The sequence below is a fragment of the Heloderma suspectum genome, chromosome 4 (genome assembly GCF_057233095.1).
Source record: "Heloderma suspectum isolate Gila_16-S chromosome 4, 16-S_ref, whole genome shotgun sequence".
Lineage (NCBI taxonomy): Eukaryota > Metazoa > Chordata > Lepidosauria > Squamata > Helodermatidae > Heloderma > Heloderma suspectum.
In genome coordinates this window covers 5821359-5943254 of record NC_139461.1, presented here as the reverse complement: position 1 = coordinate 5943254, position 121896 = coordinate 5821359, and the positions used below count along the sequence as shown (strand labels likewise).

Here is a 121896-nt window from a genome sequence, read left to right as displayed (position 1 = left end):
ATAGGGCTTTATAGGTCATAACTAGTACTTTAGTTGGGCCAGGAGGCAGACCGGAAGCCAGTGAAGCTATTGTAACAAGGGAGTCATGTGCTCCCTGTAACCAGCCCAGGTCAACAGTCTGGCCACAGCATTCTGGGTCAGCTGAAGCTTCCGAATAGTATTCAAAGGGCAATGGCCATGCTGGCTGGGGATGGTGGGAGTTATAGTCCACACATCTGGAGGGCACCATGTTGGGGAAAGCTGCTTTGGAGTGTTCCCTGAGCTATCGATTTCTGTGTGCTTGGATGGCACAGCTTCCAGGCCTTAATGCAACCTCTGGGTGGGGCCTGCTCCCTGACGTGGCTCCTGTGCACCTATGGACTTTCAAAAGGACACAAATCACTCCAGTGGGTTCTGGCACAATTGCACTCGCCCCCGGCAAATTTCTGCCCGCTCCCCACAAAGCCAAGGGGCATTCTACCTCAGCTCCTGTGCATGCCACCGGCCCCTGCCCTGGCCCTGCTGCAGGGCTCACCAGAGCAGGGGTCCTTGTAGGGGACAACAGCAGGGTCCCAAACATCCCATCTTATCCCAGGCCCCATAAACCCTCTGAGTAGCCTTGCAGATATGCTAAGGAGAGCTTGGTTAATGGGGAATTCCTGGCACTGCAAGGTGCAGACAACCTTTCTCCTTGCTGGATGTGAGTGAGTCCCAGGGGTGCAAGGAGCACCGTTGTAGGGGCTGTACCATGGGAGATGTCCCTGGGGCCTCGCCCGCAGCTCTGCAGACACTCAGCTCCCCAATCTCCCTGGTCTGAGCTGGCCTTATGAAGGCAGGACATTCCAAGAACTTCTTTTCCTGAGAAGGACTCATATCAAGGATGGACCCAGCAGGGACAGGCCATAGTGTCAGAAAAACTAGAGACCTCAAAAGGGACAGAGCCCTCCACAAAAGCATTGTGGTGACACTTCCAGCCCCCCAAAGTAGAGACATCCAAAGGAGAAAGTGTAGGCTAGCTGGATACTATGTTTGGGTGTTATTTTACTCTGCGCTTTGTTTATCTCTGGTTTGGGCAAATATGGAACTGGATGTGGACCAGCTCACTCTTCCTTGCAGCAGCAACTGGACAGTCTGCTGACACTTTCCCCATGCCCAAAGGAAGAGCCTGGGGGCTGTGGGTGTTCCTGCAGTTCACTAGCGAGGAGGACTGTACAGAGGGTGGTGGCAGAACCACCCAAGGCTGGAGCTGGGTGTGGTGCTTCCCTTCTTGGGACTGATGCCCGCGGAGGCCTCTGTGATGCCAGGGTCCTCCCGTGAAGCTAAATGGTGGGAGATTCAGGATGGAGACAAGGAAATGCTTCTTCATGCAGTGCATAGTGTAAGTGTGGAATCCAATAACACAAGATGTAGTGATGGCCACCAACCCGGATGGCTTTAAAATGAGATTAATCAGTGCATGGAGGAGGAGGCTACCAATGGCTACTAGTCCTGATGGCGATATGCTACCTCCAGTATCAGAGGAATTTTGCCTATATATACCAGTTGCTGGGGCACATGGGCAGGAGGGTGCTATTGTGGCTTCCCATGGGGAAATCAAGTTGGCCGCTGTGCAAAAAAGAATGCTGGAGTAGATGCGTCATTGGTCTGATCCAGCTTCTGGTCTGATCCAGCTTCTGTTTTTCTGATGCACAATGTCCTCTAGTGACAGAAAGTTTGTTGAACTGCTGGGATCAGCGTGCAGGTATGTAAGCAGAAGAAAGGGAGTTCTCATGCCAGCTTTGCCTTCCAGCCTTGGCTGATTTATTTTGAGGTGGGTTCCTAATTATATACAGAGTTTCACTGTTTCTTTCTCACCTGATGATTCACCTCTGAAGAACTGGCAGGCTGCCACAAGCTGTTCATGGGTGTGGTGAGGCTCAGGAGCCTGTACTCTCTCCTTCGGAGCTCCTTGTGCTGCCCTTCTCCCTCCCTCCTCCAATTTTTTTGCAGGACCAGAGGCGGGAAATGGTGCCCTACTTTCCCACATTCAACCAGAGAGATGAGGGGAAACGGATGACTCAAATGCGGGGGGGGGGGGTTGATGCCCACTGACTCACAGGACTTCCTGAACATCAAAGATCCACGTACCTTCCTGCCATAACCCCCAAAGCCACCGCCCTTTGTTATAAGTGGTTTTGCTCATAACGTTAGCCTTCCCTAAGCTGGGCTCCTAGTCCAACACATCTGAAAGCAACGTTAGCATAAGAATACTATAAAATATGGCTTCTATGTGATCAAAACACATAAAGCAGATCAGACTTCCCCAACTTCGTGCACTCCAGATTTTTTTGAATGCAACTCCAAACATTGCTGGCCATTGGCCATGTTGATTGGGGCTGATAGGAATTGAAGTCCAAAACATCTGGAGGGCACCAGCTAAGGAAGGGTGACAGAGATGACTTCAGTACACTGGTATTATCTCTGTCTTATGGTTGGGAGAGGTGCTAGGCTGAGAGAAATTTTTATGCCTTAGCCCTGCAGTAAGATGACCTGAGACTTTGAACCAGGAACATTTATTTCTTAGCTCACAGACTGTAGCCAAATCCCTGTTTTGAATGACGTCATCCTTTGGCAAAGTTCTGAATTGAGTGTTTGTCTCTCTACAAATGTTCACTGGATTGAACATAAGCCCCAGAAAGGCTGTTTGGGTCTGAATTTCTCCTTATCCTGCTTTGTAGTACGTACATAAAAGTATACCTAAACACACAACCCTGGCGGGACTTGATCCCACAACCACCAGCTTCAGAGACAGATGCCTTACCCGCTACACTACTTGCCATCTGCTGGTTTGATTCCAAATATCAGAGTCCATCCTTTTCCCCAATTCCTCCCAAACTGGAGGAATTATAAGTCCCTGAGAGGCTTCTTGTATGTCAAAGAGATAATTCTCAGCATCCTTATCAGACTTCCCCTCCAACATTCCTCATGAAAAGCTGAGAGACACACACACACACACACACAGACAGAGAGAGAGAGAGAGAGCGCAGATTAAGTGTGATTTTAGATGTAGTCTTAAGGAATATTCTCCTTGGTGATGAATTTATAAGTTTGCTTGCGTGCTTGAACTCAGGTTCTTAGTTTCATCTCCCACCCATTGCTTGGGCATCTTGTCACCTCACTCAGTTGTCTCTTGCTTGGGTCAGGGTGAGCTGTGCACATACATCATTGCTTGGATAGACACTGCACACACTTGGGACCACTAGGACTAGGCAGAATCTAATTTTCCTCTTTGGGCTCAAGGTCTCCGAACGCCATACTGAACGTAGAGAAATGGCGCCTACTGCGTTGAGACGTGTCCGTGGGCCTCTTGTCCCACTCTCTGGGGTTCCAGTGCCGGTCCATCTAGATGCCTTTTCTTTAATTGCAGGAGGGACGATGGTGGCTCCTCCTCTTTCTCCCAAGAGGCTGTTGTCCTCACGTCCTCCCTGCATTTAATTGCTTTCTTTTCCCTAAGTGGGAGCCCTTTGCCCGCTGCCCCCTGCGTTATCAGCACTTGACGCCAGACCTCTGCAAGAAATGCTGATAACATGCCTCATAAAATGATGCTGGGGCCTGATTCTGGCTCAGAATCTAGGAGCTTGGTGGGTTCAGCTGGCAGTCATCAGAGTGCACTCAGGCCCAGAAAAGATACCAAGAGCACAGAATCAAAGCTTTGCACAGGGCTAGAACATGACAATGGTGAAATTCAGCCTAGCCGAGGAGATGGTCTCTGGATGTACATAATTTATTTTTAAATCTTTTAAATCATTTTTAAAATCATGTATGAATTGAAATAATTTTGGGCACAATCCTATGCATGTATAGATAGAAAAAGGCCCTACAGCTCCAAGCATTCCCCAACTAGCATGGCTGATGGGGAATTGTAGGACTTTTTTTCTGTCTAAGCATGCATAAGATTGTATCCTTATATGCTGCTTTTTCTGTGCCCAAACTGACTCATGTAAAATCCTAATAAAGCACAACTACATAGGAAGCTTAGGTGCTTCCCGATGAGGCTTTTATTGTGCAATTGCTCTACTTCATTCACAGAATATTACAGGGAGTCCGATGATGTTGTCTTCCATTTGTAACCCTCCTGGGTTTTCGCATTGCTTCTGCCATCCTTTTTCTTACTACACAAAATGTGTTAAGGAGGAAAGGACAGAAAAGCTGCACTGTGTCTTTCCATCGGTAGTGCGAGGAGCCCTATCTCTGGAAGCATCCTGTAGAGGAAACTCTCCGGAAGAGCCATTGCCCATCAAGGAGTTAGGCGACAAGTTACAATTACTCCTTCATGTCTGAATCTCCTTAAGAACTGGGTCCCTTGAAGGCTCCTCAAGCTTCTTGCCTTAATCCTTTGTTTTTCAAAGAATTAGTCATTTACTTGTGATGGTACAACCTTGGGAGTTGGGAGGATCTCTTAACTATCTATGTTGGGCACCTGCCCCCTGCTAGGGCTTGTCTTTGGGTGATAGAGGAATTCATAAACACAGATAAGACCTGAGAACATGACCATCACCCTACAGGTGTAATTAACAACACTCGTACTGAAAACTGCACGTAGCACCAGGAGCTCTCAGGTCTAAAAGTCCCTAAGATTTGAACCAAGCTGACCTTTGACACAGACCTGGACTGCGAAGGTGCTGTGTGTCAGCCATTGGCTGGGGTCTCTCTGTTGTCATTTCGCTTGGAAGTCCAGGCAACTCAAGGGAAAGTAAGCAAGATGTCTTGCTTAGCAGATTTTCATGTCTCTGTATCACCTTTTGCCTGCTATTTAACAAAATCCTTAGCTTCTACCCCTTTGAGTGTTCATTGCTTCCAAATCCTCCTAAGAACCTTTGCCTCTTGGCAAGACACCCCCCAAGTCAGATTCTTTGCCAACAGGATGTGTCCCTCTGGTGTCCCCTCCTCCATTTAGCCCAGGATGGCCTACTCCAACACGTAGCAGCTCTCTGGCAGAAGCCTTGGACACCGTCTGCTACCTGGGCCTCTTTCTTACCCGGAGATGCAGAGACTGAACCTGGGGCCTTCCGCATTCAAAGCAGGGGCTCTACCACTGAGCTACCACCTACAGTGGGGCTTTTGTAAGTATGACTGAGTTCAAAACAAGCAAACAATGTATATGAAGTACTCCGAAGTCTACTAAGCATCCACCTGGGAGTAAGCTCCACTGAACTCCATGGGACTTCCTTCTAAATAAACAGGCATGGGATTGTGTGGTAATGCATCACAGCAGGGGCAGGGTGGGGGGAACCATTTGGAGTCATGGCAGGAGTTGGCCTCCTTTGATCTTGTGTGGTCTACATCTGTCTGTCTGTCTGTCTATCTAATCTCCCCCTGGTGGTCCCGCAACAAGTTTTAAGTTTCCAAAGCAAGAGTGCCTACTCACAATCTCTTAATAAAAGGCACAACTAATCTGTGTTAAGTAATCCTGAACATTCACTCTTCTTTAAGAACCTTAAGTGGGAGTTTCCTGGAGGAGACTAAAATCCGCTTAGTCCAATGTTCTTTGGAAACTCTCTGGCAACCAGCAGATCCTGAGAGGTCTACCACCCAACTTCTGCCCACCTCTCAGAAAAAAGAGCTACACCAGAAGGGCAACCTCAAAGCGGGGAAGGTAGCCACCCTTCTTGATGACTGAACTTAGCCCCTTTGGACGGCAAGGCTGCAAGCCAAGCCAAGCATCTTCATTTATTCCTGATGATGTCCGTAGGCAGTGGCCAAGTGCCCCTCTAGCCATGAACGCAAAGGAGAACCCACAGAAAGAGTTTTACTACCACACACTATCAAAGAGACAGTCCTGTGGTGGTGATGTGGTGTGTCGCAGTGCCCCGTGCAAATACCCAGATGTATTCCCTCACATGCATAGGAGCTTCCATGCACACCCCACATCACCCAACCCCATTGTTGAAAAGTAGATTGTAAATTCTTTGGGGCAGGAACCTATCTTTTGTTTATGTTACTTGGGAAAACGTTAAGAAAATGACATCACAATAAATACAGACAACAAAGAGTCTTGTGGCACTTTAAAGTATAACACACTTAGATGCCACAAGACTGTTTTGCTGCAACAGACTAACACAGCAACCCTCTCTAGAAATCATCCCCATCATCAAACCAATAATAGCAGACTCCAGTCTCTCTGAAATTTGCCACAGCCCATAGGCCAACTGTGATAAAACAGGCACTGCTCGTTCTGTTCCTGTTATCCTTTTCATTGGGAATCTACTGTGCGTGAGGAGGGTGAACTATCATTCACGCACATTCACACGGCAATTTGTGTGCTGAAGTTGGTATCTCTCCTGATCATTGTTTAAGGAGAGCATCACAAAAGAGCTACAACAGAGGCCCAGTGGCCTAATGGATAAGGCATCAGCCTCCGGAGCTGGGGATTGTGGGTTCAAGTCCCACCTGGGTCGTTAGTGACATTTTTTATTTGTGCACCAGGGAGAGTGTGCGTGCCAAAAGAAGTCAGATTGCTGCCAACACAAGGTCAGCCGAGAGGGACAATTACCTGGCAAAACAAGCGTTCTCCATTCAGCACCTAATCAGAGGAAACATTCCACCTGCAAATTCCCTCCCCTCTGCATTATTGCAAGCAATAACAATCCAACCATTTGCACAAAAGTGGCAAAAACTAACCTGCAGGGCTACTATTAGGATCATCCATATTAGGGTACTAAGTTTATTAGGCCAACTCAAAAGTCACAAAACACATGCAAGCTTTTGAGATCTCCAGATCTCTTTATTGGGCAAGATGTCACAAAAAGCAGGTGGCAGGGGTGGGGGTGGAGAGGGGGGAGAAATAGAAAGGGAAGAAAGGTTTACTTAATGCTAAGTCATGAGGTTTGCATAGTTAGAATCTAAAGATGAAATGGGGAAGTGGGGGCAGGTTGGAGACATTCGAATTAGGCTATTAGAACCCAGTGATGTGATGGTTTCAGGTTGCTCTTGGGACTTCCCCTAGGACTTCTGGGAACAAGAAACAAACAAACAATGGTTGATTCTCCATTTGTTAAAATATAAAATCTAGCTGTTACTGTTAAGACTCTGACCATACAGACTTCCATGACTTCAGCATCAGGGCAACCTTTTATTTTCTCCTCCCTGCCTCTTGTGTTTTTATGATCAACACAGCTACCATTGTTTATTCAGATCATTTGCAGTCTTCAGATCTTCCCAGCTTCTCTTCCTCTGTTTGATTTGCACCTTGGTCTTGGGAATGTCAAACTCCTTCCTTTACTAATCAACAATACTCAGCATTTATATAGCACATTAGAAGTTCACAGCACTGGGGCCTGCCTGGCCCCACACACACTTCGCCATCCCTTAAAAGAAGAGCACCTGGTGTTCCGTTTGCTTCTGGGCACAATTTAAAGTGCTGTTTTGACATGTATGCCCTAAGCAGCTTGAGACCAGGGAGTCTGAAGGATCATCTTCTTTCGCATGAACCTGCTTGTCCCCGAAGACCATCAGCTGACACCCTGCTTGGCGTGTCTCCACCATCAAACGCTGAGGGAGTGGCAACTAGGGTGAATGATCCCGTGGCTTAAAGGATATCAACCTCCAGAATGGTGGATTGCGAGTTCAAGTTCCACCTGGGTTGCTGACTGCATGTAAAGGGAGTGGCTGCGGCTCAGCAGTAGCGCACCTGGTTCAATTCCCAGCTTCAGTCTCTGGCATCACCAGTTAAAAGGATCAGCCAGCAAGTGCAAGTTGTCCAGGGTTTCAAGCAGAGGAGAGATCTTTCTCTGCTTGAAACTCTGGACAACTCCTTCCAGGGCTAATGGACAAATAATCTGACCTGGTATAAGACAGCTTCTTAGGATAGGGCCTTCTCTGGGGTGGCACCTCTTACTACCCGTTAGGCACTAGGTGTACACCATTTTGTTTGGCCAAGTTTAGAACTGTTTGTTATATGACACATGGCTTTCTATGCAGATGCTGTTCTGTTGCTGTTTTTAATCCATTGTCAATTGTTTTGCATTGTATTTGTTTGCTGTTTTTAATTCATACTAAATTGCCTTGGAGACACCTTGACTGAAAGTGTGTATTTAACATTTTGGTTAAATAATGACCTCACTCATCCTTAATCTAGTCACTGCTTCCTGCTCTTCCGTCCCCTCTGAATGCCCACTTCTTTGGCACAGCAGCTTTTCCTGGCCTTACTTGCTCCTCCACTAGGGATGTGGCAAAAAGGGATTCCAAGTGGGATTTGGCACTTGCCGGATGGCCAAAGGAGACTTTCCTTTAAGGCCATGATCCCCTCCTCAGCCCAGCTGCCACAAAGTAAACAGGATCCTGCTTAACCCTCTTAAGTAGGCACAGTGGCATCAGGAGGGCTGGACAAAACAACCCTGTTAAAACAAGCCCGGTTCTCGAATGGAGGGATCTGAGCTTAGTGGTAGAGCACATGCACGCAGACTGTGCAGACGGTCCCAGGTTCAACCTCCAGTTTGGGGAAAGGATCAGTTAGGCAATGTGAAGGACGCAAGAGTCTAGAGAGCTGCTACCGGTTGGGACAGGCCAGCCTCCCCCAATCAGAATGCCCTCCAGATGTGTTCCCTGCCTGGCTGGGAATGATGGGAGTTGCAGTCCCACACCTGGTGGGCAGCAGGTTGGGGGAGGCTGGAGGAGACAATACTGGCTTGGAAAACAAAGAGTCTATCTGATCTAGTCTAAGGCTGTTAAGAGAGGCTTAGTCCTTTCCTTTCTCCCCACCAGAGTTGGTGGGTCAGAACAGCATGGTAGGAGACAGTTCCTTACTGGCCCTGTGCCTAATACAAGCATTAGGGTCATGCTTGCCTGGGCATGGTGATAAAGTGGTGGAAAAGCTTCCCTTGCTTAAGGCACAATCCTATGCATGTTTAGACAGAAAAAAGTTCTACAACTCCCAGATAGGATTGTAGCCTTGATGTCTTTGCATCAGGCCACAGTTAAAAGCACAGGACCATAAAAGTTTATCCCATCATAGGTGTTTGACTTTAAGGTGCCACAAGCCTCTTGCTCATTTTCACCGTCTCCAGGTGAGCACCTGAGTTCAACAGCCCCGGCACAAGACTGGCTTCTACATTCTACCTTGGGAGGGGGGATCCATTCCATGTGAACTTGTCTGAACATGTCCCATGCACTCGTGCGTGTTCCCGAGGACTGTGGGGCACTTGGCTCTAGGCCTGGGCAGCCAGTTGCTCCGGAGCAGTGCCCAAACCTCTTAGGGTGTTTTGTACACATCGCTTTTGCTTCAGCTGGGTTTGCAAGGCCAGTGCAAACCGAAGATTGGCCAGAATTCTCTTTCGCGTTGCAAATGCCTTCCCTCACAGTAGTTTGGTGGCATGAGAAGCCTGCTGAAGCTTCTATGCCAGGAGAATATCCCATGGCCAGAAAGCAGAAATCCCCCAAGAGGAGCTTTTCCTGGCTAGGGAGCTGCAGAACTCCAAAAGCATCAGCTACTGGAGCCGGACCTACGTAGGAGCAACATCACCATCTTATGGTCACCATCAGATGTTACAGATCTCAGGAATAGGCAAAACCGACAAAACCAATTTTTTAAAGCCTTCCCTTTAACTCCCTGTTTTTATTGTGCGATGTTTCTTAGGATTTCCACATACAGCTTTGGGTCTTACCGGAAGAGCCTGTTTAGGGGCTGCAGGCCCAGCAGTAGGCCTAAGCTATATGAAACCAGGTGAAACCCCAACCACTGATGCCGAAGAAGCTGAGGTTGATCGGTTCTATGAAGACCTACAACACCTTCTAGAACTAACACCAAAAAAAGATGTCCTCTTCATAGGGGATTGGAATGCTAAAGTAGGAAGTCAAGAAATCACTGGGATAACAGGCAGGCATGGCCTTGGTGCACAAAATGAAGCAGGACAAAAGCTAATAGAGTTTTGCCAGGAGAACACGCTGATCATAGCAAACACTCTTTTCCAACAGCACAAGAGGCGACTCTACACATGGACATCACCAGATGGTCAATATCGAAATCAGATTGATTATGTCCTTTGCAGCCAAAGATGGAGAAGCTCTATACAGTCAGTCAAAACAAGAACTGGAGCTGACTGTGGCTCAGATCATGAGCTTCTTGTTGCAAAATTTCGGCTTAAATTGAAGAATGTAGGGAAAACCACTTGCCCAGGACCTAATATGAGATGCTGTGGACATCATATATCTTGACTTCAGCAAAGCTTTTGACAAAGTTATATCCATTATATCCTGATTAGCAAACTAGGTAAAAGTGGCTAGATGACTTCAAAAGAGACTTATGGATCAGTAACTGGTTCAAAGAACAGAAAGCAGTAGGAATAAATAGTAAATTCTCCCAATGGAGGGAAGTAACTAGTGGGGTCCCACAGGGATCGGAATTAGGACCAATGCTTTTCAACCTGTTCAAAAACAAGCTGGAATTAGGAGTGAGCAGTGAAGAGCAATACAACAATGGAACCAATTACCTAGGGAGGTGGTGGGCTCTCCCACACTTGGAGGCGTTCAAGAGGATGCTGGACAGCCACCTGTCAGGGATACTTTGACTTGGAGTCCTGCACTGAGCAGGGGTTTGGACTTGATGGTCTTATAGGCCCCTTCCAGCCCTACTATTCTGTGATTCTGTGATTCTAAGTAGCCAAGTTTGCGGATGACACCAAATTATTTGGGGTGGTTAAAACAAAAAGGGATTGTGAAGCGCTCCAGAAAGATCTCTCCAAATTGGGAGAATGGGCATCTAAATGGCAAATGAAGTTCAGTGTAAGCAAGTGTAACATGATGCATGTTGGGGCAAAAAATCCCAACTTCAAGTATAGCCTGATGGGATCTGAGCTAGTGGTGACCGACCAGGAAAGAGATCCTGGGGTTGTGGTGGACAGCTCGATGAAGATGTCAACCCAGTGTGCAGCCGCTGTAGAAAAAGGCAAACTCCATTTAAGGCATAATTAGAAAAGGAATTGAGAATAAAACTGCCAACATCATAGTGCCCCTATACAAATCTATGGTGCAGCCACACTTGGAATGCTGTGTCCAGTTCTGGTCACCACACCTAAAAAAAGATATTGTAGAGCTGGAAAATATGCAGAAAAGGGCGACTAAGGGCACAATCCTATGGCCGCTAGCCAGCAGCCAGACGGCCACCGGATAGGTCGGTTCCCGGGAGGCGCCCTCAAAGCCCGCGCTCTGAGGTCGGTTCCTGGAGGACCGATACCCACCCGCCGTCGTGCTGCCTTTTAGGCAGCGCGGATTGGCCCCGCACTCCATGCTCGTAAGAGCAGCGACAATGGGGCGTTCTCAGGGGCGGGGAAGTTTGAAATCCGGTGGGACACATCCGTTGTCCGGCCGCCGCTTCCCATGCCCCGAGGTCTCGCGGCTAGACAGTCGAAATAAGCTGTCTAGCTGCGAAAGCAGGGCTGCGGCAGCGAGGAGGAGGTGTGCAAAATTATTCATGGTGTGGAGAATGTGGAGAGGGATTCTTTTTTCTTCCTCCCACATCATACTGGAACCCAAAGAGGTCCGCCCCTGAAGCTGATTGCTGGGAGATTCAGGACAGATAAAAGGACACACTTCTTCCCAGAGCGCTTAAATGATGGACTTCGCTACCACAGGATGTAGTGATGGCCACCACTTTGGGTGGCTTTAGAAGGGGGGTGGACAAATTCCTGGAGAAGGCTGTCGATGGCTACTAGTCCTGGTGGCTATGCGCCACCTCCAGTGCCAGAGGCAGTGAGCCTATGTGCACCCGCTGCTGGGGAACATGGGCGGGAGGGTGCTGTTGCGCTCAGGCCCTGCTTGTGGGCTTCCGTGGGCGGCTGGTTGGCCACCGTGTGAGCAGAATGCTGGGCTAGGTGGCCCCTTGGTCTGAGCCACCCTCAGGGCTCTCCTGATGTTCCCGTGTTCGTATGTATCGCTCAGGACTCTTAAACCGTGTCGTCCCGCCCGGCTTTTTCGTATTTTGAACGTCTCCGCTCCGGCGCTGTTTTCTTACGATTCTCTCGCGCTGGCGATGCTGCTGTGGGCGAGGTTCCAGCATGTGCGGATTGTTCGTAAAAGTTCCACCGGCGTTTACGCTGTTTGGAGTCTTCGCTGCTGCCTCGGGCCGAAAGGCGACTCGTGAATCTAGCGAGACAGAACGTGCCGGGGGGGGGGGGTGTCCTGACCGCCCGCCAAGGAGTCGCTGGAGGCTCCGCTGGGGCGGGGCGGGAGGACTACAACGCCCACAATGCGCCGCGCCGCCAGCCGAGCGTTCATGAGCCTGCGGGAAAAGGCGGGGCAAGATGGCGGCGGCTCTGAGGTGGCGAGGTGAGCCGGGGGCTGCTCGCGCCTCCGCGGTGCGGCTGTGGGGCGCGGCGCCAGCTGAGCATTGGGGGTGGGGGCGCGCGAAAGGAGAACACAAGTCCGCCCCCCGCCGCCGAAGGAGCCCCGCCCCGCCCCCACCGCCTGAGCGCCTCTGGGGTGGAGCCCGTGGGGGGCGCGCCCCGGGCGCCTCGGAGCGGCCCGAGCCCGGGGCCCGTCCTCGCCCGTCGGGCCGCGCGCGCGCGGGGACCGCTGTGGGGCGGGGCAGACTCGGCCCGGCTGCGGGGCCCCGCGGCCCACCCGAGCCCCTCCGTGCGGCGTCCCCGGCCAGCGGGCCGGGCGCCCCGGCTGCCGCGGCTGCCGCGGCTGCCGGAGGAGGCCGCTGGATGTGGGTTTTGCGGGTGTCGCGCACGCGGCTGCTCTGGAGCGAAAGCGGCTCCCCCCCGACCCGGACTGCAGCTCCCATCTCCCCTGGCCATTGGCCCGGAGGATCTGGAGGGGCCCGGGGGGAACACGCTCCCGGGCGGGTCGCCGGGGCGCACCCGGAGCCTCCGGCCCCCAGCTCTTCTTCAGGCGAGGCCGCCCGGGGAGGGGCCACCCAGCCCTCAGCCCCTTCCCTTCCCTTCCTCCTCCTGCCCCGAAGCAGCACCTGAGCCTGGGAGCGCTGCCCTGCCCTGCCCTGCCCTGCCCTGCCCTGCCCAGCCGCCTTTCCCCTTCCCTTCCCTTCCCTTCCCCTCCCCGCAGCCAGCAGCAGCAACCCCGGGTTCCTCTGCGTACCTCCGGCCTACTCTAAAGGGGCGTCCCGGTGAGGGGATGTTAACGGAGCTATCTTTGCATGGCAAACCATCCCTGGTTGGGGCAGCAGCAGCGGCAGGAAGGCAGCCAGCTCTCTTTCTTGCCCTCCAGCACGTGCTCCCGCTCGCTCGCACGCTTGCTGAGGCGTGCCAGCCTCACGAGGAGCTGCTCTGAGCTGTACGATAACTTGCCGTGTGTCCTCTGTGTTAGTTAGCGTGGTGAGACTACTGCTCCCTGGTTCCAGACTCAGCATGGATTAAGATTCCCCTCTCACCAATAAGCATGCATTGAATGGGTGCATAAAACCCATCCTTTGTCACTCTTTTTTAGCAACCATGAGTGGTAATTGCACACCTTTATACAGCCTTGCGGAACAGCCTCCAGTTCTTGCTGCTCTGCAGAACATTTCTCATCCCCAGACAGTTCCTTTTAAGCCCCAAGGTACAGATGTTTGTCACCTATACTTCATGATGGCATTTCCCTTCAAAAATGTTGGGAACTCAGTTACTCCCCCCTCCTCCACTTTACACTTCACAGTAGCAGCGTATTCTGGTGCAGTTTAACGAAGCATTGTCTGGGTTTTGCTCAGTGCTATAATGAGCCACCACCAAGGGATAGTTCTCCTCTGGAGGATTGGTGCATCTCCGAGCAAGTGCTGTTGCTGATTGTATAAATAAATGAGAAATGGATGTATTGCATGGAAGCCTACACCAGCATTTTCCTTCATAAAATAATCCATGAAATAATGCTTTTGCTCTAAAATATTTGAGGTTGGTACTTCAGTCCTAGCTGGCCACATGGGCATTTGCTACAATTCAAGGCTGGAAAAGTCTCTGGTGTCTAGAAATTTGATGCCTAGGCATTTGAAATATTTAGCCCTAAATAAATACTACTTTTTGGAACTGAAAATCGTTTTCAGTCATTATTTTTTTCTCCCTCTAACTAAAGTGGAAAGTGCTGTTGGGCTTGCAGCAGCATAATCACAGCAAAGGCAAATAACAGTTTTGCAGCATTCGGAGTTTGTCATGATGCTGTCTCTAGGGCTTGTGTCCTTGACTGTGTAATTCTGTGTCTTCCCACTTCACTGAGGAATGGCGCACTATGAGACTGTGTCCTGTCAAGGTGGATCTGTCTTTCTGTAGCAGCAACACCGCATTGAGGGACAGAGACTGCTTGCCAGAATCTGCAACTTCCCCACAGGGTACCTACAGGGTACCTGCTCTACTATGGTAGAGCTTTGGGAGACAGTGCAGATCCTGCTGTCCTTGTATGGCATTTTGGGTGAATTCTAGGGTTGTGTGAGATATGACCTTATAGCGTGACAGCATTTCCGATGGCAAAGCAGGAAGCTCATAGTGGAATGTGGGTTTTATTCATGGAAAAAGTGTGTGCAGGACAGGAAGGATTTCTGAATCTGCCTTTAAACTGTTTTGGAAAGCAGTCATTGTAAATTGCTAATTAGGCCCTTCAGAACTTGTTCCACCAAGAAAAGAACTTGTTTGCATTGAATAGAGAATAAATAGAGATCTTCTGGGAAATATTGAAACCTCTGCTTTCAAAATACTGAAAGGGCACCCTGATCCAAAATCAACTTTGGTGCCTTCTCTTTCCTTGTGATGAAGCAACATTAAAATTGGATATTTTTCAAGGCTTTTTTTTGCAAACCATCATTAATTTGTTATTTTAACAGCTGCAGTTATGCATATTTTAAAGAGTCTTGTTCTTTTTCTCTGTCCACATAAAGTTTGGCAAATAACATGTACTTTGGGTTATACTTGTAATTTGTGGGCACAGTTTTGAATGCACTTTGGGAATAGTTGTTTCAGGGCATCGGTTTGCCACACCCCATCCAAGAGGTGGGAAATGTAAGCTGGGTTTCCATGAAGCACTTCATTGGCTTTGATTAGGTTTCAGAACATCTCCACTTAGAAACAGTTGCTTAAAATGTACTTAGGGTGCCATCCTATGTATGTTTAGACAGAAAAATGTTCTACAACACCCTGTAAGCTCCAGCCAGGGATGCTGGCTGGGGCATGCTGGGGGTTGTAGGACTTTTTTCTGTGTAAACTTGCATAGGATTGTGCCCTTAGTGCATTATGGCTTAGATGCGCATGTGCCACACATTACCTAACCTACCTATCTACCTCATTCCATCTAAGTATTGCTTCTAAGAGTCTCAAGCAGAGGCACCCAGACATTAATAGCTCAAATGATTATCCATGCTGTTGCATGAATATTTACGTCTTCTGCCTCCGAGCCACATGGCTGTGTGCCTTTCTCACTTCTTTTCTTATTTTGCCTGCAAAGTAAGTTTTTGCAGTCTCATAGCTAGATGGACCACCATTCTAGATCCGTCCTCCCTTTGCCTGTTCCTTCATATCTCAGTCTAACCTACTTCTCAAGAGTTTTTGTGGGGATAAAATGGTGTAACCCATAACTCCCAGTGTAACCCTGAACTCCTGATAAAAATTTGTTATTAGTAACAGAACTTTTGTAGGATAGGTTTTGTTTCTTAGGTGTGTTCGCTGCCATTTAGATCTGCTTCATTATCACAATGCACCATTTCGTTTATCTGTGTGCTAAGCAAGATGTGGCCTACAAGATACCAATTTCTATTTTCCATATGGAATGGTATCCAGAGCATGTATTTATTGGACCTTTAGATGGCACAATAGGAGGCATAGGCAAATACCTATGTTTTTAACCTCCATCAGAGGAGCAATATTTTTAAAAGCTGTTCTGACTCTGCCTTTAAGTTTTGGGCAATCAGCAGTAGCATATTAAGCTAATGTGTTTCCTTTCATGTAGGTACAACATTAATCTTTTTAGCCCTTTTGGGGCATGACAGTTGTTAAGACTTATTTTGAATTTGGTATGCTCAATCATGGAAACCCAGTCCATTAATTAAAGTCATGTTTAAAAGCTGTTCAGGCACAGACAACAAAAATGTACCCACAAAAGCCTAGAAACCCAGGGAAGTTATTATATAACCCTCATCTCCACCCACACATAATTTCACTACCTCCACGTTCCTTCACCTCCATGCACCTGTCCTCTTTCTGCAATCATGCAAAGAGCACTCTCTCCTTTTGGTACTTCAGTGTGTGTGTATGTTTTCATTCCTGAGCTCTGTACAGTAAAAAAAGAACACTGAAGGGAATGATAGTTGATTGTGAGAGATGCAGGAAATATATTTCCTGGTCCTCTTTATCAAACCAAGGGCACAACCCACCTAGACATTCTGCGCAGACTTCACAGAAATATTTCAGAGCTGCAGAAGAGCCACGGTAGTAATCTTGAGTAGCTCCTGTTTATTTCATTGGGGCTTTCTCAGGAAAACCTCCAGTTGGGTTGTGCCCTCTGGTTGAAAGCTGGCTCAAGGAAACATTTGGGAGGGGTTGCATAAGTGAATTCCTGTATAAAATTGCTTTGGACAACATATTAAGTTATAAATACCTGAATTTAATATTGACAAGTTTCATATTACTCATTTTTTAAATTAATAACATTAAAAAAAATCAGATTTCTAATATTTGGACAATGATACCCTAAACAATTGAAAAACCCTAAATTGAAAAACCCTAAATTGAAGAACGTCGGGAAAACCACTAAACCGTTCAGGTATGACCTCAGTCATATCCCTTCTGAATATACAGTGGAGGTGAGGAATAGATTTCAGGGATTAGACCTGATAGACAGAGTGCCTGAGGAACTATGGACGGAGGTCCGTAACATTGTTCAGGAGGCAGCAACAAAATCCGTCCCAAAGAAAAAGAAATGCAAGAAAGCCAAGTGGCTGTCTGATGAGGCTTTACAAGTAGCTCACGAAAGAAGGGAAGCGAAAAGCAAGGGAGAAAGGGGAAGATATACTCAACTGAATGCAGAGTTCCAGAGAATAGCAAGGAGAGACAAGAAGGCCTTCTTAAATGAACAATGCAAAGAAATCGAGGAAAACAACAGAATGGGAAAGACTAGAGATCTCTTCAAGAAAATTGGAGATCTCAAGGGAACGTTTTGTGCAAAGACGGGCATGATAAAGGACAAAGAAGGCAGGGACCTAACAGAAGCAGATGAGATTAAGAAGAGGTGGCAAGAATACACAGAAGAACTATACAGGAAAGATCTGAATGTCCCTGATAGCCATGATAGTGCGGTCACTGAACTTGAGCCGGACATCCTCGAGAGTGAAGTCAAGTGGGCCTTAGGAAGCATTAGTAACAACAAAGCTAGCGGAGATGACAGTATTCCAGCCGAGCTATTTAAAATCCTAAAAGATGATGCTGTTAAAGTGCTGCATTCAATATGCCAACAAATCTGGAACACTCAACAGTGGCCACAAGACTGGAAAAGGTCAGTTTACATTCCAATTCCAAAGAAGGGCAACGCCAAAGAGTGTTCAAACTACCGCACAATTGTGCTCATTTCACATGCCAGCAAGGTGATGCTCAAAATCCTACAAGCTAGGCTTCAGCAGTATGCGAACCGAGAACTACCGGAAGTACAAGCTGGGTTTCGAAGAGGCAGAGGAACTAGAGATCAAATCGCCAACATTCGCTGCATCATGGAGAAAGCAAGAGAATTCCAGAAAAACGTCTATTTCTGCTTCATTGACTACGCTAAAGCCTTTGATTGTGTGGATCACAACAAACTGTGGCAAATTCTGAAAGTGATGGGAGTACCAGACCACCTTACCCGTCTCCTGAGAAACCTGTATGAGGGTCAAGAAGCAACAGTAAGAACCAGACATGGAACAACCGATTGGTTCAAAATTGGGAAAGGAGTACGACAAGGCTGCATATTGTCACCCTGCTTATTTAACTTATATGCAGAGTACATCATGAGAAATGCCGGGTTGGATGAATCAGAGGTCGGAATTAAGATTGCCGGGAGAACTATCAACAACCTCCGATATGCAGACGATACCACCCTAATGGCAGAAAGCGAAGAGGATCTGAAGAGCCTCTTGTTGAGGGTGAAAGAGGAGAGTGCAAAAGCTGGTTTGAAACTCAACATTAAAAAAACGAAGATCATGGCATCTGGCCCTATCACTTCCTGGCATACAGAAGGGGAAGAAATGGAAGCAGTGACAGATTTTACTTTCTTGGGCTCCAAGATCACCGCAGACGGTGACTGTAGCCATGAAATTAAAAGACGCTTGCTCCTTGGGAGGAAAGCTATGGCCAACCTAGACAGCAGAGTAAGAAGCAGAGACATCACCTTGCCGACAAAGGTCCATCTAATCAAAGCTATGGTTTTCCCAGTAGTAATGTATGGCTGTGAGAGCTGGACTATAAGGAAGGCTGAGCGCCGAAGAATTGATGCTTTCGAACTGTGGTGCTGGAGAAGACTCTTACGAGTCCCCTGGACTGCAAGGAGGTCAAATCAGTCCATCCTAAAGGAAATCAACCCTGAGTGCTCATTGGAAGGACAGATACTGAAGCTGAAGCTCCAATATTTTGGCCACCTAATGCGAAGAGAAAACTCCCTGGAAAAGACCCTGATGCTGGGAAAGACTGAAGGCAAAAGGAGAAGGGGACGGCAGAGGATGAGATGGCTAGATAGCATCACGGATGCAATGAATATGAACTTGAGCACGCTCCGGGAGAGAGCGCAGGACAGGAAGGCCTGGCGTGCTATGGTCCATGGGGTCACGAAGAGTCGGACACGACTGAACGACTGAACAACAACAACCCTAAACAAACACAGTTTCTCTGTTCTAACAGAATGAAGCCTGGTTCAGATGTATGTAGCCTATTCCATGCATGTTTACTTGGACATAAGTCCTATTAAAACCATTGGGACTTTCTGTCGTGTGTGTGTGTGTATAGGATTGCCAGCTGAAGGCACAAAGAAGCAAAGCCTGTTTGCCCTGTAAACTGCCAGAAAGGGAAGGCTACCTGGCCACTTGATATAAACTGCTCTGAGCACCTCCAAGGAAGAGTGGAGTGTCAGTGTAATGGGTAAATATAAACGTGTTGGATGAACTGCCTGTCTTCCCATGTGCTATCAGAAACTCCTCAAGATTCCCCTATTTTCCAAGGGCCTTTTCTGTAGTGATGCGCTGACTTTGGAGCGCTCTCCCCAAAGAAACTTGCCTGTACCCACTCTGGTATCGTTTTGGTGCAGTGTTTAATTTGTTTTATTATGTTTTGAATCATTTTTACTGTAAGTCATCCTGCTAATTCTGACTGAAGGCAGGATACACTTTTTTCATTGAAAGTCCCCATTGGGTCTTAATCACCAGTAAATGTGCCCCGTTCTGCAACCTTGTTCGTCTCCTACTAGCAATGGGAGAGAGTTATGCAGATCACCGATGTCCGTCCTGTGTAGCCCCCTCCTGGCTATTGAGATTTTGTCAGGACCTGCCATTACTTTTGCAGACTTATCTCTTTTTTAAAAAATAGTTTTTATTGATTTTTTTAACAAATAAAATATCAATAAACAATAAAACAATGTGGGAATACATTGAATACATTCCATCATCAGTAGCCTTTACTACATTACAGAGATTGCATCACCTATAATATATTCATTTATCCTACATAGCCTGTTATCCTAACAAATCTTTCCATAAGTGACTGTGAGTCTGGTGGTTTTACTGTTTCCTTATTCCTAGTCATATAAGTTATAAATTGCTGCCAAGTTGCATTGAAATCTTCCTTGTAGTTAACATTCCTGGTTGCCTTTTTGACTTGGATGCAGACTTATCTCTGTAGTCATAAGAGGAAAAAATTGGGATTGAGAAGATGCAAGTTCAAGTTCCACTGTGGAACTATTGTGCAGCCTTGATCACGGTTGCTCTCAGCCTCAATTTCTGAATAAAATGGCTATATAATTAATAGTAATGTCAAGCACTGAAGGTTGGCAAGAAGAAAACCACCTCAAAAAGCTAGCATTCCATGCGGGATGGAGGGATGCAGGACAGCAGATCAAAGTGCTGTGTAAATTGCTCACTTCAGGCTCCCCTGCTGTTCTCTTTCCAGATTTAAAAACAAGGTTGTTTCATCAGTTAAATCCTGGACCTTTGGCATCAAGTAAGGTGCACCTTAAAGGTCCTAGTCTAGCCAGTGTGGCTGCATTAGTGAGCAGTGGGCAAGCAGTGAAGCCAGTAATCTATCGTGATGGTGTGAAAAAGTGCCATGCCAGACCTGTGAACAAGAACAGGGGCTATTTGGGGGCTGACTGGCTAGCTGTACAGTGCCAACTTCAGTGGAGTCTTACTTTTCCTCGATTGAGCAGGAGTTCATTGTAAGGCCCTTGAAAACAGTCATCTGACCAATTACATAGCTTTGACATGGCATGTTTCTTTTTTTCTTGTAGTTTATCACATGGTGGAAAGTAGAAGCCAAGCTGCACATTAACGATGCCTGCCAGTAAGTATGGCAACCTGTTAATAAGCTGTGGTAGGAAATGTAAGATCTTGAATTTAAGATGCAATCCTTGGGAATAAAACTCCTTTGGAGTTGTGGCAAGTGCAGTGCATCTTTGAAATTGGAGTCCTCCACATTGTGACAGTCATACTAACTGTTTATTCAGAAATGTGTAAGCAGTTGGTTCTTGATATTAACTGCTATTCCAAACACTTCCGACAGTTATAAAATTATTAGTAGGAGTGGGGTTGAGTCTTTAGCTGCTTCGTAACTATGTTGGAGGGGGTTGCTGCAGCTCCAGTGCAAGCTTAAAATGTGAATGTTTTAAAATGTAATAATATTTAGTAGAAAATAAAATTAATATTTATAAAGCATTGCTAATTCTTTTTTTTAATCAAAGGCATACATAATAGTGAGAGAGGTCATTAAATAAATATCTTCATCATTTAAACCAAAGCATGATGAAGGATATGAACTGCTACACAATTAGCGCAGTCATTCAAAATCATACACAGTCTTGATATGTGACCTTTATAATTAAACTTGCACAGAAATTGGAAATCCATTGCGATCATTACTGGTCAAGATCATGTTTTCCTATGTTTCTTACAAGCTGAATATGTGATCTCATGGGTTGTTTTTCCTGAATCAGTACTTTCCTTGTTTAAAAACATCATTGAATTTCTGAGTTATTCAGAAACTCTGTCCTACAAAAAAGAAAGAAAAGATTGCCTGTCTTTTAAAATAGAGACCATTGTTTAAAATGGGCGGCACCCTTTTTCTAATGCTTTCTCTAAGCAGACAGATTAACTTATAAACATAAATGCTTCTCTATTCAGATATTTCTGAGCTGCTTTGTATGTGTGAAGCCTTGATCCCACCTGAAGCATCACAGACACAGTGCAAGTGTGGGAGTCCCATAGCCTTCACTTCTGTAGCAGCATGATGTCTTGCGTGTCCTTGCCTATCTCTTTTTATAAGTATGCTTTTCAAGTGTGAACAATGCATTCCTTTTATTGAGCACAGAAGTTAATCAGCGTCACTCCTGCTTGGGAGTGAATGAGTTCTTTCAGCGAAACAAATAACAATGTGAAATTGAACGCATAGCAAATACAACATATACAAGCTTTCCCCAATCTGGTGCCCTCCAGATGTGTTGCATGACAGCTCCCATGCTAGCTGGGGTATTCTGGGAGTTGGAGTCCAACACATTTGGAGGATGCCATGTTGGGGAAGGCTGACATATACAGAAGTGTGGAAAGCTGGAGTGTTGCTAACGTGAATGTTAAACTAGAGTTGAATGATAGTTGGAGGTTGCTTGCATGGATGTATCTAAAGGAATGTCGCCTCCTGCATCCTCCTCCCTTAGGTCATCTTTGCAGACCCTCCTCCAGGTGCTCCCGCTGAAGAAGCTAGGTGGGTGGCTATAAGAGAGAGGGTTTTCTCAGTTGTGGCACCCTGCTTATGGAATGCCCTCCCGAAAGAGGTTTGCCTGGTGCCTATGTTGTTACCTTTCTGGAGCCAGGCAAAAACCTTTCTTTTCCCCTAGGCATTTTAGAGACCTTGTTCTAGATTTTTATGGCTGTATTATCTATTCCTGTGCTGTTTGTTTTGTATTGTATTTTATTCTTTTAAATATTTGTATTGTATTTTATACATTTTAACTGTTTGTATGACATGTTAGCCTTTTAGTGCCATTTGTAATCCGCCCAGAGGATATTAATCATTGGACAGATTAAAAATACAATAAATAAATGAAATGAAATGCTGTGAGCTCTTTTGCTTTATTGAAAATTGTATCCAAAATATCCATCAAATAGACTTTAAAAAACGCATGTAATATAAGCATATTCTATCCATGTCTCTCATTTGAGGAGTAGTGGTAATCCCCGAAAGCCTGCTTAAATGCATTCTTGTGCATTACTGATCTTGATGTGCTTTTTCTTGTGCCTTTCCTGTTCTTCGCTTCTGTGTGGAAGATGTCCTCTACAGATTATAGTAATCCTGATGGACCCTGGGAGGAGAAAAGTTCATGGGGCCGACTCATGATCTTTGCAGAGCCTCTGAGGCCCTGCTGGGTAAAATATTTCAGTTTTTCAAAATGCCAGGGTTCCCATCCCCAACCTGGTGCCCTCCAAATGTGTTGGACTGCAACTCCCATCATGCCCCAGGCTGAGCCAGGTTGGCACCAGGAGGGGAAAGCTGTGGCAGAGTATTTTAGTCTTAGCCTATGCATAAGAACATAAGAGCCATGCTGGATCAGACTAAGGGTCCATCTAGTCCAGCATTCTGATTACACAGTGGCCAACCAGGAACCCACAAGCAGGACATGAGCGCAACAGCACCCTCCCACCCATGTTCCCCAGCAACTGGTATACAAAGGCTCACTGCCTCTGGTCCTGGTGGCAGCACATAGCCATCAAGACTAGTAGCCATTGATAGCCTTTTCCTCCAAGAATTTGTCTAACCCCGTTTTAAAGCCATCCAAATTGGGGGCTATCACTACATCCTGTGGTAGTGAATTCCATAGTTTAACTCTGCGCTGTGTGAAGAAGTCCTTCCTTCTGTCTGTCCTGAATTTCCCACCAATCAGCTTCATAGGATGATCCCGGGTTCTTGTACTTTGAGAGAGGGAGAAGAATGTCTCCCTCTCCACATTCTCCACACCATGCATAATTTTGTAGACCTCTATCATATCTCCCCCTACCCTCCTTTTTTCCAAGCTAAACAATCCCAGCTGTTGTAACCTTCCCTCATAGGGGAGTTATGCCAGCCCCTTGATAATTTTTGTTCCCCTTTTCTGACTTTTTCCAGCTCTACAATATCTGTTCTTTAGGTGTGGTGACCAAAACTGTACACAATATTCCAAGTGTGGCTGCACCATATATTTAAATAAGGGCAGTCTGAGGGGAGTATGCTTCCTTCACCACTGCATAATCGCAGCCCACCCAAGCATTTGCCATTGTTGGGGGTGTGGGGAGAGGCCTTTAAATCAAGTGGTGTCGAGACTGTGTGGTCACACCATAGGCTTGTATAAAGGCAGTATGATACTGGCAGTACGATACTGGCAGTTTTATTCTCAATTCCTTTTCTAATTATGCCTAACAATGAATTTACCTTTTTTAAAGCAGCTTTATGCACTGGGCCGACATTTTCATTGAACTGTCTGCCCAAACCCCAAGATCCGTTTCTTGGTTTGTTACTGCTAGCTCAGATCCCATCAGTTATACTTGAAGATGGGATTTTTTTGCCCCAACGTGCATCACTTTACACTTGCTTATGCTGAACTGCATTTGCCATTTAGATGCCCATTCTCCCAGTTTGGAGAGATCCTTTTGGAGCTCTTCACAATCCCTTTTTGTTTTAACCACCCTAAATAATCTGTTGTCATCGGCAAACTCTGCCACTTTACTGCTCACTCCTAATTCCACATCATTTATGAACAGGTTGAGAAGCAGTGGTCCTAATACAGATCTCTGTGACACCCCACTATTCCCTCACTGGGAAAATTTACTGTTTATTCCTTCATACCAGAAAAAGTTTCTCACAGCGCATTCAGGGCCAGTCCAAGATACTTTGGTGTCAGAATGCAAAAACCAGATGGCATCTCACTCCTCGCTAGGAGATGGCACAATGCCCTGGGAAGTTCTCCTGCCCAAACCTCATTGAAGACAAGGGAAGCTGTGGAAGAATGTGGCAGTGCTCCCATTCATTTCAATGGGGCTTGTGCCAGGAGAGCTTCCTGCTGGACTGTGACCCATGGATCAGCTTAGTCCATCTCCCAGTCTCCTGCCCTTAATGGTAAGAAGAGCCATGCTGGATCAGACCAAGGGTCCATCTAGCCCAGCATTCTGTTCACACAGTGGCCAACCAGCCGAAAACCAGGAACCCACAAGCAGGACATGAGCACAACAACACCCTCCCACCCATGTTCCCCAGCAACTGGTGCACATAGGCTCACTGCCTCTGGTACTGGAGGTAGCACACAGCCATCAAGACTAGTGGCCATTGATAGCCTTCTCCAGGAATTTGTCTAACCCCCTTTTAAAGCCATCCACATTGGGGGTTATCACTACATCCTGTGGTAGTGAATTCCATAGTTTAACTATGCACTGTGTTCCATTCTCCCAGTTTGGAGAGATCATTTTGAAGCTCTTCACAATCCCTTTTTGTTTTAACCACCCTAATTTGGTGTCATCGGCAAACGTGGCCACTTCACTGCTCAGAGGTGGCTGCCTCAGTTTACTTCATGGAGGGGGCCACCTCTGGGTGTATGGTACATTTTTTGTGTTCCCAGTTCTACTTTAATATGAAGGGAGACATTTTATCCACAAACTAACAAAGAGTCTTGCGGCAACTTAAAGACTAACAAATGTATTAGGACAGAAACTTTCATGGACTATAGTCTACTACATCAGGTGCACACTGCCCTGTGAGTTGATCACGAAGGGTGGTATGTAATAATAATTTCCTGAGGGCTAACCCTCTAGGGCTGTAACTCAGTGCTGGAGCACGTGTGTCGCATGCAGAAGATCCCAGGTTCAGTCTCTGGCTTCTCCAGGTAGCACTGAAAAGAAGCCTGCCTGAAACCTGGAGAGCCGCTGCTGCTAGTCAGTGCTGACAGTACTGGGCTAAATGGACCAGTGCTCTGACTCAGTAATAAGGCAAATCCCTACTCCCTGTGGACCCCCGCCGCAAGATGATCTGAAGTAATGAGCATATAAAGCGGAAAACTATGGTTACTGGCGGATGGCGCCGCTCTCTGCACTGCCCTCTGTGTAAGTAAGAAAAGCTGAGCTCCAGCCAAGTAAGAAAAGCTGAGCTCCAGAGATGGAAACGTCATACTGGTTCAGTTCACACTCACCCTAAGCCACCCTGGAAAATAAGCTACGGTGGGTTTGTCGTTTGCTTGCCGATCCATGTTACTCCCAACAGATGATCAGGCGAGCGGCGGTTCAGCGTGGCTTTTTCCCCACTCAGTCCCCCTTAGTCCTCCAGCTCACTGCCTGCACATATCCCAGTGTCCTTTGCTGGACAGCCTGTCTTGTCTCCTCGTCCTAGCCTCCTCCTCACTTGGATCACTACCCCTTTTTGGAGCATTTCAGTGCTTTTGTCGAGGCAAGACTGCACAAATCGGACGGCCAAATCTGTGCTCTTCCACATTTGTAAAAGATGGGTGGTGGGGGAACGAACCCATTTGCATAATCCCAAAGCACCAGGAAAAGCATAGGATGCTATGAGAGCCAGTGTAGTGTAGTGGTGAGAGTGACGGACTGGGAGCCAGGAGATCCGGGTTCTAGTCCCCACTTGGCCATGGAAGCTCACTGGGTGACTTTGGGCCAGTCACAGACTCTCAGCCCAACCCACCTCACAGGGTTGTCATTGTGAGGATACAATGGTGAGGAGGAGGATAATGTAAGCCGCCTTGAGTTCCTTGCGAGAGGGAGAAAGGCGGGGTATAAATGCAATAAATAAATAAATAAAATAAATAAATAAAAAGTGGTGAATGAGTGACGGTCCTAACAAAGTGCCATTTGAGCATTGGTGGATGGGCAGTTGCTGGCAAGGGAGGCTGGAAGTGGCACTGGCAAGATCAAGAAGAGCAGTGCTGGCTTTTTTGCCACCCCTGCCAAGTGGTTCTGTAGCTGTTTGGGACAAGCTATGGTGCCGGGTTTGGAAATCATGACAAGCCACCCTGAGAACAAGTTATTCTCTACATCCCTACTACAGGTCATAGGTTCTCAGGGTGGCTTGTTGGTGAAAAACAACCCACATTGAATAGCCCGTGCCAGAATCGGACATCACGATAAGCCACGCTGACACTAACATGGCCCACAACCCACCATGACTTATCATGACATGCAAACCCAGTCACTAGGATTAGAGGTCAGGAAGAACTTTGACATTTTCTTTTAAGCAATTTGGGGGACATCTTCCACCTCATTTGAGAGGGTTTTTCATAACCTATTCTTATTTGGCTGTAAAGAATAAACCAAGCATCTATACACGTTTTTACTTAGAACAATATTGTTTCTCCAATTGTAAATCTCATTACAAAATGAATAGACTACAATGACCCAAGCCATGTGGGGGCCACACGACCTCTTTTCTTTCCAGGACTTGGCATTGTTAATGGAACTGGATATGTGGTGTTCTCATGTGTTGGGTACCTTGGCATTGATGTCACGTGCAGGGCTCGTTAGATAAGGGTTTGTTGCCTGTTGCTTGAATTAAACATTGCTTACCTTGGGCTGGAAAAAGGCAGGAAATTGGCCAGGGATAGCTAAAGAATCGCAGAAGCTGGGAAGGAACAGCATGAAGACATATGTGGCAGTTCCAGTAGCGGAGCAAGAAAAATCCTATGACTATAATCCTTCATGGGAGCCTGGCCCCTGTGTGTGTTTTGGTAGGTGAATTCTTCAGCACTTTCCTTCCTTTTCCTTTTGTTCCATTATTTTGATGAGATAGAGTCTGACTTTCTCCAGATAGTCTGGAAAATAACTGTGTACAAACTCTTCCCTTCTTAATAACTTCAGCTCATACCGTTCAGTATTATTTTTTAAAAATCCTGTTGGATTATTTCTTATTTGAAAGAGTCAATTAGAAGAAAATCATAGGCATTCTAAAAAAGTGTTCATGTGAATCTTCTGTTCAAAACTTTCACATGGAGTAAATTGTGTTGTTAATTTTACTGCAGATATAATTTCAAACATATTCTTGCTTGTTTCCTTTTCCCCAGACATGTACTCTCCAGGTATATTTATGTCCTTACTGTGTGGACTAATTGCTGGCATGTTACTATATATATATATATATATATATATATATATATATACATATACATACATATACTATAATATACTATTATAATATATAATATTAATATAATATTAATATACTATATTATAGTATATATATATATATATATAATATATATATATATTATATATATATATATACTATAATATAGTATATTAATATTATATTAATATTATATATTATAATAGTATATTATAGTATATATTATATATTATAATAGTATATTATAGTATATTATATAGTATATATAATATAGTATATAATATATATATATATATTATATATATATATATACTATATATATATATATATAATATATATATATAATATATATATATATATATATATATATATATATATATATATATTAGCAGAGTGATTAGACACTCTATAACATCAAGAAAACATCTACGCTACCAACCAAATAGGCACTAAGGCTAAATATATATATATATATATATATATATTTAGCCTTAGTGCCTATTTGGTTGGTAGCGTAGATGTTTTCTTGATGTTATAGAGTGTCTAATCACTCTGCTAATGTATTTTATGTTGAAAACTTGAAAATTTGATGCTTTGGAAGTTAGTTTGCTTAACCTAGAGACTAAAGGTAGAAATATGCAGAGAGAGAAGGAGAAAGATTGCCTACCTGGAAGCACAGAGGTACAGTTAAAGGTTAACATTTCCAGAAGCCTTTAGTGGGATGTTCTAGACCTCCTTCCAAATATTGTGGATTCCATGGAAAAACCCCTTTAGTGAGGTGATGCCACAGTTTTCTGCTGGTGAATAAGAGACACATTGAAGTTCTACCCCATGTTTCCCAGGTCTCTCATTGTGAATATTTTGTTTATTCTTTTGTTACTACATTTCTATACCAAAAGTATAGAAGTTCTGTAGTTCTGTACCAAATAGCTGAAGCGCTCTGGTGGTTCACAATAGTTTAAACCATAAAATACAGCAATGTGATAAAACATAGTTTAATACTTTTAAAAGTTTAAAACTACAATATAAAACCAGAGTAAAAGCCAGCAGCAGTGTAAAGATCTAAAATACAATAATAGATTTAAAGCAATAAAAATGCCTAGGAGAATATAAAGGTCTTCACCTGGTGCCCAAAAGACCATAACATAGGTCCCAGGTGAACCTCTCTGGGATATGGTGCTTAGGTATGTGCAGAACTGCTCCCTTGATTTCCAAGGATATTTCCAACTTCCTACATGCTGATCTCGCATACCTGCAGATCTCCCTGCAGTGACTGGATTTACTGTGCAGTTCAAATAACGTGTGCGGGTGCGTGAAATATTTTTATAAGCAGCAACTACATACTCTGTACATGTGTTTAGGTATCTATAAGAGTAAAGCTGCATCATGTTCTACATTAGGAAGCGTGTTCCTAACCATGATAAGGGATGTTCCTCAGCATGATAAGCTATCCCTTATGATCTGAAACAGGTTTAAAGCTGCATGTTTTTTCCATGGTGTTATGATCTGAAATCTAGAATCAGGAGGACCTGGGAGGAGATCAGGTCTTCACAATCACTTACTATTGTACCTAACCTTTTGCATCTAGTTGCTGCATTGTTTTCCACCATTAAAATGATGGTTAATATCTTGAACCTACCACATATAAGAGACATTTTCTCATGAAAGTGTGTATACATCAGAAGCTGCACATCATCTGCTTGGTGGTATTCCAAATGGAGATTCCTTTTTGAAATAAAGCCTCCATTTCATAAGAGCTTGATTCTCACAGCAATTGTTTTTGCAGGAGTCTGCTGCTGCTGTGCTGCCTTGCGTCCTCGTTACAAGCGCCTGGTGGATAACATATTCCCCGAAGACCCCAAAGTAAGTGAGGACCTGCAGCATTTTAGTTGTTGTTGTTGTTGTTGTTGTTCAGTTGTTCAGTCGTGTCCGACTCTTCGTGACCCCATGGACCATAGCACGCCAGGCCTTCCTGTCCTGCGCTCTCTCCCGGAGCGTGCTCAAGTTCATATTCATTGCATCCGTGATGCTATCTAGCCATCTCATCCTCTGCCGTCCCCTTCTCCTTTTGCCTTCAGTCTTTCCCAGCATCAGGGTCTTTTCCAGAGAGTTTTCTCTTCGCATTAGGTGGCCAAAATATTTCAGCTTCAGCTTCAGTATCTGTCCTTCCAATGAGCACTCAGGGTTGATTTCCTTTAGGATGGACTGATTTGACCTCCTCGCAGTCCAGGGGACTCGTAAGAGTCTTCTCCAGCACCACAGTTCGAAAGCATCAATTCTTCGGCGCTCAGCCTTCCTTATAGTCCAGCTCTCACAGCCATACATTACTACTGGGAAAACCATAGCTTTGATTATGTGGACCTTTGTCGGCAAGGTGATGTCTCTGCTTCTTACTCTGCTGTCTAGGTTTGCCATAGCTTTCCTCCCAAGGAGCAAGCGTCTTTTAATTTCATGGCTACAGTCACCGTCTGCGGTGATCTTGGAGCCCAAGAAAATAAAATCTGTCACTGCTTCCATTTCTTCCCCTTCCATATGCCAGGAAGTGATGGAGCCAGATGCCATGATCTTCGTTTTGTTAATGTGGAATTTCAAACCATCTTTTGCACTCTCCTCTTTCACCCTCAACAAGAGGCTCTTTAGATCCTCTTCGCTTTCTGCCATTAAGGTGGTATCATCTGCGTATCTGAGGTTGTTGATAATTCTCCCAGCAATCTTCATTCTGAGCTGTGAGTCATCCAACCTGGCGTTTCTCACGATGTACTCTGCATATAAGTTAAATAAGCAGGGCGACAGTATGCAGCCTTGTCGTACTCCGTTCTCAATTTTGAACCAATCGGTTGTTCCATATTCGGTTCTTACTGTTGCTTCTTGATCCTCGTACAGGTTTCTCAGGAGACAGGTACAGTGGTCTGGTACTCCCATCTCTTTCAGAATTTGCCACAGTTTGTTGTGATCCACACAATGAAAGGCTTTAGTGTAGTCAATGAAGCAGAAATAGACGTTTTTCTGGAATTCTCTTGCTTTCTCCATGATCCAGCGAAAGTTGGTGATTTGATCTCTAGTTCCTCTGCCTCTTCGGAATCCAGCTTGTACTTCCGGTAGTTCTCGGTTCACATGCTGCTGAAGCCTAGCTTGTCGGATTTTGAGCATCACCTTGCTGGCATGTGAAATGAGCACAATTGTGCGGTAGTTTGAACACTCTTTGGCGTTGCCCTTCTTTGGAATTGGAATGTAAACTGACCTTTTCTAGTGTTGTGGCCGCTGTTGAGTGTTCCAAATGTGTTGGCATATTGAGTGCAGCACTTTAACAGCATCATCTTTTAGGATTTTAAATAGCTCAGCTGGAATACTGTCATCTCTGCTAGCTTTGTTGTTAGTAATGCTTCCTAAGGCCCACTTGACTTCACTCTCGAGGATGTCCGGCTCACGTTCAGTGACGGCACTCTCATGGCTATCAGGGACATTCAGATCTTTCCGGTATAGTTCTTCTGTGTATTCTTTCCACCTCTTCTTAATCTCATCTGCTTCTGTTAGGTCCCTGCCTCCTTTGTCCTTTATCATGCCCGTCTTTGCACAAAACGTTCCCTTGAGATCTCCGATTTTCTTGAAGAGATCTCTAGTCTTTCCCATTCTGTTGTTTTCCTCGATTTCTTTGCATTGTTCATTTAAGAAGGCCTTCTTGTCTCTCCTTGCTATTCTCTGGAACTCTGCATTCAGTTGGATATATCTTCCCCTTTCTCCCTTGCTTTTCGCTTCCCTTTCCTCAGCTACTTGTAAAGCCTCATCAGACAGCCACTTGGCTTTCTTGCATTTCTTTTTCTTTGGGATGGATTGAATTGCTGCCTCCTGATCAGTGTTACGGACCTCCGTCCATAGTTCCTCAGGCACTCTGTCTATCAGGTCTAATCCCTTAAATCTATTCCTCACCTCCACTGTATATTCATAAGGGATATGATTTAGGTCCTACCTGAATGGTTTAGTAGTTTCCCCTACGTTCTTCAATTTAAGCCAGATTTTTGCAACAAGAAGCTCATGATCTGAGCCACAGTCAGCTCCAGGTCTTGTTTTTACTGACTGTATAGAGCTTCTCCATCTTTGGCTGCAAAGGACATAATCAATCTGATTTCGATATTGACCATCCGGTGATGTCCATGTGTAGAGTCGCCTCTTGTGCTGTTGGAAAAGAGTGTTTGCTATGATCAGCGTATTCTCTTGGCAAAACTCTATTAGCCTTTGTCCTGCTTCATTTTGTACACCAAGGCCATGCTTGCCTGTTATCCCGGTGATTTCTTGACTTCACACTTTAGCATTCCAATCCCCTATGATGAAGAGGACATCTTTTTTGGGTGTTAGTTCTAGAAGGTGTTGTAGGTCTTCATAGAACCGATCAGCCTCAGCTTCTTCGGCCTCTGTGGTTGGGGCATAGACTTGAATTACTGTGATGTTGAATGGTTTGCCTTGGATTCGTACTGAGATCATTCTATCATTTTTAAGATTGTACCCCAGTACTGCTTTTCCTACCCTTTTGTTGACTATGAGTGCTACTCCATTTCTTCTAAGGGATTCTTGCCCACAGTAGTAGATATGATGGTCACCTGAATTAAGTTCACCCATGCTTGTCCATTTCAGTTCGCTGATTCCCAAGATGTCGATGTTCAGTCTCGCCATCTCATGTTTGACCACCTCCAGCTTACCTTGATTCATTGATCTTACATTCCAGGTTCCTAAACAATATTGTTCTTTACAGCATCGGACTTTCTTTTCACCACCAGACACATCCACAAAGCCTTTTGGCTTTGGCCCAGCCGCTTCACTCTTTCTGGCACTACTTGAAAATACCCTCTGCTCTTCCCCAGTAGTATATTGGACACCTTCCGACCTGAGGGGCTCATCTTCCGGCGTCATATCTTTTCGCCTTGTGATACGTTCCATGGGGTTTTCTTGGCAAGAATACTGGAGTGGGTTGCCATTTCCTTCTCCGGTGGACCACATTTTGTCAGAACTCTCTGCCATGACCTGTCCGTCTTGGGTGGCCCTGCACGGCATAGAATCATAGAATCATAGAATCATAGAATAGTAGGGTTGGAAGGGGCCTACAAGGCCATCGAGTCCAACCCCCTGCTCAATGCAGGAATCCAAGTCAGAGCATCCCTGACAAATGGCTGTCCAGCCTCGTCTTAAAGGCCTCCAGTGTGGGAGAGCCCACCACCTCCCCAGGTAATTGGTTCCATTGCCGTATTGCTCTGACACTCAGGAAGTTTTTCCTGATGTTCAACCGGAATCTGGCTTCCTGTAACTTGAGCCCATTATTCCGTGTCCTGCACTCTGGGATGATCAAGAAGAGATCCTGGCCTTCTTCTCTGTGACAACCTTTCAAGTACTTGAAGAGTGCTATCATATCTCCCCTCAGTCTTCTCTTCTCAAGGCTAAACATGCCCAGTTCTTTCAGTCTCTCTTCATAGGGCTTTGTTTCCAGTCCCCTGATCATCTTTGTTGCCCTCCTTTGAACCCTCTCCAGCTTGTCTGCATCCTTCTTAAAGTGTGGTGCCCAGAACTGGACACAGTACTCCAGATGAGGCCTAACCAGTGCTGAGTAGAGGGGAACTAGTACTTCCCGGGATTTGGAAGCGATGCTTCTATGAATGCAGCCCAAAATAGCATTTGCCTTTTTTGCAGCCACATCACATTGTTGGCTCATATTCAGCTTGTGATCGACGACAATTCCAAGATCCTTCTCGCTCGTAGTGTGGTTGAGCCACGTATCCCCCATCTTGTAACTGTGCATTTGGTTTCTTTTTCCTAGGTGCAGAACTTGGCATTTGTCCCTATTAAATGCCATTCTGTTGTTTTCTGCCCAGCACTCCAGTCTATCCAGATCACTTTGAATTTTGTTTCTGTCTTCCAAAGTATTAGCTATCCCTCCCAATTTTGTGTCATCTGCAAATTTGATCAGCATTCCCTGCACCTCCTCCTCCAAGTCATTCATAAAAATGTTGAAGAGCACTGGGCCCAGGACTGAGCCCTGCGGTACCCCACTCGTTACCTCTCCCCAGCTTGAGAAGGTCCCATTGATAAGCACTCTTTGAGTCCGATCCTGTAGCCAACTGTGGATCCACATGATCGTTGTTTCATCTAGCCCACTTCGAGCAAGTTTGCTCATCAGGATATCATGGGGCACTTTGTCGAAAGCTTTGCTGAAGTCGAGGTATATGATGTCTACAGCATTCCCACGGTCTACAAGGGAGGTGACTTGATCAAAAAATGAGATCAGATTTGTCTGGAAGGACTTGTTTTTGACAAATCCATGTTGGCTTCGAGTAATCACGGCATTGTTGTCAAGGTGCTTCCAGATGGATTGCTTTATGATCTGCTCCAGAATTTTCCCAGGGATTGATGTCAGACTGACTGGTCTGTAGTTCCCAGGTTCCTCCTTTTTACCCTTTTTGAAGATAGGGACAACGTTAGCCCTCCTCCAGTCATCTGGCACTTCCCCGGTCCTCCATGATTTCTCAAAGAGAATAGACAGCGGTTCTGAGAGTTCTTCTGCCAGTTCCTTTATTACTCTAGGATGCAGTTCATCTGGCCCTGGAGATTTGAACTCATTCAAAGTAATGAGGTGTTCCTTGACCATATGCCTGTCGATCTCAAGCTGCAATCCTGCCCCTTCAGCCTGTACTTCGCCTTTGCCAGGGGGGTCATAGACCCTCTTTTGGGAGAAGACTGAGCCAAAGTAGGAATTGAGCACCTCTGCCTTTTCTTTGTCATCTGTTATCATTTTGCCATCCTTATTTAATAGCTGAACAACCATTTCTTTCCTCTGCCTTTTACTATGCACGTAGCTGAAGAAAGCCTTTTTGTTGTTTTTAGCATCCCTCGCTAACCTCACCTCGTTCTCCGCTTTAGCCTTCCTGACGCCATCCCTGCAATTCTGTGCTACCTGCCTGTACTCTTCCTTTGTTACTTGGCCTTCTTTCCACTTCCTATATGTGTCCTTTTTTGTTTTCAGGTCATCCCTAAGCTTTTTGTGAAGCCACATTGGCTTCTTCTGTTGTCTTCCACCTTTTCTTCTTGTTGGAATTGTTTGTGATTGTGCCTTGAGAATTTCCTTTTTTAAAAGTTCCCACCCATCTTGGACTCCTTTTCTCGCTAGCATTGTTTGCCATGGGACCTTACTGATCATTGTTCTGAGTTTATTAAAATCAGCTTTCCTAAAATCCAGGGTACGCGTTTGAGTACACTCGGCTTTTGCTTCCCTTAGAACCAAGAACTCAAGTACAACATGGTCGCTTTCCCCCAGAGTTCCTGTAACAGCTACTTTATCCACTAAGTCATCTCTGTTGGTTAGGATCAAGTCAAGGATAGCCGATCCTCTAGTTCCTTCCTCTACTTTCTGTAGGAGGAAGTTATCCGCCACACAAGTCAGGAATTTCCTGGAGGGGCCATGTTTTGCAGAATTTGTCTCCCAACAAATATCGGGGAAATTGAAGTCCCCCATTACTACTACATCATGCTTCCTTAAAACATTGGCTATTTGCTTTTCAAAAGTTTCATCCTTGGCTTCTCCTTGATTGGGTGGCCGGTAGTAGACTCCGACCACCAGGTTCCTTTTATTCTTTGCTCCATTTATTTCAACCCAGATGCTCTCGATGGGGCTACCAAGCTCCTCCTCCTGTATTTCTGTGCAGAGATATGTATTTTTCACATACAGTGCAACCCCGCCTCCCTTTCTGTTCCTCCTGTTCTTTTTGAACAAGTTATATCCTTCAACTGCTGTATTCCAGTCATGAGAGTCATCCCACCAAGTCTCAGTTATACCTATCAAGTCATAATTTCCCTCCTGTATTAAGAGTTCAAGTTCGTTCTGTTTGTTTCCCATACTCTGGGCATTAGTATATAGACATCGAAGACCATGTGCTTCATAGTCTGGCTTTCTTCCTACATGTGTCTGAAGACTATTATTGGGCGCTATCAGCGCTGTTCTCTCCATTGCAGTGCATGCGCCTACGTCCATTGTTACCCCCAACATTACATCTCCCTTCCCCGTAGGATTCAGTTTAAAGCCCTCCTGATGAAGTTCTTCATGCTGTGGCCAAACACATTTTTCCCAGCCTTTGTGAGGTGCAACCCATCCCTAGCCAACAGTCCATCTTCCAGGAAGTATAGCCCGTGGTCCCAGAATCCAAATCTCTCTCGTCGGCACCACCTTCGTAGCCAGTCATTCACCCGGAGTATTTTTCGTTCCCTTTCTATCCCTCTTCTAACTACTGGAAGGATGGATGAGAAAACTATCTGGGCCCCAAAGTTCTTGAGTTTCCTTCCCAAAGCTTCAAAGTCTGACGTGATCTCTTCGTAGCTCCGCTTGGCGGTATCATTTGTTCCCACATGGATGAGAAGAAAGGGATACCTGTCAGTGGGCTTTATGAGTGCAGGCAACCTTTCAGTCACGTCTCTAATCTGTCCTCCCGGGAGACAACATACCTGGCGAGTCCACGGGTCTTCGCGACATACTTGGGTCTCGATCCCACGCAGCAAGGAGTCTCCCACTACTACCACTCTTCTCTTCTTCTTCTTGTAGGCCTGGGTTTCATCGCCTCTGTTTGACTGACCTTTAGCCTCTTGCTCACTCTCATGCAGGTTCCCCTGTGATTCTTCCTCTGCAGGCTGTCCTCCAGTCTCATCTGCAAGTACCTGGAATCGGTTCCACAGCTCCACCGCTTCCACTGGTGCAGAGTGGCGTCTAGTTTTTCTTCTCCTAACTGTCACCGTTTTCCAAGGAGTATCCTCTACTCCATTTTTCTTCTCCTCAGCATTTCCCACTTCTGCCTCATCTTGCTGTTGCTCTTCAAGCTTCTGGTCTGCCCTTTGCTGCTGTAGTTCCCCCATTCTGTCCAAGAACTCTTCGTGTTCTCTTATTCCCCGGAGGGTTGACAGTCGCCGCTCCAGTCCACTTACTTTTTCCTCCAGCAGCGTGATCAACTTGCACTTGTTGCAGGTGTAGGCCATGTTGTTCTCAGGCAAGAAAACAAACATGGCACACACCTTGCAGGTCACCACCACTGGAGAGTCTTGTCCTTCCATAGCCCCGTTTCCCTTTTTGTGTCTAGCTTTGTGATTGTTCTAGACTAGCCTGTGCCTGCTCCTCTACTCAGTAGAGGTTAAAAGCAGAGTCCCACTGGTGTGGAAGTGTGTGTTACAAGACAAATAAATGGGAAAAAGTTAGTTAAAAAAAAAAAATGTTAGGGGCCTCCCCCTTGACCTCCCCTGCCGAACTCCCCTGGCCAACTCCTGTTTGCTCCCCCTTTCCTCTCACTCTGGTCACTCACTCTCTGGGAGCTTGCCTGCTTCTGTAGTCCCTGGACCAGCTGGAGCAGCTTGCTCTGCTCTGCTCTGCTCAGCTGGGAGGCGGGAAACAGACTGAAGCTTCCCGCCCACTCAGCTGCTGGGAGTACTCAGGCCACACCCCTCCAATTCAGTTGGAGCTCTCAGAAGCTCCTGGTGAGCTCACAGCCAGTCAGAAGGATAAAGGGCAGCGCCCTGGGCTTCCTGCAACCCACTTACCTCTTAGCCTCTGTCTCCTTTGTCTCCTTTGTCTCTTCAACCACTGCAACTCCCCTGGCCAACTCCTGTTTGCTCCCCCTGTTCGCTCGCTCTGTTCGCTCGCTCTCTGGGAGCTTGTCTGCTTCTGTAGTCCCTGGACCAGCTGGAGCAGCTTGCTCTGCTCTGCTCTGCTCAGCTGGGAGCGGGAAACAGACTGAAGCTTCCCGCCCAGTCAGCTGCTGGGAGTACTCAGGCCACACCCCTCCAATTCAGTTGGAGCTCTCAGAAGCTCCTGGTGAGCTCACAGCCAGTCAGAAGGATAAAGGGCAGCGCCCTGGGCTTCCTGCTTATGGCTTCACTGAGTTACTCAAGTCCCTTCGCCACAACAAGGCAGTGATCCATGAAGGGGGCAGCATTTTAGATATGTCTTCATAAGGGTGGCCAGCTGGCGACTTTGTCATTCCAAAATTCTGGCTTCACATCCCCCAGTTGGGAATGTCACTCTTAGCAAGCATCCACACATATCACCGGACTTTGTGATGTGTGTTTCATTTGTGTTCATTTGTTTAATTTTATTTAAATCTTACTTTAAAATGTGTACTCTGCTTAAGCTAGCCTTATTGGGCTCTGGTATTTAAATACAACTTGGAAGCCGCACCCCAAGCCCTAAAATCAACAGCCCGAGCAGCAGTCAGTGAAGACCAGCTTGAGCCAACCTTCCGGAATTTCAAAAGCTTTTCTATGCATAAAGAAAGGAGTCAACCAGGGGAATCTCCTTTGAGAGGGAATTGCAGAGATGGGAGCCACCATAGAGAAGGCCTTTGATCTTACTGCCTCTGTCCATGCCTCCAGCAGTGGAGGCACACAGAGTAGGGCCGCTTGTTGCAGGGAATTCAGTGAGCTTGTGTATTCCATTTTTCCAGCATCCAATCAGCTGTGTTTTTTCACTGGGAAAATGCAATTTCCCCCCTCCTGCTAGTGCTTCAATTGCAGTTGTTAATGGTGTATGGACTATAGCTGCACACGTGTCATAGAATCATAGAATAGTAGGGTTGGAAGGGACCTATAAGACCATTGGACCATGGACACCTACTGGATAGCGCCTGTGACATCACTCAAGATGAATGACACAAGTCTTCCACCCTCATCCCCAGCCAGGCCAGTGAAATTTTGTTAACTTTTTTTTTTGCATTTTGCATTTTAATATTTTTTATTATTCAGAAATAGAGGACCACTCCAGCTGTACTGCTTAAGTGTAGGAGCCCTCAGGTAGCCATTTAAAAATATGTGGCAAACTTGAGCAAGGTTTCCCCATTCCCATGCAGCAAGGACTTGCTTTAAAAAAAAACTTTTTCAAAAAGTGGGGCTCAGATTTATTTTATTTATTTAAAACATTTATATTATTATTATTATTATTATATTTATTTATATCCCGCCTTTTTCCCAATACTGGGACTCAAGGCGGCCTTACAACGTTAAAACTGCTACAATTAAAACCTATAAATAGAAATATAAAATACAATAGAAATATAAATATTCCAGTAGTTCTAGGCAGCTTACAACAAATTTGTTATTTTTGCTCTCATTGTATGTTCCTGTTTCTGCATTCTATGCCTCAGATGGCAAAGGACCATGTTTAGTCAGGGTACTGAAATAAAAGGCACAGCTGAGTTGTGTGCAGTTCTTTACCACCTGCCAGCCATCTTTAGTTGAAGCAGTCCCGGATGTCACTGAAAAGCAGAGGAAGGAGGAACTGAGGGACAGAAGCTTTACAAACCCTAATTGCTGCAATTGCATTTACATTTCTGGGACTCTCATCTGCTTAGGATGGTCTTGTCAAAGCCGATATGGAGAAACTGACCTTCTATGCTGTATCTGCCCCAGAGAAGCTTGATCGAATTGGTGCCTATTTAGCAGAGAGGCTCAGCAGGGATGTTGTCAGACACCGCTATGGGTAAGACTCAAATAATTCCCTTACTTCTAATTGTGTTACTTATTTTTACCCTGGCAATGTTTGTGGTTTCAGTACTCACCTGTCATGGAAAGCCATTTCTGTTCCCTTCAGCAAATAACAATCTCCCCCAACAAGCATGCGGGGCAACATTTGTAAATGGGAAGCTGGTGGGTTCTTATTTCTCTTTGGCTGTCTGTGCGCCACAGATTATTCACATGGGTATGTGTGTACAGGCCAACTAGAAGGAATGTTTTGGGGCTGACGCATAAGGCTGTTTTCCTAAGAGGCCTGCACTTATCTCTCTCTGTTTTCAATTGCCTCTCAGGTATGTCTTCATTGCCATGGAAGCCCTGGACCAGCTCCTCATGGCTTGCCATTCCCAAAGCATCAAGCCGTTTGTGGAGAGCTTCCTCCACATGGTGGCCAAGCTGCTGGAGTCTGGAGAGCCCAGGCTGCAAGTCCTGGGGACCAACTCAGTGAGTGAACTTGCCTTAGTCGCCATAGTCTGACACCTGTTTTGTTCCCTGGCAAGGGCTTTGGAGGAACTGTGTAAAGCATGTGGATTGTGAGAGGCAGGTGGCAGCACGGTTACCCACAGACCTCTGTGTGTGGAAGCATCCTGGCGGTGTGATCCAGCCACTAGGCTGCCTGGTTTCCTGAGTCATCGTCCTGTGTGTATGATAGGATTGTGCCTGGGATGTTCAGGAATTAAAAGTGAGGATACCAGCATCTCAGGAGATGGCAGTCAGGTTCCACTTGCCTGACAGTGCAGTCCAACCATCAACCTTGAGCTGAGAGGCAGCAGTGAATCCACGCTTAATCCACTTACATCCTTCAACTTGTTTAATCTTTTTAACCTGTCAGAACCCTTGCAGGATCTGTTGATAAATAACAGAAAAAAGCACAGGTGACTTAGAGAGCAATCCTCTGGTCCTAGGAGAGCACCCTAGGGAACAAAAGATTCTTCAGAGTCCCCGTTCCAAGGCCGTAGGTACTGCTACAACCTCAGAAGGGGGACTCCTGTATCTGATCCCCCCCCCCACCCAGTAGCAGCTGTGCAAAGAACTGCGACGGCTGCTTATGAGGTTGCAAAAGTGGCCTCAGAGAGGTCAGAAAGGGGACGTGCTGGTGGGCAAGGAGGGGAGAGGTCAAGATACGAGGCGTCCTTTGGCTTCTCCAGCCCCAGTCCTGCCATTGCCAGTGCCCCCCCTCTAGATGGGCTCAGAGGCCCATCTAGGGAAAAACGGGAAGCACAGAAAACAGAGAGGTGAAAATCACCTCCGTCGGTCCTACCCTGCTGGCAGCAGCTCAGCAGGGCATTGGATATGTGAAAGCCTCCAAGTTCCGAGGCTTCCATCTCATGAGGGAGCTGCCCATGGGGCTGCGCCCTTAGTTTCCAAAAACAAGCAAAGTGCTGTCCTAATTCCGATTCAAGCAAGCCAATTGTTGCCCATGAGCATGTCCTCCATTACTGACTGGTGGGCCCTGCAAAACTGATTCTGCCCCTCTTAGAAAAGAGGCTACTGGTGGGCAAACCAGCTTTTAAGCATAGAGAGGGGAGGAAGAAAGCGCCAGCTCCTTCCAAAGAACAGAACTGTAGCTGGATTAAGGAAGGCCCTGCTCAGGACTTCTCCAGGGCAACAGGTTAGGAAGGATGGAGCTGCCTTCCCCCACAGCCATGGTTCTGATGGAGTTGGCTGCTAACAAAGTGTGTATAAAACCCTTTCAGGAGACTTACTTTCTGTTTGACCAACCTACCCCTAGAATTTATTTATATATTGCATTTCTATACTGACCAATAGCTGAAGCACGTCGAGCGTATCCTCGGTCATGGGTGAAACTCTGGAGACCTTAAGATCCTGCTTCTGCTCACTGGGTGTTCCATTCAAATGTGCTGCTTGCCTGTATTTCAGGTTTCTGTGTCACCACAAGGGCTAGAAATTTGTTTTTTCTATTTTTTCAGAAGATCTGTGCAGGCCTTTAAATGGAAGTTCAGCTTGTCCTTATTTGCTGAATGAAATATATTGTGTTACTTCATCATCACTGCTGTATTAGTGATGAGCTTTGAGAGTGCCTTGTGCTTCTGCAGTCTGGCTGTCATGCTACCACTGGCGATACAGTTTCACAGTAACATAATCCCAATCACTTTGTTTCTAAAGGTCAGCAGCATATTACAGCAAGGCGACACGCAGCTAAAATGTAGATGGCAGCTGGAGAGTCAGACTTGGTATGAGGATAGATGCTCCCTGGGACCAAATGGATGGGGCTGGTCTGAGAGGACAGCCCACGGAGCCTGGGCTGGTTCAGCTCCAGTGCTGACTCTGGATCTCCCTTGGGCTACATATTTTGAATATGTTTAAAATATTTATATCTTGCCTTTTAATTTCGAAGTGATTTACAAGGCAGCTTCCAAAAATATAATATTAAAAAACCCAATAAAACCAAAATACAAAATCAATCTAACAGCAGAACACAGTATAAACAATTCAACAGTACAAACAACATAGTGGTAATGTTTCAAGTCAACACCAAAAATCAGTGCCACTGCTTCTTAAAAGCCCAGGCACATAAAAATGATTTGATTTAGCTTCTAAAACTTAATAGGATAGGTGCCTGGTGTACGTATCTGGAGTGGGTGTTCCACAGTGGGGGTGCAAACACAGAAAAGGCCCTGCTTCTGGTCACCACTTGCCCAGAGATAGAAACACCAGGTCTGACCACATGGAGGCACAGTCAGAAGAAAAGTTTGCTACAGGAAAAAGGTGTGGCGATCTTTAAAGAAAAAGATCAGGATTCAGGAAATCAAGAGAAAGTTGACCTTGTGGGAAACCTTATGTTTGAACTCTTCCACCCCAAAGAGAGGGGTTGACAATGTAGGGATAACCAGTCGTAAACTATTAGACAAGTGAGCAAGAACAACGAAAGGAATCTTCCTGTGTTCCCTCCCACTTATACTTGTTGTTGTTCAGTTGTTAAGTCATGTTCATGCTATAAAAAATAGACAGCAGTAATTTTAACCATAATTGGAAAGCGTGGCATTTTGGGGCTGGGGGATGCTAAGCACCAGATTGTTAATTTGTTTGGAAGCTATACCTAACCCTGCTGCTTCCTCCCTCCTCTCGTGCAGTTTGTCAAATTTGCAAACATTGAGGAAGATACGCCTTCCTATCATCGCCGGTACGACTTCTTTGTGTCCCGCTTCAGTGCCATGTGTCATTCCTGCCATAATGACCCGGAAATCCGGAATGAGTAAGTAGCAGTGTGTGAAGTAGGGAGGTGGGAGCGCTTTCTGGGAGCTGCTCCCTAAATTAGCTGGCTGTTGGGGGCGCTCTCTGGGGCCGAGAGTCTCACTCTGCCGATGTTCTTGACAAGCACACGCAGTAGAGTTTCATTCATGTGCCTTTTCATAGGGCGTCAGGTCTTCTGCTGAGGCTTGTGATTAGCCACTGCCAAGCTAGTGTGTTCTTGTACCTTAAACCAGACTTCTGAGAGTCCACAAAACTCACTCGCTTGCCTGCAGATCACCTATGATAGTCTTTTGAAGCATGGGTAGCCTGAAGGAAAAGAGGGGAATTTTCTTTCTTCTGGCTTGTAAAAGTTTCTCTGCCTAGTCAACCAGAGGTTATTCCTACTTGCCAGAGCCTACCAGGAGAGAAGCTGTTTATGAGCTTGACTTAAACTCTCCTTTAAATGCTCATTTCTCCTGCTACACTGCATTTGCAAGGTGCTTAATAAAAGCAACCTATGTAACAGGGTTATCAGAATATCAGGCATTATTATAATCTTTTGGGGTCTTCACTAATTGTAGTGCCTGTTTGATGTTTGGACATCTGGGTGTGTGTGTGTCAGAGAGAGGGGGGGGGTGTATAATTTTGCTTTCTTTTAAAGCTGCAACTCTAGATCATCTCAGCAGCAAGGGATTGCAAAATCATTTTGTGAGTAGTGAGGGATGGGGAGTTAGAGCTTGGGGACTCTCTCACTAGTTTTTGCAGGCGTGTGTGTGTGTGTGTGTGTGTAAGAACTTGCCAATTGTTGGTAGTTGGTAGGGGTGGGAAACAGAATTGCTTGTCATTATTTGTCTAAGGCATTTTCAGGGTCACTTTTCATGGAGTGGGCTATGTCTGTGTATTTGTGTGAACTTGTTTATTTGTGAGAGCATTATGAGAGGCGGGTCACTCCTTTTCTTCCTATAGTCCCTCTGGCCATCATAGAGTGTACAGCTAATTATGATGGTGGTGATTTTTGTATGTTGTTCCCTCCCCCCCCACCAAAAAAAAAATTGTGCCCAAAGCAGCTCATGATGCTCAGACAATAGAACATCAAACTCAACATCAGCATTTCAATAAACATTTCAGTAAGCATACACCATTTCAGTAAACAACAAACTCCCAAGCAGACTTAAGGAGAATGGTGGAGATACAAATAGTCATGCATAACAACAGGAGCTGCTCCGTTCTGGGAAGTGAACTCACCATGCTTTTGTCACAGGTACAGTCTTCCCTTGTGGATCATTGTGGATCACTGAAACACCAGCATTGTTTCAGCTTAAAAACACAACTGGGTTTTAAGAAAAGATTATGTGCTATATGACTGTTTAAACGTGTGATCATAAATTGGAACTCTAAACAAGCAAAAAGGGTGGATGGCCCGCTAGAAACATGGCAGGAAGGGCCAAACTGGCAAGGAAATCCGCATTCATTGTCAAAAGTAGGACCCTGCGTCATTTTATGAGTGGAGTCAGAGGGCAGCTTGAAACAAAGCAATGCTGGCTCCTGTTCGCATGTAAGTCTGCACGCACTCTGGGTCATCTCCATGTGACTTCAACATGATCCCATGTACGCCTGCATAGAAACATTAGCTCCTGACCCTCAGCAATTGGATTTGCTAGCACTGCTGCCTGTTGGCAAAGTAAACCTCCAGGCCTTATGTTCACGTGCTTCTTCCTTGTATGAAAATGTCATTGCTTTTCCTACCAGGATTCGTATTGCTGGAATCAGAGGCATCCAAGGGGTAGTTCGCAAAACTGTGAACGATGAGCTCCAGGCTACCATCTGGGAGCCTCAGCATATGGACAAGATTGTTCCTTCATTGCTTTTTAATATGCAGAAGCTAGAAGATGTTGACAGGTATGTCTGTCTCTCAGATGGCCGGGTCTTTTTCCACCTCTGACCACTGCCTTCTGCCCTGGAAGCAAAATGGCAGCAACTATGAACATGGGTGGCTGAGAGGAGTGTGATTCAGTATGAGCATGAGCTGCAGTGGCTGCCTCCTCTTTCACAGCCTCAGAGCATTAGAAGCCACTGGCTTATGATATCCAGGTGAAAACGTGGGAACCCTATCACAATGTGTGTTTTGTTCCAGTCGAATTGGCCCGCCCTCCTCTCCAACAGGAGGCGATAAAGAGGAGAACCCGGCTGCGCTGGCTGAGAACTGCTTCCGAGAACTGCTGGGCCGTGCTACCTATGGAAACATGAACAATGCAGTCAGACCAGTCTTTGCGTAAGTAGGAAACAACCAAAATCTTCCGGATTTTGCCAGGAGCAGGAAACAAATGTCAGATCGTTAGCAAAACTCCCCTAGGGCCGATTTTGCTACGGCTGCTGAAATACTGTGTTTCTCTAAGCTGTTGATTTTCCTGTGCAAACAGCCATGTGTGAGCTAGAAGCTAATTCATCTGTAAGGTCGACCACCTGCTTACTTGATCCTTGCCCATCTTGGCTCATTATGGGCTGCAGAGAGAGACTGGGTGAGGGGATCAGGGCGGTGGTGAACGCCTCCCTTGAGCAGGGAGTGATGCCATCAGCCCTCAAGGAGGCAGTGATAAGACCACTCTTAAAGAAGCCCTCCTTGGATCCCCAAGTTCTGAACAACTTTCGCCCAGTCTCGAATCTGCCATTTTTGGGCAAGGTGGGTGGGTGGTGGCGATGCAGTTGAAGGCACACTTGGAAGAATGTGATTATCTAGATCCATTTCAGTCGGGCTTCAGGCCTGGGCATGGGACAGAAACGGCCTTGGTCACCTTGGTGGATGATATGAGGAGGGCTCTGGATAGGGGCGAATGCTCCTTCCTTGTTCTCCTCGACCTCTCAGCGGCTTTTGATACCATTGACCAAGGTATCCTCCTGGACTGCCTGGAGGGGTTGGGCATTGGAGGCACTGTATTACAGTGGTTCTGGTCCTTCCTCTCCGGCAGGTACCAGAGGGTAGCACTGGGAGAGGAGGTTTCGGACCCATGTCCGCTCACTTGTGGGGTGCTACAGGGTTCCATCCTCTCCCTGATGCTATTTAACATCTATGTGAAGCCGCTGGGGCTATCATCAGGAGGTTTGGGGTGCAGTGTCATCAATATGCAGATGACACACAGCTCTACCTCTTGTTCAAATCTTCACCAAGGTTGGCTGTAGAATCCCTGCCCAAATGTCTGGAGACGGTGAGTGGCTGGATGGGGAGGAACAAGCTGAAGCTGAACCATGACAAGACCGAGGTACTTTTGGTGGGAGACAAGAGGAGGTTGGGGGATGTTGACCTGATGTTGAATGGGGTACAGCTACCCTTGAAAGACCAGGTCCGCAGCCTGGGGGTCATTTTAGACTCCCAGCTGTTCATGGAGGCTCAGGTGTCAGCTGTGAGCCGGACAGTGCTGTACCAACTCCATCTGATATGGCATCTGCGCCCCTACCTTCCCGACCATCTGCTCCCATCAGTAGTACATGCCCTGGTCTCCTCTCGTCTAGACTACTGTAATGCGCTCTATGTGGGGTTACCCTTGAAGAGGGTTCGGAAGCTGCAGCTGATGCAGAATGCGGCAGCTCGCCTGATTAAAGGCGTGATCACATCACTCTGGTGCTGAAGGAGTTGCACTGGTTACTGGTTGTTTTCCGGGCCAAATTCAAGGTATTGGTTTTGACCTTTAAAACTCTATATGGTTCCGGCCCAGCCTATCTTAAGGAGCGCCTCCAGCAACACCAGACAGGCCGCTTAACAAGATCAGCCTTGGATGGCCTTCTCTCTGTCCCATCAGCCAGGACAGCTAGACTGGTGAGAACAAGGGAGAGGGCCTTCTCTGTGGTGGCCCCACTCTGTGGAACTCCCTCCCTAGGGAACTCCGCCATGCCCCCTCTTTAATGAGCTTCCGCCACACATTAAAAACGTGGTTGTTCAGGCAGGCATTTGGGGTGGGATAGGCCTTTTTAGAAATATGATTTTTTTAATGTAGAATTTTATTGTTTTAAACTGTTTCTATTATTGTACATCACCCAGAGTGGCTGGGTGACCAGCCAGATGGGCGAGTAATAAATTTAATAAACAAACAAACAAAGATCTGTTTATCCAGAAGAATCAAGGCAGTGTGGTGTGGTGGACGGAGTGTTCACTTGGACTTCAGAGATCTGCAGCCAGTTGTGACTCAGATATGAGTCTGATGTGGTGGCCTTGAACAAGTTGCGTAACTCACCTTATGGGGTATTAATATCAGGAGAAAGTGGAATAACTGTTTGCTGCCTTGAGTTCCCCAGGGGAAAAGTGCAGATGTAATAACTTTCCACATACAAATATAATGAATTTCCACATACAATACTCCCCTAGTTTCCCATAGTTATCTGTGGAGAGGGAAATGGTCTTCCATGCTGGCACCATCCTTAGGATTATGGGCTGATTTCTACCACTCACCAGTATTTTAAAAAAAAGACATTGCCCATTAGCTTCCCTTGTTTTGTCTTTATAAAATGCTGGGATTGTTGTAGGTGCTTAATAAATAATAAAAATAATTGCTTATTTTAACAGACATTTAGGCCATCACAGGCTGTGGGACCCCAATGAATTTGCTGTCCATTGCTTTAAAATCATTATGTACTCGATACAGGTAAGTATACCTTGTTTCTTTTTCATAATTAGACAAAAAGGTTTTAGCCCATGAAGACTAAGGAGGAAGTAAAGCTGGAATCAACACATGCCACCTTAGGTTTGTTACGCTGGATTTGTAACATTGGAGGCAAAGAAAGAATCCATTGTTATAATTTTTGGACTTTGTTGAGGATTATCACTCTAAGGTTTTAGTATTTAGAAGCCTTTAAATACCAGTTAACTATCTATAGCTGATTAATACTTTTCAAACTAAGGCCTGGTTTGCACATCACAACCATTCAAGGTTTTTTAAAAAAAAACAACTGGTTTGTTGTGAACATGGCAACGAATTCGTGCAAGCTGACTGATTGTGTGTCATAATGTGCAAAGCAGGCACTTTGGCTTGTCTCTCCTTTGATGAGCCAGAGAATTAACCCACAGTTTGTTTGTTGGGTTATTTCTCTAGTTTATCAGGGGAGAGACAAGCCAGAGTTCCTGAAACAACACAGGGATGGAGCATCTCTAAGTGGTTTAGCCTCTCCTGCTTGTAGTGGGAGCAATCGTGCAGCCTGCAGTAGAACGCTCACTTGTTCACAAAAAGCATTTAAAAAACTAACCAACCTGGGTTTGTATGTGAACTGTGCCAAAGGGTACCCCTCAAGACTGTTTTTAGATGTTCCATTTTGGATTTGTACTAACAAGATTTAATTTTTGGATTAATAATTAGATTAATTTTTATTATATAATATAAACTCCCAGTAAAAGATAACATAAAAATACAGCATATATAGGCTAAATAATAGTTCCTTAGCAATAAGAAATGTTTTAAGATTGCAAAATCTTAGCAGTTTAACAGGAGACAGTATTTTCTAAACATTTCTTGTTATCAAAGATTTCAAGTCTTAATAATCAGGGAGAACTTTCACCTAATCACCAAATTTCTTACCTAACTCTGAATAGGCTGTTCAGCTGAGGGGTACACAGGCTCGGTGAAATTCTAGATGCACCAGCATCAGAGCATATTTACACCCTTTTTCGGCATAGGGATGACCTCATATTGTACTTGTCTCCTGTGTAACTTAGCTGTCTAATCAGTTAGACTCTCATTGTTACTAAACAGTTCTAAGAGATTAGACATAAGCAAGGAGATGTACATATATTTCATTTAGAGAATGAGTTCTAAATTAATGTATGTTTGAGAAATCCTAATTAAAATTTTACTGTTTTCTAACTGTAACATGAATATACTTCTTAATATAATTTATTACTGACCATTAACTGGTATGCAGAACTTTAAGTACACTTTTGACCTTGAATGGTGATTGACCATCTACATTTTTTTCTTATGAACCCGAGACAGCCTTCTCTGGTTTCTCGCTGTATCTAACCCCCCACACACACACACACATATTTCGATTATTCAGTGATAAGAGGGCCTGTGGCTTATCATACAGTGCCTTAATATAATTTCTTCTCTTCATTTAAATTGCTCCTCTAACCCCACAGTGCCTGTTCTGAACCACCAAGGAATCGTCTGTGTCCTCTGTATTCCTGTCTTCCTTTCATAGAATCATAGAATAGTAGGGTTGGAAGGGGCCTACAAGGCCATCGAGTCCAACCCCCTGCTCAATGCAGGAATCCAAGTCAGCGCATCCCTGACAGATGGCTGTCCAGCCTCGTCTTGAATGCCTCCAGTGTGGGAGAGCCCACCACCTCCCTAGGTAATTGGTTCCATTGTTGTATTGCTCTAACAGTCAGGAAGTTTTTCCTGATGTTCAGCCGGAATCTGGCTTCCTGTCACTTGAGCCCATTCTTCTGTGTCCTGCACTCTGGGATGATGGAGAAGAGATCCTGGCCTTCTTCTCTATGACAACCTTTCAAGTACTTGAAGAGTGCTATCCTATCTTCCCTCAGTCTTCTCTTCTCAAGGCTAAACATGCCCAGTTCTTTCAGTCTCTCTTCATAGGGCTTTGTTTCCAGTCCCCTGATCATCTTTGTTGCCCTGCTCTGAACCCTCTCCGGTTTGTCTGCATCCTTCTTAAAGTGTGGTGCCCAGAACTGGACACAGTACTCCAGATGAGGCCTAACCAGTGCTGAGTAGAGGGGAACTAGTACTTCCCGGGATTTGGAAGCTATGCTTCTATTAATGCAGCCCAAAAGAGCATTTGCCTTTTTTGCAGCCACATCCCATGGTTGGCTCATATTCAGCTTGTGATCGACAACAATTCCAAGATCCTTCTCGCTTGTAGTGTGGTTGAGCCACGTATCCCCCATCTTGTAACTGTGCATTTGGTTTCTTTTTCCTAGGTGCAGAACTTGGCATTTATCCCTATTACATGTCATTCTGTTGTTTTCTGCCCAGCGCTCCAGTCTATCCAGATCACTTTGAATTTTGTTTCTGTCTTCCAAAGTATTAGCTATCCCGCCCAATTTTGTGTCATCTGCAAATTTGATCAGCATTCCCTGCACCTCCTACTCCAAGTCATTAATAAAAATGTTGAAGAGTACTGGGCCCAGGACTGAGTCCTGCGGTACCCCACTTGTTACCTCTCCCCAGTTGGAGAAGGTCCCATTGATAAGCACTCTTTGAGTCCGATTCTGTAGCCAACTGTGGATCTACCGGATCGTTGTTTCACCTAGCCTACTTTGAGCTAGTTTGCTCATCAGGATATCATGGGGCACTTTGTCGAAAGCTTTGCTGAAGTCGAGGTATATGATGTCTACAGCATTCCCACGGTCTACAAGGGAGGTTACTTGTATCAAAAAATGAGATCAGATTTGTCTGGAAGGACTTGTTTTTGACAAATCCATGTTGGCTTCGAGTAATCACGGCATTGTTTTCAAGGGGCTTCCAGATGGATTGCTTTATCATCTGCTCCAGAATTAAATTCATGTTATTTCTTCTGCAAAATCTATCTTCTCCCTCACTTTCATCATGTTTCACTTGTAAAACCACTGAGCAGGACAGAGACTCACTTGCTGTGTTCTGTGCAGCACCTAATCGGGTGCTCTATGAATGTGTCTTGAGTTTGTAATTGACATTATCAGCCTTAGATAGGCGTGGTCAACTGTGGAGTTGTAGCTTTAATTCTGAAGAGAGATAATAAAGTTTCGTCATTTCCTTCTACTTCACAGGCACAGTATTCTCATCATGTAATACAGGAAATCCTGGGGCACCTTGATAGCTGCAAGCGAGACTCTCCCCGAGTTCGAGCAGGTATCATCCAGGTACTTTTGGAGGCGGTGGCCATTGCTGCAAAAGGATCCATTGGTAAGTTTGGTTAAATTAGTATGACTTTAAATTTGAGAGTTTGGGGCAAGGTTATGGAAATGTGGAGTAGTAATGACATTTTTAATTGTGTCTTATTTACTGTTCCTCCAAATGTAAAAATCTACTAAATCATATGTTCAAGGTTCCCTTTGACAGATTTTGGATTTGTATGCTAAAATTAATTTATTCTTGTTGGTGAGTTGTGACAGGAAGTAGTTCTAGTAAACAGAGGTGTAACCCAGTAGGGGATTAGAGGTCATCAGTCCTCTTAGGCCAGGAATCCTTGAGGAAATAATCATAGCATGGAAGGTCTAATTACTGATAATTGAGCCAGAGATAAAATACAGCATCTGTAAATTCAGGCCTCAAGAGGAGGCTGTGTAGACCTGGTAGGAAGCTGGGTTCTCAGAGCAATTATGGGATTACAGTCAGGGAGCTGGTTGGATCCTGAAGCAAGGACATACAGTGAAGCAAGGACATACAGTGCCTAGAAAAGAGGAAGGGTACCCAAGGAAAGCCTGGGTAAATGTTTGTGCAATCAATGGATTCTCAGGAAGGGCTTCTTTGTGATGGTGCGTTGTGTCAGTCTGTTAAGAGGGAAGACCTAGGCACTGGACACCCGGATGGTGAGAACGCCCATGTTCCTCAGTGCAAAAATTGCAGGTTGATGAACTGTGCTAACTGCAATGCAGAAGATATATGCTGTTGATAGTTATGGTTGTCTTCTACTTTTATGGGTTTTTAAAAACTAAAGTGCAAATTCTTGCTAGCCTTCCTACTCATATAACTGGTGTGATAGATTTGCTGGCCTGTTGGCATGCTGTTGTCCTGGTTTTGACTTGGTTGTTATCTTATAACAAATGGCTTTCTTGCTCCAGAGTCTGAGTTCTGCATCCAGAGGGAGAGAAATTCCCTCGGTGAGCTGGCAGTGAATTGGGGGGAAGGCTCTTAGGCCACCCCAGCTGCATCCTTTTCTTATCTTTTTAAAAGGCTTGAGCCATTGTTGCATATGAATTCATTTTTTATTTCTATTAGTTTATACTTTTTAACCTCTTTGCAGTTATGCATTATTAATATTAAATTAATAATTGAACTATTAATATTAAAAGAGAAGCTGCTACTGACAGTCAGATTTTGTGTATCTGCCCTTCTCCTGTCCCTCATGTTTAAATGAAGACTAAGGCTCAATTCAGATATCACGCCAAATCATTATCAATGAAACTATGGCTTAGGCAGATGTTTGAATTGGCAAACTATGGTTTGCTATTGGCTGACAGTCCAGAATTAGAAACTTTGTTTTGATGCTACCTATAGTTTGATATGATGACAGATGACAGTGATGATCCTGGCTCTGCCTCCAGTGCCTTCTCTGTTGTGGCACCCTGACTGTGGAATCCCCTCCCCTTGGAGGCCTGATTGGTGCAGATGTTGGTTTCATTTTGGCACCAAATTAAAACATGGCTTTTCACCAAAGCCTTTGAGGGTTAATTGAATTCCCTAAAGCTGCACACTGTTTAAACTGTTCTAGTGTTTTAGATTTTCTAATTGGTAGTAGCTTGTTTAATTGTTTAATATGCTTTTAGCTGTTTAAATTATTTGTTTTATACTGTTTAAACTGATTTTATCTTTACACTGCCCTGAGATCTTAATGATATAGGCTGGGATACAAATGTTTTAGATAGATAGATAGATAGATAGATAGATAGATAGATAGATAGATATTCCTGGCAGTTGGGCTTGTCTCCCCATCCATAACCCAGTCCATAACTCCATCACAGCTGGGTGGCTGAATACATGCTTTGCATGCAGGAGGTCCCAGGTTCAATTCCTGGCATTTCCAGTTAAAAAAGAATCAAGTACCTTATGATGGGAAAGTACTTTTTCTGCCCAAGACCCTGGAGAGCCACTGCATCTCAGAATAGACAGTACTAGGTTGGATAGAAAAGTAGTCTGATGCTGTAAGGCAGCATCCTATAATTCACAATATGATGATTGGAGAACCAAGTATTGAGTTCTTAACATGTATGCTCGCTCAGCAGACATTCAGCCTGAACATATGTAGGGGATCTTTTAACTTTGGGTCAACAGGCACTACTGAAAATAGTCACCTTAATATTAGAGGAATTAAGAAGCTGGAGACAAGAATTTGGAACAAAGAATATGAAATGCATATTAAAACATAGAACGTTAACATATTTATTTAAGGTGTTCAAATGAGCACGGAAGGTATTGCAGATGTGACACAGCTAATTTACGGCTTCTGAACCTTTGTAATAGGAACGTCTCAGCTTTTTGACACTGGAAATTGAGCCTGCGCATCCATTCCACTAGTTCGGAAACAAATTGGGGTTTGGTGCATTTGGGGAAAGAGCCCTATGCAGTGAGGGGGATCAAGATCATACACCTCCTCTCTGCCCACCCAGCCAATGCTTCTGTTCTGCCCCTGGGCCCACCTGACAGGCTCACTCTGCCACGCCTGAGTCAGAGGCATGTTCCATTTCCCCATCCCCCAGCTTAGTCTTGTCCCTGAAAGAGATTTGAGAAGTCACTTTCCCTGTGGATTTACCAGCGAATGAAGAGGCAGCAAGATGTGGTGCATTTTACTTTCAGTAACCTGTGGCTAAAATGTTGGGAGTTCATTTGAAGCAGGAAGCAATGATTTACAGATACAGTTTGTTCCTTTTCTACATGTGCCATTGAGGTCTCTAAAATCACCAGGCCCTTTCACACCTTATGGTTTAGTGAGTCTGTGGCTATGTGCTATATGTACTCACAGAGTTCCCTTAAAATATGAGGGCCCACATTTTGTGTGTTTGCACCTCAGGAGCCCTGTGCTGATGGCAGAGGTCTGGCCCAAGGCAGCTTGCCACGTTGCCCAAGAATGTTCACCCCAGTATCCCCTGTGATGTGCCAAGGGATCTCAGAGTGCATGTCTTGGGAAATGCTGCATGCTGTGTGTGCTCACTTGTGCTCCTCCCTCAAGTATTATTGACCCAAGCAAGAGTTTGGGTTGATTGTGTAGTTGGTCTGGCTCTAGTCGCAACTCTTTGCAGTGTGAACGTGTGGTGCAATTAAGAAGAGCATGGGGCTCTCATGCTATGGGAAATGCTATGGCTATATAGACTTGTGCCTGCTATTTCTGTAAGGTGCAAAGTGGCTCACAAATGCCTTCTGTTAGAGCCTAGTGAAAGGCTTTTAATAGTGTTGTAGGCAGAGTTTTAGGCTCCAGTTGTTCTTGCTTCTGATTTTGCAGTATAAGGTTTTAGAGAAATTAGATTCTGTCTGTCTGAAATATGTGTTATCTGCTCTGCAGGCCCAACTGTCCTGGAGGTGTTCAACACTCTGCTGAAGCACCTGAGTCTGAGTGTGGATTTTGAGCTGGGCAGCAGGCGTGGCTCTGCCAGCAGCACAGGCCTCAGCATCCGCTCAAAGGAGACTGATGAAAAGATTGTCCAGAATGCCATCATTCAGACGATTGGTGAGTCCATGAGTGCACTTTTGCTTAAAAATGGAATTCCCACTTTGATTGCATTTATGAATTGTTGGTTTATTACATTTTCATTCTGTTGTTACAAAGAGCTCAGGATGCCACACATGCTCCTCCACCCTATTTTGTCCTCAAAACAACCCTGTGAGGAGGGTTAGGCTGAGAGATCGTAATTGGCTTAAGGTGACCCAGTGAGCTTCATGGCTGAGAAGACCTTTGATGCCAGGCCTGCCAGGCCTCCCCAGTCTAAGTCCTGACCACAAGGACTCTAGTCACTGCACCACCATATTGAGCACTATAATGCCAGGAAGAAGCATCAGGGCCCAGATTCCTCAGATTTGTTGGCACAAAGCAGCCAGTCTTTCAGAAGATGTAGGAGGGAGACAAGCTCAATGTGATGGGCTCAGGTCCATTCTTGGATTCCCAGACCTTTTTTGTATGATGAACAGATGGATCAATGTTGGTTCTTCCTTCCCTCTGTTCCTTTCTGTTCTGTAGGTTTCTTTGGAAGCAACCTTCCAGATTATCAGCGGTCTGAGATTATGATGTTTGTTATGGGGAAAGTCCCTGTGTTTGGGACATCGACTCAGACCTTGGACACCAGCCAGCTTGGGTTTGTACCTTTCCCTCTGCCCCCTTTTTTCTTTTTCAAACACTGCTTGCAGAGCTGCTGCCCTAGAGGTGTTGTTGATATTAATTATTAGTAGCATTGTTAGTAGTGTTGTGATTATTTCTATGGTATTTTACAGAGTTACATAAGCAAAAAAAGGAAGGTTTCTGCCCTGAGGAGCTCACAATGTACATTTTTGACAGTAGGGAGACGGGGGGGGGGGGGGGCAAGGATATGCACTAATGCTGTTGTGCTGCATGCATAGGCTTCAGTTCAATTCAGTTCAGGAAGGGGCCTATGGGGTTAGGCCAAAGGGTTCACAGAAGCGGTGGGTTTTTCAGATGGTTCTAAAGAGACAAGACTCGTGGTCTTGGGGTGAGGGCTCCAGGCATAGGAGGCAGCAAGGCAGAGAATAGACAGAATTGTTTAAGGGAGCAGAAGACTTTCAGATGTCTGAAGGTGGTCAAGTTAGAGGTGCAGAGGTCATGGGCGAGGATGTAATGAGAAACAAGGGCTGAAAGAAGGGCAGGGCAAGGCCAGGCCAGGCCAGGCCACGGAGAGCTTTGAAGGTAAGAACAAGAAGCTTGGGCTGGGTATGGGAAGGGAGGGGGAGCCAGTGATGGGATCTGAGTAGGAATATCAAATGGTTTGAATTACAGGAGAGAGGAATAGTTTGGGCATCTGAGTTCTGGATAGAGCTGAGAGGACTGTTCAGTGAAGGCCAGAGAAAAAGAGGCTGCCATAGTCACAACATGAGATGACCAGAGCGTGTGCCCTTTAGCTGAGGGGCTTGAGAGGAAGGGCTGGATTTTATGCAAGCGCTGTTTAGGGCAAAGCAACATTATGGGGCAACTGAGGGAACATGGGGAGTAAAGGAGCTGGTAGAATCCAAGATATAGCTAAGCCTTCTGGTACAGTTAGCTGGACGACAGCCTTGCAAATAAATCTCTAAATGGAGCTGGCCCGCCCCATGTCTCTTTGACAACCTGCCCATATATTTATTTCTTTAAAATAGACTTTCTGCATTCTCTAGCATCACAGCAGTGATTAAAGCACCCAAAGGCCTTTTGAAAAAGTCACATTTTAACACCTTGCCCAAAAGCTAGCAATCAGGTTGCCAAACATGCCTCTGTGGGTTCCACAGAATGACCCTCAGAGTAGAGAAGTCGCATCACTGAGCCCATATTGCTTCTCCATTAACAATGAGGCTTGAAGCAGCCTCGGTCGATCTGAGGGAGCAGTGGAGGAGGTGAGACATGCATATATGGGAGAAGGAGCTCTCCAAAGTATGCGGGCCCCGGGCTGTAATTCACAGCCACCTGTGCTTCTGTCCTTGTGCCCCCCCCCCCCGGGCATGGGCCCCAGATCTTTTTGAGCTGTACCCTGGATCTTTTGAGCTGTCCTAATTGCCATTTTTTACATTTTCCCATTGACTTGCATTGGAAAACAGAAACGGCCATACCTTTTTTAGTTTGTATGATAAATACTTGTAATTTGGAGACCTGGTAGCCCCAATGGAGCAGATTGAACCTGCCAAATTTCAGGCAGTTACGTCCAGTGGCTTTTGTGCTAGTCACAGGTAAAATTTGCTTTTTTCAAGAACATCTGTCAAAGTACAGAGGTATAATATTTTGTGCTTCCGCATAAATTCATGGAATTTGGGGACCTGGCAGCCCCTATGGAGCTGACTGAACCTGCCAAATTTCAGACAGTGGCTTTTGTGCTAACCATGCATAAAGATTCCTTTTCTCAAAGACTAAAACGAAAAGTAAAAACTGTCAAGCCACACAGGGGATTAGAGATCCTAATCAGAAGGTGTTTAAGGTGACCATTAGGAGGTCACTATCCCTAATTTCTGGTGTAGGTATTTTTTGTGGTGCAAAAAACCTCTCTCCCCCTACTTTTCTGCTCTTACATGCCCACTGTTGGGAGCTTGCTTGCAATGAAATTTTGAAGACAGAGAAGGAAGGGAAGAAAGCTCCATGTGGAATACTGGTATTTCACACAGCACCTGATTTTACTGCCCCAAACTGGAACCTTTGGCTTCTGCAGAGGTTTAGTAGCTTCAGTACAGCGAATTATCCAATTAGCCTCCACAAACGTCTTTCTCCCTCTCCACTTTAATTTTTCCTAAATAGCTGTAGGACTCAAATAATTCCAAAGGGGGGGTTAGGACTATGTGGCGTCATGATTGAGGAACTGCTGAGGCTTTTAAATAGGTTCTACAGTTTTAAAAAAGCTAGAAAAAACCCTCAGCCACCTCACCTCATAAAGTTAATTTAAGTATGTGCAATCCTTATAAACCTTCCACAGCCTCTGAAATGCCTCTGAAGTACTACCTCGCTGAAAGGAGCCACTTGGCTTAGGGAATTCTCTTTAAACACCCCCCCCCACACACACACACATTTCCAATCACCATTCTTCTTTTCTTCTTCCCTCCCCTGTCCTATTCTTTCTTTCTCTTCTTTATTCCACCTAGGGAATAAAGGTGGAATAAAGGTCCACAAGGAAAATAGAGAGATAAGTATGCCATCTTTGAGAGACCTCAAAATGTCAAGGCCACCGTTGCACAAAAACGCTTGTGGCTATCATTCTGAAATTTGGCAGACGTGATCTCCTCTGATGGGGCAATGAATTCTGAAATTTTGATTCAGTTCTTCCAAGCAATAAAAATGTTATTGGCAGTTCCCTTTAAAAGAAAATCAAAATATAAACCCTGCACTTATTTTTCTGACATTGGGCAGGTGTAATCCCCTTCCTGGGGGCTACTATGCCTGAAATTATCATCCAGTTCTGACCAAGAGAAAAATGTTACAGGTTTTTTTCTAATTTCCCAAAGTAGTCAACAGGAAGCATAAAGACTCGTTTTTCCAAACCTTGACTCAGGTTTGGTACTGACCTGAAGTGGTCCAACTACAAATTGGCCCGAGCAGAAGCGGGATGTTTTCCAAAATGCTGAATCAGGGTCTGAGTTGAAGTGGGGTGGGGGGTCAGTGCACACTTCTTATGTATGTATGTATGTAATCTATACACACATGCAAGCACACCACATGTACACACACATACGCCACACACACACACACACATATACAAAGTGGCCCAAAAGTAGGTATACAGTTGTTTAGAATGTTGATGGGAGGGGAAGCGAATGTGTGAGTAGAAGATGTGTGGGTGAACTCAGAATGACAGTTGGGAAGAGTGAGTGACAGGGAGTGACAGTTAAATCAGTTAAGTGTAGAGAGTGAGGGGAGTGAGGCCCTTAAGTAGTTATACAGTTGTTTAGTTTTTTAGTTATTTTTTTTTTTACTGATATTGTGAATGATGGCCGCAAACTTGAGTAAAGAACAAAGAAAGTGGATTCTAAAACAGTACTGGAAGACTGAAAATTCTCTCTCCCTCCCATCAGCATTCTAAACAACTGTATACCTACTTTTGGGCCACTCTGTATTAGAGGTGTGCTTAGACTCGGATATATATAATATATATATATATACACACACACACACACACATGTGTGTGTGTGTGTATATATATGCAAATTTGTATTATGGGTCTATGCCCCGGATCTTTTAAGAACCTAGGAATGCCCCTGCCCCCCCCCCCCATCCACTGGACATGACTGAGGTGTGTTGCTGCTGCTGCATTCATGCAGTACCACAATTTGCATTGTCCGTGTCCCCTGCCTTTGGGATTTGGCACCTCACCCTCCTCTGTCACAGAGCTGAGAGCAAACCCAAAGCAGGCACCAGCAGCCACAGTGGCTGCCTGGCCTTGGTAACACCAGGAGGCCTGCTACTCAGCTGAGGCCTCAGCAGGAGTCACAGCCTCAGCTGGAAGGAGTGAGAGGGTGGAGCAGCTTGTTAGACCCCAGGGTCATCCTATGAAGCTGATTTGTGGGAGATTCAGGACAGATAAAATGAAGTACTTCTCACAGCGCATAGTTAACTATGGAATTCACTTCCACAAGATGTAGCAATGGCCACCAATTTGGATGGCTTTAAAAGGGAGTTAGACAAATTCCTGGAGAAAAGGCTATAAACGGCTTCTACTCCTGATGGCCATGTGCTATCTCCAGTACCAGAGGCAGTGCGCCTATGTACACCAGTTGCTGGGGAACATGGGTGGGAGGGTGCAGTTGCGCTCATGCACTGCTTGTGGGTTCCTGGTCGAGAGCTGGTTGGCCACTGCGTGAACAGAATGCTGGACTCTAGATGGACCCTTGGTCTGATCCAGCATGGCTGTTCTTATGTTCTCATGTTCTTATGTTAGCTGTGAAGCTCAGAAGTGTCAGCTCATAGCTGCTGTGAGGAAGTTGGGTGGAGGAGGAGACTGGACCAGAGAAGGAGAAAGAAACAGCAAACAGGCATGATGGAGAAGCTTGGAGAAGCCAACTCAAGGGCAAAGGGAGTTGGAACAAACCAGGCAGAGGAAAATGGATCTGAGGAGGTGCAGAAAAATTGGTTGGCTGGGAGAATAAGCCTGGGGATGAGAAATTGAAGGCAAGTGCATGAGCCAAAAGGAAGAGAGGGTGGATCCATGGAGGATAAAGCTACCCATAGCTACTAGTCCTGATGGATATATATTACCTCCACATTCAGATGCAGTAGACCTCTGTATGCCCGTTGCTGGGGAACATGAGCGGGATGGTGCTGTTGTGTTCAAGTCCGCCGAGGGGGTTTCCCACAGTTATGGACATAGATGACTTTGAGATACCCTAACCAGCAGAGAGTGTCACTGCTGGGCTGTCACAGCAGGCCTTGCCCCAGATTACTGCAGATCTTCTTGCCATCACAGCAGCTCTTAGGTTCATTCTGTTGGTGTTTATTGTCCTTCGCAGTCCTTGCTGGCTTCCCAGTGGCTCTAAAGGAGGAGGATGCCTTCCTTAAGCCTTTGGGAAAGGATTGTCTGTAATTAAATTTTTAAAAAGTTTAATCTGTAACGGATCATTTATTTTCACCCTCTCTTGTCGGTGGCCGCTTCACATACTTTGTCTTCCTTTCAGTTGGGGTCTGGGGAAGGACTAAGTGGGTTAAGCCAAAGGCTTTCCGGAAGAGGAAGGTCTTGAAAGCATTGAGAGAGAGAGAGAGAGACAGAGAGGGCACCATTTTCTGGGCAGGAGTTCCAGGTCTAGGGGGGCAGCAAGGGGAATAGGTGGAACTGTTTAGGGCCAGGCCAGGTAGACTAGGCTAGTGACATCTGCTCTGAATGAGGTCCACCAGCTAGAGCTAGGTGCAAAATAAAAATAGAGGCTCAGGGAGGCAGACATAGAATGTAGCCCATTCATTTGTTTTCAGTAGCAGAACTGGAGCTCACACACAAATGTTTTCATGCCCCATTTGCTGTTTTCCTCCATGTTCTCTTGATTCCAGTAACCTAATTGTAGAAAGAAAGAATGTTGTGGTTGTGATTGTTAAACCATTGGGAGCCGGGAACCCTTGTTGCTGTAGTGCAAATCACCTGGAGAACTACCAGTAGATCCCCATCCACCTCCTGCTCCCCCCCCCCCCCAGTTTAGCAGAGGAAGAGACCTGGGGGTGGTAGAGCTGGAGGAGTGGGAGTCACGAACTGTCCCATGTCCTTGCACAACCTGGATGCCTGTGAGGGCCATTTCCAGTCATGCCTTTCCTGCTCATGTCTTGAAAACCTGTCAAGGGAACCAGAACATTTATGTAGAAATGGCAAAGAAGAACTCAGGAGGTTTGCAAGGTGCATGCCTGTCACTCAGGCTTCTCCTGATGTGTTGCCTTAGGCCACTTTCTGACTCCTTCCCTATGCAAGAATGGAAATGTGATGTTAGAAGCAGCCCTGAATTGGACGTGCAGCATAATGAGGCTTCGCATCAGCTGGCTCTGTCTGCCCCAGTGCCAGTATGGCAGGGATGACTCTTCAGGGCTTTCTGCCATTCCAAGGGACTGACCTTAGCAGGAAATAGGGGCCAAGAATGAATCACAGCAAAGGATTAGGGACAGGATGATACATCTCTCAGAATTATCTTAACCTGAAACGTAAACAGACGGCCTCTAGAGCATTCCCCTCTTCCGCTGTATGTTGCTTCCTCAGTGCCGTCTGGCTGGCCTGCGCTGTGTGTGTCTGTGTGTTGGGAGGTGGCTTGCGAGATGGGGTGGGTGGGCTGCTTGCCTGGAAGGGATTGCGACTCGCTCAGGGCGAGTGGCTAGCCGTGGCGCTGCTGTACTTCCCGGGTGGAAGTGCTGCTTGCCCCCAAAACATGCAGGCCGTTAGTTAGTGAGCTTGAACCATTTTCTCTGGTTCTGTTCCAAATTATAATTTGTTCCTATTTTCCTAGGGATTTGGGAACTAGGAGGATCCAGATCATGTTGCTGCGGTCTTTGCTTATGGTAAGCCTGAGCTTGGTTCCCCAGATGGGTTTAGCTGTTTTGCAGGGTGGGGTGATGTGTCAGTTTTCAGTGGTGCACAGCCCAGGCCAGAACCGTGCTGGCTGGGGATAATGGGAGTTGTATTCCAACACATCTGGAAGGCCCTGGTTGGGGAAGGTTGGCCTAGGCTATCTCTGAATAGGATAGAGGGTTCATTCTTAGGTTTAAGTACTTGCATTTTATTTCAGCTGGGAGTGATAACTCTAAAGGGATGGACCCATGTGGTTTGCACAGTTCCCCCCCTTCCTCTGCTTGTGGGGCATTTCAGGCCCACAGCCCACTCCATGGCTAAACGTTGCCTGTGAGGAGGGCTGCACATATATGGTCCATCCACCACAAAAATGGATGGACGGATGGACGGATCACACAGGGCACACTTCCAGGTCACACTTGACATTGTACAGGTGGTGAGGAGGCTCATGCAATTCCAAGCTGTGCTTCCATACCTTGTTGTGTGCAGAGCCCATGCGGTGAGTGGTCCAGCCCTCAAATTCCTAGGTGTCAGGATGTGCTGTGCAAACTCAGTCTGTGCTAAGTAGCACTTTCCTTTGTTCAAACTGCTGACATTCTGGATCCTGTGGGTGATGTTTGCATCACTACCTCTTGCACCACTTGGCAGGTCACCTCAGGGTACAATGCCCAAAGCATCGTGACTGTCCTCTCAGCCCCATTCCTTGATCCTCTGCTGTCATCTTCGCTCATGGAAGACTACGAGCTCCGGCAGCTGGTCCTGGAGATTCTACACAATCTTATTGATCGGCATGACAACAGAGCAAAACTTAGAGGAATAAGGTAGGACCCCATTGGGATGTAATCAGTTGTAAACAATGCTTTGCACTAGACAGCCTCAGCCAATATTAAACTGAAACAGAAAAATTTGGAAAAGATTAATCAAAATCTATGAATAGCTTCCATCCTCATTACAGCACACTGTGATTATAAATGAGGTTTGTTGTTGTTCAGTCGTTCAGTCGTGTCCAACTCTTCGTGACCCCATAGACCATAGCACGCCAGGCCTTCCTGTCCTGCGCTCTCTCCCGGAGTGTGCTCAAGTTCATATTCATTGCATCGGTGATGCTATCTAGCCATCTCATCCTCTGCCGTCCCCTTCTCCTTTTGCCTTCAGTCTTTCCCAGCATCAGGGTCTTTTCTTGATTAATAAATGAGTTCCTCTTCCATTTCTAGAATAATTCCTGATGTCTCTGATCTGAAGATAAAGCGAGACAAAATTTCACGTCAGGATGTGAGCTTCATGAAGAAGGTAATCACCAGAACAGGGTAATTGTCACTGAAAAGCACTCCCAGTAGCCTTTCCTTTGTTGGGTTGCTTCTGCATTCTTGCCCCAAATTACACGGTAGTTCTCCATTGATTTACGCATGAACAGCCTCCTCCTCCTCCTCTCAAGCCCAGTATTGTTGCCTTGGACTGGCAGTGGCTCTGCAGGGCTTCAGTCAGAGGGCAGGCCTGCTAACTGAGATCCTTTTAACTGGAAATGCCAGGAAATGCATTTCCAGTTAAAATCCTTGTAACTAGAAATGCAAAATCTAGCCATTTTTTAAAGAAAGGGGGTCGTTCATGTCCTTAATGAGGCAATGTGATGCAATGAGACAAAATGAAGAAATAAATGATGCTGCTAGCGAGACATGGGGGAAAGAGCAGATGGTCTTTTCAGGGAGAGTGAGACCTTGCAGGAACACATGAAGCTGCCTTACATTGACTCAGGCCATTGGTCCATCTAGGCCAGTATTGTTGACACTGATTGGCCGCTGTTCTCTGACGCAGAGATCTGCCCTGCTACTTGAGACCTTGTTTAACTGGAGATACTGGGGATTGAACCTGGGGCTCTATACCTCCACGTGTAACAGATGCTCTACTGGTGATCAGAGTGCTGTGAGAGAGGCTTCCTAAATTGACTGGAGATGGGGGAAATGCCTTGGGCTTGGGACATGAAGGGCTACAGCCCCGAGAGAGAGAGAGAGAGAGAGAGAGAGAGAGTTAATAGCAGTTGGTGACCAGAGCATGAATGAGGGTTGAGCAAGAAGGTACGAAGAGGCGAGGGGAAGGTATCATTAAGCATCTGCTCTTAGCTTTGTCAAAAGCATCTCTAGCCACTGCATTGCATAATCTTTTCCTGACCTTTGCAGCATGGCCAGCAGTTGTATAGGCATGTTTACTTGGGCTGCAAAGAAGATGACAATGTACACAAGAATTTTGAGCTGCTCTATACATCTCTCGCTCTGATAACAATTGAACTAGCAAATGAAGAGGTGGTCACTGACCTCATCCGCCTGGCCATTGCCTTGCAGGTATGTAGTGGGGACAAAAGGAGAGAGAATTTCCTTAAGCTAGTTATTTTTTGCTGGAAATGTGTGGTACTCAATGCATTTTTATTGAGATAAAAATGTCCAAGGAAGTGTGTTTGTGCCATTTCAATAATTTTTATCCTTTGCCTGCTTGGTGTTTCCCTCTTCCCTCCTCCTAAAGGATATTGCCATTCTTAATGAGGACAACTTGCCAATGTTTAACCGCTGCAGCATCATGGCGCTGGTCGCTGCATACCTCAACTTCCTAAGTCAGATGATTGCTGTGCCTGCCTTCTGCCAGCACATCAGCAAGGTGTGTAGTTGGGTCTTCCATCTTCCTGCTCAGGGATGGCCAACTTTATATTCTTGGCAGGGGGCACTCTCTTCCTGGGGGTGGAACATGTGGTTTTATTGTTCTTTCATATTTTAATTCTGTAAACTGTCCTGGAGCTAATCTGGTGAAGGATGGAATATAAATATTTTAAATAATTTTTTTCTGCACAACACAACCTCTTCACAGGTAGTCAAGCTCTGTACTGGAGCTGACACCATGAAGGGATGAGAATTTCCTAAGTAGGGAACACACATAACAGTCATGGGAGGCCCGGGTATTGCATATATAGCCCAAAGAGAACTGTATTGTTCAAATGGAAAGTTCTCTCTCTCTCTCTCTCTCTCTCTCTCTCTCTCTCCCTCTCTCTCTCTCACACACACACACACACACACACACACACTGAAAAAACTGTTCATTTCTGTACAACTGACACTGTCAACAACAATAATAATAATTTAATAATAATAATAAAAACAAACATTTTAGTACATCATGATTAACACTTCTGAGAGCTAGATAAATTTATTTTGTGGGGTAGACCCAGCATTTGGGCTAACAGTGGCCATACCTGTTCTAATCTATTACGCTAGGAAAGGTTAGTAACTTTTTTCTGGAATGTTCCTTTTGGCACTTCCATTGTTAGTAACATGGTGATGCTACGTTACATCTTGGATCTCATCTGAGGATTGATGCCCTTTTTAGTCTTCTCAATTCAGGAACTTGCTGTTCTGCCTTGTCCTCACTAAACTTAAAAAAATCTGAGTCTTAGTTGTGTGCAAGTAGCAATTTTAAATTTTCATGTTAAATATATTAATGAGCATTCTTCTCTAAGAGGGATGACCACTGCAATTGTGGCTGTACCATAACCGTAAAGTCTACTAAGGCATTCTATTTATGGTTAGAAAGATCTTTTTGTGAGCTGTTAGTGATCTCCATGCAAACAGAAATGAATCTAACTCTCCAAGTCAGATTTCATTCTGTTCAGTTAACCTTTCCATTTTTCTGTTCTTCAGGTCATTGAAACTAGAACTGTGGAAGCTCCATACTTTTTGCCAGAAACCATATTCCGAGACAAGTGCAGGTAAATGTTGTATGTTTGGGTGATAAATGGAAGTTAAACATTGAAGCCAGCTGTTGACTCTTGCATAGGGGTGGGGAGAATTTAATATGCAAAGCTAATATGGAGTCTCCATGTTATTTTGGGGTTTCAGGTGCCTGGATTATTGTAAAAATAGGTCTTCTCTTTCGCTATGTTCAAATGAATCCTTTCTCAAAGGGCCAAACTACCCCTAAATCACAAGGGCTGTTCCTCTCCCCCCGCCCCCCAACTATGAAAGATAGCCTGAAAAACAAACTTTGGCAGTGCGAATGATAGAATGATTCTATCTGTTTGGCAGAATAGAGCATCTTTTAAGTGTGCCTTTCAGCAGGTGGGTGCATTTGCACAAGGCCACAAATATCAGATCGGTGAATCCCATGCTGAGAATGGGTGAGGAGAGGGAGCAGGTGGCGGCAAAGACAGACCAGATTCTAGAATTTCCCAGGAATCATTTCAGCAGTAAACCTTTCACAGTGGCATCCTGTGGAAAGCATGTATGTGTCATTGTTGCTTCCTCATATATAATTATCTCTTTTTATTTTGAGAAGTTCAATACTCACAATTTTTGAGGGATTTAAAATAGGACGTTGCTGCTTTTTTAGGAAAGCTTCATTTTTATAGTTACATGTTAAGGATGAAACTGGGGTGTTTTACTGAATGTTGCATTTTGAAACAGAGGAAGCATTGGTAAGATTTTCTGTGCTATATTTGGAGAAAGATAAGTGGCCCTTGAAGAAGGAAATTTCTTTCTGAAAAGCGTTGGGCCTAATCAAAAGTTTTTCCTGGCACCTGAGAATATCTTCTCTCTTTTTTTTGTGACACATTAATCACAAAATGTGCCCCATTGCTGTTTGCTAGTTATTGATAGCCAGATTTGTTGGATGGGGTTTTATGGATTCCAAAAATGCAGCCAAAGTTTCACTAGAATCATCCAAATACGAGGAGGGAAGTAGCTGGTAGCTCATTGAAGAATGAAACCCCAGGATTGGCTGCAGGAGGAATCCAAAAAATTCAGGGGAAACCATGAAGGCCTTTCTCAACAGTTAACTGTAGGAAAGCTGAAGAAAGTAGAATTATGCATCCTATATACCTGGGGCATTGAACCTCTTTCAGCCTGAGGGCCGAATTCAATTTCGGAGACGCTCTCGGGGGCTGCATCCCAATGGTGGGCAGGGCTGAGGGCAGAAGGGTTGGGGCCAAAACACCAGCGTTCTTTAGCATAAGGCTCTTTCTGCCAGTCACTCAGCCTCAGGAGAGGCATTTCAAGTTTTACCGGGGGCGGGGTGGGGTGGAGAAATCTGCACAAAAGCCAGGATTGATGGCTGGGGGGAAAGGGGTGAGGCCAGGGGAAGGGGGCCATTTGTGAAATGCCAAAGAGCCACATTGCGATCTCAGGAGGGCCATGTTTGGCTTCCAAGCCTGAGGTTCTGCATCCCTAGTAGGTACTAATATGCTAATAGTGAACTCCTTCTCTAAGTGTCGATTCTTATGTGGCCAAGGTGGTACCATCCATGCACAAGAGTGAGGTATCAACATACTCAGGGGAACCCCAAGATTTGCAGAAGTTAAAAAAAAAACTTTCAGGGGAAAAAATTAAGGACCCCCACCCCCACCCCGCCCCGCAGCCCAATGAAGACTGACATGCCCAGTAGCCAAGGATGCTGACTGTTGGGGAAGAGCGTTGGATTGGAGTATCCTGGAGGAGGGCATGGCTGGCTGGAACCCTGAATGGAAACAGTCCCCACTGCAGTGTTTTGTTGCAGGTCCCACTTGCAATTTCTTACTTTATTTCTACATGTGTGCTTTTGACAGTCTTCCGAAAACCTTAGACAAGGATGACAAGAACTTGTTTTTCCTGACCCACAAGATTGCTGAATCCTTGGGTGGCAGCGGATATAGCGTGGAGAGGCTGTCTATACCTTACGTGCCCCAGGTGACAGGTGAGTGTTTGCGTAATTGTCATGACAGCACCTGCAGATTGATTGCTGTGTCTTGTGTCTGGCCACTCATCCTCCCCTGAGCATCACAGAGGGTTGGCAGCCGAATTCCATTATCTAGAGGAGTAAACAGTTTCGTTCCTGGACAATTCTTGTTTGAACCTCACCCCCACCTCCTGGTGTGCTTGTCTTTGTTTTCAACCTCATTGTTAATTCATCTGATTAATTACTGCAAGGTTCCAATAGGAGGTACCAGCAACTACAAAAGAACCCCTCCCTCCCTCCCTCCCTCCCTCCAGCAGCTTCTCCTTTCCTCTGCTCAACACATGTTTTCCCTCCAGACTTTGTTTTCTCATATTACACACTCATTGAGCTCACCTGCTTGAGGATGGAAGAGAAGATCTGCCTTCTATGTAGGTGGCATTTACTTTCCAAACCACCTCTTCAGGCAGCAGTGGGGAGAAGCAGGAGAGAGTTCTACACAGCCACGCTGCAGTGGAATGCCATGTAAGCAGAAGTAATGCCATGACCACCCTTCCTGTTCCAGCACCCTGACTTGCTCATCCATCACATCCATAGTTGTCCCTCACATTCCAAATTCTTGGAAAACCTGAGCCCTGGATGTAGGATTATAACTGCAAAACAGTGGATAGTTGTGAAAGTAATATAAACATATACATACATGTTTAATTTAGTCAGAATGTAGAATGTGGTTTCCTTATCGAGGGTGCTGATAACCCAGTGTATCAGAAAGGGGGCTTTCCTCCCCACTCCTCCTCAAAATAAGGAAAATGCTGATTTTTTATTGTGTCTGTATGCAGATGAAGACAGGTTGTCACGGAGGAAGAGTATTGTGGATACTGTATCTATTCAGGTGGATATCCTTCCTGGCAATGGCACAGAAGACAAGGTAGGTGTGTTCTGTTGGGTCATGTGATGGATCTTAGGAGAAGCTTCTCCCTTGCCTCTCTCGTTGTGGAGAGCTGGCGTCATAGGTTTGTGCTGTGTGGGATTTAGAGCGATTCTGCAGTGACGATGTAACTGTTCTGTGATGGGTATCATTCATAAAATTAATGTCTTTGAACTCCCAACTGTTCGGGCAACACTGCATTTCATAACTTTAAACCCCTCAGATGTAAAGACCTTATTCTGATGTGTATCATGCATTTGCTAATGTTCAGTTTTTGTGATCATTGGTTCTTCTACCCAGGGCTCTCTTTAATCTAAACAGCTCAACTTCCTCTTTCATGTCACCCCCCTCTAATATATCCTGTATTGCCACCAAATAATAGCCTCCTCTAAACAAGATGATCTCTTTAAAATTTTGCTCATAATATTAATTCTGTGATCATTTCACAGCAGCTTCAATTACTACCTGGATACACCTTCATAAAGTACTATCAAAGTTGCTTCCAAATGGGGCTTTTATTGTGCAGTTGCCCTGCCTCCTTAACAGAATTTTACAGGGGGTCCAGATGCTGTTGTCTTCAATTGGTAACCTCTCCTGTGTTCTGGGAGAGATGTAGCATAGTGGTAGAGCAGATGCCTGCATACAGCAGGTCCCAAGTTCAATCCCTGTTATCTCCAGGTAGGGCTAGGAAGGAATCCTGCCTGAAACCGTGGAGGGTGTTGACAATACTGGAATAGATGGACCAAGATTTAGATAGACTCAGTACAAGGCCGCTTCCTATGTTCCTATTTCTTCTATCTTTTTTCTTACCAGAAAAGAAATATGTTAAAGAGTAAAAGAGCAAATCAGTGCACAATGTCTTTTGATTGGAGCCCTCCGTCTGGAAATGCCCCAACTTGTACTCCCTGTTCTGGCACACTGTCCAGTACTCACCACTGGGAATTCTATTAAGCCTCTGCAATCCTCCTCCTCAAAGCTCCTGATTTCAACAGACATTGCCCACAGACAGTTTCAAACCCATATTTGCAGCCCTAGGGACTAGAAACTTGCTTTTAAGAAATGAAAGCAGAGATTCTTGGTGCTGAATTTGGAAGCCACCATGAAATTCCTGGATGGAATTTGAATACACTGAGAGGTTTAGGTTTCCCTTAATAAGATGCATACCTCCACAGTTCCCTTTCACCATAGGCTTGTTCAGTGCCTTTATTTAGAAGACATTGCTTTTGGCTGGAGTTCAGGTAGCAAACTAAGACCCTGTTGTGTTGTTGTAGAGTGCATTGATAGCTGGTGTACCAGCTGCCGCTCTCCTGTACAGAGATAGCCTGGCCATAGTAATTGTACTCTGGAAACCTCTAGGTTAGGGCTACTGCAGTGCATTTTATTCAGGTCTGCCTTTGAAGATTGCCTAGAAATGACAGTGGATGCTGGGAACATACTATTTATTTATTAAAAGAATGTTTAAATTGCCCATCTTCCTGCGGGTACCAGGATACTTTACAATTAATATGATTACAAATAGTCATATAAATACGAGTATTATATTGTGGCTGCTCCTATTTGATTATTTGTTTCTTTTTTATTTCTGTAATTACAAAATGCCTTGCTCTTTCTCTTTATACTCTGTGTAAGATTGAATTCCGTCTGACTTCTAAGGCTCCTACATTCCTAACATGTTCTGTGTTGAAGGATTCCTCAGTAATCAGCTCCTGTTAGCAATCCTTACAAGCTCTCTGGTTTCCTAATATCCTGTGTAGAACTGTTACTCATCCCATTAGGTCTGGAACCTTTACCTACAAGCTGTTTTCATTTTGCTTAGTATACAGAGTGCTGCTGATAGGCCAGGCACGAGGAAATTCCAGTTGTCTTCATTCACTTCTGCAGCTTCCTCAGTCCATCCTACCTGGGTGTTAACCCTTTCTCCCAAATGAAAATCCCCCCGCCCGGCCCGGCTGATAATACAGCGCCAGGAGGAAAGCCTCCATTGGCACCAAAAGAGATTTCTTTCCCAGTGCTAGTAGTGGGGGGATGGGTGTGTGTGGATTTTCATTGGGATCCTGCTCACATTCAGATTGGCTCTCAGTCATGCAGCTTCTTCCTACCTGGAGATGTCAAGGATTTAATCTGATGGGAGTTTCTGTATGCAAAGCTTCCCCTACTGGGCTATGACCCTTCCTCTCATGCATCTAACTACATTTACTTGGCAACCTTATTATCTCCTCTTTCCAAATCCCTCTTTGCAAAACACAACGCACAGCCCAGTGATGGTGCTGAATAAATAAATAGCAATAACTAATTTATAACTCAACAGCTTGTGTGATTTAAACAAATTAAATACCTGGTGTTTTTTTCCAGGTCAACAACATGGAGGAAATTACCTTTGAAGCACTGAAGAAGGCTATAGGTAAGATTCACCATAGTTCGTTGTGAAGTTAGTTTTTCCTCCATGTTCCATTCCAACAGGCACTGGCTCTTACCAGATGACTTAATCATAAATCATCTAAGCAAAGATCTTAATCCAGCATTTTTAAAGAAAGATTTCAAAACTACAAGAGCCACCTGCCATAATTACTTGAACATGTTCAGTGTTGTCGCAGATCCCTGCCTCTTACAATGTCAGATAATCTGGAGGTGAGAAAATATTATCTCACATTTGATACCATGTTCAGGAGGGTGTGAATTCCCCGTTGAAAGGCCAATTATTTTAGACTCCAGCTTGGACCACTTTCATCCATTAAAAGGCATTTGGAAAGAAAACTATTATAACAAATATCAGTTCTTCTACCAAAGCAAAGTTTTCTTGTTAAGTACTTGTGTGGAATTGGCTTAGAAGTGCATAGTTTATTCAAATAACATTATGTATGTAGGATGGAATTCTAAATGTCCCGTAAACTTGCGAGAAGAATCTCATCTCAGAACTGAATAGGTGTGACACAAACACTTTTGGTGGCTGCTGATAATTTTGCTCTAAAGGAGGCCTGCACAATTTGTAACCCACAAACCAAATGCCGCCCCCAACCAGCCATGGACTGTGGCCTACCAGGTGCTTGACTGCGGCCCTCCTTTGTTTTGGAGGCTGTTGTGGGCTGCCTTCCACTTGGTTGGTCTCATGCTGTGCAGGGCACAGTCTCCGACAGATGCTTTAGTTCCCTCTCCTTCCTCTTCTGCCCCCTCCCTCGTTTTTAATTTGCCAAAGATAACACTGGTCTTGAAGAGCAGGAGAAGGAGAAGAGGCGCCTTGTGATTGAAAAGTTTCAGAAAGCTCCCTTTGAAGAGATCGCTGCCCAGTGTGAAACTAAGGTAAGCCCAGGGAGCTCTGAGTGCACTTCAGCTCAGTGAACAATGGGTGGTGGGTGTGTGGGAGAGGTCTGTGCAAAAGGGACAGAGCAATGGTCTCGGAGCACCGCACACTTTTAGGGAGAGAGGGGTTTAGAGCTCTTGGTTGGGACTCCAGGGCCTTCCCATTTCGAACCTCCTGGATGACCATTTGCTTCTGCCATCTCTCTCCCCCATCGTCTCCATTGCAACACCTTTTTCTGCAGTGTTGTGAGCCCAGGAGGAGGAGGGCTGTGAGAGGGGGCCACTCTGCACCATCTCACCTGCCATTTTAATAGAGCATGTGGTCAAGGCAGGCAAGTTTCTGTGCCCCACAGTACATGAGGGCGTGGTGTGGCAAGAACCATGGCTGTTCACGAGCGCCTGCCCCCTCTCCAGCCCAGTAAGACAGGCCTCCTTTACGGATGCGTGTATTGGAAGCACAATCCAGAGTGAGACTGTCAGAGTTAAACCTACCACCACCAGCAGTAAGAGAGGGCAGGACATGGACTCCCCAATGAATACGCAGTGCTTAGCGAGCACATTGTGAGACAGAATTGTCCCTGTTGAGTGCAAAAGGCACCTGCTTGTATGTTTGTCTGAGTTGCTCTTTTCTGGGTTAAGGAGGCTAGAATGACACCAAGCTTTGTTTTCTCCTTTGAAAATGTCTGGGACAAGCCTTCTGCGGCCGCAGCTGTTAGCTTCTTGAACTGCCTACTGTGCGGGAGCCTATGGGGCTTTCTGCCCTCATGAAAGGGAAGGAGATGGAGCACCCCTCGATGGCACCACCCCTTGAGTAGTTTCAGGGTCTCAGTAAATATGTGTTTCTCCCTGCAGGCAAACCTTCTTCACGACCGGCTTACTCAGATCTTGGAGCTCACCATTCGGTAAGGAGAAACACCCAAAGGCAAGCGGTGGGAGGGGATCTTACTGGGGAGTCACTCTGTGCTGTCATTCTTAGCAGCAGCAGTTCTCACTACTCTGGGGTCTGGGGATTGTGTTTCTATGTCACCTCTGTCACCGATTGGTGAGGAAATAGCACCATTGGCACACGTCTCCTTATCAGGGGTGTTAAATCCCCTCTAGTATCAGCTCCAGCAAAGAAGCATCTCTTACTGGTGCCTCTGATTGTCATTGGTGGGCACACAGCCAGCTATATTCCTGTAACTGTGGATGGATCCTTATACTTTGGCGGCATGCTTGCTGCGGCAACACTGCTCCTTCCTACACTGCCACAGCAATGTGGGAAGCCCGGGACTACGCTCCCCGCCCCCCCCCCCGCACCATCCACCCTCCAGGAGCTGCACTAACACTGGTGTGTGGAGGATGTGCGGCATGGGCTCCACTGGTATGAGGTGTGGCTTCTCGTTACCAGGCAGCCTGGGAACGTGTGCTCTGCAGTAGCTCCACACCTCCAAGGTACCTTGAAAACTGGGCCTGGAGCCATCTCTCTCAGCGCACTCCTCTGGCAGCAGAATTGTGACCAGCAAAGGAGGGGGAGAAAAGGCCTCTGGTGCTCTTTCCTCTACCAGTGGCACTTGGCCCTGGCTGGCTTTCTTGCTCAGTGGTAGAGCAACTGTCTTGCATGCAGAAAGTCCCAGGTTCAAACCCCAGTATCTCCAAGTAGGCCTGGAATAATCTCTGCCGGAAACCCTGGAGAGCCACTGCTGCCAGTGAGTGTTGGCGATACTGGGCTAAATGGACCCATGGTCTGACTCGGTATAAGGCAGTGTCCTATGTTTCTGTTGACTTTAGGAAGCAGTCCAGAACATTTGTGTTTCACCAAGCTTTTAAATAACGTCTTGGATTAACTGTAGGTGTCATCTATGTTAATCTTGCTTGGCTCAAATTGCCATTCAGTCATGTTATGTAATTTTAGTGTTGAATTGTTTTATGGATTGCTAGCTGCCTAGCGCATCAACCTGCCAGGAACAAGCAGTTTAGGAATAAATATGAATTGAGGAGAAATTCTCAAGCTTTTTGATCTCGCTTGATTAACAATGCAGGTCCAGGGTTTGGCTGGGATGTCACAGAAAGGCCGTGTTCCTCCCTAAACCAATTCTGATAACAGTGACTAGGAGAAAAATGTTCTGTAAAATCTTAACCTCCTTTAATGTCTCTTTTGCAGCCCCCCTCCCAGCCCCTCTGGGACGTTGACTATCACTGCTGGACACCCCCACTACCAATCCGTTCCAGTCTATGAGATGAAGTTTCCAGATCTTTGTGTGTATTAAGAGTCTTCTAGCCTCAGTTGGGCGTTGTTTAGCATTAAAGCACATTGTGTCAAGCCCAAGATGAGATTTTAGCTCAGCCTCCACTCTTTCCTTTGTCACAGTTTAATAGAACTTTCAGAAATAGCCCTGCACAATGTGCAGCTGGCTGGGATTGTGCCTGAATTGCAGATTTCTTACTCTGTTCGTTCTGCAAGTGTAATTCTGTCTCTTTTGCCACACTGTTTTATGTTTCAGTGAATAGAGAATTTTTAGACAAGATGCCGCCACAGCCTTTGTGGTTTCAGTCCATCTAGATGTTGTAGGACTAACTGGCAAACTCTTTGCTGCCTTGTTTACTCTCTCTCTTTTTGCAGCACAAGAGCCTGAGCGCCTTAAGCAATGCAAGGTAGACACTTCACTGCTGTTGATTCCATGGTACTAAACCACACACAAGAGGCGACATTTTGCCTCTGTTTCAGTCACAGTAGTAATCTTGAATGTAACGTGCTACCTAGAAATTCCGTACACATGCAGTTTCCCACATCGTATGTTCTGCTCCAGCAAAGAAATGGGTATTTTTGAGCAGGAAAACCTGCAATATTTTTGATGTCTTCAAATGTCTACTTTATGTCCCAGGCTTTGGGGGAAAAAATGTATTTTTGCTGTGCTGCTTTTAGGATACCGACATTATATCTATATATATTTAGTATAGCACAAGAGATTAAGGGCATTTTAAAATGGTACATTGTTTTTTTTTTACTAATTATCTGTGAAATTGTAAAAAAAGAAGCTAGTTATTCTACAAAATATTTCTTTCTGTAGTATAGCGGTGTATGTTTTTAGTGATCTTTTGTCAACTGAAGGGAAAAAAACTGTGGAGCTCCCTGGAGAGGCAAGAATTTTTATTGTGTGTGCTTCCTCTCCCACCTCAAGTGGTTGCATTTTAGAAATGTGTCCACTTGTAGCTGCTTTAACTTCACTGCCAAGTTTTCCTCCAAGAATGAAATATGGGCTTGCTCAGCTCCATAAGAATATGTATCCCAGTCAAGATGTTACAGTAGTAGCCTTCTGGTTGGTCTGCACTTAATACTCATCACACGGGAAGCAAAGCAAGTTTTTGTGTTCAACCCATAATTGCAGCTTCAGTGGTAAAAATGGAAAAGCTTCTGTAACAGCCAGGTAATAGTTGGCAAGCTTTGGTAATTCAGGGTCAATGGTATCTTTATGTTGTGCTATGAAAAATCAACTTGCTTTCTTGATGCTTACATTTCAGAAAACATATTTTCATCACTTGTCTAGGTTAGAGCTTATTTGTAAAATAGTTGGGGGTGGAAGAACAGGTTGACTTGACAGCGTACAAAATGCTAAGATTCTTAGTTTCTTTAAACAGACAAATGAAGTGGGAGAGGTTAGTCTTTTCCCCAAGATCTTTTAGTTTTGTCAATCTATGAAGCAAGGCACTGACGTGCTCCTGAAGTGCTTACGGTAACCAAGCCCTTCTTTTCAGTTTGACAGCGCAATCACAGCTCTTAGTGGATGACGAAACAGCCTCTTTCGTACAGCATTCCCCTGTGATTGCCGCTGCTCCACACTTCCACCCTGCTCAGACCAGAGGCAGCACCCCTCATAGAACGCAGTGCCATTTTCTTGGCACCCTTAGCTTCCACATTTTGGTTTTGGAAGGTAAGATGTCTTGGCGTCTGATGTCATCCAAGTGGTGTTTTATTTAAAGATGCAAGTTGATCTGAGGTTGACACACACGTAAAGGAGGTTATGCTGCTGTCTTTTTAAAAGTATGACTACTTTGGTACAATATAAAAATGAAAGAATGCTGTTTAATTTGCACTCGTGCGGTCTGTGGACATTGCTGCTGTACAACTCAGCTGTTGCTCCACTCAGCTCTGCATGCAGCAGATGCCTTGCATTTCATGTCCCATTTGCTTTGAAATCTCAGACGACTTGTTTTCATGGTTTTTGTTGTTGCATTACACAGTGGACTTCTACATTTCCAAAACTGATGTTGCTCTTCAGCATTTAAGGGGGGGCGGGAAGCAAGCAGGAGCTGCCATCATTTGTGGTTGGGTGAGCTGGAGGAGCAGAATGGCTGCCATGCTGTGTCCAAAATATTCATTCCATTGTGAATTGTATAGGCATGGGAAAGCACAATATCCTATGTATTGTCCTGACAGTAGTCAAGAAAACAAGATTGGTTGTTAACACAACTGTATTGCTAACTTTGTAATGGTTCCTTTGAATCAATAAACTTTTTGGAGAGCTTATGTTAAAAAGCCCGTGTGCTTGACCAGCTGTGTTTGTGACAGTGTTGGCGCTGTTTGAACGTTTGTCACTTGGAGTCCTCCTGGTATTTGTATGTATTCCAGCCATCCCTTGTCATTTCAGCTGATAAGATTAAAAGAATGTATAGCTTTTCATAGCAATTTTATTTCAAGGCATAAATTAAAACATAGTCAGAAAATGACTTGTCTATTTTACTGATGCTTATATATTCTGCACTCTCTGTATTGACCCATTTGACTAAATGTAAGAACACTGTGCAATCCACATGTAAGCAATAAAATAAACCAAATAACTGAAAGGCAACGCATACAAATGGCCACTTTTTTTCTTTCCCATGTTTTTGGGTCCTTGGGTTGGGTCCATTTGGGGGCATTAAGATCAGCTCCATTCAACACAATAACTGTTCTAGGAGACAATAAAATGAAGCAACTGTCATGGCATATGAGGCAAACATACTTCTGGAGACCCTGGAAGGGCCATAAATTGGTGGGTAGAGCATATGTCTTGCATATAAAAGGTCCCGATTTCAGTTCCCAGCCAAGAGTGGGGAAGGGCCCTTACGAGCTATTGCTGCCAGTCAGTATAGACAGGAGCTAGATGGGGCAATGTCTAAGGCAGCTTCTATATTCTCCTCACTCTTCCCTCAGCCGCCAAGGCAGGGGTGGAGAACATGGGGACCTCCAGATGCTGCTGGACTGCAACTCCCATCAGCCCTAGCCAGCATAGGCAGTGGTCAAGAATGATGGGAGTTGCAGTCCAAGAACATCTGGAGGGCCACAGTTCCCCATCCCTGCCCTATGAGGGGCATGGAGGTTTTAGCACACAGTTCAGGGGCTGAAAAATCACAGATCTGCCACATGCAGGTGCAGCCATGGTGCAAAAACAAGGATCCTTGGCAGGGATCCTCTTGATTTTATATGATTTTTACAGAGCAAATCCCCCAAACTACCATGTGCCTGATCTCATCTGGTCTCTGAAGCTAAGCAGGGTCGGCCCTGGTTAGTACTTGGATGGGGGACTGCTTGGGCATTGAGCAGGGGGTTGGACTCGGTGGTCTTGTAGGCCCTTTCCAACCCTATGATTCTATGATCTATATCACAGAGCACATCTGCCCCCATGGACTGAACCAGAAAAATCATGGATTGGCCACTCGTGGGTGCAGCCACGGCACAATAAATGTATCCAAGGCAGAGATCCTCATGATTTTTACAAGAAAGATACCCCCAGACACCATCCTATCACAGAGCACTTTTGCTTTGAGAGGTACTGCTGGTGGTAGCTTGACTCTCCAGGTGTGTGGTGTGCTCTCTTGGAAGGATTTGCAGTCGCCAAATACTGGGATCAAGTCCATAGCTTGGGAGTGCTTCTAGACCCAATGTTGTCACTAGAGGTACAAGTGTCTTCTGAAGCTCAAGCGCCTTCTACCATCTTGGGCTGATACAACAGCTACAACTCTGCCTGTATAGTGACATCCTTGCTTTAATGATCGATGCCCTGGTAATCCTGTTAGATTACTGCAATGCGTTGTATGTAAGGCTGCTCTTGAATGCAATCTGGAAACTTCGGGGTTAATACAAAATATGGCAGCTAGGGGACTGGTTGGAACTGGGCATTCCACACCCAATTCAAGATTCCCTCGTAAAAATCTGGAACATCCATGAGGTTCTGGAACTTGGACCCAAACTTTTCACCATAGTTGCACCATGAAGATCTGGATCAGTGCTTTCTATGGTTCAGTTCCTGGACACAGACATGATCCGCGATTTGATGGTGAGTTCGCATGCCCCAGATCCATGTTTTGCAGCATAGCAGCACCACAAATCTGTGACTCCATGATTTTCATAATGAAATCCATGGACACAGAAATGATCTGTGATTTGCTTGTTTGCTGACACCTTCTGTTAAAAAAATCCGTATGACCCATGCCCCAAATCCATGTTTTTATGCCATGGTGGTTCTGTGAAGCATGGGAGTGTGATCATTATGGATTCATGTTTTTACATCACACTTGCTCCCTGAAGTATGGGATCAATAGTTTTAATACTTTGCTCTGTGGCCATGGATGTGATCTGTGATGTAATGATGCATTTGTGGGGACACTATATAAAAATCCAGAGGACCCATAAGGAACTGCATCTTGAATCCTTTTTTTCTTGTCATCCTGGATCTGCGAAATATAGGATCCATGCCACTGACATGGATTTGCTTTGTGATTCAGCTATGATTTTGGATGCACTACATATAAAATCCAGATGATACATCAGGATCCATGCCTCGCATAAATCACAGAATCATAGAATAGTAGGGTTGGAAGGGGCCTGCAAGGCCATCGAGTCCAACCCCCTGCTCAATGCAGGAATCCAAGTCAGAGCATCCCTGACAGGTGGCTGCCCAGCCTCGTCTTGAAGGCCTCCAGGGTGGGAGAGCCCACTACTTTGATTTGACTGTGGTTTGGGGATTTCCCCTGTAAAAAGCATGAGGATCCCTGTGGATCCCTCTCTAATCCACGTTTTTGTGCTGTGGTGGCACCAACTGGCAAACCCCATTTTCGTGGTTCAGTTGGTGGAAGCGGATGCGATCTGTGATACCGCGGTGTTTGGGGGTATCATTCTTGTTAAACTTATGAGGATCCCTGCCTTGGATGCCTGTTTTTGTGCTACGGCTGTGCCCATGACTGGCGGATCCATGGTTTTTCTTATTCAGTCCCTGGAAGCAGATTTGCTCCGCACTATGGCGGTGTTGTGGGGCATCTTGCTAAAATCATGGGGATCCCTGCCTTGGATCCCTGTTTTTGTGCCACGGCTGTGGCGGATCCGTGGTTTTTCTGGTTCAGTCCGTGGGGCCAGATGTGCTCTGTGGCAGGATGGTGGTTGGGGGGTTGTTGTTGTTGTTGTTCAGTCGTTCAGTCGTGTCCGACTCTTTGTGACCCCATGGACCATAGCACGCCAGGCCTTCCTGTCCTGCGCTCTCTCCCGGAGCGTGCTCAAGTTCATATTCATTGCATCCGTGATGCTATCTAGCCATCTCATCCTCTGCCGTCCCCTTCTCCTTTTGCCTTCAGTCTTTCCCAGCATCAGGGTCTTTTCCAGGGAGTTTTCTCTTCGCATTAGGTGGCCAAAATATTGGAGCTTCAGCTTCAGTATCTGTCCTTCCAATGAGCACTCAGGGTTGATTTCCTTTAGGATGGACTGATTTGACCTCCTTGCAGTCCAGGGGACGCGTAAGAGTCTTCTCCAGCACCACAGTTCGAAAGCATCAATTCTTCGGCGCTCAGCCTTCCTTATAGTCCAGCTCTCACAGCCATACGTTACTACTGGGAAAACCATAGCTTTGATTAGACGGACCTTTGTCGGCAAGGTGATGTCTCTGCTTCTTACTATGCTGTCTAGGTTGGCCATAGCTTTCCTCCCAAGGAGCAAGCGTCTTTTAATTTCATGGCTACAGTCACCGTCTGCGGTGATCTTGGAACCCAAGAAAGTAAAATCTGTCACTGCTTCCATTTCTTCCCCTTCTATATGCCAGGAAGTGATGGGGCCAGATGCCATGCTCTTAGTTTTTTTAATGTTGAGTTTCAAACCAGCTTTTGCACTCTCCTCTTTCACCCTCAACAAGAGGCTCTTGAGATCTTGATCTTCGCTTTCTGCCATTAGGGTGGTATCGTCTGCATATCGGAGGTTGTTGATAATTCTCCCGGCAATCTTAATTCCGACCTCTGATTCATCCAACCCGGCATTTCTCATGATGTACTCTGCATATAAGTTAAATAAGCAGGGTGACAATATGCAGCCTTGTCGTACTCCTTTCCCAATTTTGAACCACTCTGTTGTTCCATGTCTGGTTCTGACTGTTGCTTCTTGACCCTCGTACAGGTTTCTCAGGAGACAGGTAAGGTGGTCTGGTACTCCCATGTCTTTCAGAATTTGCCACAGTTTGTTGTGATCCACACAATCAAAGGCTTTAGCGTAGTCAATGAAGCAGAAATAGAGGTTTTTCTGGAATTCTCTTGCTTTCTCCATGATGCAGCGAATGTTGGCGATTTGATCTCTAGTTCCTCTGCCTCTTCGAAACCCAGCTTGTACTTCCGGTAGTTCTCGGTTCGCATACTGCTGAAGCCTAGCTTGTAGGATTTTGAGCATCACCTTGCTGGCATGTGAAATGAGCGCAATTGTGCGGTAGTTTGCACACTCTTTGGCGTTGCCCTTCTTTGGAATTGGAATGTAAACTGACCTTTTCCAGTCTTGTGGCCACTGTTGAGTGTTCCAGATTTGTTGGCATATTGAATGCAGCACTTTAACAGCATCATCTTTTAGGATTTTAAATAGCTCAGCTGGAATACTGTCATCTCCGCTAGCTTTGTTGTTACTAATGCTTCCTAAGGCCCACGTGACTTCACTCTCGAGGATGTCCGGCTCAAGTTCAGTGACCGCACTATCATGGCTATCAGGGACATTCAGATCTTTCCGGTATAGTTCTTCTGTGTATTCTTGCCACCTCTTCTTAATCTCATCTGCTTCTGTTAGGTCCCTGCCTTCTTTGTCCTTTATCATGCCCGTCTTTGCACAAAACGTTCCCTTGAGATCTCCAATTTTCTTGAAGAGATCTCTAGTCTTTCCCATTCTGTTGTTTTCCTCGATTTCTTTGCATTGTTCATTTAAGAAGGCCTTCTTGTCTCTCCTTGCTATTCTCTGGAACTCTGCATTCAGTTGAGTATATCTTCCCCTTTCTCCCTTGCTTTTCGCTTCCCTTCTTTCGTGAGCTACTTGTAAAGCCTCATCAGACAGCCACTTTGCTTTCTTGCATTTCTTTTTCTTTGGGACGGATTTCGTTGCTGCCTCCTGATCAGTGTTACGGACCTCCGTCCATAGTTCCTCAGGCACTCTGTCTATCAGGTCTAATCCCTGAAATCTATTCCTCACCTCCACTGTATATTCATCAGGGATATGATTTAGGTCATACCTGAACGGTTTAGTGGTTTTCCCGACGTTCTTCAATTTAAGCCGAAATTTTGCAAGCAGCAGCTCATGATCTGAGCCACAGTCAGCTCCAGGTCTTGTTTTTACTGACTGTATGGAGCTTCTCCATCTTTGGCTGCAAAGGACATAATCAATCTGATTTCGATATTGACCATCTGGTGACGTCCATGTGTAGAGTCGCCTCTTGTGCTGTTGGAAAAGAGTGTTTGCTATGATCAGCGTGTTCTCTTGGCAAAACTCTATTAGCCTTTGTCCTGCTTCATTTTGTACACCAAGGCCATGCCTGCCTGTTATCCTGGTGATTTCTTGACTTCCTACTTTAGCATTCCAATCCCCTATGATGAAGGGGACATCTTTTTTTGGTGTTAGTTCTAGAAGGTGTTGTAGGTCTTCATAGAACCGATCAACCTCAGCTTCTTCGGCCTCAGTGGTTGGGGCATAGACTTGAATTACTGTGATGCTGAATGGTTGGGGGGGCCTCCCCTTTAAAAATCGCACGGCAGCATGAGGCTCCCTTTCCGACTTCCTGGATCCTCGGCTTCCGTCGCTTCCAGTTCACGGGCTTCTCCGCTGCGTTGCTCTCGCCCGAGCACCCGCTACCTGAGCCCCGCTCAAAGCGCTGTGCTGACCCGTGAGGCCCTGTGCGGCTGGGGCCCCAGTCGGTGCCGCCGCGGCTTTCCTCCGGGGCATGAAGTGCCGCTGCGGCCTTCGCTGAGCACCGCCGCGGGAGCTTAACGGGGGCCGCTGAAAGCGCGCGGGGGGGCGGCCCGGGCCTCGGCCTTGCCCTGCGCCGAGGGCCGGGCCGGGCCGGGCCGCTGCGCGCGCGTGCAGAGGAGCCGCCTCCGCGCGCGCCGCCAGAACCAGCGGGCGGCCCCCGCCGCCGCCGCGCTCGAGGCGGCGCTTCCTCCCCGCCCGGAAGGGGCGCGGCCCAAAAGGAGCCCGGAACCGGCGGGGAGCGGCAGCCCCGCCGTCGCGGACCCGCCCAGCGCTGCGCTGCGCTGCGCTGCGCTGCCCTGCCGCCTGGAAGGGCGCCGCGCCGAGGCGGGCCCAGCGCTCCGCGAGCTCCTCTGCGCCACAGGCCCGGCGCCATCGTCCGGAAGCGCAGGCGCGGCGGCCGGGTGAGCGGCGGCGGCTGGGGGCCCGGCGCGCCCGCGGCGGCGGGCAGAGACGCCCGCCAGGCCGCGCCCGCCTCCTCCGCGCGGGCCCGAGGCCGGCCCTTCCCCCGGCGCGCGGGGCCCAGGGGCGCGCGGGCGACACTCGCGGGCCGCCCCGCAGCTCCGCGGCCGCCGGTCCCGGCTGCGGGCGGGCGCCAGCGCCCGCCCGCCCGCCCGCCTCGCCGCCTGGGAGCCCCGCTGGGGGCGGCCCGAAGCTGCGGCCCGCCAGAGGGTGGGCTGCGACCCGGCAGCCCCGGCCAGGCAGGCCGTGGTCGGGAGTGCGGGAGCCCCGCCCCGCCCGCTGGGGGCCCAGCGCTTCCGTGGAGGCGGCGGCGCCCGCCGGCGGCGCGGGGCGGGCGGGCGGGCCTTCGCCCTTGTCGCCTTGGGCCGGGACGTGGCCTGCGGCGCTCCAGCGGCCGGGGCAGCAGTAACGAGGCCCCCGAGCGAGAGCCCCCACGCGGGGTGCGGGCGGGAGGAACGGGGCGCGCGGCGGCGAGGGGGCCGGGGCCGGGCTCGCCGCCCGCCCCTGGCTGCCTGTCGCGCGGGCGTAATACGGCGCTCCCGCCATGCACGGCTGCTGGGCCGTCGCGGAGACGATGCCCGCGAAGGGCGCTCTAAAGAAGGGCGTCGTGACTTACTGCTGCCCTGCTTGAGGTCTGGGGCCAGCCGCCAGGGCCCCGTGCTGAGGATGGGAAGGGCAGGCGCTGCCCGGAGGTCTTCGCGCTTGGGGGAGGGCGCATTAGGGGGCAGTTGGTGTGGGGGGAGAAGCCCACCCCCGGCCCATATGCCGTTAGGCAGAGCTGGTAATTATTGTGTAAAATTGCCAGAAAGCTGCTTTCTATTTACTTTCTTTTTCTTCTGCTGTGATACAGCCACATGGTACTGAATGTGGTTGTGGGGCAGCATTCGTTGCATGGTTGGTGGTGCATGTAGAAAATCCTCTGAGCGAGTGACCCCGGAGCTCACAAATTTGCGCGCACACACACCCCCCCAATCTGGTGAGCATGACACACCCATCCTCAAGCTTGGATGGGATGGGAGGGATGGTATTGCCATCACATTAGGCATCTCCAAAGCTCCATGCAATTTTGGAGACAAGACCCTGCCGCTCTTCAACTCAGGGGAAGGGCAGGGTAAAGCAAGCACAAATTTGGGCTGGCTATGTATTTATTTCATTTCTGTACCACCCAATATTCGAAGCTCTTTGGGCAGTACACAGAAATTAAAACCAAAAAGCACAGGATAAAACAGTATAAAAGCATTAAAACCACAATATAACCATAATAAAAGCTAGCAGCAATGCAGATATTTAGAATACAGATTTAAAACACCAAAGCTAAAAGACTAGGAAGCTAAACTGCCTGGGAGAATAAAAAGGTCTTCACCTGGTGCCGGAAGGAATACAACATAGGTGCCAAGTGAACCTCTCTTGGGAGCTCATTCCACAGCCGGGGTGCCACAGCAGAAAAGGCCCTCTTCCTAGTAGCCACGCACCTCACTTCCTTTGGCAAGGGCTCATGGAGAAGGGCCTCTGAGGATGATCTTAGGGTCTGGGCAGGCACATATGGGAGGAGGTGATCCTTCAGATAACCTGCCCCCAAGCCGTGAAGGGCTTTGAATGTTAATACCAGCACTTTGAGTCAGGCCCAAAAATGGACTGACGGCCAGTGCAGCTGGAAAAGTGCTGGTGTAATGTGACCTCGTTTGGCTACTAAAACCAAATGAAATTTGTGGACCCCTGAAGTGGTGGTCCATTTCTTGTTATTGCATGTGGCGAAGAATGTGCTTTGTAACAAGGCTCAGCTTGCTGTACAAGGTCCCGTTTTTTGGCTTCAGAGCTGTTTGGCAGGGAAGAACTTGCAAAGCATACAGCTGGCCTACGTACACTGCCTCCAAAGATGGAGGTTTACTGGTGATTTACCTATTCCTGTCACAGGCTCATGTGTGGTGGTTGTCTTGATCCTAGTTGCAGACTGAAGGAAGCATGTTTCATGGAATCCCAGCGACCCCTGGGATGGGAGGTGAGTCCTTTGGTGTCTGGTGCTGCTTTCCAGCTTAACCTGAGATGGTGAGAGCAAATGCTGGGGTTTGAACTGTGGCCAAAGGTGGATAGTATCTTGAGCTCCTAGGCTCCAGCAGCCAACATTTAGGCATATGGGAATTTTTGCAGTGTATTTAGCAATTGCTAATAAACTATGTGCCAACAGTATGCCACATGTGGAGTTCCCAAACCCTCACAGATCTTGACTGCCCTCCCAGTTCCTGGCTTTGTGTAACTTGCTTCTTGTTCTGCCATAGGGCAAGAGTGCAGTGCCAGGCTGCTGTCTTGTGCGGCAGGAGGAGAGTTGTGAGGGCTTTTCTTAGCTCTGCAAACTTCTTGGGGAATCACACTGGCTTTTCTCATTATACTGCCCCTATACAAATCTATGGTGCGACCACACTTGCAATACTGTGTTCATTTCTGGTCACCATACCTAAAAAAAGGATATTGTATCACTGGAAAAAGTCAGAAAAGGGCAACTAAAGTGATCAAGGGGCTGGAGCATCTCCCCTATGAGGGAAGGTTACAACAGCTGGGACTGGAAAAAAGGAGGGTGACAGGAGACATGGAGGCATACAGAATTATGCCTGGTGTGGAGAAAGTGGCTAGGGAGACGTTTTTCTCCCTCTCTCATAATACTAGAACCCAGTGGGGTCATCCTGTGAAGCTGATCGGTGGGAGATTCTGGACAGATAAAAGGAAGAACTTCTTCATAAAGCGCATGGTTAAACTATGGAATTTGCTACAATAAGACGTAGTGATAGTCACCACTTTGGATGGCTTTAAAAGGGACTTAGACCAATTCCTGGAGAAGACTATCAGTGGCTACTAGTCCTGATGGTTCTATGCTACCTCCAGTATCAGAGGCTGAATGCTTATGTACACCAGTTGCTGGAGAACCCGGGCAGGGGGATGCTGTTGCACTCATGTCCTGCGTGTGAGTTTCCCTTGTGCAGCTGGTTGGCCACTGTGTGAACACAATGCTGGACTAGATGGACCTTTGGTCTGATCCAGCAGGTCTCTTATGTTCCTAGCATATGGGGGCTGTATCTGCTCACCCACTTCTATCCTCTTTTGTTTTCAGCCCCAGGAAATAAGCCGGAACTGTACGAGGCAAGTAATGTTCTGTTTCTTCATTGACCAACAGTTCTTTCCAAAAAATTGGGGAGGGGTGTGGGGGAGTTGTGCCCTCCCATCTCAGAGGGGTGTTTGCAGTATTGCAGGGAATTTTAGCCACTTCCCAGACTGCAAGGCCACCAACAAATTCCTCCTCACTTTGGCGGGGACTCCCCTGAGAAGCTGTCCTCACTGACCTTCATAGGGCACCAGGGGGTCTCAGTCAACCCAGGTTTAAAGGTCCCTGGTCTTCCATGTGGTACAAAGGCCTGGTGGGTGCAAATTTACACTTCTTCCCTTTCAGGAAGTGAAGCTGTACAAGAATGCCCGGGAGCGAGAGAAGTGAGTACCTTCCTCGGGAACAGCCAAATGTATTGGATCTAGCCGCAGAAGCAGGAGGGATATGTGGAGGTTATTGGGGAAGCAGCAGTGGCCATGGATGAGCTGTGCAGCTGTCAAGATGCCAAATTCTGCACTAAGAGAGCCCTTGTTTGCATCTGACAGACGGGCACCTGGCCACACAGGAGGGTCCTGTCCCCTGCCACAGCCTGTTTCTCACGTTGAAACTTGTTATCAGCAAATGGTCCTTCCCAATAGTCTTAGCAATTTTGTTTCAGATACGACAACATGGCCGAACTGTTTGCTGTGGTGAAGACGATGCAAGCTCTGGAGAAAGCCTACATCAAAGACTGTGTCACCCCCAACGAGTGAGTTGCAGGGCACCTAGAGAGAATGGAATTCTGCCAGCTACAGGTTCAGCTCCCTCAAGATGTGTAGAAAAAGGAAGGAGGGATTTAGGAGGGACAGAGGAAGCACAAGAAAATGAGGGCCTTGCTTTGCTGCAGTGAGAGTGTAGAACCTAGGTGCCATGTTGGGATTGCTCACTGCTTGAACATATGAGGAACTAAGGACCCGTTTTGTTCCAAGGGCTGCTAGCCTTAGTAGTTAAATGGAACCTCCATGGTTGGAGGCAGTAGAATATGTCTCAGTACCAGTTGATGGGATATGAGCGGGAGGAGAGGCTGTTGCCTCCATCCCACTTGTGGGCTTCCAGAGACACCTGGCCGCTGGTGGAGTCTGAACACTGGACTGGATGCGCTCCTGATCTCATTTGGCAGGGTGCTTTTCATCCGTACCTTCTAAGGCAGTTCACTCAGTTCAATGGTGGAGCAGCTCAGCCACCCCGTAATCCCCTGCATTTAGCGGGGGGCCCTCCCCTCGCTGCGTGCATCTGCAGCATTATAAGCATATGCAACAGCCATTGGCAGTTGCAGAGAAAGGGGTGTGGGTGAAGAGGAGGGTGGGCCTGCAGCTCTCAACAGCTCCCCTGCCCTGGATTCCATTTTTCCTGGCCCTTCCAGGTACACGGCAGCCTGCTCTCGCCTCCTCGTCCAGTACAAGGCTGCATTCAAGCAGGTACAAGGCTTGGAGATCAACTCAATTGATGACTTCTGCCGGAAGTTTCGGGTAAGCAACTGTCGCGGGAGGGTGTGTGGGGAGGGAAAGATGAGACCTGGGTGTCTCAAGTGCCAGCCCTGCTGCTGCTGGCAAGGCAGAGCTCTCATCCAGGGATGCAGACCTTGGGCCTGCCATCCTGGAACAGAGATGAACCTGCTCTTTCTGGCTCCTAGCCTGCCGTGGGGCGGTGGAGGGAGCTTAGGTGATGGATTTGGTAGCTTGGGGGATCTCCATGGAAAGTTGCAGTATACCCTCCCCCCCCTTGGTTTGAGCATCACGCTTAACTCTCATAGCTTGACTGCCCACTGGCCATGGAGAGGATCAAGGAAGATCGGCCGATCACCATCAAGGATGACAAGGGCAACCTCAACCGCTGCATTGCGGACATTGTATCGGTAGGTTGAGGGGGCAGAGCTCGAGGGTGGCAGCCTGGGCCATGGTCCCTTTATCTCTGATACACCTTGCAGTGAACTGAGGAGCCTGTCTTCCCTTCCAGCTCTTTATCACCGTGATGGACAAGCTGCGCTTGGAAATCCGGGCCATGGATGAGGTGAGTGACAGAGCAGTGGGGCTCTTGCAGCCAAGAGCTGGCCCTGCAAAAAGGAAGCTTGAGAAGTCTGCTGCTAAAACAAGCAGGAGTCACGTGGCATCTAAAAGGCAAACGTTCTCCAGCTTTTAAGGACTAGACCCTGCTTTATCAGGTGCCCTTCTGTTGCAGCCGTCAACAGGCTGCTGCCTTTAGGTGCAGCGTTTACATCTTAACCAGGGAAGGGTGGAAGTGCCCCACTCCCCAGGCCTTTCTTTCTGCTGAGGTTGGGAGCCTTCTTCTAGAGGATGAGCCTCTCAGGGTTTCCCCATCCAGTAGAGCCACTACTTGGCTCTTGCACCAGCATCCTGAGCCCCCTCCTTGAGCCCTCTGGACAGAATGATGAAGACTGACCAGGGAAGAGCCATCAAGGGAACTGTCCTCTCCCCTCTTCAGATCCAGCCTGACCTCCGGGAGCTGATGGAGACCATGAACCGCATGAGCCACTTGCCCCCCGACTTTGAGGGACGGCAGAAAGTGAACCAGTGGTGAGTACTTCTCCATGGTGACAGGAAGTACTCTGCTGCTGCAGAAAACCCTTCCATGCCCTTATTCTCAAATGAAAGGGGCATGGGGGGGCCAAAGAGCCTGCTTTATGGATGACTCACCTTCCCTATCTGAGGTGGGTCAGAGAACTGCAGGAGCTCCCAGTACCTTGGCTTCTCACCCTCCCCCATACCTTCCACTTGTAGTTGAGTGGTGACTCTGGTCTGCCCAGTGGCACTTCCTAGTCCAGGCTTTGCATTACTTTTTTCCATTGGGCATTTCTCAAAGGACGTGTCGTCGTCCCCCCCCCCCCCCCCAAAAAAAAAAAAATTTGGTGGGGTTGTGACTGTAAAGGAGCAGGGAGAAGCAAGATGCCAGTTTTCTCTGGGCCATGGTTTGATGGGTCTTGCCTTCCCTCCAGGCTGCAGACACTGAGCGGGATGTCAGCTTCTGATGAACTGGATGACTCTCAAGTCCGGCAAATGCTCTTTGATTTGGAGTCGGCCTACAACGCCTTCAACCGCTTTCTGCACTCATGAGGATGATGCTGGGCCCGGCCTCAGCCGAGACCCCCCCCCCCCCTTTGGTGTAAACAGTGCAGCAGGAACACGGGCAGCTTCACTGCTGCATGATGTTGTAGAGCTATTGTGAAGGCTGTTAAATGTGCATCCTTCTCCCATTGGCCCTCTGAATTCAAGGATTCCATTCCCCACATCTTGAAAAGCAGGGGGGCTCTCCCTGTAGTTCTTTCACGGTGTGGTATTTGGTCTACTGCTGTAAGACAGGAGACCAGCATACCATGGAGGGCAAACAGCAGTGCCCGCCGCTTCCCCATGCAGCCTCAAGGCCTGAGGAGGAGAGCAGCAGCTGATGCCCAAGTGGTGCTTGTATTTATTTGGGTTTTGCTTTTGCCTCGGCAAGGCAGACTTTACTGGTCTAACACAAATAAATCCTCTTTCTACAGTGAGGAATTGTGCTCTGTATCAGATTTCATTGTAACCTGGACACTGGTCCAGGCAGCTGGGCAAGAAGTGGAATGCAACAAGGCTTTAGTACTTGTCGTTTCAGGGAGTGGGGAGATTAAATCTGGCTCTGAAAGCTTTGGCCACAATTCCAAATGAACTTTCAGAATGCACAAGGGACTTTCAGAATGCACAAGGGAATGCCTTTGGGCTGATCATAAAACCGAGAAATTCAAATGGGCAAAGGCTGTGCAACTCCCCCCCCCCCCCCGACTTTGCCCATAACCAATCTGAGTGAGCTTATGCAGACTAGTGGCAACCTCAGCAAGCCAGGCACACAAGGAAAAATGCAGCATCTTCTGTTGTGGAGGAGGAGGCAATGACATTCAATTCATGTTGAGGGTTCAAAATTGAGCCTCACAGAGGCAGGGCTGCTGGGCAGCACAAAGGCAAAAGGGGGGAATAAGTTAGAGTACGACACAGGAGACAGCAGCTTTGTCGGGGGGGGGGGGACGCGTGCAAATTTTGGACTCTGAACACATGGGCACAGGTCCGGCAGAAGCACCTTCCTGGCTGCAGCAGCTTCTCATCTTTGCTTCAACTCCAACCCCTCTCCCTTCATGAAGGCCCTAGAGAGTCAACCACCCCATAATTTACTATCCGGTGGGTATATCACCCCTCTGTGCTGGATCTTGCGGGCTCACAGAGGCCGGGGAACTGCCCCTGGTCCAGGCCAGGGTCGAAGAGTCTGATCTGACACAGATTGTCCAGTAGCCATTGCAAAGACAAATCCCGTGTGCTCCTGGAAGCAGAGCTTTCGGGCGATGTCGAAGTTGGCGTCGCTGGCAAGGCCACGCAGTGCTTATGCGGGATGGGCACCGCTACAGGCGCTGGCAGAACAGCTTGTGGCGGTGGGTGACGGAGCGGAGGGTGCTGCCTGCCGGGCCCTGCCACAGCTCTGCCACATCCTGCCGGTCACTGCTGGTGAGGTGGCGACTGCAGAGCTGCAGCTGATGCACGTGGGCGGAGAGCTTCGTCCATGTGACACTGTCCAGGGGCCCCCTGACAGAGCAGCCTAGGAAGGAAGGGAGCACACCAGTCAGCTCAGCCTCAGTGCCGCCAGTCTGCCAGTCCCGGCTTCATCATCCTGCTATCCATCTTGGCATTTTAGTGCCACATGCTGCCTGAGGGAGGGGGCACCCGATTTTACTTGGCAAGCTTCTACGCTCCCTTCCATCAACAAAGTATCCAATGCCCTTCAAACCATTTGGTGCAACCACCCTCCCCCAAAAGGAAACACTGGCCAAGGAGGGGTGCGTGGGTGGGGTTTTGGGGGACCAGGGGTAATTTGCCAATGGAAGAGGCGCAATTTGTTATTTTTTAGCTGGGGGGGGGAGTCCTTGACGATAGCTGGAGAAGTTAACATAGGCGGAAGGCAAGAATGAACCATTCTCCAGGGAGGAGGCAGCACTGACAAGTAACAAGCAGGGTTCAGCTGCTCCATTCTGAAGGTGCTCCTTTTCAGTCCTATGGGGGGGGGGGGGAGGCACCAGACCTTCTGCCACCAGAGGCCAATGCCAGGCGTGGGAAAAATGTCTCCAGCGCTCACCAGCCAAGCTGAGGACCTGGAGGCCGCATCTCCTCCCCTCCAGGGCCAGCAGCAGCATCCGGAGGCCAACAATGCTGATTTCAGGGTTTGCAGACAAGTCCAGCGAGACTAAAGATTGGCAAATGGGGAGGCACCTGAAGAGAGAAGGAACATGACATGCCCGTTAGTGAAGGGCAGCCTGCGGACCCCCAGCAAAAGGCCTCCTCCCCCAGCCACAGGCATGCGCTGGGGTCCCTGCCTTAGAAAGTTTATTTCTAAGGCAAGAACAAAGCATTTGCAGAATACTTTCCCAAGCACTCAAAACCCACAAACCCAGTAACTCTAACCACTGCCCTGTAAGACAGGCTGGAATTACCCTGGCATGGCTCAGGTCTGGCTGCCTTCTGTTCATCTACCCGTAAGAGCTTCCTCCTGCCTCAAACACACAGCACTGTTCCCAAGAGCAGCCAGCCTGATGCCTTTGGAAGCTCACAGGTGGGAAGTGACAGACCTATCGTCCATCCAGCAGAGGGAGGTGATGGGAGCTTGGGCTAAGAACCTGCTTGCGTTATTGCAACTTGAGAGAGGGAGAGAGAGAAGAGGACCGCAGAGTTACATAGGGCCCATGCAAGAAAATCCTGGAGGAAATGGCTGGAGGAACAGAACGCTGGATTCATTGGCAAGATTCCTGCTGCTCCTGCTAAGACAGAGGAGGGGACACTGTGATGGGCAACTCCTTCCATCCAGAGTGCAGGAGGGCATGAAGAGGCTGTTTTGCACCCTTTGCAAGGGAGGGGCAAGGGCCCTTTTTGACGGTGGGTGTCACACTACAGCCGAGTGGAAAACACCTCAACGTTAAGCACACTGAACGGTAACGAGGAAAGGGAGGCAGGTACCTGGCCAGTTCTGCGACGGCATCATCACGCAGGCGATTCCCAGAGAAAGTCAGGTGGGTGAGAGCGCAGCCTTCCTGTCCAGAGAAAGTATTGGGACAGAAGGGAGAGAATGACAGAGTGGGTTCTGTCCTCTCCAACAACAGCTGAATTTGCTGGGATGGGGAAGCTTGAATCACATGCGAATGTTGCCTCACCCACAGCTTAAAGACAGCCTTAGCCAAGCTGCTGCAGTCTGGTCTGGAGGGCACCAGCTGGCCTGGGCTTTCCATCTGGTCACAACTGCTCAGGGCAGGTGACCAGAGGGCAGGGCTGGCTTCCCAAGGCACTCAATCCCGCTCCACCATACCTGTGCCAAGTACCTGCCCAGCGCCTCCTGCAGAGGCTGCTGGTCGCCCAGTCTGGTGCCCACTGAGCCAATGTCCAGGTGGGTGAGAGTCGCGCAGGGCAAGCTCTGGAGGAGAAGTTCAAGGCCAGGGGAGCCCAGGGCATTGTGGGACACAGAGAGGATCTTGAGGTTCATGGCTCCTGAGAGGAAACTGCCGGTCAGTGTCCGAGCAGAGGAAAGGGAGGGACTGGAGCATGAAAGGGGCTGACAGGGACAGCAACGGAAGGCTGGGAGAGTGAGGAAGGCGGAGATGGGTGGGGGGCCAAGTGCTGGAACATCCAAAGCACAAAGAAAGAGTCCAGACAAGAACACAGCTTCAGTGGATGCCGCATAATGAGTGCCGGGGGGGGGGGGCGGCTTCCGGGGGCTTCCCCACACCAAGAGCTCACACCTCAGCATGCATCTATCACCGCAGCCCTGCCAAGAGCAGGCTGAGCCAGGGCAGAGTGCGCAGAAGTTGGGTGGGGCGAGCAGGTAGACAGCCTAGCCAGGCGGGCAGAGCCCCCCCAGACACCACTGGCCACTGGTGCCAAAAATCGCTTGGAGTGCCCACTTAGCGGAGGAATTAAAAATCCCTGTATTTGCACGACCATTTTTGGTCACATTCACTGTGCACCACCCCAAGCTCTGTATGGATGAACGGCGGCTTCCAAGTATTTTTAACATACAGAAACAATGGAGTAGAGACACCCCCAGAAATATCGCCACAAGAAGCAACTGAACACAGTTCTCATGGCAGAGAAATGTATCCCTGCATCCCTGAATTGCCACCTACTGAGATGTGACAGCAGGCAGAGTCCTTATTTTGGGGGGTGCGTGCGTATAAAGTTCATTTCCCAGTAAAGCTATTTGACCCTCCCTGTGAGTAGCAGAAAAAAACGTGCAAAATTAGCAAACCAATGTAATATTTGCTTAACTTGTATAGATTTTTGGTTAGAATCCTTTATTCTCGTTTGGAAGAAACGCAGGGACAGGCGCAGCCCTCTTGTATTTACCTTCCAGAGTCAAGAGCTCACCTCGGCGGCTCCATCAGTCCTGCTGCACTCACCTTTCAGGGCACTGGGCAGCAGGAGGCGGCACTGCTCCAGGACGGCTGAGGTGAGGCTGCAGGCTTGCAGTCTGAGCGTGCTCAGGACAGGGCAGGCCTGCACCAGCGAGGCCAGGGCCTGGGCGCTGCGGTCGCCCAGGGGGTTCAAGCTGAGATCCAGTTCTTCCAAGTTCTGAAACAAGGAGGTGGGTGAGTGGTGCTGAAGGGAGGGACCAGCCACCTACCGTCAAGGGGCGGGCAAGGCAAGGGGAGCCAGAACTCCAGGCCAGGCGACACCAGGAGGTCAATGAACTGGGCTGGCAGCATGCCGTTCAGGAAAATGTGGCTGTTGTTCCAGATCCCCAATAGGCTCAGCTTTCGTTTCAAAAAGAACACAGTTCTAGTCCTCATGGTGGTGTACATGTGGCATGTAACACGCAGACACGGTCTGCAAAGGGCTTCTGTGTTCAATGAAGGGAGCTTTGCTGCCCTGCAGAACCACATGCCCCCTTCACAGCTTTCACTCGCTTTCTACCAGCTGCCTCTCATTTCCCCATTAAGCTGTGACTCCGTTCTTGTTCTTCCTGCCACGCAACCCCACCCACCCAGCCATTCCCCATGTTGGAACACTCCCGGAAGAGGCAGGACGCCCCCTCGAGCCCGCCTCCAAGGCTCCAGCGTCCTCTGCTGGCCTTGGGAAGTCGCGGCAGCCCCTCCAACCCACCTGGAAGGCGAGGGGCCCGGAGAGGCCAGCGGCCAGCTTGTGCAGCCCTTCGGGGCCGAGCCGGTTGGCCGAGAGGTCCAGCTGCTGCAGACCAGGCATGGTGCCGACGCTGGCCAGCAGTTCTTCGGCTGCGTCGTCACCCAGGCCGGTGCCGGAGAGGCACAGGTGCCGGATGGAGGCCTGAAGCTTGAGCGCCCGGAGGAGTGGGGCCAGGTGGAGGCGGCGCAGAGCCACGCCAGGAATGCTGAAAGACGGGCCCGATTCTTGGCGCTCCAGCACTCTCAGGAGCAGCCGGTGCTCCCCTGTCAGCCGGGGGCGGGGGGAGAGACACACACCCCAGACCTCAGCCAGAGCAGAAACCTCTGCAGCTGGTGTGGCTGCTACTGCAGCAGCCAGCCTGGCGGGGAAGCAGGAGCGCAGGTGCGCCTGGGGGCTGTCCCGCAGTGCTCCCTTGGGGCGATGCCAACCAGGAGGCTGCCCGGGCCCGGGGGAAGGGTGGGCTCGGCAAGCGCTTCGGCCCCTGCACAGGCCAGGTGGGGAACTCTGATGCCCCCGAGCACACCCGCCCAAGAAGGGGGCTTCCGAGTGTGCAGGAAAGCTCGGCCCCCCGCCCCCACACGCACTGCTTGCCCAGGGCCTTGGTGACCACGGAGAAGCTCCGCTCTGCAGCGGGACAGCAGCTCACCCACAGCCAGGCCCCGGCAGGCCTTGCGGTATCGCTCCACGAGGGGCGGCAGGTCCCAGGACTGCACTTCAGCCAGCACCTGCCACAGAGACCAGCCCAGTCAAATTCCACTGAATAAGTCTTCAGATCATTTCAAACACGGCACGCGCAGATTAAAAACAAGTGATCAACACCTAAAACTTAAAACATAAAACTATCACAGAAGAATCTAGGATTAAAGTTTAAAAAATTACACACACATTTTAATGAAATGAGGTTTTATTAACTCATTACGACTCCACATAATTTGAACACTGTAACATGGCTCGTTTAATCAGTTTTCCCTTTCCTTCTCCCCTTAAACTGGCCGCCTCTGCCACAAAGAGGGCAACTCTGAGTCACAAACTGGTCAGATCCTTGTAAGTGGAAATTCATCTTGTCCTCAACCACCCAATTTCTCATATGGCCAAGAAATGGAGAGAAATAATCTCCCCCAGAAATGGAATATAACCAGCACTCTAGGAAATAGTGGCCCAGATCCTCCACTTCAGATGCAGCACGTATACAAAGTCTGTCTTGCCCTGGAATGCCCGGGGATCTTCCTTGATGCATCTTCTCGTCCATTTGTTCGAATCGGAGGTGGGAAAAGGCCATGCGTTGGCCCCTTTTCAGCGGAGGAGAGATTGTTCTTCCTGAAACTGGGGCTTCGCCCTCCCTCACCGTTTCACACACCTTGTGTTCGACACAGCGGCTATGCCTGCCACACAGACAGCACGCCCAGGAAGGCCAGGGGCCACCAAGGGCTGGAGCTCCCATGGCAACCCCAGTCTATCTGCACTGCCTGCCTCTTGGCGGGGGTAATTCAGCCTGCCTGACTCCCCAGACTCTCTGAAAAGCAGGAGTGGGGAACTGGAGGCTGTCCAGGCAGCTTAGCCTACGGCTCCCACCAGCCCTAGCCAGCACAGCCAAAGTGTGAGAGTGATGGGAGCCAGAGGGCGACAAGCTGCCCAATCCAAGGAACATTCCCTGTCTGTCTGGGGCGAGGGAACTCGACGTCCATCTTGCCCCAGAGCCAACAGACCCAGCTCTGCTGCGGCTCATGGCCTGCCCCAATGCCTTTGCACTGATCCACACGTGTAGCTGAAAGGGCAGGAAAACCAGGCTTGGCCAATGCCCAAATCGTCCAGGATCCATGCAGGGCCTGCTGCAGTCACACGGCCAAAGAGAAGACGTCTCGATGGTTACTCCCAAGAGCAAGGAACGACGAAAGGCCAAAGTGCCCAGGAGGCCAACGCCCACGCTGGGTGCAGGAAGGGGCGGGAGATGTTCCCCGGGGCAGGGGCACCCAGGCCTGGTCTCCACTCCCCCAGCCCCGGGACAGGGCCTCGGGGAGAAGCGCAACCACCACCCCCCTCACGGCGGCTGCTCACCTCCTCATTACTCTGCAGGACATCGACGATGAGGTCTGGAGGAGCCAGGAGGGCCCCCTCTTTCTTCAGGGTCAGGCGCGGCAACAGCCCGCAGGTCTGGTAGTAGCGTTGGGCGGCCTGCTCCGCCAGCCACGACACAGGGCGGCTCTCACTGCCACTGCAAGGAAGGGCAGAGGGCTGCAGCAGGCGGCAGGGGGCGGCGGCAGGGGGCGGCGGCAGGGGGCGGCGGCAGGGGGCACGCTCCTCTTCCCCGCCCTCCTGGACCCCTCCCCACCCTGAGGAAGCACCAGAGATGACACTCCCCTGCCAGCTGGAATCCTCACAGCTGCTTCCCAGGGGCCACCCCGCTCTCGCCTCCAGGGACGGCAATCTCTCCCCCGCTCCCAGGCCACATTCAACAGCGCAGAGGAAAAGATTGGGAAGACAGTGGCGGAAATGCTCCCTCTCTTCCCAACAGAAGTCCCAAGTAGCTCCCTCTTAGATGAACAGACAGCACTCGCTTCTCTCCATAAACATGAGGACTAGACGCTTCCTGGCTTTTTGTAACACAAACATTCCTGATGGCCCCACAGTATAAGCCAGACCAACCATTCTTAAACGTTGGTCTGTGCCACGCCACAACTAAAACAGCAGAGTAATACTGAGGCCTATTGCCCAGCAGTGCCAACAGCCAAACGAAGACGACTCCTCTTGCCCTCTGACATGGTTCTGAAGGGAAGGGGGGGCTTTGCGGGGAGCAGAGGAGCGCACACACGAGGTTTGCCCCGGCTCTGTCACAGTGGCCTGTGCCGGTCAAGGCACTGCTGCCCAGACCAACGCTCTGCTAACGCCATCCCCAACCTGGTACCCTCCACATGGGTTGGACTCCAACTCCCATACCCCATTATAGGCTGGAGGATTATGGGAGCTGGAGTCCAACCCATCTGCAGGGTACCAGGTTGGGTAGGGGTGATCTACAACTATCTACAGGTAAGGCTCAGCCCTGGGCGGCTGGAGTTGCCACTTGCTCGGCCCTGGAATGCAGGGGGTGAATGGAAGAGCCAGGCTGGCAGCAGCAGGGGCAGGACACAAAAGGCTGACGGCGAGATAGAAAAGCCTGTGGCAGCTGGCGGAGCTGGAGTGTGTGTGGGGGGGAGGACTCATCTATGCGGGGCAAAATGCAGTACGAAGAAACCAGAGGAACGTCAGAAGCGGCCTTCTCCTGAGCCAGACCCCAGGTCCACCTAGGCCTGCACTGCCGACACTGACGGGCAGCAGCGGCTCCCCAGGCTTTCAGGCAGGAGTTTTCCCACCCCACCTAGAGATGCTGCTGGGGATCGAGCCCGGGACCTTCTGCATGCAAAGCAGGGGCTCTGCCACGGAGCCACGGCCCCGAGTGATCAGTAAGGCCTGATCGCTAAGGGGGCCTCTGCGTTCAGAGGCAGTATAGCTCTCAATGCCAGACACTGCAGGCAAGCACGAGGGGAGGGGCTGTCCTCCTCAGCGCCTGCTCATCGAGCGCCGAGGATGCTGCTGGAAAAGGAGTGCTGGATCAGCCGGTCCTCTGGGCTGACCTGGCCAGAGAGAAAAGGGCTTCAGGGTGGGCTGGCAACAGCAGCCCCAGCAGCAGGGAGGGAGGCACAAGGGGGGAGTCCCGATGCCAGGGAAAGAGCCCCCTTCCGCCCAGTTTTAGGGCGGGAGGAATGGCCAAAGGGCCTGGGCAGCCCTGCTCTCTTACCTGTGGGGCACGGGAATAAGGAAGACGTTGTCCTGCACCTGAACTCGCACCCGAATTGAAGGTGGGGGAGCCGGGAGCTGCAGAGGGGGGGGGGGTGAGGGTCAGAGGTGCCGGGTGCAAGACAGAGGGTCCAGTCCTTCTCCCTTTCCCCATGGAATAGCATTCACTTCCTCCACCCAGGAGAAAGGAGAGGGTGACCACCTACGCCCCTGGCCAAGCAGGAGGATGGGCCTGACCCGTGAAGTCTGCTGGCTGACCGGGGGGGGGGGGGGGGGTGTCAGTGATACTGCAGCCGCCACCACAGGGTGGTGCCAGGAACCAGTGGCCCAGCCAGAAGCAAGCCAAGCGTGCGCCACGGAAAGCTCACCTGCACCGATCCGGGGAGGGGGCTTTCTTCACCCCCCGGCACCCCACTGACTCCAGTACAGCTGCCTGCCCCTTGGAGGTTGCTGGCATCAGGCCCAGGCTCTGGGCTGCCCACCACACCGGCCCCCTGAATCCGCCCCAGCGGGGTCCGCTCTACGATCTGGGTGAGCCGACTCTGTCGGGTCCGCCGCCTCCCCCCGCTAGGAGCCTCAGGGGGCTGGGGGGGGGCCCCGCCGTCACTCTCGGACTCTGTGCTCTTGGCAGACTCTGACCCCGATGCCTCGGCCGGGCCCTGGCGGCTCCTCTTGCGAGAGCGGGGCTGGGGCCCCAGGTCATCTTCCAGCCAGTCGTCCCCCAGGTATTCGTCAGGTGGGATCAGGGCTGGCCCGGGAGGAGGCCTGGGGCGCTCTGGGCTTGGCGGGGGGCGGGAATGGGCACTGCCCACCCCCAGCATGGCAGCCCGGTATTCGGCCGGGGCAGCCCCCCGCTGCTCAGCCACGCCCACAGGCTGCGCGCCCTCCTCGCTCGGCAGCGTCTGGCCAAGCAGCCGCTGCCTCTTCTTGAGGGGCCTCATGGGGGTCATGCAGTCCTCCTCAGGCTCCTGCCGGCGCTCCCCAGGGCTCCGGGGCTCGAAAGCGGGGCTTGAGGGGCAGGACGGCTGGGACTCTGCGAGCTCTGCATCAAACAGCTGGCTGGCCGACTGGCCTTGCGGTGGCTGAGACCCGGAGCCTGCAGAGGCAAAAGCAGAAGCCGCCTAGAGTGGCCGGGGAGCTGGCCAGGTGGGCGGCTAATAAATCTAATAAATAAATAAAAAATAAAGGACCCCCAGTTCATGCCCTCATCCTTCCACACACCACGTTCTCAAGAGCATCAGCTTTGGGCAGGCTCAGAACGCCTATTCCTAATCTGGAGAGACCAGCGTCACTAAGAAATGCAAGCCAAGACCGCGCCGTCTGTGTGCGTGGCCCCTCTGAAGCTGCCGCCGCCGCCCCCTGGACTTCCGAATGAAGCGCCAAAAGGTGCAGGCACACCAGCCTCTTCGTTCCCGAAGCAGGCAGCCCATGCCGTCCCGAAAAGATCCCTTCCCCAGGGGGAGAATCAAGGCAGGTTGGGAAAGGGGTCAAAGCGGTTCTGGGGCGGTGGGGGCCCTCTGTGCACTGGCAGGACTGCGACTTTAACAGGCAAGCGAAGGAGCCGGGGTTGCATCGGGGCTTTCTGGGGGGGAGACTCAGACTGCCCCCCTCCCCCGGGCCACCAGCCACGCCCCTCAGAGGGCCCCGCGGCCACGCCCCTCGCGCAGCACAGGCCCACCTCGGCTCATCATGGCCTTCCGGAGCAGGCCCTCCATGGCCTTGCAGCGCTCGCGGGTTTCTCGGTCCAGATCTCGGCCGTAGAGTTGCATCCAGGCCTGGAGAGTGCCCAGGGGGCTCAGGCCCTAACATGGGGGAAACACAGGCAGCGCTGGCACCAGCAGAACCACAGGCCCAGCTGGACTGCCCCAGGGCTGCTCACACATCCCGCAAAAGGCCTAACGGATCCCCTTGCTCTTCCTGATGTTGGGAGAGTCCCTGAGGCTCCAAGGGCGCCAGCTGCAAGCGCTCCCCCCAACCCCGGCTGGGCGGTGCCTGCCAAGGGAAGGGCAAAGCGGGCAAGGCAGGTGCTTGGGAAAGGCCATCATGGTGGGAGCAGCAGGACTGGCAGGCCTGCGCTGAAGCGCTTGAGGGCTGCTGCAGCAGTGGCAGCTCCGGCTTCCAATCCCAGTTGGCTCCCAGGGGACACTGATGGGGCAGGAGCAGCAGCAAGGCAAGGCAAGGCAAGGCTGGCCGGGCAGGAGCAGGTCTACAAATGAATGGTGCAGGAGCAGGAGCACAGGCCGGCCGGGCAGCCAGCCGTGCTGAGGGAGCGACGACGCCCTCTCCCGCTCCAGGGATTGCCACCTGCTTGAGTCGAGACCCTGGAGACCAGCCGCCAGCCAGCAGGCCGGAACTGGACTGCCCAGCCCCACTGACGCCCTCCAGCCATCCGAGGGCCAGCTCCTGCTCAGCCTCCGCGCGCTACCCGGTTCAGCACGTGCCTCACCTTGGCGTTGTGCAGCAGCACGGAGGCGCCCCTCTGGATCAGGAGCTCAGCCACGTCAAAATGGCCGCAGTTGAGGGCATCGTGCAGGGGGGTGATGCCCTCGCATCCGGGCCCCCCAGGGTCATCGATGGCAGCTCCGTGGTCCAAAAGCAAGCGCACGATCGCTAGAGGAAGAGGCAGCGGGTTCACGTCCAACACAGCCCAGATCCCACATCTAAAGAAAGTTCCTCTGTTCTCCTGGTCACAGAGCCAACACTTTCAGGCTGCCCCTCCCCCCCGCCCGGCACCTCCCCACTTACCCAGGTGCCCATGGTTGCAAGCCTCATGCAGGGGGGTCCAGCCACAATAGTCCCGAGGGTTCAGAGGATGGCCCTGATGCAAAGAGGAGAAACGTAACCACGGAAGGCATCACATGGGGCTTTAAGCTGGAAGAGAAGCTTCTTTCTCCTCACCCCCAACGTCTTTCCGCCCTGTGTCCCCCTCCTCAAACTGAGACGGGGGGCAGCAGATGCTGCGGAAGGGCAGCTGCCCCTCCGAGGCTTTACTTGGTCAATGTAGCACCTGTGCTTCTCCCCACAGCCAGCGGCTCTGAGCCAACGTTTTTACTGGGATGCTTTAGGAGTGGTGTTAATTGGCCACCGACTAGTTCTAGGGAAGAGGCAGGGAAGAAGCCCCAACTCCATCCATTTTGCGATGGGAGAGTATCAGGTCCTGCCACAGCCAGAGAATGTGCACTCTTTATCTCAATGGGCCATGCTTCTAAATAGCACCTTTCCTGGTCACTACGGGTGAATAGGATTCCCTTCCAGGTAACCAAGCAGGAAACCTTTACAGAAGTCAGTTCCTTTTCTGACTTAAGCCACAAGCAGCTACCCCATAGCAACGCATGGGCAGGTGGGACAGTAAGAACTCATGGGGGTGTTCCGACGATCACAGCGGGGAAAAAGAAGCCTTTGAGGCTTCTCCCCTGCCCCTGTCTTTTGCATAATTACCCGTGCTACAGTGTGAGTCGGTGTGTCATCCAAACCCAGGCACAGCATTGGGGGGGGGGGGGGCTTCGCACCCACCCTACAACTCCTACCGCAAGTTGTGGGCTGTAGAGTAGGTATGAAGCCACCTTCACGGTGCCACGCCAGCTTTGGACAACACACCCACCTGCACTGCAGCACGGGTAATTCTGTAACGGACAGGCGTGCGGGGCGGGGGAGAAGCCACGATGGCTCCTTCTGCCCCTGTGATCGTCTGAACCCAGACTTTGGCTAGCAACGTTTGCAAATTTGTTTGCAAGGCTGCAGTCTTGAAAGGCGGGCAAGAAACGCATTCAAGAAATAAAGTCTGCTGGAAATTCATTTGCCCTTTAAAGCAAGTCAGCAAAGGCACCGAGCTCTGGATCTGGGCTCATCTCTGCCCATTTCCCAGCATAGCGGTGGAGGGGTTGGAACTCAGCCCAACCCAGCACCAAGACCATCCACCAGGGAGGGGAGAGACAATGCTATGGACCGCGGGGCTGAAGAGACAGCCGTGAGCAAGGATCTGGGTCGCCAAGCAGGAGGCACTGGCAAGTTGGGGATGGGGAGAAGCCGCCCTCCCGCCCTCCAACAGAGGGGCTCAGCCAGCCCCTGCCCCTTCCGGCTGTGGACTTCTACCCTGCCAGCGTGGGCCAGCACTCACCCTCTCCACGAAGAACTGCGCCCGGTGCAGGCGGCCCTCAATGCAGGCGCGGTGCAGCAAGGTCTCGCCCTTGTCGTTCCGCTGGGTCCACTGAGGGGAGGGAGAGACGGGAGAGCAAGGGCACCAAGATTCGGCCCCCACAGAAAACACACACAACACACACACTCTCTCACAGCCAGCGGAGGAGTCCAAAGGCTGGAGAGGCAAGAACGGCCTCGCAGGCGTCAGGCGTCTCTCTAGGGCAGGGCTGGACGTCTAGGGAAGACGCTCTGGCACAGCGCAAGCAGGGCGGGAAGGGCCGCCCCGCCTTTCACCAGCAGAGACACTGGGCGCAGCCTTTCAGCAGGCCAAGCGTGTCTGTCCAGTCCTCTGCGGCCTACTCTGGGGGTCCCAACGTGGTGCTCACAGGCACCACTGCACCCATGAGGCACGTGAATGAAGGGACTGATTTCTCCATTCACTTGATTGTGGGGGAGGGAAGTTGTCCTGCTGAAAAACAGCTGGGGGGGTATCCCACCCTTCACCAAGCCTTGGTGCAACAGGGTCTTTGGCGGCAGCAGGGCAGGGGGTTCTCCCCTCTCCAGCCGTTTTCACCAGGGGGAAGGGTGTGTGCTTGTGCGTGAGACAGAGATGGGCACTCGCGCAACTCTACCCCTCCATCAGTTTCTTCTCTCTGTGGTAGGGGTGTGTGCGCGTGCGTGTGTGTGTGGGGGGGAGAGAGAGTGGGCATGCGCACGAGTGAGCAGGGGGCATTCTCAACATTTTGTGACTAGCCACAGCCCACACCACAGCCATTTTGCAGTGGTGGCTATGGCATTTTTAGAAAACGCCTAATGGGTCCAAAGCCACTGGGGACCCCTGGCCAGCCTGGGCTCTCTGAGGACTCAGGCCAAGGTCTTTCCCTTCCCCTGCTCCTTTAGGCCCTTGGACCTGGAGGCGCCGAGGAGCGGCCCGGAACCTCCCGTCTGCAACGCAGGTGCTCCAGCCCCTCCCTAGCTTGTGCTGCCTCTGAGCACGGCGATGCCATTCAGCCACATCAGCCAAGAGACGGGGGTTCGCATGCCAGCACAGCCGCAGCCTGCCCCCTGGGTGCCTTCACACAAGCCACCTTCTTTCAGCCTCGGTTTACCATCGCTGTCACACGGGCCTATGCTGTAGGGATACAGAACTGACACGCATCTGACTGCCAGAGCCCGACCTCCTCGCAAGTCAAGTCCAGCAAACCACCACTCGCCTCGCCGGCCTCCGGGCCCAAGACTTACTGGCCCAGGGGTGCTGTGTGGATTGCAGGCCCCACCTACCTTGTTGATCCTGCGCTGGCCAGGGATGGTTTTGCTGTGGCCCTCCATCTCGTCCTCTCCATCTGGAAGGGAGGCAAGGATTTCGGAGTCAGAGGCACACAGGCCACGCAGCAAAGCATTCCTTCCCTCAAGAGCAGCTGATCAGATAACGCAGGAAGCTCACAACAGAAAGGCAACACCCCTCTCCCATTTGCCCCAGACAGCCATCCGGGAGAAGCTGCAGAACTACCTCTAGCACGCCGAGTAGCAACCTATCTATGCTTGGCTCTGCTGATGCTTTTAAAACAAGCAACTTCTCTCAACAGTCTCCAGAAGACCTGGCAGCAAGGAGTTCCACGGATTAACTGTGTGCCATGCAAAGTACTTCCTTTCATTTGCCTTTAACCTGCTGCCTGCTCATTTCAGCGGACAATGTCAAGTCTCACCATTAGGAGAGGGAGCATGACTAACTCTGCCAGAGTCCCTCCACACAGCTTGGGATCTGAAGAGTCGCCATCATTCCCATCTTCCACCCCAGTTATGTTCCACTAGAGCTGACAAACAGAAAGTGTCCAGCTTAATGGCTTCTTCACAAACAAGGAAGACCTGTGGAACTCTCTCCCAAAGGAAGCGAAGCTGGCCCCTTCACGGTTCAGTTGTAGGTGAGCTCTTAAAACCTCTTCATTCTGTACGGCTTTTTGGTATTTGAAATCTCTTAGCTCCACACTCTATTAGTAAGATTTTCTCCTGCTTGCAATTTCTGCTGTTGGCACTGTTATAACCTTTTCACCTTGTTTTAATGTTTCTAGAGATATTTGGGCAAAAAGGCAACTCATTAATTATTTTGAAAAAAATCTTTTTGGCAGTCCTTTCCTATACCGTCTCCAGCAGACTACAAGAAAAGGCCGGATTCAGGACTACACACCAATCCCAGACTTCTGCAGGACTCAGAGGAGAGAAATTTAGAGGAATGCAGGCAATTCCCACCTCCTTCCCACAGCCACCAGCACTAGCTACAGCACCCCCTCCCACTTCACCCCATGACGCTCACCGCTACCAGAGAGCTCCAGGTCACTTGCTTCCAAGGGCTCGCTGCTCTGCAGCTCCTCCTCCTCGCTGATCTCCCCATCTGAGCGCCAGCCCTGGGAGTGGCAGAGGTCCTGCAGCCGGGTGAGCGTGTTTGCCGCCTCGGGGCACCCGCATCTCTGCTGAGAGGCATGGAGGTGCTGCAGGATCTGACGCTGAGAAACATGGATTCAGGATTGGGAAAAAAATATATTCTGATCTCTCCTCCTAGCCCATTCCTGATTGTCAAGGTAGGCTACAGGATATTTAGATTTAGGGCTTCAAGGCAAGAAAGCTTCCTTGAAAAGTTCAAGTCTTGCCCAAATGATGTGAATCAATGCAAAGCACAAACCCTTTGCAAAACAAATGTCAAATTGACAATAGTGCAAGCAAAAAGGGAATATGAGAGTCAAATTGCTAAAAAGTTATAAAAACTGATATAATAATTGTTTAATGAATGTAAACATTGGACTCTCTAAAAACAGAGCTGGTATAGGGGCCGAGGGTGTGGGTTCAGACGTGAGCTAGACAACCCCTGGTTAAGTTTTACTTCAGCTATGGCCCTGCTGGGTGGCCTCAAGCAAACCACTCTCTCTGAGCCTCAGGTTCCCAGCCTGTAATAATGGGGAAATAATACTCGCCCACTTTCCACAGTGGTCATAAGGACTACAACAAGATTAATATGTGAGGCAGCCTCTCTGAACACACAAAAAGCACTATATATACTGGTTAATTATATATATGATTAACGAATGTATCTGAAGTAGGAAACCTGCCAAAGGTGTAGTAGGTGTGAAAGGCAGACCCCAGGAGACTGCGGAGATATGAATGCTTTGCATCCACCTTGGAGGGAGCCCCATGCCTGAACCACTGTGTTTGGGAAGGGGATCTGAAGAGGCCTGCTAGACGTAGGTGAGAAACAAAGACATTTCGCAGCCCTGGAATCAGCCTCCTTCTCAGAGGAGGGAAGGAGCCCAAAGGGGACGCCAGTGATTGTGTGCCAAAAGTCTGAGGCAGAAGAAAGGCAAGGGTCCTGTTTGGAGGCCCCTCTCCCACAAACCGACCTCCTCCTCCTCCACACCAAAGAGGAAGCAGCACCCCCCTCCCTGTCTGGGCTCACCTGCAGTTTGGGCTCACCGGCCTTCTCTGCACACTGCAGAGCACTCTGAAAGCACAGTTTCAGCTCCCCATGACTTTCTTTGGCCTCCTCTTTGGCCAGGGCAATGCTCAGCCACGTCTTCCCCATCTGTCCGTGGAAGGAAGAGGCAAGGCTCAAGCAATTATCCAGCTCCCCTTCCCTGCCTCCATCACACCAGCTCAATGCTGGGATTTGGTGGGCGTTGTTTCGGAGGGGGTGCACTACCAGCAGGAGAGGAGCTCAAGTCCACAGCGGAGCCCACAGCGCCCTGCGCCCACCTCACCTCCAGGGGGTTCCCCTGCCGCAGGGCCAATTCTGCCCGATAGTGGTGCACTGCCCGGATGTGGTCCTTCAGGTCCCCAAATGTGGCAGCCAAAGAGACGTGGATCACGGCCAGCTCCTGGTCCGGACGCTTCAAAGACTGGGCGTGGCACAGCTGGAACAAGATCGGACGTGGCGTGGCTGGGCATGGAGCAGCCATTATGCCACAGTGCCACTGCAAAGGGGACCAGCCCACTGCTGGCACACACAGGCCCTGGCCAGCACAGCTGCCTTCCTCATTCCCTTGGCCAGCTCGGGATCACCATCACCCCTGGTCAACTCAAATGCTTAATCTTGGCCCCACCTCACTGATGCAGCCAGAGTCCCGCTTTCTAGGCCTGGAACAGCCTCCACTGCTTTACGTCTGTCTCGTCCTTCCCAGTCTGTTCTTAAAAAAACAGTTCTCCTGAAAGCATTTGGCACCAAGCAGTTGCCTAGAGTGTTGCACACTCTGCCCCTCTTAAGGTCCCAGACTTAATCCCTGCCCTTGCATGCAGCAGGGCTACAAGAGACCTGCCCCAAGACACTGGGGAGCGACTGCCATCCAGTCCTGGCCTTGAGGGGCCACATGAATTTAACCCCTTACAATGAGATCCAGTGGCCCCAGACAAATGCTCCACATGCACCCCAGTCCCTGCCTTCTCTTCATTGGCTAGTGAAGATGGAGCACCTCTGGGGAAGGGCTCCTTGGCATGAGATGCCCCGTGCTCTCTTCCTTGAGAAAGTGCAGGGCACCTCACGCTACACTCCTGGTGGGGAGGGGGCCACAGCGGAGTGGTACAGCCCATGCTTTGCCCACAGAGGGCCCCAGGTTCAATCCTGACATCTCCAGAAAGAGGGCTGGTGAAAGGACCTGGGCCTGAGACCTTGGAGAGAACTGCCAGACAGAACAGAGCAAGCCTGCCCCGGACTGGTGCCCTCCAGGGGCATGCTGGGAGTCGTAGTCCAACACATCTGGAGGGCACCAGGTTGGGGAGGGCTGGAATTGACAGTGCTGGGCCAGAGAGGCCAAGAGTCTTGCTCAGGAAAAAGCAGCTTTGGATGTTCACGGGCCACCCACCACGGCACTGGTCACTTCAACACTGCTGCAGGCCTGCGTGTGCCCAGGCCAACTGCTTGCCCTCTACGTAGCATGCTCCAAAAGCAGTCTGACAACCATTTTGTTGAAGAACTGCAGTATTCTTGAACCCCCCTGTATCAAGCCGGCTCCATCCAGCTGACAACTCTGCACGCTGCCCTCCCTGCCTCCATGCCTTCCCTGTTCGGATGCCAGCCTTAGCCACCCCCTCGGCAGCTGCCTCGCCTCACCTGCTTTTCGTAGGCCTCCACAGACCGCGGGTAGTCCCCCGCCCTGGAGAAAAGGTCCCCCAGTTGCTCACACAGGCCCAGGGCCGCTTGCAGGTTGCCGGCAGCCTCCGCCTCTTCCAGGGCCTGCTGTAGACGGCTCACCTTTGAGGCTGCCAGAGAGAAAGCATCCCAGGAGCGCTCTCAGGAGGGCTGCAGATTCCACCGCAGGGCACCTTGGCCCTGGGGCGGCCCCATGGATGGGGCAAGATGAGCACTCCCCCCGCCCCAACTCACTGTAGCGCAGGCTGCGGCAGACGCTCTCCCGCTGCTGAGACTGCTGGGAACCCAACAGGTAGGCCTTCTTCAGAGATCGCTTGGCTGCCACAAAGTCCCCCAGGCTCAGCAGTACCTGCAGGAAGACACGGAACAAGCATCAGACAGGACAGGCCCCCTAAGAAGCTGTGATGGGCCTCAATGCCCTCCCTAGAGATGCTCCCCTGAAGGAGATGGAGACAACTGTGCCCCAGAGGCCCGGCAACAAGCCGCAAATTCCCTGGAGGACAACCCCGTGCTCCTACCTGATGTCAAGAGCAGCCCAGGTGCCGTACGGTGCATGGGTGTGATGGGGCTTCTGCCACAGCAGCTTATAGCCCACATTAAAAAGGCGGGGGAGTGGACAGAGACCAAGAAGGAAGGGAGGAATAGGGGAATATGCGGAAGTGGAGACACCAGTAAAGCAAGGTGAGGCTTCTTCCTTAAAGGTTTTGTTGACAGGGACCAGGGGTGGGGTGGGGAGATTTCACTGTGGTCAGAAAGTACTTTTACCAGCAAGACATGGGAGGCAGGGAAGCCCCAAGCACCTCCACAGCAGGAACAGTCCAACTTTCCCCAACATGGTGCCCTGGAGATTATTGGACTGCAACTCCCATGATTCCCAGCCACCACGGCCAGTGGGCATGCTGGCTGGGGATGATGGGAGTTGCAGTCCAACATGTCTTGAGAGCACCACGTTGGGGAAGGCTGCCTTAAGTCGCTTCTACCACCACTCCTAGTAGTCCCAGGGGAAGCTGATGCCTGGTGTGGGGAAAGTGGATGGGGAGAGGTTTTTCTCCCTCTTTCATAATACCAGCAACCAGTGGGGTCCTCCCCTGAAGCTGATTGGTGGGAGATTCTGGACAGATAAAAGGACTTCTCCACACAGTAGTTAAAACATTGGACTCACTTCCACAAAATGCAGCGATGGCCACCACTTTGGATGGCTTTACAAGGGGACTGGACAAATTCAAGGATAAGGATATCACTGGCTACTAGTCCTGATGGCTCTATGCTACCTCCAGTGTCAAGAGGATGCATGCCTCTGTACACCAGTTGCTGGGGAACATGGGTGGGAGGGTGCTGTTGCGCTCATGCCCTGCCTGTGGATTCCTGGTCGACAGCTGGTTGGCCACTGTGTGAACAGAATGCTGGACTAGATGGACCCTTGGTCTGATCCAAGGGCTCTTATGTTCTCTCACAATATGAATATGACTTGCAATGCATTAGAGTGAAAGAGAATGAGAGAGATTAAACAGCACTATGTTTCATTTTTTGCTGCTGCTGCGTGGCAATTCAACGAGGTGCTCGTGTCTTCTGACCTCGGCGTTTTCAACTGCTGTAGAATCTATTAGGAGAACACCTCAAACCCAGCCACTGGAAGGCGCCTTCCTGGTTTTAGAACCAGAAAGGGCACCCTTGTCTCTAGCTTCAAGAGAGTCCCAAAGTAACAAGGGAGCCTATCACGCTAGAATTTTTCCCAGCCATCTCCTCCACATTTGTGCAGCCTCCTTCCCTTCTGTGGTGCCCAAAATGGTGCTGGCGGCTTTGTTCAATTAATTAAAGGAAGGGCTTGAACCCTGTCCTAAGCTGGTACCAAACACAGACCCAAAATCCTGTTAACACAGCCTGTGGAGAAGAGGACCCCCAAAGGTTCCCTACACAGTGGTCCCAGGCATGATCTGAAGGCACATGAGACTGCTACCTTGCTAAAACTAAGCAGGTCTGGGTCTGGTCAGGGCTCGGAGGGGAGACCACACAGGAACCACATGTAGCCACCTTGAGTTCCACGATGGAGGAAAGATGGGATATAAATGAAATGATAAAATATTTAACTATGAGGGGGCAATTCAAGCTCAGTAGCCCCACCTAGGGAGAGAGAGAGAAGGGAACATCCCTGCACACCAGGGACACCAAACATCTTTCAGCCCAAGGGCCGAATCCGGTTTTGGAGATACTCTCGAGGGCCGCATCCCAGTGGTGAGCAGGGCTAAAGGCAAAGAGGGCGTGGCTGAAAAACACCAGCATATTTTGGCGTAAAGCTCTTACTGCTAGCCACTAAGACTTGGAAGAGGCAAATCAACCCTTTGGAATGGGAAAATGACTCCACAGAAGCTAGGAAGCTGCCAAACGATTGGTGATTGGGGGAAAGGAGGTGGAGCCATGGGAAGGGGGCGTGGTCTCCTGGAGAAGTCTGGAGTGCTGGATTGCGACCCCAGGTAGGCTGAATTTGGCCCACGGGCCTGAGGTTCAATACTCCTGCTGTACACAGACATCACACACATACACCTGTAAGAGCCACGAGGATTCTGTGCCTCTCCCCAGGCAAGAGGTGCTTGGGAGGCACAGCGCTGCATGCGGCACCCCTGGCCCAAGGGAGTTGGGGTCTGCCTCCCTCACCTGGGCAATGCTTGCACAGCACTCACTCTCCATGTGCTTCTCCTTCATCGTGCAGGCGCACTCCCGGGCCCTCTCCAGGCAGCGCATGGCCTTCGAATGTTCGCCCTCCCGCAGGTGGATGTTGCCCAAGTTGAAGTAGGCCCGGTAGAGGTCTTCGTACAGGTGAGTCTGTCTAGGAGAGGGGGAAGAGACAGCCCCGGGTCACCAGAATGCGCTGCTTGGTGGGTCAGCCAAAGCTGACTTGCCCCTTGCAAGCATGTGCATTCTCTACCTCTCTGGCCTAGGAGCACGCATGACCAAACTCAAGCCGAGAACCTCTTTCATCTCCACAGGTCTTAACAGCCATAGGATGCATTAACTCCCTGACCCTCCTTGTAGACTGGCTTGACAGTACCTCTGAGCATATGCAGATTGCCAGTATGCAGCCATCACTAATTCCCACACATTAAGGATGAGAAAGCTGGGCCTTTGGGACTAGAAGCTGTCCGGAACCTGTCGAGGCGGCTATCTAATCCGAGAGTCTGCTGTTGTTAGTTCTGGACAGAGGGAGCTTGCCACTCACCACAAGCAACGGGGGGGGGGGGGGGGGAGGATGTTGTCACAGCATCACCTGCCCAACAGAGTAGAGGCCAACGCGCAGAGTGGCCTTCCTCAACCTGGTGCCCTCCAGATGTGTTGGACTGCCACTCCTATCATTCCCAGCCAGGAGGGCCAGTTTGGAAATTTTTTGGATTGAGAATTTCCCAGGAAATCTGTACAGAGGGCGAGGAGCCCTTACTCCGAGATGTAGATGCTCTTCTTGATGTAGTAGGTGTGCTTGGCTGGGTTCTTCAGGCTGTCGTAGACCAAGCCGAGGTTGAGGTAGAGCCGCGCCGTCATCTCACTCACCTCCCGCTGGGGGACGTCCCCTGCAAGGAGCAAGGCAGCTTGCCGTCAGCCAGCAGGCTGCAGTCGGCACAAAGAGCCCCTCTCCAGCACCCAGAATGAGCCCCTCTCGTCAGCTCCCTCTCTAACATGGGCAAGATAGGGGTCCAGCGCCCAGCAGGGGAAAGAGGACTGCCTGAATTTCAGGCAGGAATAGTCTGGGCTGAAAGCTCCTGGCTCTGGCTAGGATGTACAAGAATTTTGTTCCTGTTCGCAAATTGTGCAAACATGTCCCGTTTGCTACCCCAAATGCGAACTCAAGCAGGAATGCAATTCTCAGGTAATTTTCTCAATTTCCCAGACTTGCATTCCTATCCAGAAGTGTGCACTTGGACAAGTGTGCACTTTCAAAAATTTCCCCCACATCCATATTTTCAGGCTTTAGCCTCAGGTGGGAAATGAGCATTTCTGGTCAGGAAAAGTGCACACTTTTTAAAATGAGCATTGTTCTCAATCAAAGAAAAAAAAAAAGAGACACTTGCTCTCAGGAAATAAGCTTCACAGAACAATTCAGAGAACCTCAACAAGCTTAAATGTTGCATGTTTGCCCACTCCTAGCTGTAGCCCACTGAAGACCTTGCTTTCCGTAAGCTGGATCCCCTAGTCTCATGGCAAGCGCTGCCATCTGGTAGTCCTGGGCTCACACACAACTCATCTACAGCACAGTGCAAGGGTCACCTCCATCACCCCTCGCCCCATCTCTACCAGCAGTACCTTCCAACTTTTCCTCCAAAATAGCCAGGCTCTTCATGAAGGCTTTCTCTGCCTCCTGCAGGGCCTCACTCGATTGGTCGCTCTCAGCCATGAACATGTAGGTGCGGCCAATGGTGGCCCAGGCCCTCTGCTGCTCGATGTGATTGGAGACGGAGCGGGCCAGCTCCAGGTGACGGCGCTGGTGCTGGCCAGATGGGGACACAGAGGGAAGCATCAAGGACCAGCTTCCCACCCCCGCAGCGTTCCCTCCGCCCTATGAAAGCTCTGAAGGGAGCTAGACATTAATTCATTTCATTTATTCCATTCCTATGCTGGGAACATAGGCCAACAACTACAGCCCAACAGCCAAAGCTCTCTGGGTTATAAACAAAGATTATAACCCTAAAAATGCAATATAATAATGTAATATAAAACTAATGTACAAAAATATAACAGTTTTAAACAATCAACAGTCAATCCCAGGACCCACCCTCCCAAAACCAAAGAAAGAAGCTTATCATCCACTGTCAAATGCTTTGGAGTATAGGAAAGTCTTAACTGGGCACCGAAAAGATGACAATGTTGCTGCCAGGGAAGCCTCACTGGGGAAAGCATTCCACAATCTGGGGGCCACTATTGAAAAGGTTCTGTCCCTTGTTGCCATCCTCCGCACTTCACTTGGAGAAGGCACCTGGGGGAGGGCCTCAGATGATGAGCACAGCATATGGGTAGGTTTACACTGGGAAAGGCGCTCCATCAGGTACCTATAAAGCCATGTAAGGCTTTACAGGTCAAAACCAGCACTTTTAATTGGGCTCGGAAACGTACAGGCAGCTGGTCCAAGTGGACAATTATTGTTATACGCTTAGACCTTCTGATCCCCACTATTAATCTGGCCACCGCATTTTGCACAAGCTGTAGCTTCTGAACAGTCTTCAAAGGCAGCCTCGTGTACAGCACACTGCAGTAATCTAACTTGGATGTTACCAGAGCCCAAACTACAGAAGCCAGGTTATCCCTGTCCAGATAAGAGGCATAGCTGGGCCATCAACCAAAGCTGGCAAAAGGCACTCTGTGCCGCTGAGAACCCCTGAGCCTCAAGTGACAATGATGACTCCAGGAGAACCCCTAAGCTATGAACCTACTCCTTCAGGGAGAGTGCAACCCTATCCACAACAGGTTGAACACCCTTCATCTGGTCAGAAGAACCAGCCACTAACAGCATCGGTCTTGTCTGGATGGAGGTTCAGTTCCATAGCCCTCATCCAGTCCATTGTCACAGCCAGGCACCGACTTAGCACATCTGCATGCACTTTTACAGGTCCACGTCCCCAACTCCAAACAGAAAACAAGCATTCTGCTAATGGAATCCACAGACTCTACAAAGGAGTCTGTATATAATATTTTGGAAGGGAGATAATTTTGTGGTAGGTGGTTTTGAACATGAGATCCAGGTACAAATTCCACTAAGCCACCAAGCTTGCAAGGTCACCAAGTCATTCTCAATTCAATTGCTGCTTGCTGGGGCAGCAAAACTCCCACCTGATACCTACCTTCAGTGCTGCTTCATAGCTCTCCAGCTCAGCCAAACACTCCCCGATTTTCCGGTGGGCAACAGCACAGCCGATTATGTCATCAACACTCTCCAGGAGATGCAGCTCCAACCGATGCTCTTCCAGCGCCTCCTGGAAGCACCCTGTCAGGGAAATGGGGTCAGCTGCGGACCTCCGATGGCAGGAAAAGGAAATGCTGCAACCCTAACTGGGCTAGGTTGGGCCTATTGCACCAAGGTGGGGGCAGGAGGAGGACACATTTTATACCAACCAATAGTGTCAAAATCCTGCCAACCACACATGTCAGCCAGCACCCCTGCTCTTGCCTCAGAGGAGGTCTGTTCCCGGCAAGAGAAAGTAAGGACCACAGCAAGGGGCCATAGCTTAGCAGCAGAGAACATGCTTTGTATGTGGATGATTTCACACACTTTGCATGTGGTTTTTAGATTTTATGGCTGTTCTTAAACATATAAATATAAGAACAGCTGTGCTGGATCAGACCAAGGTCCACCTAGTCCAGCATTCTGTTCACACATTGGACAACCAGCTACCTGGGGGAAAGTCACAAGTAGGACATCAGTGCAATAGCACTTTTCTCCTTGTTTTCCCCAGCCACTGGTGTACATAGGCCTACTACCTCTGATGCTAGAGGCAGCATATAGCCATCATGACTAGTAGCCACTGATAGCATTGTCCTCCAGGAATTTCTCATGTACTGTCTGTTATTTTGTATTGGATTCTATCTTTTAAACCATTTGTACTGTATTTTATTCTTTCAGCCATTTGTAATCAGCCCAGAGAACATTTGTCATGGGGTGGATTAAAAATAAAACAACTAAATAAATAAGACCTGGCCTCTGCCAGAGAGCTGCATTATCAGAGTAGACATTACCAAGCGAGAAGGGCCTGTGGCCCAACACCTTGGGCCGGTTTGTACGATCTCTGTGGGTTAAAAAACAACAGCCCCTGGGTTATTTGACAGTTGTTTCCCCCTTTAACAAGCCATGCTGCCCAGGTTCAGACAACATGACAAGCTGCGCCTGGGTGTGTGATTAGGCAAATGGCGCCCAGCATGTGCCATGGCTTGTATAACCCATGGTGATCGTGCAAACCAGGTCACTCAAAGGCAGCTTCCGAGATTGTGTTCATCTACAAGGCATTGCCTCAGGAGTTACGACTGATTCTCACTCCTCCTGTAGTCATCTTTTTAATTTGTCATTTTAAACAAATTAAATCTTGAATAGTTACAAATAATCTTGAATAGTTTAAGATTGTTTTTAATGTTTTACTGTGTTTCTATTTGTTTATTGCTCGTTTTCTGAATGTTTGTAAACCACCTTAGTTGATTCCAGAAAGGTGGTATAGAAATGAAATAATAAAGACATGGCAACCATGTTTCACAACCAACCCCTGACCTTGCTCCACTTGTGAACTTTCAATAGCATAGTCAGAATTCTCGCAGCTGCAGAACCGAACATCTGGCAGAGAAACAAAAGGCTTGGAAACAGCAGCGCAGGAGGGATCCGAGAGCCAACCCTCCCCACCGCTGGCCACACAACCCAACTTGGCCCTTCAAACATCAGAGCGGGAGTTGTATGTAGGCTAAAGCTTCAATAGTCACCCGTGTTTCACCCTGCAGCAACAGCCATCATGTGGAGCTATCTAAAGCAACCAGCCTGTAGCATCCTTCATCCTCAAAACACCTAAGCTGGAGACAGACTTACAGATCTTCATGCTCCCCTGGATAGCACTCACCATGGCGAGCCAAGATCCCACCCAGCTGGTTACAGAGAGCAGCTTCCTCCTTTAGGTCCCCCTTCCGCTGGGCTTTCTCCTTCCCCTTCCGGAGTTCTGAAGGACAGGAGGAAAAGAAATGTTTGTCTCATCCCCAGGGTTGGAAAGCAAGTATTTCAAATAGCCAGAACTATCCACTCGTTTTTTTGAATAAGCTACAGACTTGCCCCAACACACACTTGCCTTCCTGGACAACACCCCCTACCCCCACCCCAGAAAAGAACTGGCTGACAGAGAGCAGGGGCCGGGACCTCAGAACGTCGTAAGAAGGTCCTAACACAAGAGGTGGCTCTGGCCAGTAGCTGTAATACGGGACTAGCCAAGTTGAAGCAGGATACGTCTATCCATGGCTGTCAGCCAGGAGGCCAAGCGGGGCCTCCACTCAAAGAGGCCTTTGCGCTGCTTTGCTCTCTCATACGACTCTATGTCTGTAATATGAATGCAGGACATTTCAAAGGCCTCCTTGTGGGGAGTCACGGCAGGTGTGTGGGTGACGGCAGGTTACTTGAGCCTCAGACACCAAAAGAGCTATTTATTAATAATAATAACGGCAGTAATAAATAACTGCACTTGTGTCGCTATTCTGCTTTTGACCCTCCCAATAACCGGCGTCGAACGTATTAAAAACACAACAACAACATTAAACACCAAGTCGAGTATGCAAGGATCATCTGAACGGGGGAGGGCAGAAGGAAGGTCGGGAGGGCGAGAGCCCCCGGGGCTCCGGCTCCGCACTGCCTCCAGCGAGGGCAACCACTAAAAATCCGCCCCATCTCCGAATCGGGGCGCGGAAAGGAGCGCCCGGGCGGGCTCGCGGGCTGAGCATGTGCGCGGAGGCGCGGAGGCGCCCCCCCCCGTTCTCGGGCGGATCCGCAGCCGCCTGATCCAACTCACTGGCGACGAAATCAAGCCCGATCGAGCGACCCCCGGCCAGCGCCCGCCCGCCCGCGCCGCGGCCCCCCCCGCCCGGGCGCCCCGCGCCAGGCGGCTTCGGACTACGGCGCCCGTCGCCCCCCGCCGACGCAGCCGCCCCGCGCAGGAAGCCCACGCACGGCGCAACTCGCGCTCCCGCGCGCCGCCCATCTCGCCCAGGCCCGCGCTCGCGCCGGCCTCTCCTCAGCGCCGAGCTCCCGCTCGCCCAGCGCCTCCGCCATTGGCCGCCGGGCGACACGGCGCTCGCCTCCCGCGGGCCGGAGCCTGGCGCGCCCCCATTGGCGGGCACCCGTCCAATCGCGCGCTGCCCTCGTCTCCGCCGCGGCGGGCCCCGCCTCGCCCCGCCTCGCCCCGCCTCGCCCGCCCGCGCCCCGCACGGGTGGCGCCTGCGCAGCTGCCCTGCCGCGGAAGGCGCGCCTGCGCCACGGGCAGGCTGGGCCGGGGCGGGGGCTCCGGCGCCTGCTCTTCTGCGCTGCTCTCGTCGCACAGGGTGGGGAGCGTGGACTGCAACTCCCATGTTGCCGCACCACTGGGGCTCATGGGCGTTGGATTCTAGCAACATCTGGACGGCCACGCGTTCCCCACCCCGGCTTTAGTATCTTGTAACCCTCCTCCAACTGGCGCCTTCCAAGTGCGTTGCATTGCACGCTTGCGGGAATGCTGGGAGTTGTAGTCCTACGCGTTTCGAGGGCCCCCGCTTCATCATGCGGAGCAGCCCTTGACCTCTCCTCCTCCTCCAATGCATCAGCCTCCTCCTTCGAAGCCTTCCAGGCTAGTGGCCACTAACTCCATTCACGTTGTGTGAAGGGCACACCTCCATTACTGAACCTGAGTGGGTGGTTCTAGAGAAAACGCCGAAGGGAGAATCTAGCGTGAAACAGCTGAATTCCCCTACCGAAAAGTTCAATTTCTCCACCTGTGGCCTGAATCAAGATTGTGGAATTTTATCCCACTACTGGTGTTAATTAACTTAAGCCAGGATGTTTATCAAAACTACTGTGTAGATAGTCAGTGTAATTATTTTACATGGATTTAACTTTTGAGGCAGTTAGCACTATTTCTTTCACTGCTCCAACCTCACTACTGTTTTTCTTCTCTCTACATCCATCTGTCAACCATAACACTGCCTGCATCTGACTCCATCCACAACAGCTTGTGTCATGATCAATTTGCTTGTCTTTAAGGTGCCGCTAGACTCTTCATTACCAGTTTTTTTCCCTTTTGTCTGTTCTGATTGACTCTCTTGCCGCTGGATCACAAGAAATTTTGCACCATGAATAAATTCAACAGCCCAATCTATGCATGTTTACTCAGAAATAAGTCCCACTACATTCAATGGGGCTTACTCCCAAGAAAGTACATAGGACTGCAGACTGACTTGTGTTTGCTTTTTGTGTTCTTTTTCCTTAAAGGAAAACAGCCCCAAACACTTCCTTTCCTGCTGGGGAAAGTACACCAGCCCCTTGATCTTGTCGTTTGCTTGCCCATCTACCAGACGCATATCTAGGGAATGTATGATAGGAGGGGCACAGAAGATCTCACGAGCCCGTTGCTCCTGAGGGGCTGCAGATGAGCAGCAAAGGGCTCGTAAAATTTACACACAGCAAGACTACATGCCCCAGGACACCATGGGACGGATACATTTATAATTAAAGCCTTCCTTCTGCCTTATTCCACTGGGCATTCCTCACGGGGGGGGGGGGGACCACCAGGAAACGTCTCAACAGCATGCTGGGGATCTGTATGCCCGCTAAAGCTCAGGCAGAAACCGTCGCAATGCTGGCAGGCTTCCAGCTTTGCCAAATACTACTGAGCATGCTCAGCTGCGGCGACTGTGCCCTTTTCTTCCCACACTTGGAATCAGATTTCAGCATTCACAGGGACAAGACTCGTCCAAGTCAGTGAAGAGGATCGGAGCTCGTGCTGTCAATGCATCGTTCTGTGACTGGGCCACCAGAAAATCCTACCAGTACAAAACGGACGACCAGTTGCATCGAGCTTTTAACTATCCCAAATACTTCCCGTTGGTTATCCTATATGGGAGATCAATGTCCCCATACTGCAGATAGAGGACCCACGCGGAGAGAGCCTAAGGCAATGGTTTACTCCATCTTTATTCCGTTTTAAACTTCCAAAGGTTTTATGTTTTTATCATGTTGCATTTTAGGGTTTTAATTTTCATGAGCTGCCCAGAGAGCTTTGACTATTGGGCAGTACAGAAATGTAATGAAAGAACTGAATAAATGGGTTGTGTTCATAGCAGAGGTGAGATTCAAACCAGAGAATTCTTGATTTGTAAACTGTTTAATCCTGTCTCAATCCTAAAGGAAATCGGCCTTGACTGCTCATTGGAAGGACAGATACTGAAGCTGAAGCCCCAATATTTTGGCCACCAAATGCGAAGAGAAAACTCCCTGGAAAGTAAATGTGCATAGGATCATGATGCACAAAGAATGGGACTTGAGAGTGTAAAATCATGAATCATGGGGAGTCGGTTGGATTCACTCTCAGTGTCTGTCTCTCAGTCATACACACTCACATAATTAGAAATATGGGCTTCTCAATGAAACTGGCAGGACATTCAGAACAGACAAAAGGAAATGCTTCTTCACAATGCAGAATTCGTTTGTGGAATTCACATTGGCTTTGACAACTTTTACAAACAGTCTGATGAAGAATTCAGAGGCTGGACATATCTATGGCTATTCGCTATAAAGCCCCCACATTCCAAGGCAGAATTCCTCCAATTACCAGGTGCTGAATGCAGCCCTCAAAAGTTGGCCAACTTCCTCAGCTCCTGCTGGTGAGCTTCCTGGAAGCATCTGACTAGCCACTATTAAAGAGGCAGAACACTGGAATAGAAAGGTAGGAGATACAAACAGAGCTAATAAGAACAATTATTTGGCTTTCTAACCTTTTCCATCAAATTTTTAATCCCCAAAGTATTTCTGCCTCTGGAGTGTGGAGGTGGCACTTTCTCTCACAGCTAGCAGCCACCATCATCATGTATCGTATCATAATTCCTTTTAATAGCCAGCAGGATGAGACCCAAAATAGGGGCCACTAAGAAACAGCAGGCAGGTATCAGCATGCTGAGGTGAATCCCATGGTATACAGAAGTACAAAATCCCCCTTCCCAAGGAGGTCAAATAGGTCTGAGCATGCTCAGTGGCTTCCAGAAGCCACAGCATGTTGAATACCAGTTGAAAAAGTGTAAAGCTGGAAGAGGGAAATTCATAAATTCGCCTGTTCTAGCCCATTCCGGTTTACAGAAGGTGGTGGTGGCTGTTTGAAAGCTATTTATACTGGTTGCTATATATCCTATTTAAAGCTGCTCTATTCCAAGTCACCATTGGTCCATACAGCCCAATATTGTTACTCTTGGCTGGTTCCAACTTTCCAAGATCAAATGTGAGCACACATATATGTGTGTGTTGCATTGAGAACAGCTTATTGGGGACCCACACTGCATCTCACCTCAGAACCCACCATGTAACCTTAATGTCTGGGTTATTCTGCTCAATTAACCTCACCTACCCACTAAAGATGAAGGCACAGACTCCAATTAATGAGCCTATTCCATGTCTTCTGCTTTCCAAGTTCAAAGTTATTGCTTGCCTGCATAAGTTTTACAGTTACCTTGGGATAACTAATCATAGTGCTGCTACAAATAGGAATGAGTAGTCATGCCATTTGTTTGTGTACAAGGAAATATTGAATACAGAGAAATATTTGCTGTCCGCCATGAATACAGTCTCCTTTCCAAGGTCTCTCATGTGCCAGCCTCTGCTTGGGCCAGGACATTTTTTTTATTTTGAGCAATGGAGGGCAGGGGACTCTCAGACTCCTAGTGGGCAAGAAGGAGAAAAAATGCACCAGTGTGAGAGGAGATAGTCCAAACATGGAAGTCCATTGCAAAATACCCTGCTTTTGAGAGAGCAGAAAGGGCAACCTCAGGTACTCCCACTCAGGTGCCAGCTGCTCTGCCCCCATACAGGGTGTGGCCTTTCAGAAGCCAAGAGCTTCATTTTTATGACATATTTGATGATAGCTGTCATAGCACTTTGATACAATCACTGACAGCACAACATAAGTGCATCTCTCTCAGAACTCCTTTCTAAAGAGTCAGCAATGAACAATCACGGGAGGGAAGTGAGGGAGAGTACAGGCACGGCTTGCTAAAGGGCTGAGGATCAGGCCCTGGCATTTCCAGTTAAAGGGACCTTGGAAAGTCAAGCAGAGGAAGACCCCAGAGGGTCACTGCCAGCCAAGCAGGCAGCGTGGGCTAAGGCACAAAGCGCCTGGCTCATTACAAGGTACTTCGTATGCTCACGCACTAGTGCGGCAGTTCTGGGCTGTGAAACTTCTGTTCATTTTAAAGAATTTGCTCAAAACAATGTGTTCAAGCTGCCATCAGTAAAAAAAAAACATTCTTGTGAAAGTGTCAATGCACGTGTAAGCATTCTGTTTGTGAAAGTGTGTGTCAATGCACATGTAGAGGAATGCGTGTTTCCCCCCTGTATTAAACCATCTCAAATCATGGGATGGGGTGTATTGTTTTGGCAGGGACAATACTGCTACAGCAACCAGCCCTCAAGTCAACTTTGACTTTCTGAAGCACCTCCACAAAAGGTTGCCTGCCTGCCTGCACAAGCTTTGCTCATTCCTCCTCCTTTGGAAGTCTTTGTTAAGTATTTCAAGCCAGCGAATACCTGGGACAATTCAACTACTAAGCATTGAAACAGCTGGGAAGTGTGGCAGTGGCAAAACCTAATGCCTGAGAACAGACGATGGCTATGATTATGATCACTTGACTAGAAGTTAACTTCTAGTCAAGTTAACCAAAATTACACCTTTCAACGACTAACTGCAGGGATCTATACCCCACCCTTCAGCAAGTTTCCAGAGCAGTTGGGACTAAGCTGCACACTTTGTCTTTTAGCTCTTCTAAGGTTCAAGGAAGGAGTTCACAATCGGTGGCAGCCCCTGAAGCCTCTTGTTATGTGAATTTCCCCATGGCCAGAAAGCCACAGACTGACCAAGCGGCTTCCGCTTTTGCAGAGAGTGAGTTTAGGGCAAGAATAAAAAAGAAGCCTGCTATGGTGTTCCTGTGGAAAGAACTTCAGAATGGTTGTGGAAAATGTGACTACAAAAGGATCTCGCCTCTGCAGAGCAAGCACAAGGAGCAGGAGGGCCAGGATGGAGCACGGCTGAACTGGTAATCTGGCTCCCACCACCCTCAAGATGTTCATCAGGAGGCCAGAAACTGCGTGCCCTGCCTCCATGCATCTTTATCTCTTGAGGGAGAGCCACCACACACTAACTACTGCCTTATTTTTTCAGCTTGGACAGGATTTTATAGTAGGCTGCACTGGGAAGGTTTTTCTAATGAGCCAGCCACATTCAGTGGGACACGAGACCTGACCTAGAATGGAAGAGTATAACACAAGCCAAGCCAAAGCCTTAAGCCATGGCAAGGATCAAGATTTACATGCTGAGGATGAAGCTTGAAAAGAGACATAAGTGATGCTGGCCAACAATCCTGGCTCCTCTGAAAGAAGGGACCAGCTCCTCATCAGTGGCGTGAATGGCCCTTGGGTGAACCAGCTACCGATATACTCCTGAACACACTGGATTCCTAGGTGGCAGCAGTGGCCACAAGCACGCTTTATAAGTTACATTGCATCCAACAGCTGTAGCTTCTTCTGGGAAGAGGGGGCTCTGTGACGCTTATCCACAGATTTGCAACAACCTGGCTGGCCTATCACATTGCTCTCTATGGGAGGATGCTCTTCAAAATGGTGGCAGAAGGTGGGAGCTGGGGCTTATTCGTGGTGGATCCATTCTTCTATCTGTTTTAATGATTCAATTAAAGATAGAGCAATGTAAAAAAAAAAGATCTGCTAGCTACATACTTTGGGGTTTAAAACATCAACACATGTAGACAAAATATCAGGGGTGTTAAAAAAAAGGGGAAGCAAGAGGAAATAGGAAGTGGACCGAGAGAGAGCAGGGATTGCTGCCACACCCCTATTCTGTGCCCATTTGTTTTTGGTGTTGCTCTTACACTGTCAAGTCTCTGTGAGTGAGAGCCAAGAAGTCTCTCGCTCTCCCAAACTAGTGAGGTTTTCCAGAGGGTGGTTCTGCACCAGAGTTTAGCATCTGCCCTGTACACCACATGCAATAAGTAAAGCCCTGAACGGACCTGCTGGAAGGCCAAGATCACCAGAGGCCTCATGTTTGGTTAAGTTCTGGAAAGAAGCCACACTTTGGTCAATCACACACATACACAGAGACAGCATGGTTTGGCAATATTTTTTTTAAACTACATCACATACAGAAACTTCAAACAAACGCAGACCACAAAGGAACAAAAGAAACCATTCCCAACAACATTAAAACCATTCCTCGTTTTAAAAGCCATTTAGGTATATGTGTAGTGCTCACAAAAATGGGGAAGACATATGGTGGAACGGGGGCTGCAGAAGCGATGAGCAGGCACCCCAGCTGATGTGCTGGAGCACCCTCAGCCCCTCGCTGCTGTTCTTGCCCCACGTCTCCCTAGCCAGCCTGTGGGTGGTGGCAACGAAGGCGGCAGCCCTGCAATATAAAAGTGCCTGGAGACTAAAACCCCTCCCCTCCCTGTTTTCTTCTGTTTGTCAGCGGGAGCTTCCAGCTGGATTCCAAGGTCCAACAGAGAACCCCTCTCTTCACATCAACAAAAAAATAACAGGAACACAAATAATCAAAATCAGGCCAAGTACAAAGGACATACAACCTTGCAAACAAACCATTAGTTTTTTTAAATTATTTTAAATTCTACATTCGCTAGTTAAATAAATTACCCACAGTGAATACTGTAAGGTTTGTGGTCTGCCAGTCATCAGGTCCCGGCATGGAAAAGCATGCTACAATCTTTAGGTGTCTAGCACAGAACTAGACAGGTAAGGCTCAGCTACCAAGTAGAAGTTGGACAGAGTCCCATAGTAAGGACAGGGCAACCTATGAGAAGGCGATGGTGAGGAGGAAGAATGAGAATGGAAGCAGGAAAGCAAAGACATTGGCAGTGGTGAGCCTGGCTGGCAGGTGTGCCCAAGGCAGGCCTATCACACAAATGGTTTCCAACAGAAGACAGCAAGTCTGAACATGCTGCTCTTGCAAAGCCAGGTTCTGGCAATGAACACCTGCTCCCCTTCCACCTTCCAAGCGTTTTGTCCTTCACTATGTAGAGATTTTCAGCCTAGAGGGGTCACAATGGTTCTCTTCACTTCAGATCTTCAGCACCAGAACTAGGGAGAATTCTGTGGACAAATTCACCTAGCGCTTGGCCTTCAGAGAGGATTACCAACGAGATCATGCCTAAGCAGCAGCTGCATGGGACAAGAACAATCCATTTCACTACTGATAGGTCTCTCCCACACACCCTGATTCTGGAGAGTCGGGAGTTTGGCAATAGATTCCATCCAATCCCCCAGCCTGACAACATGGAGAGGGATACCTCCTTTCTCCTCTCATTTACAAAAGGAAAGGAAGTCAACCTATGAACTGCTCCCAACTGGTGACTTGTAAGCTAGGTCTTCACAAGATAAAGACCAGCTACACTGAGATAATCGGTCACCAAATCTCTTTGCAGATAAATCTGCTGGGCAGGGAAACACATGGCCACAGGCTTGTTCTTAGAAGTCAACAATGAGATATACTGCAGCCACATATAATTCAGAAGTGTCTGGATGGGAAAACCTACATCAAGATACCCCCATATCTGGAAAGGAGCCAACAGATACAGCCAGTAGGCCTCTGCATGGTGTGATGTGTTCACAGCTAGATTCAACTGCACTCCACCTAAAACTAATACACAACACAAGTCTCTGGCTCTCAGCTCTAGCCACCAGAGGGCAACAATTTCTCCTACCAGATGTGCAGAAGGTTCTAGCTTAAACTGTTTCAGAACTCCTGCACAAAGGAGTTAAGTCTTTGGGGCAAAGAGGACTACCACTTCTCTGTTGGTCATGTCAGGACTACAGCATGTAGCTGCTTCAGAAAGCCTTCAGTCTTCCTGTCAACAGTCACAAAACCTCGCCAACAGGATTCGGCCATGTTCTTGCCGGGTTTTTCCCCTCATCACCACAGA

At 48.6% G+C, this 121896-nt stretch overlaps 3 protein-coding genes and 1 non-coding gene across 10 annotated transcripts; 3 read left to right on the top strand and 1 right to left on the bottom strand.

Annotated features, from left to right (window-relative positions):
• Window positions 1–6343: 6343 nt before the first annotated feature.
• TRNAR-CCG (transfer RNA arginine (anticodon CCG)) lies at window positions 6344–6416 on the top strand. The gene has a single exon. It is a non-coding gene; the product is annotated as a tRNA-Arg (tRNA).
• Window positions 6417–12234: 5818 nt separating this feature from the next.
• LOC146346474 (protein EFR3 homolog A) lies at window positions 12235–75048 on the top strand. Of its 2 annotated transcripts, XM_084848513.1 has the most exons (25): window positions 12235–12279; window positions 20389–20441; window positions 29026–29102; window positions 38603–38730; window positions 39056–39206; window positions 41858–41979; window positions 43707–43856; window positions 44092–44229; window positions 46513–46591; window positions 49708–49843; window positions 53157–53321; window positions 53829–53943; window positions 60245–60296; window positions 60955–61127; window positions 61521–61596; window positions 62481–62642; window positions 62821–62952; window positions 63987–64054; window positions 65885–66012; window positions 66831–66919; window positions 69272–69320; window positions 70113–70216; window positions 71069–71118; window positions 72360–72454; window positions 73952–75048. In XM_084848513.1, the coding sequence occupies exons 2-25, from the start codon at window positions 20432–20434 to the stop codon at window positions 73954–73956; spliced, it is 2454 nt and encodes an 817-aa protein (XP_084704639.1). In that variant the 5' UTR covers window positions 12235–12279; window positions 20389–20431; the 3' UTR covers window positions 73957–75048. The 2 variants fall into 2 exon arrangements, with proteins under 2 accessions (XP_084704639.1, XP_084704638.1); XM_084848512.1 differs by lacking the exon at window positions 73952–75048 and having other exon boundaries at window positions 72360–72548.
• Window positions 75049–80684: 5636 nt separating this feature from the next.
• On the top strand, window positions 80685–87523 carry VPS28 (VPS28 subunit of ESCRT-I). Of its 4 annotated transcripts, none has more exons than XM_084848519.1 (11): window positions 80685–80833; window positions 81742–81867; window positions 82836–82890; window positions 83995–84023; window positions 84331–84368; window positions 84644–84733; window positions 85388–85493; window positions 85778–85879; window positions 85981–86034; window positions 86467–86558; window positions 86978–87523. In XM_084848519.1, the coding sequence occupies exons 3-11, from the start codon at window positions 82854–82856 to the stop codon at window positions 87093–87095; spliced, it is 666 nt and encodes a 221-aa protein (XP_084704645.1). In that variant the 5' UTR covers window positions 80685–80833; window positions 81742–81867; window positions 82836–82853; the 3' UTR covers window positions 87096–87523. The 4 variants fall into 4 exon arrangements, with proteins under 4 accessions (XP_084704645.1, XP_084704644.1, XP_084704641.1 ...); XM_084848518.1 differs by having other exon boundaries at window positions 82806–82890; XM_084848515.1 differs by lacking the exon at window positions 81742–81867.
• A 338-nt stretch (window positions 87524–87861) lies between these two features.
• On the bottom strand, window positions 87862–114083 carry TONSL (tonsoku like, DNA repair protein). 3 transcript variants are annotated; one of them, XM_084848510.1, is made up of 26 exons: window positions 113885–114083; window positions 112794–112889; window positions 111039–111181; window positions 109507–109690; window positions 108647–108776; window positions 107869–108040; window positions 105451–105565; window positions 105178–105326; window positions 103832–103984; window positions 103531–103656; window positions 102397–102586; window positions 101367–101428; window positions 100066–100155; window positions 98694–98766; window positions 98395–98558; window positions 97627–97750; window positions 96317–97044; window positions 95950–96026; window positions 94233–94389; window positions 92824–92902; window positions 92139–92440; window positions 91436–91607; window positions 90349–90527; window positions 90003–90076; window positions 89128–89261; window positions 87862–88593 (listed from the first exon to the last, which is right to left on the bottom strand). In XM_084848510.1, the coding sequence occupies exons 1-26, from the start codon at window positions 113913–113915 to the stop codon at window positions 88400–88402; spliced, it is 4098 nt and encodes a 1365-aa protein (XP_084704636.1). In that variant the 5' UTR covers window positions 113916–114083; the 3' UTR covers window positions 87862–88399. The 3 variants fall into 3 exon arrangements, 2 of the variants coding, with proteins under 2 accessions (XP_084704636.1, XP_084704637.1); XR_014789949.1 differs by having other exon boundaries at window positions 87878–88593; window positions 92139–92382; window positions 113885–114019; XM_084848511.1 differs by lacking the exons at window positions 87862–88593; window positions 89128–89261 and adding an exon at window positions 89483–89683 and having other exon boundaries at window positions 113885–114060.
• Between the last annotated feature and the right edge of the window lie 7813 nt (window positions 114084–121896).

Bases quoted from the DNA above. Each gene is read 5' to 3' on its own strand.
- LOC146346474 (XM_084848512.1), top strand. The intron at 38,731-39,055 runs GTAAGACTCAAA...ATTGCCTCTCAG, and splicing joins GTTGTCAGACACCGCTATGG to GTATGTCTTCATTGCCATGG. The intron at 64,055-65,884 runs GTAAATGTTGTA...TGCTTTTGACAG, and splicing joins ATATTCCGAGACAAGTGCAG to TCTTCCGAAAACCTTAGACA.
- VPS28 (XM_084848515.1), top strand. From the start codon at position 82,854: ATGTTTCATGGAATCCCAGCGACCCCTGGGATGGGAG. The intron at 84,369-84,643 runs GTGAGTACCTTC...ATTTTGTTTCAG, and splicing joins AATGCCCGGGAGCGAGAGAA to ATACGACAACATGGCCGAAC. The intron at 85,494-85,777 runs GTAAGCAACTGT...TAACTCTCATAG, and splicing joins ACTTCTGCCGGAAGTTTCGG to CTTGACTGCCCACTGGCCAT.
- TONSL (XM_084848510.1), bottom strand. From the start codon at position 113,915: ATGGGCGGCGCGCGGGAGCGCGAGTTGCGCC. The intron at 102,587-103,530 runs GTGAGCCCAGAC...CATGTTTCTCAG, and splicing joins CCGGTGAGCCCAAACTGCAG to CGTCAGATCCTGCAGCACCT. The intron at 89,262-90,002 runs GTACCTGCCTCC...TTCTCTCTTCAG, and splicing joins GCCGTCGCAGAACTGGCCAG to GTGCCTCCCCATTTGCCAAT.